The sequence below is a fragment of the Eublepharis macularius genome, chromosome 5, assembly GCF_028583425.1.
Source record: "Eublepharis macularius isolate TG4126 chromosome 5, MPM_Emac_v1.0, whole genome shotgun sequence".
NCBI classification, from domain to species: domain Eukaryota; kingdom Metazoa; phylum Chordata; class Lepidosauria; order Squamata; family Eublepharidae; genus Eublepharis; species Eublepharis macularius.
Window position 1 is genome coordinate 111,171,130 of NC_072794.1, and position 144,179 is coordinate 111,315,308.

At 43.2% G+C, this 144,179-nt stretch overlaps 2 protein-coding genes across 2 annotated transcripts; both read right to left on the reverse strand.

Moving 5' to 3' along the window:
• Positions 1-4,040: 4,040 nt before the first annotated feature.
• On the reverse strand, positions 4,041-15,311 carry LOC129330188 (acidic mammalian chitinase-like). Its single transcript, XM_054980174.1, has 11 exons — positions 15,268-15,311; positions 14,221-14,250; positions 13,905-14,106; positions 13,455-13,511; positions 12,715-12,880; positions 10,766-10,890; positions 9,563-9,686; positions 9,035-9,220; positions 7,821-7,940; positions 4,880-5,021; positions 4,041-4,375 (listed from the first exon to the last, which is right to left on the reverse strand). Exons 3-11 carry the CDS (start codon positions 14,036-14,038, stop codon positions 4,110-4,112), a joined length of 1,320 nt encoding a protein of 439 aa, XP_054836149.1. The 5' UTR covers positions 14,039-14,106; positions 14,221-14,250; positions 15,268-15,311; the 3' UTR covers positions 4,041-4,109.
• Positions 15,312-20,535: 5,224 nt separating this feature from the next.
• LOC129330393 (chitotriosidase-1-like) lies at positions 20,536-80,394 on the reverse strand. The gene is made up of 21 exons (XM_054980422.1): positions 80,314-80,394; positions 79,298-79,327; positions 72,036-72,237; positions 70,734-70,790; positions 68,527-68,692; positions 67,129-67,253; positions 66,585-66,675; positions 64,853-65,038; positions 64,447-64,563; positions 63,444-63,579; positions 60,048-60,274; positions 39,266-39,308; positions 38,660-38,689; positions 33,932-34,139; positions 32,398-32,454; positions 30,905-31,055; positions 30,472-30,599; positions 29,180-29,303; positions 26,329-26,511; positions 22,935-23,051; positions 20,536-22,127 (listed from the first exon to the last, which is right to left on the reverse strand). Exons 1-21 carry the CDS (start codon positions 80,387-80,389, stop codon positions 21,984-21,986), a joined length of 2,598 nt encoding a protein of 865 aa, XP_054836397.1. The 5' UTR covers positions 80,390-80,394; the 3' UTR covers positions 20,536-21,983.
• Between the last annotated feature and the right edge of the window lie 63,785 nt (positions 80,395-144,179).

Genomic DNA, 144,179 nt, shown 5'->3' on the forward strand with positions numbered 1-144,179 from the left:
GGGAGGAGGATTGGAAGAGGGTCCCCTGAAGGGTTGGTACATTTTACTTCCAAAATGCCACCCCCAGCCTCCTAGGAACCTCCCCCCGATTTTTCCCATAGGAAACAATGGAGATAGGTGGCTGGGGGGACCTTCTTTGAGGGGCCATAACATGGCCCCCCAAAGTCCAATCTCTCTGAAACTTGGGTGGCCATGAGAGGAGCATTGGGAGATGGTCCCCTGAAAATTTGGTGTAACTAGGGAAGAAAATGCCCCCCCAGGCTCCCGGATAGCCGGGAGCAGTGTTTCCCATTGGAAACAATGGCCGAATCTTCCCTAATAAACCCAAATCAGCTTAAATACTTGAACTTGAAGTGGCTTGCCACTTCAGGTTTTGGGTTTACCCAAATTTTTTCCTGCTCTGGGTAAACCAGAAGCAGGAAACCGGAATCTTTTGGGGGTGCACACCCCTAAGAAAATGGCTGCTTTGGAGGGTTCATTCTATGGCATCATATCCAGCCAAGGCCTTTCCTCTCCCCAAAGCTTGCCGTCTCCAGGATCCAGTTCCAAAATGTTCCTACCAACAGATGATGGTGAACTGGACAGCCTCAAGCAACATGGGTGAGCTTTTCTCCAAGTAGCCCCAATTAAGAAAAAACATAGATAATGAGCCTGGAAGAACATTTAAATTCTATTTCTAGAAAGCACACAAACTTGAGAACAATCTATAGGAGGGCAGAATACTAAAAAGGGAACATGAAAGTAATTATTAGCTATTGTTTACTCACAAACTGTATGAGTTCCCTTTTATTGGAATGGGTCCAAGATTGAGGATAGTTAGAGATCAGACCTCCCTGACCCATGACATGGAACTGCAGGAGCCTGTCCCAGATGCTTGAAACTGAAATGCATCCCAGGCCCAGATATTTAAAGACTTTTTCCTAGCTTGAGAGTTCTCTTGGGCCAGTTCAATTTTTCCCTCTGAGATCTGCACCAATCACTCAAAAGTCCAGTTTAAAGGTGTGTGGGGGGGTTGTTTTGGTTTTTTTGTGCAAAGGTGAAGAGACCAGTAATAATCCATCAGGGCAACTGACAGCCAAATCCAAATAGTGAATTTTGGTTTGGTAATTCAAGTGCTTCTGAGCACATCCATTACCATAAACATAATTCTATTTTCATGAAACGTATCTTGGGGATCCCAACTCTGGTCTTGACCAACATGTATACATTTGAGAAAAATTAATAGCCAAAAGAGGACGTTTCCTGAGGACGAGCTCATTTGCTGAATCAGTTGATATGATGTTCCCTCATCCTTAAACAGCAGAAATGGCACCAGAGGCATTTTCATAATTCGAAACTAACTACTTTATTTATTTTAGAGGGGAATGGTCAGGTGAAATCAGGACTTTAAAATTTCTAAAGCAATTCAAAATACACGCCCCCATACACATATGTGAGATAAAAGCAGTACACAGACTTTAATTCTTATGCTTTTCACAGATACTTAAATGCTTATGTTTTGAGGCTTATATTCCCTTGGTTTTCCACAGACACTCCAGTATACTTTCTTTTAGTATTCTCTTTCTCTTTTGGAGTTATTGGTTCCCACTTTCTTGTACCCCAGACCCCTTCTCTCCAAACACCAGTGCTTTCCTTCAGTTGTTAACGGAATCTGAAGGTCTCCTCATGCACTTTCCAACCACACTCAATCAGGGATCTCTTCACTCTACAGATTTACCTCCCTGTTTGTCTGGGTAGGGAAAATCTCCTCTCCCTAGACGCTCTATCCCTTTTCTTTGCCTGACTGGGAGTTAGGGCTGCCAATACCCCGCCTGGGGCAGGGATCCCCTGTTCCCACCTCCTCCCCCTGACCCTACTTACCTGGCCAGCAGGGGACGCACCCCAGCAGTGCAGTGTACCCCTGGGCGGTGTGGTGTGCCCATGTGCCCCACTGCGGCGTGCCCCATGCTCTGCTACGGGCCAATTTCAGGCTGAACCAGGCCTGCGAGGGGGCAATTCAGCCCTTCTGTGAGCACGGGAGCACATGCCTGGCCGCTGTTTGATCCATGTGATGACGTCACTTCTGGGAAGTGACATCATCATGCATGCTGGGAGTGTGCACACACTACACATGTGCACAAGAAGGGATGCCGACACCACGGAGGGTGAGAGCCAGGTTCCCAGTCCCCCGCCAGGGGACTAAAGGGACCTGGCAACCCTACTGGGAGTCTGCACCTACTTCCCAAACTTCCGTGCCAACTTTTTCCCAGTTCTCCTGTCAGATTTAAGGCTGCTCACTGTTAGGACTCTGTCTCCCAACTTTTCACACTGCATTCCTCTCAGCTAGGACTGGAAACTGACCTTCCTTTTTCCATTTCATACTACTCAATCAGATTCCTTGGAGTAGCCTGTCACTCAAACCTCCCTGTGTCTGTGAGGGATTAACTCTTAACATTCCTTCAGCTGTTTGTACAGCACTTTCTGGCTTTTTAAAAAAATGCAGTCCATCACAGTTGACTTTCAAACCCACCCCCAATTTTTGCATCTTTAGTTTCTTCTTCTTCTGCATATGTGGAGAGAGCCCCCACAGAGCTAAAAGTGCCTGCCTAGGCTTCCCAAATGAGAAAAGGGTTGCAAGAAGTGTTTTCCCAGCCCAGAAGACTTAGTAATAATTCTTGTTACTTGATTATATGGGCACAAGTAGCTTTTAGGGTTGCCAGTTGCCCAGAAAAAAATGTCCTCTGCCTTTAATAGAGGCTTGATGGGAAGTTATTTATCAAATGATGTTATTTATCTCCATGCCATGAATAGCTTAAGCTTCTCACTAGCTTCCATCACTGTTACATCCTTTATCCCTCCTCTCCATCAACTGAATAATGACTGACTTGCAATTTGTATCTCAAACTAACAACAGTTTTCTACAGGTGAGGGAGAAGCAAATCCAGCTGTTCAGTGGTCAAGGGACCATTAGCTCTTGATTGAACCAGAGCTTTAATTTTTTGAAGCGAGGGAGAAGAGTTTTTTTCAGTTGTCTAGCAAGATTCAAGTTCAGTAGCACCTTAACGACCAATGAGATTTCCCAGGATATAAGCTTTTGAGAGTCAAGCTCCCTTCATCAGATACATGTAGGAATAGAGATCCCCGAGCCCTCATAACCCAGTCAGAAGGTGGGAAGGATATTGCAAAGAAGGAAGTCAGGATGTAAAGATCAAGCCACATACAATATGTATGTGGCTTGATTAGAGTAGGGAAAACAAAACATTTTCAGTTGTTTAGACACTCCTATTTCAATTAAATAAGAATGTATTTAGCAACTCAGAACTTGTGAAAAGTTATGGGTGTAGTGGGAAAGAAATGAGTAGAGCATCTTTGGTCATCTAACTACTATAGTTTCTGTTACAGATAATGTAGCCTGCCCAGCCAATTTCCAACATTTTTTTTTAAGAAGGAGGGGGGTCCCATGAGGATTTGTAAAACTTCATAGGAGACCCATAGCCAAACAAAGGGTTTTCTTTTGCCATGCTTTTAGACATGGACTCTGTTTTTAATATTTTAAATTCAAAAATCATAAACCTGCCAACACTCCAAGTGGGTGAAAAATTAATGCTCATACTTCCTTCTTGCTGCCTCGGCATTTGAAAGCACATAATAAACTGAGTCTTTCAGTTGAACAGTGTCTCCTAGAAGGAGCTTATCAAGTGAACTTCTGGTTGAATACAGTTCTGCAACAAAACTCTGCAGCTATTACATATTTCACATCTAACAATCTAATGTGTTCTCTACATTTTCTTAGGATTGTGATAATTAACTTGACTTGTAAACATTTCATTTTGATACCTCTATTAAATGGATTGTTTCTCCCTTTTTATGTGCTTTTTATGGAAAAAATGGTCCATGCATTTTAAAAATTAAGTAATTATCTGGATATTTTGTAGTGTGTAGAGAGAAAATGTCATTGGAGAGTTTAGTTGGATTGGATCTAAACAGATACTGCATTGAAAATGTGTCCATTTGGTGAGAGATCACTGACTATGATTTTAATGCAATGCTTCTTTATTTTTTATGCTGATCTCTTTCCTCTACATTTCTTGCAGTGGAGCATGTGCACATGCAAACAGTGGTCATTCTCCTTATGCCCAATTGCAACAGGAGCAGCTGGAGTCAAATACAAGGCCAGACTGGCAAAACTGCTGATAGGTCTTCCCGTTCACACAGTGGTAGAAGCCACTCTTATTAGTGGGATCTGGGTAAAGGCCACTGGATTTCCCCTTGCAGAAGGTGCTCCCACTGCCACCAGAACTTCCACCAGAGCTCCCACTGCCACCAGAGGGTGCGGCTGTTGGCTGTGCAGGCTGATTAGCATTGGTGCCAAGAGTTGTTGCCGGTACCTTGCAGTCTGGAATAAAGATAAGGATGGCATTAGGACCTTCCTCCCTCAGAAGTCGTGCACTTTTGCTACTATAATCCAAGGCTGCTTGGGAGATATAACCTAGAAATTAAGTCTTAAAAGTGTATTGGAATATCCAGAAATGGAAATAATGTATATGGAACAAAGTGAAGGAAAGTCTGGAAACATGTAGGGTAGGTTATCATTCTTGACATAATTGAATATGCAAATCCAGAAAAACCTGAAGGGATTAAATGAAGGGATTAAACAAGAAGAGATAACATGATTAACGATATAATCCTAGGCAGAATTAAACTCTTCTAAAAATATTGAAGGTAATAGGCTTAGAAAGGCATAACTCTGCGTAGGATGGCATTGTTAATTAAATGAAAGAACAATGAATCTGGAGTAGGATATCATGAGCATCAGTTGCAGTATTGTACATACAGTACTTATAAAGGACTGGAGGTTAGAGTGCTTGCCCTGTTCTACCAATATCAGTACATTACTCACTTGGAGTGGTGACTCCCAATGCAGATTTCAAGGCATTCATTAGAGGGTATTTGCCTTCGCCGCAGAATGTGCCAGTGAAGTCATCCAGATCAATAGCCCATACCATGGCTCCTCCAAAATTGTTCTCCAGCAGCCACTTGGCCTGTGAGATATAGTTAAGCAATCTGAGAACCACAGCAATTCTTCTTAATTTGTATTGCTTAGATAGAGGATAACTAGTCTGGCTCCACGCTGCTATTTATAAATTTACCTGCTCCTGTGCAGTTGCAAGCTAGACTTCTAAAGGCCCTTTAGAGATTCGAGCTTAAATTTAAGACATCTGAGTTTGCAATCTTCATTCAATAGGATTTACTCTATGTAATTATATGGACTTATTTCCGGGAAAACATATACAGGATTTCTCTGTTAGAAATACAAATCTCCATCAAATGACTTACAATGAACGTCTCATGTAGTTTGATTGAACATGCTCCTAAGTACATAGGAGGCAGCAAATACCTAAACAGAAATCCAAGATCATTTAACAACGGTGGGGAAGCAAGACTGACCAACTTGGAGAAAAGCAACAGTTACAAAAATTACTGGAGCGTAAACTGTTTTGGCAGCTTTGGCTGTGATTTTAACCTGTGTTTTTAATCCCATTTTAATCCAATTTTTAATCCCATTCCACCCCTATTGCAGTCTAAAATATTTTACCCTCCGAAATAAAACTGCCATGATTCCAGTAATCAAGTAATTTGGCTATGGGGAGTATTTTCACATTTTGATTTTCAGGTCAAAAATAATTTGTTAAGGATAGATAGAGAAATTCCATCCCTCCTCCCAAACACTTAATTGTGAGAATAAAAGTTAAAGGTAGTCCCCTTGTGCTAGCACCGAGTCATTACTGACCCATGGGGGGACATCACATTACAACGTTTTCTTGGAAGACTTTTTACGGGGTGGTTTGCCATTGCCTTCCCCAAATTGTGAGAATACTTACCTGAAAAAAACCTCTGTTCTTTGAGTTAGTCACATGAGTGATCTCAGCCAATCAGGGATCCCCAAAAGGAGGTGCTATTGGTGGGAAGAAGGTTCCACCCAGGAATGGGAATATCTTCTGTTCTAGATGGGGTTGCACTGTCCCTAAAGCTGAAGGTTCATAGTTTGGGGGTGTTGCTGGATCGGGGCCTTCTGTTGGATAAACAGGTGGCAGGGGTGCCCAGAGGTGCCTTTTACCAGCTCCAGCTAGTGAGCCAGCTGTGGCTCTTCCTGGAATGGAAAGATCTTGCCACCGTGATGTATGCCCTGATAACATCTAGATTAGGTTATTGCAACACACTCTACATGGGGCTGCCCTTGAAGACTGTCCAGAAGCAATGGTACAGAATGCTGCATCTAGAATGTTGACTGAAGTGGATCGCAGGAACTATATCACTCCAGTCCTGTTCCTTCTACACTTTGCTCCCAATTTGCTTTCAGGCCCAATTTAAGATGCTGGTATTGATCTTTAAACCCATATATGCAGGGCCGGCATATCCACTGAGGCAGTGCCAGCAGCTGCCTTGAGCACTGATCGGGGGCGGGGGCACGTGCTGCGAGGCTGGTGGTGGCAGCACTGGCAGTTGAATGGGAGGGCTGGGAAGCCACTCCCATGTGCCACCCCAGCTGCCTGCCACGCCTGGCCCGCAGGTGCCCAGCCAGGATCGCATGCTGGTGGCAGCAGCACAGGGCAACTGAGCAGGCAGCCTCCCAGCCCTCCCACTCAGTTGCCCTGTGCTGCTGCCGCCGCTGCTGCCAACACACAGCTGCGGGCCAGCCAGGCATGGCAGATGGCCAAGGTGGTGCGGGGCAACTGAGCGGGAGGGTGGGAGGCCACCCACGTTCCGTCCCAGCTGCCTACCTTGCCAATGGGGTGGCCAGCTCGCAAGCACGCCCTGCGTGATGATGTCACATGTTGTGATGTCATTATGCAGTCCGGGTGTGTGTGCACACACTTCATGCACACGCATGTGGGGGCAGCAACACCCCTGAAACAGGTGCAGGAATCTGGCCCCCCAGGTGCAGGAATCTGGCCTCAGGCTCCAGAAAACTTGGCACCGGCCTTGTGTATATGAATTGATACCAGCATGCCTTCTCCCATATGAACCTGCCCATCCATTCCTGTCATCTTTGGAGTCCTTGCTTCAGATGCTCCAGCAATCTGAGGCTAAATGGGTGACAACTTGTAAAAGGCCTTTCTCAGTCTTTGCACCAAAACTGTGGAACTTCCTCTCCCGAGAGATTTGTCTATCTCCCTGTGTCATTGTCTTCTGCTAGCGGGTGAAGACTTTTCTGTGTTCAGTGTACTCCCAGTAAACTCTTATTGGCCCGCCTCCCTGGTTGTTTGGATGTCTGTATGTTTTATTATATTGTTAAATATTTATATATACATTTTAAATATTGTTTTTTATATTGTTTTTATATGTTTAATGTCTGATGTTCACTTCCTTGTGGGACCCTATTTTTGTGGAAAGGAGTTATATAAATATTTTAAATAAATAAATAAATAATAGAAAACAGGATTAGGTCAGATTTGGTTACATGATGACATTACTAATAGGAAGCAAAGTCACTTGCAACTGAGGGCAATGTTTCCTGAACTGGTTATATGGGACATCTCAGCCAATAAGAGATGCAAAAGCAAACAGGGCAATACCAGGATATAGCCAGTCAGAACGTTTATGTGCTGACACCACTGAGGAGAAAGTGTTGGCTCGGAGGTAGAGCAATGCTTCCTGAACAAGTGAGCATTGAAATAAATACTTTAAAATTGCAAGTGACAGGTGTGCTTTTTGGCACTGCTGAACACATTTACAAAGACATCTAAGTATAGTCAGCTTAATGACCTATCCTTCCCTTCTTTCCACTCTCCTGGTTAGAGAGTGTAGCCATGAATAAGCGCAAAACGGAAGCAAAATACCTTGATGGCAAAACTCTTGGGGTTGTCATAGCCAATCCACTGATTTCCTTCGTAGGCATAAGGGACTTCCTGGGGCGCATTCCACACAACGGTGGCACCACTCTTCAAGAAGGTACAAATCTGTAGGACCAAAACGTTTTGTTTAATGTACGAAAACATCTGCCTGTGTGTGAATGGCTGTTGGATTAAATTTGTCCTTTCCTACCCCCATTCAAAAATAGTAGTGTGGAACATAAAAGTAGATTGACTTTTATACAAACAACGTTTTCTGAGCAGCCTTTTAAAATGATGCAATGCAAAGACTGGCTGTCGCACTACACAGCACCCCAAGTGAGAGGGAGAATGAGGGGACCCCAGGAGTGAGGACCTAAAGGAACCATCAGCTTGACTATAAAGAAGAGGGAGAGACAGAGCAAGCCCTAAGGGGTAACTAAGGGGCAGGAAGGAGGGAAGGCTGCTAGCACTAAACTGCTCAGGAGTAAAGGCCTGCTTAGAAAAGAGAGAGCCAAAAAATTAGTGTGGCAGGAAGGAAGTAGTTAAAAGGCAAAAGCAGGAGTAGGTAGGCTTGCCAACTCCACTTGGGAAATTCGTGGAGATTTGGGGCAGTGACTGGGGAGGGTGGAGTTTGGGGAGGGGGGAAGCTCAGTGAGGATGTGTTGCCATAGAGCTTGCCCTCCAACACTGTGATTTCTTCCAGGGGAACCAATCTCCATAGTCTGGAGATGAGTTGTAATTCTGAGAACTCCAAGACCCACCTGGAGATTGGTAACCCTAGGAGGAAGTGAGGCAGAGAGGGTCAGTTTGTTGGCATTGGTGGGAAGCCTGGAGGAGGCAGTGGAGGAGGCTGGAAGGTCTCTCCGTAATCTGAATTGACTGGACTCTCCTAGGGGCATGGAGAGAGCATTGATGGCCAGGAGAAAGAGACCTGTAGATTACTTCTACAGGGAGATTGAAGGCAAAGCTATGTCAGGTTCTAACCCTATGGGAAGGCTGCAGCTGCAGCAGCAGGAGGCAGGAGCAAAAGGACTTTGGGCAAAGACCTGCCCTTGGGAGTAAACTTGGAGTGTGAGGCTTTGTCCCTGACACCTAGTTTTCTACATAGAGAGACCTTTTATATGGAAGAGCATTCAATCATTTTAGCCCTTTTTGCAGTTTGAAATGATAAACCAAGTCATATGTATACTACTTTAGTGAGAATGAGGACAGATTTTTACCTCAAAGTATGCCAGTGTCCCAGCTTCTTGGGTGTAGGCACCAGCTTTACCTGGTCCAGAGGTTGGAGCATTTAAGCCATGGTTAGAAGGGTTGCTGAGGGTGAAGGTGCGGGCATAAGCTCCAAATCCCACCATGAGCTTCTCAGCTGGAGCACCATTGTTCTTCCAATAATTCATAGCATAGTCCTGGTATTACAAATGGCATTACACATTGGTCAGAAAAAATGATTCCTATGCCACCTTGAAATCAAGTGTGGAGTAATATTTAGAGTACTGCAATAGGAGGAGGGAGAGTGAGGTTCAAATCTCACTAGGTGACTTTGAGCCAACTGGCTAACCAGTCAACAAGTGTCTCTTTTTCTACCACATAGAGTTGTTCTGAGGATAAAATGAAGAAAGGGAACCAAATATGCTACCCAAAGCTCCTTACAGCAAGGGCAGTATAAAAATGTAAGAAATAAATATTGGTTGGATTGTTTTGATTGTCAATGAAGAAAAAAAGAACCTTTTATAGAAACCATCACTCACCACATTGAAGTAGATGTAGGAGCCTTGGTCTTCAGGCCCTGCAAACAATGGGCTGTCCTCACCAGTGAAACCTTCCCAAGATCCTCTGAGGTCATAAGTCATCACATTGATAAGGTCCATGTACCTTTTGGGGGGTGGGAAGATGGCCAAAAATCATTTTGCAATTTGTTTTCCACCTCAGATTCAGTAGAAGAACTCTTTGATCCCTTTTTTGTATGTTCACTGTGTGATGCTGGTGTCACTACACTTTCCAGAGAAAAAATTCTGGCTGTTGTTAATTCGTATTCAGCGTTTAATTTAAATCTGGCCATTCATCATGTGTTGCCACATGGAATGCATCTAAATTCAAAAGGCTGGTCCAATTTTGAACAAATCTAAATAAAAGGAAACACATGATATACCTTTAGCCATTGCTGCTGGTTCCCAATTTGGTGTGATGATTCAAAATCGTGATAAATAAAAAGCAAATTACTGTACTCTGCAAAATGGTCCTGTTATTAGCATAAAAATTCAATTTAGCATTTGCTAAGATCCTGTAACTGACTGTGGGGCAGCCCCCTGGGATTTGCAAACCGGTGCAACAGTAGGGGTTGCAGGTGGAAGTCAAGAAGCATATATTGTTTCATAGTTTAATTCAAGAAAACCTAATTCTATACTAATTTTTCCATTAATCACTTCAGCATCACTTTTGGTTTGACTTTCTGCAGATGGAGAATTTGATGAGTACATGGTTTAATGAAGTCTTCTGTATTTAGTCTAGGTAAGGTTAAAGGATAATAGTATCCTATTTAAAGTTCCAGCAGATATGATATGTAAGTCACATTCTTTCTTTAAATTGACCTTTTCTGACTGGTGCATACCACCCACCCACCCAGGTCTGTTCTCTCTCTGTCATATCTGCTGTAGATGGTATTTCAGATTTCAATGAAGCAAGGAACAACCTGCCTGTTATATGATGAAGAACTCAGCTACCAGCTTCTCAGTAGTGGAATTTTTAAAAAATGGAGTTTGGAAAGAGAGCAAGCAACTCATGCTTTCCAAATCATGGAGATTTCAATACGTGTTATACTGGAATTCCCAATTAAGCAGAAATCTTATGATGGTCTAGTATGCTGTAGCAATATACTCCTGATGTTTGCTACTTTTCATTGTGCACACATGTTCTTTCTTATTGTTTAGAAATCCTATAACTCTGCCACTTACTTAGACATTTGTGGGATCTGGTAAGCAGTTTCAATGGTGCCTTTTCCAGCAGACACAGCTGCAGAGATCAACAGTCTGGGTTTGTTGGTTTGAGAAGCCTCCTGCTGAAAAGCTTCGTACATTTCCTGTTATTGGAAGAAGTGAATTGTCACTGTATAATCTGAGCTGAACTCCTTTGTGGGTGGGGGCAGGAGAAGGAGCCTGTTATTTCTTGTGGAGGTGTTTCTTTTCTTAAATATAAGGTGAGAATTCACTTACCTGAGCTGGAAAAATTTTGCAGTGAGTGACGAAAGCTTTAAAATTCTAACATTTGCAATACAGTGAGGTATAGTGCAGGAATTAAAGGCAAAGGTAAATAAAGTAATAACTTTAAAACGATTCCCCAGAAACAGCTACAATTTTGATAAACAATTTTGGTAACCATTTTGTTGTTACTTTCTGACACGTACTGGCAACTGTTGTGGAAACAGAGCTGGCCCATCCACTAGGTGGCCTTAGGTGCCAACTAGCTCAGTCTCCCTACACCGGTCTCCTGCCCAGCTGCAGCATCCAGATGTACCACAACAAGCAGCTGCCTGGGAGGTGTCTGCTGGCCCCAGTGGGCAGCCACAGGGAGACTGCTCTTTTCTTCCCTCCCTCCTTTCCTTCATCAGGTGGGTGGAGGGGAAGAGAGAGACCATGACTCTTTCCCATTCCCTCACCATGCTGCCATTCTAGAGGATAAGAAGGATGGGCGGTGGCTTCCTGCCCTGCTTGCCCTGATGTGTGTGTGGAGAAAGGCAGGCACTGCCTCCCCATTTCAATTCCTCTACCTCACCGCAGGGCAGAGGAGGGAGGTGGAGGGCATGCACTGCTGCGCCATGCCTCTGTGGTGGGGGAAGCCTAGGAGAGTGAATACTGCTGCACTGCCTTGATTCATTGCCTTCCTGTCATGCCTCACTGCCTCATCACAGCCTCATCACAGCTTCCTGTTGCAGTGTGTGTGTGTGTGGGGGGCTTCTCACTACCCCTTGGTGTAGGTGGGGGGATGGGGGTGAGCTGTTGCCTAAAGATAAATGTAGGCCCCTGTGCAAGCACTGAGTCATTATTGACCCATGGGGGGACGTCGCCTCATGACATTTTCTTGCCTAGGGTGCTGAAATTGCTTGGGTTGGCCTGTGTGGAAATAAATAAATTTCTTGCTCATCGTGTAAGTGCTCATCGTGTAAGTGAATTTTATATTATGCATTACGTTTTTGAAGAGAAGTATAGATAAAATCCATTTCTTCTGGAAGGACTTTGAGCTGAATTGATGTAACCCCTGTTTTTTTCTTACTATATTTTTCCTGAGGATTTTATTATATTTTGTTTTATTTTTGTGAGCCATCTTGAGATATAGAATGGTGCCATTTAAAAAAAATCTAAATAAGTTATATTCTCCATTTGTTTTAGGGTAGCTTTAGATGTCAAGAGTCTCCACAGAGCATATAGACACAAAAGAATTCATTTCCAATAACATGCTTAAAAATAAGATGCCTTAAAGCTCAGTTCTTGGAAATTGCTCGGAACACATATTGCATGTACAGTGGAGCACAATGTATTAAAATGGTAAACACGTCCAAACCTGGCCCGAAATAGCAGAGTTTAACTCAAAACTGTGATTCCTCCTACCCTGTGGTCACAGTCTACTATTGTCCCAGCCATTATCTTCATCTATCTATGTCCCCACGGGAAACACTTTCTTCTGGTTTTATGGCATTTTTGTAGGCGAGATGATTATTAGGGAGGCACAAAGAGAAGATGATGGAAGATATATTTCTCTCTCCCCCTTCCAATAATTTGGGCCTGTTATTACACTTATGCTAGTGAATCGATTGCATGTCCAGGATACTGCTGGTAAAAATTCCTTCAATTGCCAGGAGACGATGCTAATTGCTAAGAAGCTGAGGAAAAGTATTATTAAAGCCAACCTGAAGCAAGACTGTGAAAAGCTGTTGGGTATCAGCAGGGCTGCCTCTGTTGCCAGGATACTCCCAGTCAATGTCCAATCCATCAAAGCCATATTTTCTCAGGAAAGAGATAGCAGACTGAATAAAAGTCTGGCGATTCTGAGCAGAAGAAACCATGTCAGAGAACCTGCGAGATAAAGCAAAGTGATATGATCAGTTTCATGTGTATGAAACTAATGGTGTAAGAGTAATTAAAAGACCAGCTTCTGTTATCATAAAGTGGTTCACTCTTTTAGCATACATGATACAAGTCTATCTCTGAAGCTAACTAACTTTAAAAAGCATAGACAAGAGATTGTTCTTCTAGCATATAATGCTAGTCACAAATTGGGGAGGATGAGATATCAGTGTTTAATAACCATAATCCATTTTATTCTTCTTACGGACAATATTTCTCAAATCTCTCAAGTATTTTTGTTACATTGGAGGAAGAGCTTCATGTACCTAGAAGTAGAGGCAGATGATCAAAAGCACATCCTTACATAACAACTTACACACCTCTTCATATATGTGTGGAGAGTTGTATATATGAAAGCAACCTTTAAGCATGTTGGACTCGTTTAGGATATGGTTGAAAGAAAAACAGTGTTTAGCTGATGATTGTGGCTAAAGGCCAAGGAAATATTGTGGTGAATGTTCTGCCTGGTTGCCAGTTGCAAAATAAGCTGTTCAGAAATCAGAATGCTCACAGAGGAACTTACTTTTGGGTTCCAAAGTTCCAGCCTCCAACAGACAGCAAGGTTTTCAGGTCAGGATTGCTGTAAACAAATTATTTGAATGTCACTAACAATTTTAACCAGCTGCAAACAGTTATAAGTTAGTAATTTTTTTTAAAAAAAGCAAAATGTCTATAAATGCTATAAAGATAGGTTGGCAGTGTAATATTGTAAGCTTTCAGAATTGTATAGAAGGGACAACCTTGCTAGAAGATTTTTAATATGAAAATGTAACTCTGTGAACTGCCAGACTTGTAGAAGTTTTCCCTTCTATGAACCCTTAAAAGTAGCAGAGCCTTCTAAGCTGGAACTAAAATTGCCCTTCTTACAACATGTTGTCAATGTGAGATAGAAAGTGGGAAACTGATATATTTAGCTGAACCAGTTTCTCTAATAGAGTATGTTTATATGTGTGTTTCTATTGCATCATCTTACTAGTTTTTGAGTCCATTAATGCCACCGTAGAGAGCCACATCATTCCACTCAATGGTCTGGATCTGGTTGTTAGCCATGCCAGCAAAAGCATAGATAACATGAGTACATAGGCATGGGTCAAGATCTTCGGGCATATAACGCGCAATTCCAGGTCTGTACTGGGACCAGTTGGTGAAGTAACAGACGATATTGGTGGATGCGCCTGCAGTTTACAAGGAAAGGTGAATCAATGCATGCTAGGTATTAATGTTCAGATACAACAGTTTTTCAGCATTAATTTTAGTGAAATATAATAAGGTAATGAGCTGAAACTCACCCAGCTGCAGGTGCAGCAGGAAAGCCAGACCTGTAAATGACAAAGTTGGGTTGTGAGTTGACTACAAATGTGAGGCCTGTGTTTTTCTTACAGCTATAAAATGAGTGTATCTAGGTTGGGAAAGCACCCCTTTTAAATCATGTTATTCCACTAACCTACTCCTAGGAGCTATAGTTTGATGAGTGTGCTCAGAATGAGATCCTCAGTCCTTCTCACAGGAAAAAGAAGAAGGTAAAAAACTCAGTTCCCCAAGGAGAAGAAATGACTATTAAACCAGTTTGTTACTCAGATACAAGGTATTCAGACTTTTCCTGCAGGTTTCTAACTGTGTAGCAATTAAATGCCAACTAACTGGAGTAATGCACACACTGGAGTAATGCACACAACAAGGTGGAGCTAGAGGAAAACATGGGCTTTCCAATCATGTATTTTCCTCCTAAGGCAAATGCAGGGGCACCTGATGATTCTTAGTTGTTTTCCCAGCTATGCTCTGTAGCTGGTAGTAAGTCGGCTTGGCTTGGAAAAGGTTGGCTAATGGCCTTTTACACGAGAGATCGCGCAGGCACAGGGAAGGTTAAGTATCCAACCCTCTCATGTACATGTTCTCCCTTGCAAGTACCTCACCCACTCCCACGTTCACATTATTCCTGCATATGTGAAATACACATTTTCTAGAAATAATAAAAAGGTTTCTAAATGGCTCTCTAATTCTGTAGTTAGGAAATCTAAAAAAAAGTATGTGGCCAGATAGAACATGTGTGCACAGAAGTGAAGATCTATGTAGACATATGATGGACAGAGAGACTGGATATTTAAGATAGCTGTTCTTTTGCTAACTTTATAATTAAGTCCCTCATACTCACCAGTCAGAAGGAGTAGTTTGCCCATTTTGATACCTGTGTACTAGCTTGTTTGACCTTTTACTTTCCTTTTATAACATACATTCTGCCCCCCCCCCACCACACATGTGACTTGAGATATCTTCATCCTCAAAATAAATTAGAAGGTTAATATGTAATGGTTGGTAGACAAAATGAAAATAGGCACCTGGCAGCCATCTTCACCTTGAATATTTATTCTGAATCTTCTGAAGTTTTGGATAAAAGCATGTGCATTGAACGAGGAGGGTGGTGTTTACACTCCAGTCCTTAAACCAATGTTTAAACCATTCACTGGAAAGGTACCAAAGATACTGGCTATTAGATAATAAAGGTAAATTTAAGTATATCAATAAGAAGGTTGCTTATATAATTATACGTGTAAAATGTATCATTATTATTATTACAGGATAAATGATATTGGTAGTAAAAAGATTACTCATTGGGTCAGGTCAATTTGGTTTTCTTTTCTCCTTAGCTTACTTTTTAACTTGAGATGTATTTCTAGCAATCCACTTGAAGAGTAAAAAGAATACTTTGGAGGAAATTAAGGACATCTAATTCCCACTGAGAATTCATAGGTATCAAACATCATTGCTCTTTAAAGTTATGCACAAGTCCCAGTTACACCTGTAGCGTCTAGAAAAGCACAAGGTACCAGTAGCACCCACAAGACTAACAAAATTTGAGGTAGACTAGAGTATGAGTGAAGTGAGTTGTTGAAGCCTTGTTCGTTGCTGTTTGTTGCTGTTCGTCAAGCCAGACAATCTAGCACCTGCAATCAATTCCCTTGGTGACCGAAGGCAGGGACTGCCTGAACTCTGAACTCCTGCTGTTGCCCTGGAAACCCCAGTCTAAGCCCAATTTAGCTTGATAGGCAGGTCTTCCTTCCAAGTATGGAGCTCGAAATTTGTTACAAGGAAGCAAAGAGCAGGGGGGAGGGGGGGGCTCCCAGCTCTGGTTTTGCAGACAGTGAGGGAGAGACAGTTGCTGTTGGCATTTTGAGAGAGAGAGAGAAAGGGAGAGTGCATTGGAGCTTGAATTTTTTGTGTGTGTGGTGGGATAGGAACTCTTCAAGTTCCAGGGCTGCTGCCAGGCTCTGGGCCAAGCCATTATTTATTATTGGTACATTTCCTGCTGCCTGCTCAGGTAGGGTTTCTGGGAGTGGTGTGGTAGGGATCTTGATGGCTGGAGGAGAGCCAGCTGGCCCCCACGAACAACGAACATGTTCATGTACGGGTCATGTTCATCAATGTTTGTTCATTGTTCGTGGATGGCAACGAACAACAAACACCATGTTCGTTTGTTTGTTCTGTTCGTGCCCATGTCTAGCTGTGACTCACAAAAGTTCATACCCTACCACAAATTTTGTTAGTCTTATAGGTGCTGCTGGACTCTTGCTCTTTTCTACTGCTACAGACAAACATTGCTACCCATCTTGATCTGTAGCTTCATTCATCCATAACCAGTCACTCTCTACTGCCACATACTGGTTCAGCCTTGGTTGCCCTGGTGGATAACTTATCCTGGGAAATGGCTGAGGGGAGTGTGATCCTGCTAATTCTCCTAGATCTCTTGGCAGCTTTTGATTCCATCATCCATGGTATCTTTCTGGATCACCTTTTGGGGTTAGACTGGGAAGAACTGTTTTGCGGTGGTTTCAGTTCTATCTCAAGGGTAGATTTCAGAGTGCAGTGTTTGGGAACTGCTGCTCTTCTCCTTGACCACTGACCTATGGGGCTTCATAAAGTTCTATCTTATCCTGCTTGTTGTTCAACATTTGTGTAAAGTCACTGGGAATAACTCTTTCAGAATGAGTTGCCAGCAATAAGCAGATGACACTCAGCTCTGTCTTGCACTTCCATCAGATTCCACAGTGACTGTGGAAACCATGGAAAGGTGACTGGAAGCAGCTTTGGGATGGATGAGGGCTAACAAGCTGAAACTTAATCCTGACAAACTGGAGGTGCTATTGGTGGAGTGAAGGTTTGACCCAAGAATGGGGATGTCTCCTGTCCTGGATGGGGTTGCACTCCTCCTAAATGAATAGGTCTGTAGCTTGGGTGTGCTGCTGAGTAGGGGCCAGGTGACAGTGGTGGCCAGGGGTAACTTTCATTAATGTTAGCTGGTAAGCTAGCTGTTGCCCTTCCTGGGTAGGAAAGATCTTGCTGCTGTGATGCATGCCCTGGTAGCATCTAGATTAGATTACTACTATGTGCTGCACATGGGGCTGCCCTTGAAGACTGTCTGGAAGCACCAGTTGGTACAGGATGCTGTGTCCAGAATGTTGACTGGAGTGGGTTGCAGAGACCATATTACTCCAATCTCGTTCTCTTTACTGGCTCCTAATTTGCTGCTGGGCCTAATTCAAGGTGCTGGTATTGACCTTTAAAGCTCTATTTTGCTGGGGCCAGCATACCTTAATGACTATCTTTTTCCATATGAAACTGCCCATACACTCCAGTCATCTTCAAAGGCCTTGCTTCAGATGCCCCCACCATTTGAGGCTAGATGGATAGCAATATACCAGAGGGCCTCCTTGGTCGTGAGTCAAGACACCAAAACTTTGGAACTCCCTTCCCAGAAAGATTTGTCTGTCTCCCTATATCATTGTCTTATGCCAGTATGTGAAGACTTTTCTATTTTGTTTGTTGTATCCCAGAAACGCATTGTGCCTACTCCCTGGTTGTGCTTGTATGACTGTGTGACAGACATGACTGGCTCCAGCTGTGCATCTTCTGAGAGACAGCCAATGGGAGCTGGCAGAATTCTAGGCCAATGAATGTTACTGTCTGTTGGAGGGAAAGGAGACTCTTGGGAGCTGATCAGGGAGAAGGGTTTTGTCTCTGCTGAGGGAAGGCAGCAGAGAGAGATAGCTGTTTACAAACCTCTTCTGATACTTAGGTTAAGATCTGTTCATTCCTATGTTCTATCTTGTAAATATAGTTTATTTTTGCTTTGTTTAACCTTGGCTAGCTTGAAATTGTTGGCTGAAAAATACCCCCCCACACACACACATATGCGCTTGCTCTGGTCACATTAAATGGGCCTAGTTTAAATGGTGGCAGCATATGGAAAGTATATATGGAAAGTAACCTCTAAATTACACAGATAATTTTCTGCGTTACCTTCCTGCAACCAAGGAAGAAAAAATTTGTTTGATTTCTGTTCAGCAAAATGGAAGAAGGTGTGCTAAAGAAGAAAGGGTAGACTGCCGAAGGGGAAGGACCAAATATAATGGATGTGATTAGAGGAGAAAGGGACTATACCAAAGTCCATAATTCATGAAAACCTGGAACTGGCTCTGCTTTAGATCCAACCTTACGTAGATAAGATTCCCAACAAATTCCCTTATTCCTCCTCCAATTAGAGGACTGTTTGAAGCACTTAATCTATGTGCCACATCTAGCTTCAATTTAGAATTAAAATGGTGAGCTCATCTTGACAATTCTTATCCTGCCCACATAATTCATATAAAGTTTACTAGATTAAGAGGAAATAGTTACTATGAGATCTCCCAAATACTTTTCACCATGTTCTTCCAGTGTCACCCCCACCACATTTTAAAGAGGATGGTATTCCTGTGAACAGAAGTGATGCAGCTTCTTCTCTTCCCTGGTAATTCCACCAGGAGAAGACAGCAAATTAAGAGAGAACTAGTACATCTCTCATGGTGTAGTTCTTGTGCATCACCTAAGATGGATACAGTCCTCCTGATACAGTCTCTACTTTCTCAGTGGGAGGATCAAGCCCTACTCTTTTTCACTTGCATGGCACATAGTATTCTAGTGCATATGTGTGTGTGATCCTTTCAGTAAGAGAACAGAAGCCACACCACTTTTTTCTTTCCCAAGAGGTAAGTGAAAGAGAAGAGATGGGCATGCCCCAGGAAAGCATTTTAAAAAATGAATTAGGTATTATTGTGGTAATCCTATACCTACATAAAAAGCATACCATGAATACCAAGATACAAGGAAGTTCATCAGGAAAAGCCTGGACATCTTAACTTGAAAATAGAAGCTTTGATTTGTAGAGGAACTGAATTGGCACATTCCTACCTACAAGCACCTGCTGGTAGCAATACTAAAAAGTATCTTATTTTTGTTGAGGGAGGGGGCACAACAAGACTGGAGATCCAGAGAAGGGACCTAGGTCATCTGGGTAAATTTTACATTTCCTGGCATAGAATGACTCTTGTGGGGGCCATTCTGCCACAACATCTGCCTGAGTGGGGGCTATACCTTGGCAAGTACTGGTAGAAAGAACTATCCATCTCTTTAAAGCAGAGGCTAAGTGATTAGTTGGTTATATGTTAAACAAGAGGTAAGAACACTACACTAGTAGCTAGTGAGGTGATGATGAACCAATGACCAAGAGCCCACTCTTTATGAACAGCACATAAGGGAGAAGGACACTTGCAATGCAATCCTAAGAATTCAATGGGCTTAGTTGATTTCAATGGGCTTAGACTGGAGTAACTCACCTTAGGATTGCACTGTTGGTGCCCTTACCCGTGGGTGACCTGAAGTAGTTATGGAGGCAGTGGATAGCTGTAGTCAGCCACATGCAGTTGCATAGAGCAGTCAACATTTTTGTTGTGAATGTAGTTCTTTCAGAGATTTCCCCCCAATCCTTGTTTCCCTCTATTTCCACATGGCTGTTACTTGGGCACCATTTCCCCCTTTTCTCAGTCATCCTTCCTGGGACATCTTCATGTAGTTAGTCAAATTTGGTAAAGATGATGTCGCTTAGGGCAAACAAATTCAGTTGCATAGTGTGGCTATCCAGCTTGCATTGTTTTGACCTGGCTCTGCATGTACAAACACTTTCAAATTCTTTCCATCTTCCCAAATTCACCTACAAGGGATGAAAAGGTTCATGAAAAGCCCCTCTTGCTTGCTAAGCAAATCATCTGTATTATTTGTATTTTTCAAATTCACATTCCTATTCTGAGCAAATTGAGCACATTCAATATTCATTTTTTAATGTCAAGCATTCTTTGAGAAATGCTCCGAGGCCAAAGATAGGTCCAAAGTGAGCTGAAATTAACAACACCTTTTAAATAGAGTGCTGAATTGGGTCAATAAAATAGATACTTTAGCAAGGGAGATTTATTAAAAGCAAGATGTAGCATAGGGAAAAATAATTCTAGATAATTCTAGTTCATTGAACCTGTGGAATTATTTGTTCTTTGATAGTCATAAAAGGAGAGGGGAAACTGAATTTACCAGATCTCTTAGTGGAACCACACAATAGAAAGCAATCTCCATGATATTTTTGTCCTTGGAAATCTCCCATCAAGCATCTAACTGAAAAACTAAGATAAGATATAATATCAAAGACCTTGTGGTTACAGGAGCCGTGTTGAAGTAACCTCGACTTACGCAGAGGACATAATGATTATCTAGAGATAATAATAATGCCATTAGACAAGTGATAAAAAAACTGCTTTTGCCATTTAATGAACTGCTGAATACAGAGCTGGACATGCATAACCCATTTGCATTTGATTAACAAACAGAGAACAGGTCTTCTTTCCAGTGTTATTTGTTAATGTGAAAAAGCTTCTTTACATAATCTAGAACACATCCAGTGGCACAGCAGGTTAAGCTTGAGGCTGAAGAAGGATAAATCAAGAGAAAAGCCCAAGAAAACTTACAGTCTAATGCTAGACAAGAAGGGGAAATTGAGAAGATGCAAGAAATAAACCATACATTAGGACTGCAATTGCCCCTACTCTTTGCATAGTTATTTTATGGGTTAAGGGAAGGAGATAAAACAGTTTTGAGGAGGAATTTGTACAATGATGAAAATGAAAAAGGAGAAATCCTTGGAAGGAAGGGGAGTTCCAAGCCTTGGGGAGGGGCCAAAGTAAGAAAATAGGTTATCTTAGTGAGCAAGAGAAGATGTGGAGATAGCTACTTTTCAGTGATGCTAATGATACTTTTCAACTGAAGATGCTACTCTCATTGAGGCACATGAACAAGAATGGTAGCACATCTTATCCACATTCTCTGAGATGAAAAAGATATGAAAAGTAGCACTGCTAGTTTCCTGCATCAAAGCATCTGACATCCATTGTGCTGGGATGGAATATTACAGTACACTATTGATATGAGCTTGTATGAGCTTTGTTCAAATAGTAAGATGCATCTGAGTTTTGTTCAAACAGTAAAATGCATCTGAGACTGGTGTTGCTGGATTGTATGAAAATACTTCAGCCCCAGTGTGGAGATTACCCCCTTCAATATACAACACTACATATGTATGGACCAGGACAAAGAGTGTAAACTTGTCCTTCTAGCACAAGTTCTTCAATTGGGGCATTAGAAGCCTGAATGAAGTAGGTGAAAAATAGCCTGCTGTATGGGATGTTGAATTGAATCACCAATTGCTAGATGCCATGTACCATAAGGCTTTCCATTCCTTCTTCAAATGTGAGAGCATCTGCTATGTTCTGGAAGTATTTGTCATAAGTGCTTCCTGATCAGTTTTGGCATTAACTACTACTACTCTCATCAAAGTCAACTAGCCAAAAAAGTTAGGATTTATCTTAATTGATTTTTCCCTATGCAGTGTCTAACGGTGCAGTCCTAAGCAGAGCTGCACCCTTCTAATCCCATAGAAGTCAATGGGTTTAGAAAGGAGTAGCTCTACCTAGGATTGCACAGTGGAAAAAATGTATAGAAAGAAAAGCAAAGAGACACTCTCTTCTCATGGTTCCAAAATGAGGGGAAAATTACAAGGAATATTGCAACCAAAGATTTGGGAAAAAAGAACATGGAGTAGTTCGTATGAAAAGAGGTGGTGATTTTAAGCTGACCAGTGAAGGAGATCAGATGCTTCATGTTACCTTCAAGGTTTTCTTGGTATATTATGCTGTGGTTAAGCTGGCTTTTTATTCAGCTCTTCTTTTACAGCCCCAACTAGTGGATATTTTCCTTGGTGACAATGAGAACCTGAAAAATCATCTGAGTCAAGTGACCAGATCATGATACCTCCCAAATTATTTTCCTTCATATATTGAACCTGAAGGACAGAGAGAAAGGGGTACACAATTAAACAGCCATCACAAATATGAAATTACATGGAACTCTCTACCTTCCCCCCAACATTTATCAGTCTGCACTTCAGTCAGTGGGTTGGATCTAATACAACATTTGTACTTACTGTAGAACTCTTGTGCAAGGAGAAATGCAAGGAAAAGGTCATGGTAGCCATTTGCCCTAAGCCAAGCTTATTGTATCATGCCCAAGGGTTCCACATTAGGGACGAATGTGTACAATATGTAGATCATGACAACTTTTGCTTATGTGCTAGTAGCAAATATGGCTCTGCTGGGATGGCTTTTTGCATCCTCTGGTGCTAGAAATCTGCTAAGAGAACAGAATTCTAACTAGGCCTAAAATCCTGGGCAGTTGCCATTCCTTGATAGAAGCTCATACCCCTGCAAACAGCAGCTTATAGTTTGGTGAGTGGCACATATCATATTTTCAAGTATCATGGTAATATGTAATATGGAAAGTTATAAAGGATGCAAGTTAAAAAGCACATCTTTGTTAAAACCTGGATTGTATTTGCTAGCCATATTTTGGACCTGTTGTTTGTTTGCCTTTAACTCTTATCCTATTGCATATCTTTGTCCAAGAACAAATTTAACGCTCCAAGTAAAATCACCCTAATGGTGAGAGCCATGGTATTTTTTCAACCCAATTTGTCACTTGTATTTAAACAAAAAATAAGAAGCAGTTTTCCTCACATTATGTAATTCTTTCAGGAGTTCTCTGGGTCACGTTTCTTAATAAAAAAGGTATAGAAGACTCTGTCAATACTTGCCTTGGCCCGAACACTTATTACATCTTCATATCCTACCCACTGGTTTCCTTTGTAAGAGTAGGGGACTGCCTGCTCTTCAATTTGTTCCTTCTTGGCACCATTATTAAACACACAGATCTGGCAGGAATAATTTTTAATGACTTTATAAATTATTACAAAATTGCAATAATAAAAAAGAAAATAGGCAATAGCTTTGCCCACAAAATGAGCTATTTACTTCCACCATAAACACATGCATATAAGAATTGACAATTGGTAATTGATTCATTAATGCTGGGGATGGCAAGACAGAACAGTAAGTAATTAATTAAAATATAGGAACAAAAGGAAAATTGCTTGGAGGATCATGATGTTTGCTGAACAGGGACTTACGTTTGAGTAAAAATGATCAGATCTTTCTAATGGGGATGGGCATTTCTGGATTTTGATGGCAAAAGAGAATATTAGTGTTATATATAAGGCTTTTTCCGTACACCGTGTATTCCTGATTTTCTTAGTAGTCGATCTCCAAGCACTGGAATCGATTTGCGTATGCTTCTTCTGTTCGTCTATCCTCCCTTTGCATTTTTACAATTGTGGAGTCAGTTTATTTTGTTCTGCATGTGCATTAAATAATCAACTACCTCTTCTCACCATCTTGCACCATGGATGCAGGATTGTCCTGCAATCCATGCCCATCCTTAGACTGGATAGGAATCTCGCCTCTCTCCTATCAGAGTACGGAGTTCCTATAATAAAGAGCTCTTATTTCTTTCTAAACCTAAGCTAAGAGTAAGTTTATTTTCTTTCTCACACTAATACCTGCCAGCAAGCTCCAAAACACCCATCACATTTTTTTCTGCAATTGATGCTACTCTGCTACTAGTTTATGGAGGTCTAGTATTATTTTTTAATAACAGCACACACACACACACACCCTTTTATTTTTTGCACGTGCTTACACTGATGGATCGATAGATCAACATAAGACCTGGATTTTTAAAAAAAGATAGAAAGAAGTTTTTGCATGAGGAAGCCTAAAAGGGGAGCAGCTCCACCACCCATATCTAAGTTTCCCCCATCCAAACTGGAGATCCCTGCCTGGGCTGATCCAGAGCCAAGAGGGTAAGGCTGGCACCAGCAGAGCATACCAACCTCTGTTGAGATGGAGCCCAGAGCAGCAGCAGCAGCTATGAACTTTTCAAACTGCGCTGCTTTGTCTGGAGCCAGAAGAGGCCACCTCCCTTCCCCTGGGCCACCAGGTCTTTTGCAATTTTTTTAAAAGTGCCAATACATGCGGCAAGTTTCTGAACTTCCACCTTTCTTTCTTTCTTTTTTTAAAAAAGTAAACCTCTAGCCGCTTCCCTTGTGGAGGCATAAGGGAAAAGGCATATCTGTGCAGTGAAAGGGGCTGGAGACTTTCTTTTAGACTTACTTTTTAAAAAATGATAGCTGTGGATTCAGAGAACCTGCTGCACCTATTATATCAATGGTAAATTGAGCTATGGATATGAAATTGAAGGAGGAGGAGGAGGAGGAGGAAGTTTTATACCCCGCCCTTCACAATCCATAGGAATCTTTGAGTGGCTTACAATCACCCTTCCGGTCTCCACAACAACTCGAACAACTGACAATTTAAAAAGAGCACAACAAAAGCAGGAAGGGGGAAAGGAAGGTAAGGGAAAAGCGATGATGAACATTCATTCATCAAAAAGCGGGTTGGAGTTGGGTAGGAACAGGCAGGACAAACAAAACTGAAAGAAACATTATGCATGAGAAAAAACTGGACTCAAAACCAGCTTTTAGAAAAAGATTGAGGTAAAAGAGGTCTCAAAAGAACTGGAAAAAAAACCAGGGGGAAACCCAAAAAACTCAAAGTGAAAATTAAAGGCAAAAAAATGTATGCAGCTCAGGGGATAAATCAAAGCAGTATGAGGCTAGAACTGCATGTGGAAAACCCAAAAGTGCCGTGAGAAACTTCAGTTTCAATTTCATATGTAACTGATTAGGTCAGAGTGGTCTTCCCATAGTGCAAACCACTCCTCACATGGATAGTCAGATAATGTATAAATGTTAAATAGTGCCACTGCCAACCCTATACTGATTTTTGGGAAGGGGGAAGGGAGGCAATCTCATTGTTTTCTCTCTTCATTCTCACACCTGTTTATTCCCATCTGCTGCTTTCCAATTATTGATCAGTTACTAATCTGTGAGGATCCAACCTTTGCCCCATACCTATGTTTTCTGAGGATTGATGGTTGTTGTGGATTTTCCGGGCTTCAGAGGTGTAGCACTGAAAGACAGAGATCTCTGAGTGTCAAACTGAGAGATCTCTGTCTTTCAGTGCTACACCTCTGAAGATGCCAGTCACAGCTGCTGGCAAAACGTCAGGAACTACAATGCCAAGACCACGGCAATACAGCCTGGAAAATCCACAACAACCATCGTTCTCTGGCCGTGAAAGCCTTTGACAATATATTTTCGGAGGAGTGTTTGGTGGGGAAATTTGCCAAAAAGGTGGGTTATAAATAAATAAAATTAGTCATCTGTCTTAGGTTGTATCTCACCAATTATCAGGAGAAGGAGCTGGCACACAGATTTCCCCACAATCCTGTTCCCCCGTAACTCCTTTTGACCCCAAGAAAAGTGATGCTTGAAGTCACAGGATCTGGACAAAAAAAATCACATGGGTTGAGAGGCCAGGGCACAAAATTCCCGCCTCTGCATGAAGAACTTCCCAAACAGAAGTGGAAGAAGGGAGTGGCTTTTTTTAATCCGCCTTCCTGACTGTAGTCCCCAGCTCTTTCTTTTTTAGCTTTTTTGTCCATGTGGGTCTTGTGATTTCAAGTCTCATCTTTTGGAGGGTCAAAAGGGGCTGCTGAGATAACAGGAATGTGAAGGAGATCTGCATCAGTTGATTGTATTAGCAGTTGACTGGATAAGCACCAATACTTTTAATACAAAATGTGACATATCTAAAGCACAAAATATTACAATTGTTTTGATAGGCAGATGTGTTGATAGGTGGTGATATAGCTTGAAGACATTAGGAAGATCCCTTCGCTCTCTTGACTATTGCCAATTAAATTTGAAGGCATCTGTTAGAATACCTCTTTAAACTGACATTTCTTCAGGGCTGAGTGCTCATGATCTGTGACTGTGGAGAGGAGCGAATTAGGCCCCAAGGGCTGCCTGCAGGATATAGATAACTAATGATGTGACAGTTAATAAGATGTAAAGGAAACAGAAAACTTTAAATTGCCAGTTTCTTTGTTCACACTCACTTATATAAGGAACTCTCTTAGTTTGGTTCTTTTGATCCTAATTTTAGTATGACTCCATCTCTTTGAGATTTATGAGGCAGAGGAGGTAGTTCGTGAAAAATAAACAGGGATACAAATGTAACCATTACTACCTCATAATATGACATTATCCCATGTTCCTTTGTGAATGGTCCAGGCGTTCCGGTACCAGAGACTGGGGCCCCAACCCCCGTCTGTCTGGATGAAAGTGTGAAAGTTCGTCCATAGGTTGGGATGCCCATCATAATCTTCTCATTAGGGACACCTTTTGACTTCAAATATTTGACAGAGTAGTCCTAGAGAAGAAGTAGAGTAGCCATTATCCATTGGGTAAGAATCAACTCTTACCTTTCTATGTAGCACCTCTCCTGCCAAATCTGCTTTTAATTAATACAGGAAAGCCAATCTATGAGGTATGGGGAAAGACTGACCCTTTATGAGTGATTTAGGGATGATTCATATATTTGATCTGATGCGAGCTTCAGCTTGATCTGAAGCCATCACCTATTGCCATTATGGGGCATAGTGATAAATCTTGTGAATCTGTTGACAAGGGCCATTTCCACACGTGTTGAATAATGCACTTTCAATGTACTTTAGCAATCCTTTGGAAGTGGACTTTTTGTTCCACACATGGAAAAGCTGTTCCAAATATTCACTAAAGAGTATTGAAAGTGGATTTTCCAACGTGTATGGAAGCAGCCATGGTTCAAGATGGCAACTCATCATGATCAGGATAGTGTAAGTCTTCAAAATACAGTGTCAGGATAATGTGAACACCCCTACATGTGTTGGAGTACTCATTAAGAGTGTCCTTATCCCCCAAATGGCAACTCATGTTCATTATAACATCACAATGATCATTTTAATCTAATAATGAATTACTGGGCATTTAGACACACCAGAACTAAATGGTTCTTCCTTCAATCAGATTTGCAATGCCACTGTTAATCTAATTTATTCACTGCTGTGAGATGTTGCCTTATTTGGGGGAGGGGTATCTCTCCTAGATCACCCACCAGTTACACCATCCATTTTTGGAACTAGGGGCTTGCTGGGCCTCAGGATGGAAAAAGGAGGAGGTAGCCTTCACCTTGTTCCTCCTCCTCTCCCTGGGCATCTCAGCTATTGCCAAGAGATGTCCCACCTCATTCTCTTTTGCCTGACTTCCTGCCTCCTTTTATCCCTCTCTCCAAGCTTCATAGGCCTGGTTAGTTGACATGGCCTCTAGCAAGGAGCCCTAGCCTCACAAGAGGTCCAAACCTTCAATAGCTGACTGAGGTTTGGCCAGGTTCTTCCCTCCTTGGCCCTACCCTCTCCCAACTAGGAGAGCACTTCTCTCTCCTTCTGCTCTCTGTACTGAGGCTTTAAAGGGCTCTGTTGAGGAAAGATGTAAGTCCATGGGCACCAGCAGGCTGGTGGGATCCAGACAAGGACCAAGATGAAAGGCCTAGGCCTGAAGAAATAATGCAAGTCTTAAACCAGTATTACAAAGCAGCAACAAATCTTACTAATTTTTCTAAATTATGCATTTGCTTGTCAATATACAGTTCCATTTCAAAATCTGAATTTTGACAGTGATACTTGTATAATAAGGTTGAATAAGGTTCTGTAAGCTTTTGATGAGCCTGTGTCTAATAGTTTTGACAATTAAAAACATTTTTTGAATTCAAGTACCATAACATTTCTGCTGTATCAATTCCCAGAAAGAATCTTTACAAAATTCATTATATTTCAGATCTTATGCATTATTTATTTATTTATTTATTTATTTATTTATTTATTTATTTATTTATTTATTTATTTATTTATTTATTGCACTTGTATTCTGCTCTCCCTGTAAAACAGACTCAGAGTGGATGAAATCAAAATATAAAACAAGGTAGCTTAATAAATAAAAACAATTCCAACTAATAAAACCCAGGGCCATTCACATTGCAGAGCCCCTCAACATCCAAAGCCCATGGGGTGGGTGGCGAGTTGTTAGATATTGTATAGACTGAGGAGACAATGTCCCCCTACTGGCAAGAGGCCGAGGAGAGGAGGGTCCGCTCACCTCAACTACCATACACCTGGCAGAACACCTCTGTTTTACAGGCCTGGCAAAAGGATAGTAGATCTTGCTGTGCCCGTGTTTCCACAGACAGAGAGTTCCATCAGGTTGGTGCCAGAGCCGAAAAGGCTCTGGCCCTGGCTGAGGTGAGGCAAACCCTGGGGCTGGGAACTACAAGCAGATGTTAGCCTACCAAACAAAGGGCCCTCTGGGGAACATATAGTGAGAGGCAGTCCCCCAGGTATGTGAAATGTGATCACTGCTCCAGTAGTGTCTTCTTAATTTCCAGAATGGCCATCTGTGAATGGCCAGACTATTTATGGTCATGGCAGCAACAAAAATTCAAGTATCCTCTTCCACCAATACTGGAAACAGAATTGTGTGTGCACCCCCTGGTAAGTGCAAGAAACTTCTGCCTGTCTGAGCACCCTAATGTTACCTGAAGCCTAGATATGATGGGAAAAGGGTTTAATCTTCTTCTACCCTGTATTAGTGACCAAGTGAATGTCCACTTACACAATTTTCCCTCCCCTTTTGGGGAGAATAGGGTATCTGCATGACTGTCTGTGTGGAAATGCCAGTTCATACATTATACCACCTTTGTGATTGAGGGAAGGAGGGGTGCACTGTTCATTCCTCCACATGAAAGTTTCAGATGAAACAATCTGTATGCTTCAGAAATCACCCTCATGTGTAGCAGTATGTTTAAATTAGGAGGGACAGAATTTGTTTGGTATGGATTACTAGTTCAATGGACTAGGCAGTGGGAGAATCAGGTTTGCAACTGCATACCTGGATCAGAGCCTTGCCAAGTTTCCTTGAATATAGCTCTAGAGGGAGTATGTAGCCTTTTAAGACATCTGGGAAAGCCCTGGGAAATGTCTGTCATAGTTCTTGCATTGATAACTTACAACATTATAATAGGATGAAGATCCATAGTCATTTTTGCCCTTGTACAGAGGGCTTCCATGGCCAGTTTCATCATTCCAGGAACCATGAAAATCAAAGGATAGGAAATTAATGAAGTCTGCAGCCCTAAATGAAAAAAATAAGAAGTGAGAAGTGGCACAATGTCCTTTGGCTGCATTTCTGTGCAGAGTCTGCAAGGTAAAAGTGCCTTTCAGCAGATGATTTCCAGATGAAAAATATGGATCTGTGGAACTGTTTGTTGGGTAGCAGTGGGGATGGAATTCTGCTCCTCTGTAGATTTCAACTGTTAAACTAGTTCTAATGTGGCCTTGAGTGAGCTCTCTTGGCACTGTCTTTTACAAGTCTTTTGGAGAATCCTTGGGAAAGTCTTGGGGGGGAGGGAAGGTGAGGGGTTGCTCCCAAGCCCCGCTGCCAGTCCCAGTCCTTTCACAAATAATTACCCTTGTGAATGCAGGGAGATAAAAGCAGGGAACGTGCATCGGAGACAGGAGAGGCCCTGTAGATCTTTTCTTAAATGGCCTGCATACTTCTGAACAGATTTAGACATGTCAGTTCCAAACACCATTTATGGAAGGGCTGCTGGTGATGATGAATCACTTCATAAACTAAGCCTGAATCAAATAGTTTGTGCCTGGCTTATAATGAGATATATTCCACCCCCCACCCCCCACCCCAGTTCTGAAATCTGCTGCCATTGCTAATTATAACCAGGGAACTATTGTGCTTTGTGGATTTTAACCCAACATTCTATCACCTTATTTTTGCTTCTGTGAAAACTACCGAACCATTACTGAAGTATGTGAAATTGGATTATTTTAATTGGCTGAATGAAATAAATTGATATATAATTTATTAAATGTTGTTACAAGTCAACTATGAGTTGTTGTCAAATCCTGATGGCAGCAGCAAAATCTTTGGTGAATGTTGATGTGGAATGTTAGTCCAGCTACACAGAAAATATTCACCACCACCACCAAACTTTCCAAAGGAACATTTGGAGTGGGGGACAAATTAGTTTCATTTCCATTTTTATATGTTAGATTGTAATATATACAATCAATATGGGAAAGGCTCATTGGCTGATGTTCCAGTGGCCACTGCTGAATAATCCGTTACTGATGTCTGACGAATAGCAGCCCCATGCACCACCACGAGTAGCATCAGAATGTGCAGTTACAGGAAATGCACAGTTCTCTTGTCAATATACTGTTCATTCATACTTGTACAAATTCACTTTTATATTCATTAACAGAGTATTGCTGACAATACTTACTTAGAGATTTCCCTTACGTCATAGCCTTTATCAATGGATTCCCTCCCAGCTTGTACTGCAACACTCAGTATGAGTTTTTTATTGCTTGGATTCTTAGCTGCTTCTCTACTGAATTGTATAGACAGGTCCTAAAAAACATCACCAGACATTATTTTTCTCAAGGAATTTCTGAGTGTGTCAGCTTTCAGATTCTCCACCAGTATGAAATAGCCATTACAATTTGTACCTCCTTATATATTAGCAACATTCGTCTTCTTCCCCAGTAGCCAGCTGCTGCGGCTGTACAACCTCCCACTTCCTAATACCAGGTGTTGAAGCCCTTGATGTCCCAAAGGAAGGACAAAATCTCTTCCTAAAGACCCATAAATAGAGACCCTATCCACCACAAATTTATCCATAAATTTACATAAAGAGCATTTCCATTTTCATATACCTTAACTAGGTCAACCAAATGCCTTTTATCTCTTTCTTCTGGAGAAATCCAGTCAAGATCAAAGCCATCAAAATTATATCTCTGAAGGTATTTCACCACTGAGTACACAAATTCTGAGCGTTTGCTAGGAGATGCAGCTATGTTGCTCAAGCTGTTAACAGACAAGAAATGCATAACTGAAGGGTTTTTAAATTAGATTTTATTGTTTGTAGAAACTAATAAATTTTTTAGTCAGATGGTTAAATAATTCCATGGAATCTGAAAAACATTTTTACCACCCCAAAAGAATTACAAGTATGGGGCTATATTGTAATCTATAACATAATACCACACTTTAAATAAAATTCTGCAATTTACTTTTATTCTTCAAATTAATCATAAAATGTGCAGCTTTTGAACAAGTAAACTGATTAAGTATGTGATGTCTTTTGTATAATCTGGTTTTATACTGGAAAACTAGACATTAATAGTAAAAGAGTTGAGACTCCTTTGTCAGACAATACGTGGCCCTATATACTCTCTCTCTCTCTCTCTCTCTCTCTGGTTCAAACATACCATTGCAGTTAAAATTATGTATTATCAGAGCACATAAAAGGAGGAAATTAAGGATAAGAAATCCTTAGTTGTGAAAATTCCACAAATGTATACTGGTGAAGCCTCAGGAAGACTCTATAGTTGTATATTCCAAGGAATTTCAAACCCTGTTTAACTTGACCTGTAATTTGTTTTCTTAAAAAAAGATCCTGTGGGTTCTAAGCTATGGACATTCTGCTGGTGAAGGCTATTTTCCCCACCTTGCCCTTCACCCAGCAGCCTCCAGACAAAGAATCACAGAGGCTACAGGAAGAATCAGGTGGGATCATTTCACTTGTCTTTCTGTTTTCTCTGTTGTTTTATCAACACCTGAACTGAGGGCCAGAACTAACTTAAGATAGTGGTGAAGCAGCACCTTCCCCTCCACCATTCAGATGTGATCCCTGTGTGATCCAGGGAGTTGCATGAATGTCCAATTGTGCATGATACCCTCCCACCCACCTTTTGAAACTGATGTATTGCATGGATAGAATATTCACGTGGGACTTTGGCTCACATGGTCAGTCATCTGCACAGTGAAATAGGAGGAGCTGCTCTCCCAGTAAACTTATGAACAGGGAAACAAGCTGCTGCTGTTCATGATCCACTTAGAGCAGTGCTTTCCCCCCCCCCCCCCAAGGATCATCACATCATAATATACCACACTGAGTAAGAAAAATGCCTCCCACCAGCAGCTACTTGTATTCAAATGTTATGTTCCAGATAACAGACTTTTGGATAAAGGTCCTGGTTCCAGAGCAGAACAGAATGAATTGCAAGCATTCTTTTTGCTGAAACTACAGCTGCAGATGCTTCATACATATTGGATGGCAGGCAGCAGTGCTTTTAGATGGGCTTGTTACATTTTGTGTTTCCTGGGAAAAGCAGCAGTAATATCAAAAATAACCCCCTAGTCTTACCGTTTGGAGCCTTCACCAGATCCACCAATAGAGAGAAGGGTCTTCAATTGAGGATTTCTAAAGAAGGAAAATATGAGGAAAAAAAAGATTTTAAATAATTTTATCCCGAAGTGACTCCAGAATGGGCAGTATGGACATAGGGCAATGTGTAAAGTTAAATGTTTCAAATTTAATTGATTTCAGTGGGACTTAAGCACATTTAACTTTCTCTGGATTGTGCAGAAGGTGAGAGGGTGAGGCTGGGTCAGGGATTCTAAATACTGAGATCTTTGGACTAATCCTACAAATAAGCATTTGATACATCCAGGAACATATTTATTGCTATATTCTGTTTAGCATAGGGTTGCCAGCTCCAAATTGGGAAATTCCTGGAGATCTGGGGAGTGAAACCTGGAGAAAGTGGGGTTTGGGGAGGGAAAGAACCTCGGCATGGCATAATTCCATAGAATCCACCCCCCCCTCCCAAGTAGCCATTTTCTCCAGGTGAGCTGTGGCCTGGAGACCAGTTGTAATTCCGGGAGATCTCCAGCCACTACCTGGAGGCTGGCAATCCTAATTTAGCACATAAAATAACATTGCTATTTGTAATACACCAAATGCCCCAATTGTTCTATACTTTTTCTCCACATCTTCTGCCTAATTAGTCTAGACTAGATAGCTTTACTTTTGCAGTAATAAGAAAATTGCATCTGCTTATCATTCATGCCCCATTTCAAAGCTGTCTGGAATTCAGATAAAGTATGGCAAGCTTGACCTGTCTCTAAAGTTCAAACTACATTTTAAGCAAAGTTCAATGATTGTTTCCTCTGCTTTTTTTAAAAAAGTGCCTGACTGTAAGAGAGGTGGGCTGGAAGGAACTACTTATTCCTTTCTTTGATCATTTTTTTTCTCAACATCACTCTGCTTGATCTGATTTTTTACCTGCAGAGAGAAGGTTTGGGAAAGATATGAAGATTTTCTTGCCTTGGGAGGTGAAAAAGTATCTTTGGGAGGGTGATTTTAAATGGAGAAACAACTGGAGGGGGAAAAGGTTAAGCAGCATTGTCCACATGCCCTTCTACTCTGATAAAATTGTTTCAGGCTGCTTTGTTTAAAAAAGATCTGGAGGAAAGAATCGTGGAACTCTCTGTAACGTGTAGTTTGAGCCTCATACTTACCAACCCGTAAGTTTCCCAAGTGATATTGCTTTTTCCATAGTACCCTGCTCATTGGCATTACTGATTCTGTGTTGCCCAATGCAAACTGCAGCAGCTAGAGAACTTAACATAGCATTTGATGCCTAGCAAGAGTAGGGTTGCCAATTCCAAAGTGAAAAATTCCTGGAGATATGGGAATGGAACCTGGGGAGGGAGAGGTTTGGGGAGGGGAGGCACCTCAGTGAGGTATAATGCCATAGAGTCCACCCTCTAAAGCACCCTTCAGGGTAACTGATCTCTGTAGTCTGTATAGATTCCAGGAATGCAAATCCTCTGTTGTATCAACAGAAGACACTATGGATGTTGGGATGTTGCATGAGCCTTGCTACCATACTTACATGGTTTTTAGTCGGTTGAGGGTTTCATAAGTAGTCTCATCATTCCATTCGGCATGAGTTATCTGGTTGCCACTTAGATTGGAAAAAGCATAAATGATGTGGGTGCAGAGGTTGGCGTCAATGGTATCGGTATCAGGAACAAAACGCCCACCAGGTTCTCGGTACTGGGACCAGATGGTGAAGTAACAAATCAGTTTATAGCTAGAAACTGTTAAGATAATTAAGAGAGAATATCAAAGATGGAGTTAATTAAAAAATTAGACCTAGGCTACCGGACTCTGCAGAACCAGTACCATTAGAGTTGCTGCTTGTTTTGCTGATGGTGGTTCTGCACTTTTAACAACTGCATAACAAATAGAAATTCACCGGAACATTTCTTGCATGAAGAGATACAATGAGCAGAGCACTATACCCGATGAATTCCTATCTGTGGTAGACAATTGTAAAGGAAATGATCTTTAATAGGAAAAAAGATATGGGAACTCTAGATATCAAAAGTAAGTTGCCCTTCTTTTTGAATCTGGGCTGCAGCTTCAAAACAACAATTCCTCCCAACCATGGACCCTAGGAGGAATGGGACAGAGAGGGCTAGATTTTCTCATTAAGATTGAATAAGGAAAAATCAGGAAGGAGACTGCTGCTGGAGTTAAGGCTGACTGGTAAAGAAAGAGGGATAGCTGAAGCCTTTTCTCTAGGTCCCAGGAGGTGACTGCAGAGGGACAGAAGACACAGAGTCTGTCTTCATGAGATGCCTTGGTGCGTGTTCATCAGATATAATGAGATGCAATGTTAGCCAGGAAGTGTAGTTTTAAAAGACAGAGCTTATAGAGATTGCTCCTCAGAGGGTTTGTTCATTTCATCCTTGCCTCCCCAAAGGCTCTGTCAATTTCACCTCTCCAGTCTAAAACTGTGCCTGGAGGCATAGTTTAAAAAGACAGAGACAGGAGATCAGTCCTTAGAGGGTTTGTTAATTTCATCTTCACCTCCCAAAAGGCTCTGTTAATTTCACCTGTCTATCTCTGTCTTTTTAAACTACCCTTCCCAACTAACATGGTCTCTCCTGACATGTGTTCTACACATGTCTGATGTCTTGTGTAGAGAGACTCTTAGAGTCAGAGTTTCTCTACATGTTACTAAGTACCTAGGGATGCTAAAGTGCATGGTTGTATATGTAGTCCTCAATTCACGTGCAGGCTGTTCTTGCTTGGCACATGTGAATGCCGCTTTCACAGGAGCTCCCTTTGTGTGATTGCTTCTTTAAGTAATTCTGAAGGGCAAATCACCAATTCAGCTCTATTTTTGCTGCAAGAAAATGTACTGTAGGATTCTTTGACTTGCCAATTTGCATTTCTTTAAGATGTGAGAAAGTGTCAAGACCTGCATTTCATGAATGGATGTGGGGAAAATGGGATACTTTTAGCAGTTGAGGAGGAACTGATATAGAACGCATGAATGTATTCACGTGGAGAAAACTGAAGTGTGACTGTGCGAGTGAGTGCATGGAAAGTTGGAGGGGGTGGGGGGCATGTGAAATGAGATTCACTTGAGAGTCTCTAGGTACTTTGTAACATGTAGAGAGATTGTGAGATGATGAGCCCCGAGCAATATAACTGGCCTTTGTGGGTGATGAAAATGCTCATCGGGGAAACAAGTTATTTTGGTTTTAGAGTCATTAGTTTTTTATCCTGTTGTGAACTGCCTTGTGACTAAATATTTTAAATAAAATAAACCTGCCAACCTACAAACATGGCAGAGGTATCTGTTTACTTGAAGAACTTTCCAGGCATGTAAAAAACCCATGGTTTTGTATGTTAACTAAAACAGAAAAAAAGGAGGGGACCCCTGGCATAATAGTGCTCACTGAATGCAACTATGGAATTTTGAGAGAGTCAGTTAAAGAGAGAAGGAGAATGTAGCTGCTCAAGCCCTGAAAAGTTTATAGAAACATCTGGGGGGTTTCCAGGGAGTAAGAGAATATGCAGATTCCCCCTTCCTACATTTCTTGTGGTTGCTCCGTTTGTATCCTCTAACAGAAATTGAAAGTAGTAGATATCAAAAGTAGCATTCCTGGGTCAGGGGAAAGAAAGAGGGAGGTTTCAGCTTTTTGAAGGAACCCCCACGCATGCAGAAAAACATGATATTCCCAACCTAGTCCCCAAAGGCATGAAGAAATCCACAAAAACAGACTCATTACTGCACATGTGCTGCACTCCCTGTGCTTGCTGAAAGGCTGAATGGAAGCAAGAGGCTGGCTGCTTGCTTTCACTCAACCTAGAAGGCACTGAAAATGAAATCTTGCCCTTAAGTCATAGCTGATTTATGGCAACCCCTGGTGGGGTTTTCATGGTAAGTGACTAATAGAGGTAGTTTGCCATTGCCTGCTTCTGCAAACCTGGTCTTCATTGGAGAGCTCCCATCCAATTATTTTTTTCTTTTTCAATAATAATTTTATTTTTTCAATAATATTTTTTCCCCATCCAATTATTAGATCTGAAAAGATCAGGCACTTTTCAGCTATCCAGGTCAGGGCTAGAGAGAAGAAAAACAAGTTCCCTGCCTCCCTCTCCCCTCCTAACACAAGCACTATGGAGCTATTGCTCTCAGATGGTCTTATAAAGGGCTGGATGATCATACAGCTCTGGATGCTCCAAGCCCTGGGGTTTTAGCCACATATCACTCTTGTTGGTGGACTTGTGATGGGGAAAAGCAAGTTTCATATCTCTCTGGTCAATCCTTCCAGACAACAGTCCTAATGAGGACTGCCACCTCTGGATTGGGAAATTCTTGGAGATTTTGAGTGTGGAGCCTGGAGACAGTGGGATTTAAGAGGGGAGGGACCTCAGCTGGGTATAATGCCAGAGTGTCCACCCTCCAATGCTGCCATTTCCTCTAGGAGAACTGATCTCTGTGGTCTGGACATTTGTTGTCATTCCAGAAGATCTCCAGCTGCCACTTGGAGGTTGGCAACCCAATGGCCTATTGCCCCATAGGCTTGCGGATGAATTGGCTTAGAGCTCTAGGTCAGGGCTTTGCAAATCAATGGAGAAAAATCTGTATAAAACTGCTAAGCTGAGGATCAGTTTTTAGAAAACGGCTGCATTTAGAAGTCCCAGTTCTGTGCTTAGAAGTTTTAAAGGGACATCTCCCCCATAGGGTGCCTGTCACTGTGATAATGGGTGGAAAAGAGCATGCTCTGTCCCAGTTTTAAAAAAGCACCCCTATGGGGAAGTAGACCTTAAACATTACTATGGGGACAGCTTCTGTTGTAGACCTATGCATTCTTAACTTGAAAGTAAGCAATAGCACAGCTGAAACATGCATGGGCTTCCCTAACATAACATTTGGTTGCAGGTCCCCACCATTTCTATATTATTCACTCATTGTGGCTACTGTTTTTTGCACCATTGGGATAGAATCATATGAAGAACATCTCATACTAGAATAATTCCATATTTTTTACTTTGATCTGTTATTAGTTCTTAGATATTTGATTTTTGATTTGTGTGTGACTTTGATAAACTCATTTCAGCAATATGTTCGCTTTAAACATTTGCCTAGTAAATATGCGGATGTAGTTTAGTTTATTCAATATTTAATCCACCCTCCCCGCAAGCGGGCTCAGGGTGAGGTACAACAATAATAAAATACAATTTCACAATCAATCATTATCTAATCTAATCATTATGTAATAACACACCTGAAAAATAGGTAACATTCCTCATCTCCAGACTGCTTCTTAAGCCTCCCCTCCCCTCCCACACACTTCCAAGGTCCGTGCTCCCAAACCAGACTAAACAATTTCAAGAAAGTGACAGGGAAATTTTCTTTCCTATTAACTGAACATTCTATAACATAAATTAGTTTCCCTAACTGAAGCAAAATGTTAAAAGACCAGACTTTAGAGGAAAACTGTGTTTGTTCCTCAGAATAGGAAAACAAGATGGAATTAAAACTCTTCCATTTAAAGTAAAACTATAAAAAGAGCTTTCAAATACAGGCACATACTGAAACGATATTATGTGAATGCAACTTGCATATATAGGATAGATGCCCAACATTCATTTGGTAATTTCATTTATTACATTTATAATAAATAAAATCACTCAACTCAAGGTAGCTAATTTAAAGTGCATCAGAATAAAATATGATGTGGAACTTCTTTCCACACATTACATATCTTTAACACTATACTTTCTATGGAATAGTAAGGCAGCATTTGTGGATGTTTGATTCCTGTTCCATGTACCAAACCCCCACTGTGTTCCTTATCTCCCTCCTTAGCATAGCTAAAAAGAGGAAAAGCAAACATGAGAGAACCTGTATAGTATGAGTGTCAGACTACAACTGGGGAGATGTGGGTTGAAATCCCAAGGTACCTAGGGCTGGTCACTCACTTTCAGCTTAACCTACTTCACAGAGATTTGTTGTGAGAACAAATTTGTTGTGAGGCAGCTTGGCGGAATGTTGGACAAGTGACAGTTGAAAAGTCCATTGGACAGCAGTCAGAGAGCGAAGCTGCGAGACCAGGATGCCTACATTTCCCATCAAAACTTGAGGGAAGCAGACAAGTGTCCAATCTGTGCCTTTTGTCACTTGTGGTTCTGCTCATGATGGGGGAGAGGAGCAGCATGGGCTGACTTCCTTGGTGGATAAAAACACAATAGGCATATTAAAAGATATCAAAACAGAATGGCTTTTAAAAAACAAAGGAAAGAAATTGTAACTTACCACTCTGAAGAAATATCAGTGCAACTAAACCTAATGCCAAAGAAATGAAACAAAATAAATCAAGAGTAGAAATTATGTTCTTAATCATGCTGACCCTGCTATGGATCTCATGGTACTATCATTTCCCCTTTAGACCCTTAGATTTTTCAGAACAAAATCCTTTTAAACAGATTTAATAAGAACAACTCAAATGAATGCAATGGTTTTCCACTTGTGAAAAAGGGAGGAGGGAGTCCCCCTTGACCACCCAAAAGGCTGTGCCCGGGATAATGGGACCTGCATGGGCAGAGACAGAGGCTGCAGTAAGGACAGAGAACTGGGCCAGACCAACCCATTATTAAACAAAGCAGAGCACACTTTAAACCTGTTTAGTTGATCAGTTGTATGGGATCTTCTTCAGAACCCATGGAAATTCAAGCCTCCATTACTATGTATTTTCAAAACATAATTAATCTAACCTCCCTCTCACATCATCCATTAGCAGCAACATCAATGCAAAATAGCTGTGGTCAGATGTGATCTGCCAAAACAAACTGTGAGAATTCTTTTTTGTTGAAAGCCCCCAGCAGTTTCAAAACCTGACTTTCAATATATTACCAGACTTACCTGCCCATATGGATGCTTGACCCATCTTGGTCCCAAGTGGTTTCTACAACAAAAGAAGCTCTGCTTGCTGTTCAACCATGTGCCTTTACTGTTGCTCACAATCTCATTTATAAGGCTAGCAGGGTGGGAGTTTTTGCCTTTCAGAGAGGACTGATTCCGCAATCCTGGAGAGATTGTGCAAGTGAGTTGCTGGGAAGTGTTGCAATCAGGGCTGTGTTTGTTTGCATCTGATGGTTTGAAGCTAATTGATTCCAGGAAGGAAAAATACAGCAAAAAGAGGCTAATTTCCTTACCTGTTCCTGACACTCTTTGATTACAGGTCTACTGACATGGGAGGCAGGTGTAAAGCAATTTAAATGCGAGACTGACATCTGGCACAACTGAATCTTTCTTCTCTTAGTGCAAGGAGTAGCCATGCTTGTCTACTCAAACAACCAAAACAGCAAAATTCTTTGCTGCATATCCTGCCTGTAAATACAGTACTGTTTCTCTGAAGCATCAAGGATTAACAATGTATTTATATTTTCAAATCCATACACATAAAGATAGTGCCACAGAAGCTGAAGCACTTCAAAGCACAGATGGGGCTGCAGATAAATATATATTTCCTTCAAGTCATGTCTTCATCAGGAATACCGAAAAATTTTGGTAATACTGAAATAGAGATTACCAAAACGATTCGGCCATTGTTTTCAATGAGAAAACCTTCTCCCGGCTTTCCAGGAGTCAGGGGGGGCATTTTCTGTCCAAATCACACCAAACTAGGTGGAGACCTTCTACGAACTCTCCTCTAACTATCCCCCAATTTTCAGAAAGATTGGACTTTGGGGGGGCCAATTATGCCCCCCCAATAAGGTGCCCCCATCCTCCTACACTCTCCATGGTTCTCTATGGGGAAAAACAAGTCATCTTTATAGGTGGCTTGGGGTGGCATTTTGCAAGCAAAATGCAACCAACTTTCAGGGGACTTGCTCCCACCTGTCCTCCCACCCTCCACCAAGTTTCAGGCAGATTCCACTTTGAGGGGCCATTTTACGGCCTCCCAAAGAAGGTGCCCCTATCCACCTCCACTCCACTATTCCCTATGGGGGAAATAAGAGAGGCTTGTCTGGCTAGCGGTGGCATTTTGCATGTAAAATGCCCCCCAACTTCAGAGGACCTCCTCCTACCTGTCCTCCCTCCCTCCACCAAGGCTCAAGCAGATCTCACTTGGGGGGGCATTTTATGGCACAAGCACACACTGAATAAAGTTTTTTAAATTTTTTTCCTCACTTTCAAAGTACAAGTAGGCAAAGCATTGTGACACATTACACCAGCAGTCCCCCACACAGAAAAATAACACAACTCACTTAACATCAGAGAATCACAAAAACAGAATCCCTGTCAAAAACACTTTATTTATTGAACAGCTTTAGGTAACACAGCAGGGGGGGGACACCAAAGGGCATGCCAGCAGTATCTTACACAAAAATAACACTTCACATTAAAGAATCACCCAAAACACAATTGCTGTCAAAAACACTTTATATCTTTAACTGCTTTAGGTTACACAGTAGGAGGGCACAACAGGGCATGAAAGCAGTCTACTACACAAAATAACATAATTCACATCACCGTTTTTGACAGCAATTGTGTTTGGGTGATTCTCTGATGTGAAGTGAGTTGTGTTATTTTTGTGTAAGATACTGTTGGCATGCCCTTTGGTGTGCCCCCCTGCTGTGTTACCTAAAGCTGTTCAAGAAATAAAGTGTTTTTGACAGGAATTCTGTTTTGTGATTCTCTGTGTTTTTGTGATTACACTGCTGGTGTAATGTGTCACAATGCTTTGCCTACTTGTACTTTGAAAGTGAGAAAATATTTTTTAAAAAACTTTATTCAGTGTGTGCTTGTGTTTTATTCTTTGTTGTGCAGTTGGTTCCCATCATAAGGAACAATGGGGCTGGCCGGCCAGCCATCTCTGTAGGCGGTGGGGGAATTTGGGGGAGGGTGTCTGTGGTTCAGGTGCTCTTTCACAGGGACAAGCTCACACTCAGAAGTGTGCCCACCATTGTGGCACCCCTGGGCTATGCATAATTGCCCTGGGAAAGAGAGTTTAAAAGTTCCCATCACAGGGAACAATGGGGGACGGCTGGCCAGCCTGCTCCTGGGGTAGTGGCCGGTGTGGGAATGTTGGGGAGGGTGTCTTTGGGTCAATGTGGGGCTGTGGGGGGTGGATTTAAAAGGGGGACAGTTCCTGGGGCCATAGATGCCACATTCCATGGGTTCCTGCTGTGGGAGATTTTCCCATAACAGGAATCAATAGAAAGTGGCTGGCCACAGGACAGGGGAGGTTAGGTTTTGGGGAGGGTGTGTGTGGTATTTGGCAGTTTGGGTGCAGGTGGACTGTGGCTGTGGCCATTGGCAGCCCCAATCCCATGTGTTTCTATGGTGTTGAAGTCTTCCCCACAGTAGAAAGACATTAAGTGGTGTGGCAGGAGAACCACCTTTGGGGTGCGCATAAAATGGCCCCCCAAAGTGGGATCAGCTTGGGCCTTGGTGGAGGGTGGGAGGACAGGTAGGAGATGGGCCCCTGAAGGTTGGGGGCATTTTGCATGCAAAATGCCACCCCTAGCCACACAAGCCTGTCTTATTTCCCCGATAGGAAATAATGGAGAAAGGGCAGCATCTTTGGGAGGCCATAAAATGGCCCCCCCAAAGTGAGATCTGCTTGAGCCTTGGTGGAGGGAGGGAGGACAGGTAGGAGGAGGTCCTCTGAAGTTGGGGGGCATTTTACAAGTTTGGTGTGATTTGGACAGAAAATGCCCCCCCGACTCCCAGAAAGCTGGGAGAAGGTTTTCTCATTGAAAACAATGGCCGAATCAAGCCGAAACGCGAATACCGAATCGGCTTGCTGTTTCGGTATTCCCTGAATACTGAAACGGTTTCCTGATTCAGTTAAAACTGAATCAGTTTTAACGAAACAGGCAGGCCTTGCACACCCCTAACAATGAACAGAAGCGAACATGTCCCCTTAATGAACATGTTTGGTGTTTGTGTTCGTGGCTTTTTAAAGATCCCTTTATCAGTTGGCAGGTGGCAGGGGGGATTCCCTCTTGCCGCCTGCCAGCTGATAGTTTACAGGGCCCTTTCCTGCCACATGCAAGGGGCAGGGCCCTTTAAACACCCCACAACTCCCAGCCCCCAGCCCCTACCCCACCCTAGCAGCGTCGGGCTGCTGCTGCTGGGTGCGAGAGGGACGGAGAGATTCTCTCTGACAGTGGGCAGAGCCGGCATCATGGGGCTGCTTCAGCCCACTGTCAGAGGGACGACGGGGCTTGCCTCATCCCTCTGACACTGGGCAGAGTCGGTGCTGCAGCGGCGCCACTTCTGCCCACTGTCAGACTCCCCTTTTCCCTCTGACAGTGGGCAGAGCTGCTGCCACCGCAGGGCTGCTTCTGCCCACTGTCAGAAGGACGAGGAGAGACTCTGCTGGTACCTCTGACAGGGGGCAGAGCTGCTGCTGCAGGGCTCCTTCTGCCTACTGTCAGAGAGACGAGGAAAATCTCCTTGACCCTCTGACAGGGCACAGCTGCTGCCACCACAGGGCTCCTTCTGCTCGCTGTCAGAGGGACAAGGAGAGATTCCCTTCGTCCCTCTGACAGCAGGCAGAGCTGGCACCACGGCGGGGCTCCTTCTGCCCACTGTAAGAGGGACGAGAAGAGACTCCCCTCGTCCCTCTGACAGCGGGCAGAGCCGCCGCCGTGGGGCTCCTTCTGCCCACTGTCAGAGAGACGAAGAGAATCTCCTCATCCCTCTAACAGTGGGCAGAGCTGGCACCGCTGTGGGGCCGCTTCTGCTCGCCGTCAGAGGAATGAGGAGAGACTCCCCTTGTCCCTCTGACAGTGGGCAGAGCCGCCACTGCCGCAGGGCTCCTTCTGCCCGCTGTCAGAGAGATGAGGATAATCTCCTCGTTACTCTGACAGTGAGCGGAGCCACTGCCACCGCGGGGCCACTTCTGCCCGCTGTAAGAGGGACGAGTAAAGACTCCCCTCATCCCTCTGACAGCGGGCAGAGCTGCCGCTACCGTGGGGCTCCTTCTGCCCTCTGTCAGAGAGACGAGGAGAATCTCCTCATCCCTCTGACAGTGGGCAGAGCTGGCACCACCGCTGGGCCGCTTCCGCCCGCTGTCAGGGGGATGAGGAGAGACTCCCCTCATCCCTCTGACAGCGGGCAGAGCTGCCACCACCACGGGGCCTCTTCTGCTCACTGTCAGAAGGATGAGGAGAGACTCCCCTCATCCCTCTGACAGTGGGCAGAGCTGCCACCGCTGCCGGGTTCCTTCTGCCCACTTTCAGAAGGACAAGGAGAATCTCCTCATCCCTCTGACAGCGGGCAGAGCTGCCGCTGCTGCGGGGCCACTTCTGCCCACTGTCAGAGGGATGAGGAGAGAGTCCCCTCGTCCCTCTGACAGCAGGCAGAGCCGGGGCTGCGGGGCTGCTCCTTCCTGGTGCCAGTGGGACAGAGAGATTCTTTCTGTCCCTCTTGCACTGGGAGAGCTGGTGCCACCCCCTTTGCTGTCATTTTCTCATCACAGTGGCAAAAACTGTACTGCCTGTTGGAAGCTACTTTGAGAGGTTACAAAACTTTCCTTCCCAATGTTCAATACCCACCAAATTTGCAGGGGACATAGTCCTCAGTGTCCTCTGAAGACCCCCCAAGTTTCAGAGAGATTGCACCCCGGGAAAGGTATGATCCATGGGTTCCCCCCTTTGCTGTCTATTTCTCTTCTGAGTGGCAAAAACTGGACTGTCTGCTGGAAGCTGAAGGGTTAAAGCCAGAAGGAAAGCCAGAAGGAGTTCAGACAGAATTCAGTCCCTGCTGTTGCCAGGGGAATTGATTGAAAGTTACCAGAATGTCTGGCTTGACGAATGGCTGCCGAACACAACGAATGAGGCTTGCGAAGACCACCTGTTTGTTTGGATTGGGGACTTACGAACGGTTTGTTCACAAACAGACGAATGGGCTATTTGTGGGGGTTTTTTTTGTTCGTATTGGTTTGTGCCCATGTCTAGTCATGACCTGTTAAGCTAAATGGGCTACCATTCCTGGCTGATTTTCTATTGACCTTCTGGGAATTCTATTTTCCTGGTTCTGTTGAGCCATGGAATTAGGGTTGCCAGCTTTGGGTAGGGGAATTCCTGAAGATTTTTTTGGGGGGGGGAGCCTGGGGAGGGAAGAATGTGGAGAGGGGAGGGGCCTCAGCAGGGTATAATACCAGAGTCCATCTTCCAAGGCAGCCATTTTCTCCAGGGGAGTTGATCTCTGTCACCTGAAGATCCAAAATAACATAACGTTCAATTTAATAACATTCGATTTATATACCACCCTTCAGGACAACTTAATGCCCACTCAGAGCGGTTTACAAAGTATGTTATTATTATTCCCACAACAAAACACCCTGTGAGGTGGGTGGGGCTGAGAGACCTCCTAGAAGCTGTGACTGACCCAAGGTCACCCAGTTGGCTTCAAATGGAGGAGTGAGGAATCAAACCCAGTTCTCCAGATTAGAGTCCCGCACTCTTAACCGCTACAGGGATGGAGTGGGCTGCAACTTGCTCTCAGATATATCCCAACAGGCTGCTAACTTGAATCCTGTTTCGTGCAATCTTTTTCAAGGCAATGATTTTCTGGTCCAAATCATAAGTCTGCTGTGTTCTCCAATATTACTTCCTCTTTATCAGAAAGTGCAAAGGTCTAAACAGATACAGTATTTTGTATGATCTTTTAGATCACTGTGGAGCCATTACATTTATCCTGGTAGAAGTTTTCCATTTGTTCTTGGGCAGAAACAAAATCTGAAAATAGAAAGATCACAAAGTAGGCAACCATAAAAGAAAAATAAGAATGAAAAGGAAACTTTCAAAGCAGAGTCGTATAGCACAACACTTTTCTTAGGCCTACTGAGGATTTCCTATTATTTCTAAAATGCTACTTCTTGTAATGACCTGAAGGGCTCAACACTCACTCTGCTTCTTCCCATGTTCTCCTTCCCCATCATATTTTCCCATTAAGGAAAAATCCCAGCTAACAGAACCTGCCTTCTGAAAGGCAACGGTTGTAGCCATTTTGTCTGCTGAGCCTTAATTGAATTAAGTTCTTACTTGCTTCTCCAACTTTGTCAGAGAAATCTTAATAGTTAAGTTTTTTCCTTCCCTTTTGATCAAGTCTTGCTTTGAACCTGTTATATTACTTGAACTTCCACCTTCAATTTTTGGCAATCTCATGCCTGGCCCTTTGATCAGATTCCACTTTATCCTATGTCATGTTCTACTCAATCTTTGCAAGGACTTTTTAAAAACATGACATCAAGTTGCAAACAACTCGCAGTGACCCCTTCCGTGGGACATTCCAGGCATGAGATGAACAGAGGTGGTTTGTCATTGCCTTCCTCTACGTAGCAACTCCAGTCTTCTTTGTTGGTCCCTCCTACAAGTAATAACTGTGGCCTGCTTAGCTCCCATGCCCTAATGGGCCGATCAGGCTGCTCCTCAGAAATTTAAAACTCACTGATATTCTGACTCCTCTGAACTCTGGCGTAGAACCATTGACTGCCATCTTTGGAATTGGCATTTGATCTAGGGCTAACTTAATTCTTATGCAGAGATAGGGTTGCCATCACAAAACTGGGAAATTCTTGGAGATTTGGCAGTGGATCCTGAGGAAAGCACATCTGACTGGAAGTGCTTGAAATAGTTACAACTTTGTAAATATGATTTATGAATGAACTTTATTGTACATGCATTGCGTGGATGTAATATATGTGTGGTGATTCTTTATGCTTGTGTAACTTAGGATATTCATTGCTGCACTGCCACGCTCTTGAAAAATATCTTCTTGAAACAGGACTAGAGCTAGCAAGCCCGTAGAGCATTTATTGCATTATGGACAGCATTCTTGGACTTGGTAAGCTGCTTCCAGGAGGCTCCCTGGGGACGTATCTGTTGGTCTTTTGGATTACTCCATGGAATGGTTCCACCTGAAACCTAAGAGACTGCATAAACATTGAGACATAAAGGTACTTAATTGCACAGACTTACCTGGTTAGTTGGAGCCACCTGTAAATATTGCAAGCAAGGATAAAATGGAGGAGGGGAGAACCATGTATGCTCCGCAGAGGAAGAGCAGGGTAAAAGTCTAAAAGATACCAAAATAGATACAAAACTGGCCAGTCTTCAAACCCCTTTAATAATGAATTATTTTATGGACACTGATATGGTTCTTATCACATAGAAGAGGGTAAACATAGCTAAACTTAGGGCAATTTTTTTTTAAAAAAATTCTGTTAGTGATTGGCATTGTGAAAGAGAATTAAATGTTCTATTCTGTTATAATTAGGTAACAGCTATGAAGCCAGAACTGAGTATGTGGGATGAATAAGCTGAACGGCTGCCTAAGGTCTCCCCTCCCCCCACCTTCAGCCTCCTGATTGCCTCCCCTTTGGTTGCTACTGGGCCGTGCTTGGGGAGAGCTGATGCAGAGAGATGTCCCCCGATGAGGGCTCCAAAGACATAACTATAATCTCTACGCAAGAAGGTGGAATTACCTGAGCCATTTTTAGCAGAGTTGTGCTCCACAGTTGCTTTGTTTTCTTTCTACATATTGTCACACTCATTCCTGTTTGTTACATTCTTTTTCATTCCCATTAGTTTCAAAGGCAAGTACTCCTACTTTTTCTCCCATCTCACTTAGTGTACTGCTAGTGATGGCAACTGCCAAGGCACTTCTTCCTGGGCCAGGCTTGGACAGTGGTAGCAGCCAGCCAGACAGGAGAGAGTACTCTTCTTCTCTGCTTTTCTGGGTGCCTCAGAGGCTCCCCCCCCCCCCCAGCAGCACCCAAGGTTCCACAACTTAGTGCACCCTGGGAAACATAGCCCTCAGGGTGCCTGACAGTTTAATGATTTCCAAGTGCACACTACATATCAGAGAGAGACGGGAGAGGAGAGAGATTCTCTGCCTGCCCATCAGGTGGCTTGCTGGCTAGCTTGCTGCTTGCTGGCACTGCAAGAAAGCACACAGCCTGGTGCTGCTGTGGTGCCAAGAGAAGCAGCTGCCCACTGCACAGTACATGGGAGGGAGGGAGGGAGAGGAGGAAGAGGGGAGTCTCTCCTGCTCCCACTGAACTCCTTGAGCTCACTGCCAAGCTCCAGGGAAACTAATGGCATTTGCCATTTTTGCCAGTCGTTTTTGCTCTCCAGATGAATGAAGAGAAATTAAGAGGAAAAGTTTGGTTTAAATATCTGAACTATGTTGTGCAAAAATGATTTTATAGCTATTTTACTTTTGCTACTTATACATTAGTAAAAAGTGCTTTTCTTAACAGTTATTGAACTCAAATATACCAGTTAACAGTGCTGCCCTAAGCAGAGTTAAACCCCTCAAAATCTATTGAAGTCAATGGGTTTTTAGAAGGTGTAACTTTGGGGATACAGCACAGCGCCTAATTGCAAAAGAATAATGAACGCTATTTAACAATGACTCCAATTAATGTAAAAATCACATGGTTGTATTTAGGATTATTGTTTATAGTAGATGGAAGAGACAGAGGCAGGAGCAGAGCATTTTTCTAGCTAGAGTTTGGAATGTTCTAGTATCAGTTGGACTTTGCAAGTTGCTCTCTGGGGATCTGCTATCTTGTTGGAGAACTTTATTGTTTTCAATATAATCCGAATATATATTTGTGAATAAAACAAACATTACAGTAATATGAGTCTCCAACACTCTTTCATCCATAGGAAACTCAGAGCCAAGCTACAAGTGACGAATGACACTTGCCTGGCAAGTGAACAGACTCACGTGTATTCCTCCCTGTTCACTTGCCATTCACTTGCACTCCACTTGATCAAATGAATGGCAAGTGAACAGGGAGGAATACACGTGAGTCTGTTCACTTGCCAGGCAAGTGTCATTCGTCACTTGTAGCTTGGCTCTCAGTTCTGTAGTGTAGCTTTTGGAACTGCTCACCACTTGGAAGTGGGAACACTTAATACCACATTGTTTTGTTGTCCCAGTTCAACTGAAAACACTTGGGAGCATATGCTATTGTTTGTTGCAATCCTGCAAGAAATGGAATGGTGCAACCCTAAAGCATTATAGGTTCCTAGCTTTTGAAAGAGGTGTCTAAGTCCTACAGTATGACTGGATAATTATAATCAAATTCTTTTTTTTTTTTTGAAAAAATTTTTATTGGGTTAGAATATTATTATTTTTACATTACATTCAATTTTCCCCAAATTTTTTATTTCTAACCCCCTCCCTTCCCCCCCCCCCTTTATTGACTTCCAACAGCTTTCCCACCCTTTGTCCCTTTTTCTCTAACTTCTATTAAAATCCTCTGTCTAAAACAGATATACATTCTCCATTATATTAAGCAGTACATCTTTAACTACTTTTCTTGTTTTACACCCAAACTGTACGTCTTTGAATAAACAATTTATCCCATTTTCCAGTTTTGAATATTTCTATATATCATAAACCTATATATCATAAACCATAAAAATTTTCCGCATTTAAATCAAACAATTTGACTTGTTCTCTATATATTACTCATTCTATCTTTTTATGGTAATTCTATATAGCTCATCACATAGTCAATCAATTTGACTCTTCTGTACATTCAGTTTGGTGCATATAAATCTTATCAAAGAAAGAAAATATTGTTAGTTACTCAATCCTCATATTTAAACCTTATCATTAATTATTCTCTATCAATATTCTATCAGTTAACCTATACATATCTATATATATGTCAATCTATTAATCTAACTGCTTATAAATTCACATTTCTCTTCCTCCCCCGGTAAAGTCACCCCTCTCTTTTATACTTTTATTATACTTCAGTAGTTCTCAAACTGCCACAGTTTTCCTCCCACCTCCCATTTCTTCTCCAGATATTGTTTCAGCTTCTCCCAGTCTGTGTTAAACTGCCCTGAGTCCAGATCTCTCAGTTTTCTTGTCATCTTGTCCATTTCAGCCATATACAGCAATTTGTAGATCCAATCTTCAATAGTTGGCACTTCTTGTACTTTCCATTTCTGCGCATACAAAAGTCTAGCTGCTGCAGTCATATAAAATATCAACGTCCTATGATGGGCTGGGATTCCCTCCATTCCCAAGTTTAGCAGCAGGAGTTCTGGGTTCTTATTTATTTGAAACTGTAAAATTTCACTCATTTCTCTTATTATTTCCCCCCAGTACTGCCTAGCTACCTCACACGACCACCACATGTGATAGAGGGAGCCCTCATGTTTCTTACATTTCCAGCATTTATTAGAAGTATTCAAGTTCCCTAGCGCAATCTTCTTTGGTGTCATGTACCAACGATAAATCATTTTGTAAATGTTCTCTTTAATATTAGTACATGTCGTTATCTTCATTGTAGTTTTCCACAAGTATTCCCATGCCTCCATTGTTATTTCTTTATTGAAATTTATAGCCCATTTCACCATCTGTGTTTTAACTATCTCATCCTCAGTATACCATTTCAACAGTACTTGGTATACCTTGGATATTCTTTTCTTGTCTTGTCTTCTTTAAGAAGGGTCTGCTCTAGTTCCGAGTTCTCTGTTCGTATGCCCCCCTTTGCAGAGTCCGAATTGTATAAGTCTCTAATCTGTCTATACTGGAACCAATCATAGTTAGGTGATAGTTCTTCTTGCGTCTTTATTCTAAGTTTAGATACTTCAGTTTTAGTTATTTCTTTGTACGTTAAACATTGTTGTTCATTATCAACATCTCTCGGATCTATCACCTCATATGGAACCACCCACAAGGGGGTTCCTTCTTGTAGGTAAATTCTATACTTCTTCCAGATTGTATATAAACTTCTCCTTACAAAATGATGCAGGAACATCGAGTTGACCTTTACTTTGTCATGCCATAGGTATGCGTGCCATCCAAAAAATTTTTTATATCCCTCTAGGGCTAATAGTTTCTTATTCTTTAATGTCATCCACTCTTTTAACCAAACTAGGCAGATTGCATCATGATAAAGTCTCAGGTTGGGCAGTTGCATTCCGCCTCTTTCCTTTGCATCTTGTAGAACTTTTACTTTCACTCGAGGCTTCTTGCCTGCCCAAACAAAATCTGATAGTTTCCTCTGCCATTTTTCAAATTGTTTAGAGTCTCTGATGATTGGTATTGTCTGTAGCAAAAACATTACTCTTGGTAACACATTCATCTTAACTGCTGCAATCCTGCCCAACCATGACAAGTTCAATCCATTCCATTTGATCAAATCTCTCTCTATCTGAGTCCATAATTTTTCATAATTATTCTTGAACAAATCTATATTTTTTGCAGTCAGCTCAACTCCCAAATATTTCACCTTACTTGTTACTTCACAATCCGTTGTTTCCATTAACAATTGTTGTTTCTGCTTTGTCATGTTTTTGCATAATATCTTTGACTTCTTTTTGTTAATGAAGAAACCTGCCAAATCTCCAAACTCCTTGATCTTATCTATCACCTTTGGCATGTTCTCCAGTGGGTCTTCTACAATTAACATTATGTCATCCACAAATGCTCTGACCTTATATGAATAGTCCTTTATTTTTATTCCTCGAATTTCCTCATCTTGTCTTATTTGTATCATCAGAATCTCCAGTACTAAAATGAACAACAATGGAGATAACGGGCAACCTTGTCTTGTTCCTTTACTAATCGTCAATTTCTTGGTCAATTCATCATTCACTACAATTGCTGCAGTCTGGTCTCTATAAATTTCCTTAATTGCTCTGATGAATCTTTCTCCCAATTGTAGCTTTTCCATAGTGGCAAACATAAAGTCCCAGTTTAAATTGTCAAACGCTTTTTCAGCGTCTACAAAGAAGAAACCAACCTCTTTGTCACAACGCTTGTCATAATATTCAATAGCATTGATCACTGTCCTTAAATTGTCTCTTATTTGTCTGTCTGGCAAAAAGCCTGCTTGTTCCTCCTCTATGACTTCCGAGAGCCAGCCCTTCAATCTCTCCGCCAATATCTTCGCAAAAATTTTATAGTCATTGTTAAGTAGTGATATAGGTCTGTAATTTTTCACGTTAGTCAGGTCTTGGCCCTCTTTTGGGATCAATGATATATTCGCTTCACTCCAAGTATCTGGAATCCTTTGATCCCTAAAAACTCCATTCATCACCTCTTTTAGGAATGGTGCCAGTTCATTGGCCATTGTCTTATAAAATTTAGCCGTAAGTCCATCTGGCCCTGGCGCCTTTCCTAGATTTGCGGATTGTATTGCCTTGCTTATTTCCTCATCAGTTACTTCACTGTTCAATTTATTTCTCCAAGCTTCCGAGATTTCTGGAAATTTGATTTTCTCCAAATATGATGCTATTGATTCTTTGTTCACTTCTTTTTTATTATACAGCTTAGCATAGAATTTATAAAAGGCTCTACTAATGGTAGTCTGCTCCAAGTACGTTTTATTTTCTTCACAGATTTTATTTATTATTTTCTTTTCCCTTTTCTTCTTCAATTGCCATGCCAAATATTTCCCAGGTTTATTAGCACCCTCAAACGCTTTTTGATTCAGTCTTTTAAGGTTCCACTCCAATTCTTTATTACTCATTGCTGTTAGCTGTTCTTGAAGAATTTTAATTTCCTGGTATACTTTTTTTTCCCCTGGTCTCTTTTTTAACTGTGTTTCTTTGGCTTTTATTTTCTCCTCAATCTCTTGTCTTTTCTCCTCCTTCTTTTTTCTTGCTCTGCCATTTAAGTCCATTAGTATGCCCCTTACAACCGCCTTGTACGCATCCCAAACTTTATTGGTTGGTACTTCTTTATTCACGTTGTATTGTATAAAAAACTTTGTCTCTCTTCTCAATATTTCCATATTCTCTCTTTCCTGTAACAAGTCCTCATTTATTCTCCAGGCTTTCCTTTTTCTCCTTTTTCCAAATTTCCACATAATTGGGTTGTGATCTGAGCCTACCATCGGCATTATTTCTACCTCCTTAGTCCATAACGCTAAGTCTTTTGAGGCCCAGATCATATCGATTCTTGATAATGTAAAATGCCTTGCAGAATAAAAAGTGAACTGTCTACTTTTAGGATATTCTCTCCTCCATACATCTTCGAGAGTCTCTTGTTGAATCAACTCAAAAAAGAGCTTTGGCAATAGTCCTCTTTTCTTTTGTGCTGTTGTAGTCTTTTTGTCTAGTTCCAAGTCTGTCACTCCATTGAAGTCTCCAGCAAGAATTATCTGGTCATATGCAAGATCGTCTAAATGCTTCCTTAAATCCTCAAAGAAGCTTTCCTTTGCACCGTTAGGTGCATAAAGTCCGACTACCAACACTCTCTTTAAATTCCAAATACATTCCACTGCTACAAATCTAGCTTCCACATCTCTCATAACAAATTTTGGCTGTAGCTCCTCTTTTATGTACAACACCACTCCTCTTTTTTTCTTGTTGGAGGCCGCTACATATTCTTTGCCCAATTTTCCAGATTTTAAATATTTTACATCCTGCTTTCTGATATGGGTCTCTTGCAAACAAACAATGTCACATTTTTGTTTTAGTAGCCAGTGAAAAGTATTTTTCCTCTTATTCGGTGAGTTTAGTCCATTTACATTCCAAGATAATACTTTACACTCCATACTCATGATCTTGTTGGTAAGTCTTTTTCATTGTCCTTAATAAATCGCTCCATCTCTCGCTCAGATCTGATGCGTTTTTTGGCCCCTCCAAACTCAAAGGACACTCCTTCCGGTAGCTCCCATCTGTACCTGATATTCATGTCCTTCAAAATCTGAATTAGCACTTTGTATTTTTTCCGGTCCAATAACACTGATCTGGGCAGTTCCTTCATTATAATGATCGTCTTGCCATCAATCTCCAATGGATCTTGAAACTGTTTTGTCACAATCCTCTCTTTCATGTTTCTAGTTGTAAACTGCACAATCACATCCCTTGGTAATTTCCTCTGGGTTGCAATTCTCGAGTTCACACGGTACGCCACATCTAGGATAGCCACAACTTCCTCCTCCTCCTTCCCCAGGTATTCAGCCAACACCTCAGTCATCTGTTCTTGCGCTGACTTCCCTTCCACTTCTGGCAGACCACGAAAACGAAGCTGCTTCTCCATGTGTTTAGTTTCTGCAACTGACATCCTCCCCTTCACCAATCTCATCTCTGTTTGTTGCGTGTCTATTAAATTCTCCATCGCGTCTTCTACTGTTTTAACTCTCTGCTGCGTTCCTTGTAATTCACTACGAATCGTTTCCATACCTTTTTTCACTTCTGACAGCTCCGACTTTACTGTCTGTGTAACCTCTTTAACCTCTTTAATAAGCTCCAATTTCGTATCCTTAAGTTCTTTAATCATATCTACAAGTTTTTTGTCCAGATTTTTATCCAGATTTTCTATTGCCGATTGCCACTCTTTTTTCGACATCGTGGGGCTTGCTTTAGCTCGCTCCCACGAATCTGCTCTCTTCCTTAACTCCGTGGCGTGAAATTAAACGTTTTTCTTTTTTCAAATGTCCCAATCTTTGCCAAAATTAAATTTTAAAGTGTCCAAAATGTCGGGCGTCTTTTCTCTATGGTTTCTCTATGTTATTGTAATCCAAAATGGCCTACTTCCTCTTCCGCTGAAGCCGCGACCCTTCCCCTTTCAAAAATGGCGATTCCCTACTTCCTGTCCTTCGGCAAGGGCCGCTTCTCTCCAGCCACTCTATTGTTGTTACGCACTTCCTGTCTCCCGTCTTCCCACAGCAGGTCTCGCGATGGTGTCTTTTTCCCACAGCTCCAAAACCACAGGTATTCAAAACAATAGTCCGATTTCTTTAATAACTTCTTTAAACTTAGTCTCTTTTAAAATACAACTCCTGCCGAGTCTTCACCTCCTTTTCACTAGTCTGTTGCAGTTTAAAAATCTACTTTCTTTCCTCTCTGTTTTTGTCAATCTGTCCCGTATCAAAAGATAGCGATCTTTACCTTCTCTTCACTTTTCTCGGGTTGTAATCGCTGTTTCGATCTTAAATTCTCCTCTCAGCTTCCTTTCCCAATCGAAGCTTGGGTATGTAGGTCTTATGCCAGCCGAATTGGCCCCAAAACTGCCGCAGAGATTATAGCCGACCCGTCGCAAGGTGGGACCTCAAAGATCGGGGGGAGACTCGTTGGGTAGAGCCCCCCCTCGTCCGAGATTTAGCTCACCCTAGGGTCTTGAGCGTTCTTTGCCTGCTCCCCGCCTGAGAGCAGTCGGCCGCGGGCTATTTTCACCCCTCCGGCCGGTTAAAACGGCAGTCCGGTCAGCTCCGCGAATGGAGCTGCGTTAGACCTCCATGAATCCCAAACCGGAAGTCCAATTATAATCAAATTCATTAGCCCAATTCCATCTGACAGTTCTTCATCCATCGAGAGCAATCCTAAACAGGTCTACTTTGAATCCTACTGAAGTCTATTCAATGTGGCTTCCAGGCTCTTTGGGGGTGCTGTTTTTGCACTTAACAGTACCAAAATTACACAGAACACAGTCCTCCCTCTAAACCATTGATCCGCTGAGCCTTTCCTCATTTACACAGATATGCAACAATGGACCCTGAAGAAGAAGAGTGTCAGCAGGAGTATACTATGGTGGGAAACTGACTGTCAAAAGGGTAGCAGGGTGGCAGTGTTATTAAAAATAATCCTGGTTTTTTCCTTTTTCTATAGTGCCTATAAATTATTACTTTTGCATCCTGTTGTGGCCTGTTGGTACCACGTTTCCTTGTGCTGTGCAGTTTTGTTCCCACAATGAGGGGGTGTTCTTGCATTAATTGCTGCCAATCTCCATTGCCCAAGTGCAGGCAGGCAGGCAGGCAGGCAAGCAGGGCAGGCAGGCAACATGATTGTCTGAATCCTCCCACCCCCAAATAATCAGACCTTTGTTTTTTCCATAAGTTTCCTTTTTGGCGTGGGCAGGCAGGATTGTTTTTGAAAAGGCAGAGAAGGTGAATTGCTCACAGGATGGGGGGAGGGAATCCTAAACAGGTCTACTCAGATGTATGTCCCATGTTATTCTGTAGTGCTTGCTCCCAGGGAAGTATCTTTAGAATTTGCACACCCTTACTGTTTATGGCTCACTATATTTGCATATGAAAGAAACTTGTGTACAGCAGTATACCAGAGAAGCCCTAAAGAAAATCATATTGTATCAAACACTGTGTTACCATCTCACAATGGTGCCAGGCACATTAAGGATAGTATCAAAGAGCCACCCCACATAAGCATAGTTTGGGCATAAGGACATCATACTACTGAAATGTCAGTACATATTTTATGGGTAAAATACTTTGTTGTTTTGGTATGGATGTGACAGCCTCAAAAACATCCCTGACAGGAATCACCCTTTGAGTTTGACAGGGTATTACAATAAACATGGTCATGACTAGAAAGCAGAAGTAATAGAAAGTTCAAGAAATGAGCAAAGGATTCTTCTCTTCTCCTTGTTTAAAACAAACACTTTATATCAGATTTTTAAACCTTCTTTCTCAAAGACCTACTCCTAAAATTGAAAAAGAAGAACAATTTACTTCTTGGGAAACATGAGGTAATGCATCTAATTACCTTATTTTAGCTCATTAGGGTTGCCAGCCTCCAGGTGGTGGCTAGAGATCTCCCGGAATGACAACTGATCTCCAGGCCATAGAGATCAGTTCTCTTGGAGAAAATGGAAGCTTCAGGTGGTGAACTCTATGGCATTTCGTCCTTCTGCCATAATACTGGAACTTGGGGGCACCCAATGAAGTTGCTAGAAAGCAGGTTCAGGAGAGACAAAAGGAAATACTTTTGCTCAATGAGTAATTAAACTGTGGAACTCATTGCCAGTGGATGTTGTGATGGCCCGAAGCATAGAGGGCTTTAAAAGGAGTTAGATGAATTCATGGTGGAGAGGTCCATCAATGAGTACTAGCCATGATGACTACAGGAAATGTTGAGAGGCACCAAACCTCTGAATAAAAGTGCTAGGAGGCAGTAACAGGGGAGGGCCTTGGCCTCTATGCTGTGTTTATTTGGCCCTCCAGTAGGGTTGCCTGCTCCAGGTTGGGAAATTCCAGGACATTTTGAGAGTGGAGCCTGGAGAGGGGAGGGTTTGGGGAGGGGAGGGAGCTCAGCAGGGTATAATGCCATTAAGTACACCCTTCAAAGCAGCCATTCCCTCCAGGGCAACTGACCTCTGTGGCCTGGAGATCCATTGTAATTCCAGGACATCTCCAGCCACCACCTCGAGGTTGGAAACCATACCTTCCATCCAGATGGTTGGCCACTGCATGATCCTGTATGAACCACTGTGTGAAATGCTGTATTTCAAATGCATGAACCAGTCCATGGATTAGATGGACCAGCAGGCTCTACTTAGGTTCTTATGCAGTATTTTATGGTGTAGGAAAGAGGTGAATTAGTGAAGTACAGACAAGTTTTTGTGCCAAAGATGATAAAGAACATAGAATAAGGCTAAGTGTACACATGCAGCAGAGTAACATGGTAGAATGCTGGGGGCTATACCTCCTCAAACTACATGTGAGTCATACCATTTTGGAATATTCCTCCAAATAAAAGCTTCCTGTGAATAAAAGAACATCAGAGAGATGGGTGTGTGTGTGTTTACTATTTCAGTCTCTTTGCCAGTTTGTTCCTCCTGGTTCTTGCTTGTAATTCAGCTCTTAATCTGCTGCCCATGGCACTGGCCTTGAAACTGGTGAGCTCATAACTTGTCCCCACCTGTCACATGACTCTGATGTCACATGCATGCAATTTTGTGGGCCTCATGCTCAGAGAGTCTTTGGGTATGGAAAGGTTGAAGACTACTGTTAAGGGAGACCATGGAGCTGTATGGTAATATTTAAAATCAAATTGAATATGCACTGATAAATGCCCCCTCAGTGTTCAGGGCTGTACCATTTAATAAAAATCCAAATTTAGATAGAAAGTTACTTTCTTCCATTTTCTGAATTCCTGTTTACATATATATGCATGCATACATCTGTTTGTCAGAAAGATACAACTCGTGCTCATTTTACAATTGTAATTGTGGAACAGTACCTAGATAAACGTGGAGTCACAATTTCAGCTGTACATGTGTTAAATGTAACATGAGAATTACTCTATGAACATAAAAAGAAAAATCAAGTGTACGCTGTACTCAGATTATTCATGCATTCATTGTAACTTGTAAAGAAGGCTTGAGTTTTTCCTCATCGAGGGACAGAGTCTGCAATCCTATGTACTCTTGGGAATAGCCCTATTTCCAAAAAAATATGCATAAGATTGCAGCCTGTTTTCATAGGACTGGAATTGTGCCTTTCCCAAGAGGGCATGCCAGTTTGCTGATCAGAAACCTTTAGATTTGCACATTTCTCTGTTCACAAGCCCATGAAGACCTCAGCTGCTAAAACTATTGTTCTCTAACCTTTCATTCTCACCAAAGAACAGTGCTTACTGTAACTTACTGGCTTTTTTAAACAATGGAATCTTGGCAAGTTCTTCTGATCAATGCTCAAATACTAGAACAAAACATAAATGCCTGATCCTCACTTGGTCAGTGATATCCCTACTGGGGTGCTTAATTGGCAGAGGGACGCAAAACTTCCAGTGGATACTTTAGTCTTTCATGTAAAAACTCATCTTGATTGCAGAGAAATAAAGGCACTAGCTTTTGGCTAAACTGGAACTATTGAGACCTGCCTATTCAAGCATCAGCGGTGGCCAAGGATGGGCCTGTGGGTGTCTGCATTTGCATAAAGGATTGCATGGTTTGTAAGAAGAGCTGAAAATGGAAGTGATTCAAAACATCCACACCAATCCTCAATCTCCTTTCAAAAATATTCAAAATCTGTTTTAAAGTACATATTTATTTCATCAATTTCCCTTCTGGCTGGATTGCTTGCTTTTGTGCCTTTAATAGCTTCCTGACATGCAGAAATCCAATAGGTGTAGCTTCCACACTACTCTCTTCATGCTAAGAAAAGTTGCTTGGCATGCAACTGTCAAAGGCACAGATCTTCTAGAAGATGATAGCCTCCTCTGAGGAATGTATTTGTGCCTGGGTTCCTTTGAATTCAAAATAGTTCAAATTATTTTAGATTAGGACCTTTAGCTTTTCATGGTGCTCTCTGCTGGAATGCATATTAACATGCTTTTTTAAAAAAAAATGCTTTGTGCAGCCATTGGAGTGGCTATCTAGAAACTGTATGATGAGCTATATTGGAATATTACAATTGTGAAAGTGAGGAGCTGCGGCTTAGTACGCTGGGCTGAGTTAAAGGGTTTGCAGATGACATGGGGAGCCCTGGTTATCCCAGCATAGCTCCAATTAACATCCATACAGGACAGGATTTTTGAGGATTCTGAGAAGTGTGGCTTCTACCATATTGCTGTAGTGTAGTGACACTTGCAGCAACAACAACCACCTACCCCCCATGCATGTATTAAAGAGTTAAAGAACTAGCATTGTATAGTGGTTAGAGTATCGGACTCGACTCTAGGAGACCCCAGTTCTTAATCCCACTTTTGCCGTGAAACTTGCTGGATGACCATTTCCTCACAGGGTAGTAGTGAGGGTTAAATGGAGGAGAAGAGTAGGGTTTCTAAATCCAACCGCCTGGATAAAAAGTATTTTACCACTTTAACAGAGGCTTAATGTGTGGAAATGTGCATTTTAAGCCTTTTGTGGCACAGAGCTCAATAGCTGCCACTTTGTAAATAATATCCCATTAAGCCTCTGTTAACAGGGCAGAGCATTTTTTTTTCTCCAGATTGTTAGGAAACCTAGAGGACAGACCCTGAGCTCCTTGGAGGAAGGGCAGGATAAAGATGTACTAAAACAAATAAAGAATTTGCCCTGCATGCATTCTAGCTGCCCCTGTACAGCAGCTGTGACCTTCAGTAACAATTCAGGCAGAACAAAAGAGTAGAACTGGGTGTTTGATCAGTAGAACAAAATTTTAAAAAGAGAAGTGTGGAGGCATGTGACAAGCTGGCATGGGTCCACTGAGTTGAGTCAAACAGAATGTGTTGATCACAGCCTTGGAGCTTAGATGTTATCTGATATGAAATATGAAATATTTGGGGGAAATTGGGGTGTTTCTTCAGGTGGAAACTGATGTTTTGACAAAGCAGGAATGATGTACAATTGATGGATAAGATAAATACATAAGTCTTTATTTCTGGGTGTTTTTGCCTTTTAATATGTATAGAAAGAAGAGGGCCGTTTGCAAAACGATATGGTATGCAAAAGTTACACAAATGGCCAGAACACTGCTGAATTATTCAGATCAAAGGAATAACCACCTCATAAAGCATGGTAGGAAAAAAAGCACAGAGCAGCATCTGTTGATAGAGATAGTATGCATTTAATAATTATACAATATGTCAAATAAGTTTTCAGCTTATCAGAGCTAAGAAATGTAAGTTACTATAAGCTAAGTTACATCAGGTATCAATTTCTTGTATCATAATTTGATTTTTAAATGTCTACTTAACTAACATGCAGTTTTGAAAGATAGTTTTAGCATTAAAGTGAGCTTACAAAACTTGTGGTTTATCTTGGAAACAAAAAAAGAAGAACTATTTTGATTTTAATTAGCATGTAGTTCTGAATAGTTTTAGCAAAAAGAAATAGGAAGCAAAAACTAGAGAATGAACACTTACAGTATAAGGAGAGGGATGCAAAATACAAATGTTCTGATTAAAGCATTAATTGGCTGTGATTATAAAGGAATGTAGCCACTGCTGAATTTATACTTTTTGGAAGTCTTTCATTAAGGCCAATCACAACATTTGCATTTATCATTGAATATTAGGTTTGCTCCACAAGGCTGGATGAAGGCATTGCCGTGCGCACAGTGGTAATATGTCATAGGATCCTGCAAGTTAGCATAGGTTCCATCTGCTTTGTCACGACAAAATGTGTTTGCTGTAGGTGGAACAGGTTGTGACTGATCAGGTCTTAGAGGTTCATCTTGGGTAGGAGGTATGGGATTCGCTGGCCCATCTGCAAAAAGAATAATATGAATCATTTGGGAATAATTCAGGCTATGATGTCAAAACTCATACCCACCTTGAAAATTGTTTCTGTTGAGAAGTGCAGTATAAAATACATTAAAAACTGGAAATGCGTAGGGCTGATTTTCACAATTGTCTCCAGTATGGCAGTTCATTCTGACTTCTAGCTTCTACTATGACACGCAGAGGGACTTTTAGAAAGGCTGCTACAAGTTTAAGTCTCTAGTGGGGATGCGCATTTATTTGCATTTTTAGAAATCAATGGGATTTCTAGTCATAACAAATTTATATTTATTTCACTGGAAAAGGGACTAGCAAACAGACTGGGATCGGAAATCGGTTGCAGAAAAGTGGCACTCTAAAGTGGACAAAGAACCTCCTCCATAGCTTCGAAGTGCCAGAATTGCCACCAGGGTAGGGCTGCCAAGTCCTCCAGTGGAGGCAAGAGATCCCCTGCTCCCAGCCTCTGCCGCCACTGGGGAGGGGGCCAGGAATGGGCCTGGGAGGCAAAAAACCTACTCTGCCAGCACACAGTGGGTGTGCTCCCACTGGGTTTGATAACATCATTTCCTTAAGTGACATCGTTGTGCCCAGTGGCAGCATGCATGTGCTTTGCGCATGCACATCAAAAACACCCCCAATAAGTGCAAGGTCCCCTCCCCCTCACCGAGAGGATAAGGGGACCTGGCAGCCCTAGTTTGATTGTATAAATAAAATAACATTTCATGTGGTGAGTGCCTTATAGTTAAACCCTTCTAGTCAATGCATGCTGGATTTGAGGGATCACAAAAAAATAAAGGAAAGAACATTTTGGATATAGTTAAAATAGCTCCCTTTTGTGTTGCAGCCTAGTTTTACAACTGAAAACAGATTCGCAGTCCAAGCCTTTTGTCGCTGGTTCAAATTCAGCTCTGAATGATCACTGATTTTTAGTTCTGAATTTTACTGATGGGATGTCATCATCACATTCATTGTGTGATCTCTGAATGATTTGAATTACTCTAGGAAGAGAGTTTTTTCTCAGGGAAAAGTGGCACTGAAGCATTAATAGACAAGGGAAATGGCAGAGAAGGGCTTTGACAAAAAATAATTATTTGCACAATTAAAGTTATTTTAGGAAATATATTTATCTCCTTTTGAAGAGACCATAACCTGATGGTTGCCCAGGCTGATCCCCCTGCAATGAAGCAGGGTCCTTCAAACCCAAACTATTCTCCCGAATCTTTGAAGCATAATACAAACTAAGAAACGAGTGCTTGTTACCAACAAAACTCTCTTATTTACTACTCCAGTAACTGTAATGAGCATTTATGTGAGGCCATGAAAACTTTCATACATCCTAACTGCTGGGAACAATATTTTGACAATCAGGATGTTTACTGTGCAGAAAGGGGAACTGACAGCAATACAAAACTAGAAGAAATGATAGTCTAAAGAGGGTTGAGGGCTAGGCAACTTGGAAAGGAGAACCAAAGAGACCCAGGGGAGCCAAAGAGATCCCCATGCCACATAATGATACAAAATAGTCAACGTACAGTGCTATCCTAGGCATAGTTGGTGGTGGTGGAGAGTGCCCTCAAATCATAGCTGACTTATGGCAACCACTGGTGAGATTTTAATGGCAAGAGACTAACAGAGGTGGTTTGCCATTGCCTGCCTCTGCAACCTTAGTCTTCGTTGGAGGTCTCCCATCCAAGTACTAACCAAGGTCAACCCTGCTTAGCTTCTGAGATCTGACAGGATCAGCTCACTTGGGCTATCCAGGTCAGAGCCCTAAGTGTAGTTACTCTCCTCTAAAATAGTTGAAGTCAAAGGGTTTAGAAGGATGTAACTGCTGAGGATTGGGCTGTAATCTTGGCAAAGCTAGGTGGGCCCTTGCTGGTGAAATCATGTTGCTGGTGACATTCTGATGTCACTTCTGGCCACTCCAGAAGTAATGTCAGCATGTCAGGTTACTGGCACGCCCCCCCCCCCATTTTCTTTTGTTGCTGAGCAACTGAAGGAAGGGCCTGCTGGGGGCAGGAGGTTGATATCTGTGTATGGCATCAAGCACAAAATATTTCTCTTGTTTCAAAACTCAGGAGGTTTCTGCACTAAAAACCATACTTGCTACTAAAACAATGATACTTGGGCTAGGAGAGAAGTGAACAGTATAGAGGAGTCTGGCTGGATACCTGCATTGTGGCTCATATTCATCATGCACCAATCTGGCTCAATATGTGTACATTTCAAAGTATGGCTTGGCTACTTGAAAAAAACTATTGGTGGCAGTTAAGTCCCGTCCCACTAAACTCAGTGAATCTGACTTCCAGTAAACATTTTTAGGACTGATGGAATTAAAAAAAAACTGACAGCAACAAAATGTTTCCAGAACAGAATCCTGCCTTGAAACAGCTGTGTACTGCTTTAGAGAGAGCAAACACACATGAACATGAGAAGCTCCTTTATACTGAATCAAATCATTGGTCTATCAGTATTGTTTATTCTGACTGGCAGCAGCTCTCAAGAGTCTTAGAGTCTCTCTACACGAGGCACCTGAACACGTGTTCATCAGGTGCCGGGAGACACAATGTTAGCCGGGAAGCATAGTTTTAAATGAAAGAGCTGGTGGAAATTGTTTCAGAGGGGACAGATTCTCTCACAGCCTTCAGCCGCCTCTGGTGTGCCAGACAGTCTCCTCTTCCAGAGATTTTACCCTGCAGCCCTTGCTGCTTAAATTTTGAATTAACTGAGCCTTGGCAGGGCAAAGGCTTTGGAAGAGGAGATGCCAGGGAGTAGAGAGACTCTAAGGCAGAAGTTTTTCCTGTCACCAACTACCTGATCCTCTTAATTGGAGTTGCTGGGATTGAACCTGGAACCTTTTTGCATGCCAAGCAGATGCTCTCTACCACTTAGCCACAGCCCCTCTCTAATGAGCCAAACCAATGAGCAAACCCAAGAATTCAAATGCAGAAATGAAGATCCCTTTAAAGGTGCCACTTCCCCATCACAGCTTCCTTGTTTCTTGTTTCCCCTACATTCTTGATGCAATTACTGGTCTTGACATAAAAGGAGAAATACTAAGGAGTTCAGAGTGTTGGGTAAATATTTGATCTACCACAGCCCCTGTGACCCAGTGATGATATTAAAGAAAACCAGTATAACAACATAAGATTAACCTTTGAAACCCAGCTCTCTCTTCAGAGTCTGCAGAAGTGGGTACGCTCCTTGGTTGCAGAAAGCGTTGCTGAAGTCATCCAGATCCATGGCCCAAACCATGCCACCTCCCAGGTTATTCTGCTTCAAATAGTTGACCTGAGTGTAAAAGAAACCATGAATGCAAATGTTTATGGGAGTAATCATAACGATAGGAGCCATGTTAGAAGATCACTAATAAGTGACTATGTGAAAAAGAGACAGAACTCATTGGGTATATGATTGTATCACTTTTCAGAAGAAGTATTTTTCTCCTTTTGAAAGGGCCTACTGTGTAGCGACAAAAGGAGGATTTTCAAAAAGAAAATGGCATCAGGGGAGCAGCTGATTAAAGCTGTGAACATTGGCAAATGCATATAAAAGAGGCAGGCATTTAGTATAGGGCCTACAGACATTGTGAGTCTTGTTGGAAAGCTCCCTTTCATGTTTAAAATGGTCTGAACATTTGACACTGCTCTAGTGGAAAATCCCATGTTTAAAATGATCATACATTGCATTAATACCTATATGGAGGTGTCTTCTGTTTCAGAATTCACAACATAAAAAGAAGCTCTTAAACAGCAGCTATTGTGATGATGATGATGATGATGATGATGATGATGATGATGATGATAACAGTTACATTCGATTTATATACCGCCCTTCAGGACAACTTAATGTCCACTCAGAGCAGTTTACAAAGTATGTCATTATTATCCCCACAACAATAATCACCCTGTGAGGTGGGTGGGGCTGAGAGAGCTCCAGAGAGCCGTGACCAGCCCAAGGTCACCAAGCTGGCTTCAAGTGGAGGAGTGAGGAATCAAACCCAGTTCTCAAGATTAGAGTCCCGCGCTCTTAACCACTACACCAAACTGGCAAAATGGCTGATGCCAGCCATTTTGGAACATCTGAGTATAGTGTTTGTTGAGCGCCATTAGAACTTTCTTAACACCAAAGGAACATGTACTTAGTTCATATGCTTACCTTATTTTTTATACTGTCCACATCATCATACCCTGCCCACTGGTTTCCCTTGAAAGAATATGAAACCTTCTGCTCTGAAATCAGTTTTGTGGTGGCACCTTGTTTAAAAATACAGACCTGTAACAAAGTAAATTACAGTTGGATTAATGTTTGAGCTGGGGACGGGTCGGGTCTGAATAATTTTTCTTCATTGTGGAGGTGTCGGGATCAGAGACTGTTGCAATAGCTGACAAGGTTAGAAGTAGAAAGAAAACAGAATTGGGTACCCTTTGAGAGTAGAAAATAACCTTTTCTAAAAAGGTTGCCTGAGAAATCCTGTGACAGGGAAGGGTAAAAGAATGTGAACCAAAAGAAATAAGAACATTTAGCTTGAGCTGATTAAAATACAAAGAAACCCCCTGGCTACCTCATAATAAGCCAAGAATCCAGCCTCTCTTGTGAAAGTACCAGGTGTTCCAGGCCCTGAGGCTGGTGCATTAGGTCCAGTCTGTGAGGAAGAAGAAAGGGTGAAGGTTCTTGCATACGCTGGTATTCCCATGATCATCTTTTCAGGGGGTGCACCCTGGCTTCTCCAATATTGTACAGCAGCATCCTTCAAGAAGAACATAAGATATAGTAAGCATGGTTTCAGTGTGCATTACACATTTCAGACATGCAGAGCATTCTTTTTTTGTTGCTCCAAACCACAGACCCACAGTTTTCCAGTAGCTTTTATCAGAAGATGGAATCTGAAGAGCCTAAATTGCAAATGGAAAGCACTTGCATCCCACTGGAGAGGGGTTAGCAGTTTTCATTTCCATTTGCAGCCCTTCTCACTGCATTGAATCTTGAGAGGTTTCCATACTGGGGAAATTCTCTCTGCTGCTGTCATTGATGCTGGGACTGTGGAGGCATTTGCATTGGCAATGGAGTACCTACACAGTATTTTCTCCTGCGCTTTCTTTGCCTTAGCCCCCCAAAACCACCATTTCCCCTGAGCTGCCAGAAAGCTGTTTTTCAAATTAATCATTGACAGATCACTATAGCACAATAACACTATAATGATCTATTGCCACAATCTCTTCGTTCCTAGCTTTCATTTTTTTTAAAAAAGTATATTTCTAGCCCTTTTCATTGTGAATTTATAAAGAAAATGTGCAGCCTGTCAACTTAAAAAATCTGAAAATAGACCACTGGTAATTTGGGAAAATGGCAGCTGCAGGGGCTGTGGCAAGGTAAATGACACTGATGAGGGTGGAATGTGTAAAAATGTGCATCTTTGCATCCACAGGTCATCCAATGGTTTTTTGGCTGAGTTCTTTCTAAAAAGATAAAAATAAACCAGGTTCAGGAAAGATTGCAGCAAAGTGGGGGGAAACCTGGATACAGGACAAGCAGATGATGGCATCATGTGGATGCTCTCTAAACAGCAGCCTTTTATCCCACCATGACCTCCAAGATTTCTTTTTTACTTTTCTTCAGAAGAGTCAATCCTGCCACAATCTACCCTCACAGCCAGCTTTATGGGAAGCTGATTGGCTGGCCATAAAAGTCTCTCTCTTTTCAGCTTTGTTCAGTCAACCCAATAGGATACATGTCCAGTATTTTCTCACTTTTTTCCTGGAAGAAAGGGAAAATACTGGACTCTCTAGTTCAAAACTGGACACCTGGTATCCCAAGTTGCGCTATGGCTGTTGCAGCAACATGATACTGCTAGTATGTTACACTAGCAGAGCTCATCCCAGAAATAATCATAGTTGATATCTGGGTTGGAGATGTCCAGAATATAAGCCTGTTGGACAGTCACAAAAGAAAAGGACTCTTCCTGCTGGGAAAAGACAGAGGATCAGAGGACCCTCAGAGCAGCACAGGGAGGAAAGTGGGGGAGTTGCCACTGGGAACAGAAATTGCCCTCCCTTTTTCCAGAGGTGAAAGTGACCTTAAGTCTTCTGAAGAATGACTTGTGGTTGGGTACAAGCCAGTATCAAGAAATACTTTAACTGTCACAGAATGTCTTCCAGCTAAAGAATATCTTTTAACAGCGAACTGACACTATCTTTAACTATGCATGGCCATTTGCTGATTTTTTAAAAATGCAAAGTAACCTATGAGCTCTTTCTCAATTTAACTGAGTTGTACAGGAGGTGTTTATCACTTACAGTGTCAGGGTATAGGGGGCTGACATGGCCTGTCACCATTTCCCAAGATCCATGAAAATCATATGTCATGAGGTTAATAAAATCCAGACACCTACAGGGAGAGAGAGAAACCTCAAATGTGTTTTCCCCCCACAGTCAGTATAAGAATACTCAATGGTTGTACATCATGGATAATTATGGGCCAAACTACAAGTGATGCCTGACACTAGTTGGACACTTGTCAGCTTCCCTCAAGTTTTGATGGGAAATGTAGGCATCCTGGTCTCGCAGCTTGGCTCTCTGACTGCTGTCCAATGGACTTTTCAACTATTATTTGTCCAACATTCTGCCAAGCTGCCTACATTTCCCATCAAAACTTGAGGGAAGCTGGCAAGTGTCCAACTAGTGTCAGGCGTCACTTGTAGTTTGGCCCTATGTGACTACAGGTAAGATCTGTCAGTCTCTGAAATTGAAGTTAACTGACTCAACTTTTTTTGGTGACTTAACTGAGCAGGCCTCCCCCCCGCCGCTGCACTGTAGCTTAGATTTGCCTGACTTCACTCACTGTGAGATCTTGGCAATGTCATAGGCAGTCTTGCTGGTGGTCTTCCCAGCGGCCACAGCAGCAGTCAGCAGCAGCCTTTCCTTTCTCGTCCGCTGGGTTTCGGCCCGGAATTCTTCAGCCATTTCCTAAGTAAAATGGTTGAACAAACAACGTTAACTTTGCTTTTGCCCAGCTTGTTAAAAAAAACCCACGATACTAAATGAAGCAATGCAAAAGCAATGCAAAAATGTAGTTAAAATCCAAGATGGTAGGTCTTCCTTCTTTCCAATGACAAAGACCAATTAAAAGAATGATAATGTTATATTTGCTCAGGTCCAGATTCCTAGCTTGGTACATGATCTACAAGTAATGCCACTCCTTTAGCTTCTTTTTACACGTTGTCTCTAGAACATGCTGCTTGTCTGGTGATTTACACAACCCACATCAATTTGGAATTGCTGATCTGTTTGTACTACTAATTTTGGCATCTTGAATGGTTCCACAACAACCTTCTCATTCCCAAGACAAAAACAAATCCAGGAATTGGTTTGTGACTGGATAGTTTCTTTTGATATAATTTTTTATGCCTTTCCCAGCCTAATCTTGTGTAAAGGTTTAATGTGTAGACCCATTAAATTTTAAATCTTATGAGCATCTAGTTCTGCGTATGACTGTAGTTATGGCTGAAAGTGGTATAACTGTAAAGAGGATTGGACTTGGGGCGGGGGGAGGGCCACACGCTGCAGGACGTTGCACTGTCCTTAGGGCCAGCCAGTTGATTTTGGAAGCCCAAGGCGTGGCCCCCCCCTACTGGGACGCGACAGGGCAGCACCTGCCGTCCTTGCATTCTCTCAAGCCGCAGGGAGGCAGGGAGGGTGGGGACATGTCACCGATCCTCCTCCTCCTCTCTCCTGGTGACAGCCAGGACATTAGTCCCCTGCAGGGCAGGCAGAGTCCTTCCTGCCTCACCCCCTCCAATGCTGAAGGTGCTTATTCTTAGTCTCATTTCCACACCCGGGAGCACATTATCAATTTCTCTCTTTGAATGAAAATTTGCCTCTTGAGTGGTCCCCGCTCCGGTGCTCCCAACTACTTTGTTTTTAGCTTTCGTTATTCCAGCCACTACTACTCATTGATCATATGTCTGGATTAAAGCCCTGATTTTGATACAAAGCCCTTTGATTAGCTTGTGACTGAATCTATCTTGTCTCCACACTCGGAGTTGGCAGGGGTCTCCTTTTTTTGGCTTGATTTTGTGCTTTCACTGAGATAGCAGCATTCATATCTTACCTTATGTCCTCTGACATCCCTGTTCATTTGCACTTTCACAGAATTTACTGCAGGAATAGATATCTGCAGCCATCATAAACTTGAGATCATGACTTGCTTCCTGTGTTCATGTGCTGTGTTGTACTATACCTGAACCAAAGAAGTGAAGCGTTCTTTATCCTCTGCAGGGCTGCCTCTGTGTCCAGGGTATTCCCAATCTAGGTCTAGGCCATTGAAATCATGCTTTCGCAGGAATGAAACCACAGAGAGAATAAATGTCCGGCGATTGGCAGGAGTAGCCACCATGGCTGAGAACCTAGTATCAGATATAACATATTAACAAGATAATGGCTGCTTTGTTTTGTGTCCTTGGACCACTCAAAATACTGGAGTTCACTTGGTCGGGACAGATTATTTTATCACCCTAGATGGTGGGTGGCTAAACCTAACAAGCTTTGTATAGCATTTAGCATCTTTATTAGATTCTGTGCTGTTATTAGAAGATCAGGATAATGATGTTGCAAAGAATGGCTTGGGTTTACCACAGCATTTTCATGGACGGAAGTATTTCCACCCACAGAGTGTGACTGTCTCATGCAGAAGCAGCAATTTGAAAATATTAAGGGCTGCAGTGGGAAGGGGGAGGTGAGAAATATGGATTCTGCAGGTGGAAATCCTTCTGTCTGCAGAAATGTTCTAGTGAGTCCAAGCAAAAGCATTCTTTTGGTGGTATTTGATGCAGATCTGGCTAATCGAGTCACAATGATAAATTCTTCTGTAACTTCTGTGCTATACACCCCCTGACATCACCTATCCTGGCTGTTTTGGACCAATCCTGGCCATTCGGGGCCAAAATTGGGCCCAAAATGGCCCAAAGGGGCAGAAAATGGCCAAAAGGGCCCAAAATGGTCAGGATCAGGCTGCTGCTGAGTGGGAGACTGATTCACCACCCGTCAGAGGCCCGATCCAGGCTGTTTCGGCCCCAATCCAGGCTGAAATGGGCCCAAAATGGCCAAGAGTCAGGTGGGCAGGGCCACCTGACCAGTAACCTCTTTGGAGAACTGCCAGAACTGTGTTCCTGCGTGTTCCCTCTCAAAATGAGCCCTGTATATGGTTGACCTTGAAAATCCAGAACTGTAATGGGTACAGAATAACATGGTTCACCTACTGGTTAGGGCTTGCTGGTGGCAGCACATCATTCCCACCCTAAGATAGCTTCACTGGTCATCTATATGGTAATTCAAGATGCTAGTTTCAACTTTTAAAGCCCTACACAATCTGGCGCCAGCCTATTTGAAGGACCGTCTCTTCCTTTATGAGCTTGTGGACCATATGAGATCCCTGCCTCTGACTTTCCTCCCAGTACATCCCTTCCTTAAAATTGTTTGACCAGTTTCAGAGTCACTCTACACAAGACATCTTACACAGGGACACTCAAGTGAAAGATCTTGCACTTGTTCTCCCATTGTGGATACACCTGCACTGCTAGGAGACAAAGTACACTTGAAAACAAGATCACACAGAAAGTTAGGCACTTGAGTCACGTGTCCCCATGTAAGATGTCTTGTGTAGAAAGACTCTCATTCTTTTTCTGCAGTGGCCCCAGGCTTTTGGAATGCTTTCCCAGAAGATCTGAGGAGGGCTCTTACAATAGCCTGCTTCCATAAGCAATGCAAGTCTGCATTGCTGGAAAGGCTATTGGAGAGTGACTAAGGATTATAGGGAGCTATGCCCTAAAGGCATAGGTGGTTTATTTACCTGACAATATTGTCTATTGAATCTGGATTTTTTTAATTTAATGGTTTTGTTTGCTGCAAGGCAGGCCTTTGTATGCTGCCTTCAGATCCCATGGTGAGTAGGAAAGACAGACTACAAACATTGAAATAAATAAATAACAGTAATTCATTGTGTGATTGCTTTGAAAAGATAGTCTTTTCCAGAGTTAACATTCCAGCTTTCATGAATTTGCTAGGTGAATCTGAAGGACTGATATAAGCGAGTGCCATTTTGACAATATATCTGGATGTGAAAGAACTGAGCTAATTTGCATATTTTTTGCATTTAATTAACAATCTTTGTGGTTATTTGTATAACATTCAGTCATAAGAGCTGAAAATCCTAAAACAGATATGAGCATTTTAAAATATGCCACCTTCTTCCCAATCTTTAAACATCCTTTTTTTCATTTTAAAATCTATCTTCATCCATTAGAATTAGAAATTTAACTTTAAATAACAAAGAAAGTGGGATTTTTCAGGATTCTCGTAGGAACCTACTGATGGAGCAAAAAATGTTGAGTATGTGATAAGGCTATGTGAGAAATCCCCTTGTTGAGGAAAACTGCCCCTACATCTTACTTTGCAGAACCAAAATTCCATCCACCAATGGCTAAAAGAGTCTTCAGTCTTGGATTCCTAGATGGGAGAGGGAAAATATCACTGAGAAGAGCTCTGTTTTGCACCTGGGCATATAAATATCTATTACATTATCAACTATTGTCTTAGAGCTATTATCCTGAAATAGCAACTTTTGCATACATGAACAAGAACAGCTAGGATATTTTTCAGCTGTACCCTTTTTGTTGACGATCTGGGATCATTGTATATCTTTATGGAACTGTGAACCACAGTCAGCCTATGCAGTATATTCATCCAACTGAGAAAGACTAACAGTGGGATGTCCTATATTACATATCCTTGAAGTGGCCCCTCTGGGCACCCGCCAACATCTTTCCTAGAATCTGCCAAGTGTTTTTAGTAAGTGGATGGGAGTTAGGTGGGGCTTTTGCTCAGCAGGGCTTCCAACTGGTCACTGGAGATCTAACTGGCTGTGCAGATTTTTTAAAACATTGCTTTGACAGCAGCTGCAAGCCACAGCATAAAGATCTCCACTGTGTGACTGAAGGTAAGTTGTGTGTAAGCAAGAAAATATTTTTAAACAACATGTTCATTTAAAAATGTATCCTAAGCAAAGTATCTTCCTGCATGTTAAAGAATTACTATTAGAGTTTTGCTTTACCTCCCTCCCTGACATTTTGTAGCAGGCTCCACCTCCTGTGGTAGCCATTTTGTGGTTGTGCCTAACATCCTGTATCAGAATTCCAAAGGTGCCCACAGGCTCAAAAAGACTGGGCACCCTTGTCCTATATAAATGGAGGTTGGTGATGTCAGAGAAAGGGGAATGTGAAACTAGAGGGGCAGCAGCCATGAAGAATCCCTTTCTTAAAAATTATTTTGGGCAGAACATACTTTGCAGACAGTACAAATACATGCAACAGGAAAACTCTTGAATGAACAATGCCTGTTACACGATGTCTTCAGTATTACTAGGGAAAGAAAAATCTTACTACTTGGAAACATGAAGCTTTGATTCTCAAAAGCTCATACCCTAGAAATCTAGTTGGGCTTTAAGATGCTATTGGATATGAATCTTGCTCTTCTATTGCAGATCAACATGGCTACCCGCCTGAAACTAACTTTGTTAGTATGTAATGAAAATGATGCTGATCTATATATCAGCAGTTCTGTGACAACCCTTCCCCCTAAAACCTGATTAATCTAAGATTATATCCATTCACTTATTATCAAAAAAGGAGTGTGCTTGGGTATTATAATATGCCAGCTCTAGGAATTTCTCTTTCCTCTCATTCCCCTACTTACCTCTCTTTGAGTTTATTGAAATCCTGGTATAGTTTCTCATCATTCCATTCCACTGTTTTGATCTTGTTCTCATCCATTCCAGCAAAGGCATAAATGAGATGAGTGCACAGGTTGGGATCAATGTCCTGGGGGAGGAATCGTCCTCTTTCTGGCCTGTATTGAGCCCAGTTGGTAAAGTAGCAAACCAGTTTGAGAGCTGAGCCTGTGGATATGAAATAATGAAAGACATCTTTTGTTGTTAGAGAAAGAGACCATGTTTCTTTCTTTTGTCCTTCTATACTTTGCTTTAGCACTTAGAGGTTTATGGAGTGGCAGAAAATATTTCTAATCGTTTGCCATTTTTGACTTTCTGTCCTTCCATCCTTTTAAAATTCCTTCTGTATCCATGAGTAAGTCTGGAAGAATAGTGCCTGATTAGCTAAATTCTAACTGGAACTGCAGTGACTTATAGGGCAATCCTCCACCTCCTTTCCAAAGGGTTTAGGGTGATGATTACTAAATATATTTTGAAGATATGCTGGTGTATCTGATGAATACATCAGTGGCAAGCTCCAGTGGCCAGCACCATGCCATTGTAACTCCAGTGCTGACATGCACAGAGTGGGACTTACTTGGCTTTCCCAAACATTGGTGCAACATTAAGCCCTGGTTTATCTCTCAAACATCCCATAGAGACTCATGTGCTCAAGGGCCCCCTACCCCTTAATCCAACCCAAGCACTCGTGCAGTTTAGTTTATCAACTAAGCTTCCAGTTGGTCACAGTCCCTACAAAACAGCCAATCACAGTCTTCCCAAGCACTATATAAACCCCAGACCAGACAGCAATAGCTCAGATGATAGGGCCCATGATATGTGCCTGTATCTCTCTAGCCTCATATTACATACAACATCTACCAGAGGGACTTTTGTAATGGGAACCCTATGGAAAAGGTGCTTTGCACAATGAGGGGGCACTGTGTACAAACAGCCAAAAAAAAGAACAAAAGCTATAGGATTTGTATAAAGCTGTCCTGCTCAGAACTTTCACAGGGAGTCTACCTCAAGACACAGATGCTGAAACAGAGCTTCTAGCCCAGTGGGGCAGGGGTGGAAGGACCACAGACAGGTAAGCAAGGCAAACAAAGTCCCTGCCTCATACTGGGTGCTGCAGCAACCGTTTCTCCTTGTCATCAACAAAACAAACATTGATGTGATCTGCTCTGAGCCTGCTTGCAGGGAGAGTGGACTATACATTTAATTAAATATAATAAATAAATACACTATCTCCCATAAGAGTCAGCAGGAAATATTACACTGCTGACAGGGGACGGGGCTGGCAGATATGTTAGTACTTCATTACTCTGCTGAAGTACAAGTACATTCCAATCTGCGGAACTGCAGGCCAAATCTCTGATACCTGATCTCTGATACCTATTGATTTTTAGGATCAGAGCCCCATGGAACATTCCCAGTGACGGGTCAGACATAGTTCCAATGCAACAACCTATGAAGGATGCATAAGTGTTGTCCCCCAACAAGTGCATCCAATCATGCAGTAACCCATACGCCAGATGAGGGAGCTGAGGACACTGCCAGAGCACCATGTGCAGACCATTGTAGCCCACTTGTTCTTTGCTGAGACTGTGGAATATTACTTAATACAGTCGTTGGATATCTTTGGACTCTCTGCAGGCAGCCATCCCCAACAGGAGAAGAAGGCGCAAAGGACTCCACCCTCAGTATACTGCCAACCATATGATGAATTTACAACACAACAAGCATCTGTACTGATCAGTGGGCATTTAGAGCCAAGCTACAAATGACGCCTGACACAGGTTGGACACTTATCAGCTTCCCTCAAGTTTTGATGGGAAATGTAGGAGTCCTGGTTTTACAGCTTGGCTCTCCATTACAGCTGCAAGACCAGGACGCCTACATTTCCCATCAAAACTTGAGGGAAGCTGACAAATGTCCAACCTGTGTCAGGCGTCACTTGTAGCTTAGCTCTTAGCTGCTCTGCTGTGAAGTTTCCAGCTGACTTGTTCTAGCCTAGTTCCTGTAATTAGGGTTGCCGGCTGTTTGACTAAACATGCCCAACTCTTTCAAGGCTTGGCTTCCAGACCTCTTACTATCCTGGTCACTCTACTCTGGATTAAGGTTGCCAATTGCCAGGAAATTTTTTTTTGTCCCTTTAATAGAGGCTTCATGGAAGCCCATTTCCGCACATTAAGCATCTATTAAGAGCTCTGTGGCGCAGAGTGGTAAGCTGCAGTACTGCAGCCTGAGCTCTGCTCACGACCTGAGTTCAATCCCAGTGGAAGCCAGGTTCAGGTAGCCGGCTCAAGGTTGACTCAGCCTTCCATCCTTCCGAGGTCAGTAAAATGAGTACCCAGTTTCCTGGAGGTAAAGTGTAGATGACTGGGGAAGGCAATGGCAAACCACCCCGTAAAAATCTGACAAGAAAACTTTGTGGTGCGATGTCCCCCCATGGGTCAGTAATTACTCAGTGCTTGCACAGGGTCATTTTACCTTTTTAAAAAGCATCTATTAAAGGGACAGGACATTGTACTCTGGACACATTAGATTTTGTTAATGTTCTCTTTAAAATGATATATGTGGAAATGGGAAGCTGAAATTTTTCATAGCATGGAGACATGTAACATTTTTTCTCCAGGAAGTTGGCAACCCTAGTCCAGAGGAGGGTGAAGGGTCTGGAAACTAAGCCATAGAGCAAAGATTGGAAGAGTAGGGTATATTTAGCCAAGGAAAGATGAGATTAAAGGGAGACATGACTGCTATTTTAAATATCTGCAGAGTTGTCACATAAAAGATGTAGCAGAATTGTCCTCTCTTGCTCCAGAGGGTAGGACTGGAACTGATGACTGACTCTCTACATGAGACATCTGACATGTGAAGCAGACATGTTGGGAGATGCCATGTTAGCTGGGAAGGGTACTTTAAAAAGACAGAGCTGGCGGCAGGGTAAAGGCTTTGCTAAACACTGGAACTGTGTGAAGGGGCTGTGAAATGCCAGAAGGGAAAGTTCAGCCCATTATAACCTCTCCAGGTGCAAGGCAGCTCCAGCCCATTTCCATTCCTTGCTGCCTTCTGGTGCTATCCCACATAGTTTTAGAATGGAGGGGTGAAATTGACAGAGCTTTCTGTGAGGCAAAGATGAAATTAACAAACCCTCTGAGGAGCGATCTCGGCCTGTTCTGTCTTTTAAAATTACACTTCCGGGCTAACATTGCATCTCCCTACACTTGACGAACATGCGCCAAAGCTTCTTGCATAGGATCAGAGCCCCTGGCTCTGACTCCGCACGGAAGTGGAAGAAAACAGAAAATGGTGATCATTGGGAACTCTCTGCTCAGGGGTATGGAACATCATGTGTCCAGGCCAGATCCCCTACTCCAAGAGATGTGTTGCCTGCCAGGGGCCAGAATTCAGGATATCATAGACCAACTACCAAAACTGATCAGACCGACTGATCAGTACCTGTTTGTGCTGGTTCATGTGGAAATGAATGACATGGCAGCATATACCATCGCAAGAATTAAAGAGGGCTATGAAGCTCTTGGAAGGCAGTTGAAGACATTGGGGGCACAAGTGGTATTCTCTTCTATCCTTCCTGTCAAAGGAAGAGGAATGAGGAGGGAGCAGACCATACTTGAGGTGAATCGGTAGCTGAGATGGTGGTGCTGGCAGGAGCACTTTGGGTTCTGGGACCACGGGATAAGTTTTCTCAGAGAAGGCCTTCTGGCACATGATGGGCTCTCAAGGTCAGGGAAGAAAATGTTTGGAAAGAACCTGGAGAGCTTCGTACGGAGAGCTTTAAACTGATGCTGCAAGGGGAAGAGGATGATCAACATGAGGATTTCAATGAAGAAGTGATAACTGTGGGGGGCCTACCCAGGTAGGACAGATCAAACAAAGGTACAAGGCGACAAGTGCCTATATACCAATGCCCAAAGTATGGGTAAAAAGAAGGAAGAGCTTGAGCTTCTCTTGAAAAGAGAGGGCTATGATATAGTAGGAACGACTGAGACTTGGTGGGATGATTCCCATGACTGGAATGTGGTAGTGGATGGGTATGAGTTGTTCAAGAAAAATCAGAAGGGTAGAAGAGCAGGCAGAGCGGCATTGAGGAAAGGGCTTGATTGTCAACAAGTTCTGGAGAATGTGGTTGACAACCCAGTGGAAAGTATATGGGTGGAAATAAGGGGAGGAAGGACAATGGGTATTGTTGTTGGAGTCTGCTACAGACCGCCTGACCAGGGAGAGGAAATGGATACTGCCCTCCTTGAACAGATTGGTAGAGTATCCAGACCTCAGAACCTTATAATTATGGGTGACTTCAATTTCCCCAATGTGTGCTGGGAGACAAGCTCAGCAAAGAGACAAGACTCACGCAACTTCTTGACCTGCCTGGCCAATAACTTTCTTTTTCAAATGGTGAAGGAAGCTACATGGGGCTCAGCCATACTAGACTTAATATTAACCAACAGGGAATAATTGGTAGATGGGATGAAGGTGGTGGTGGGGACTTTAGGGGGAAGAGACCATGTCCTCCTTGAATTCCAGTTGCTGTGGGGGGCCAAGGAAGTTCATAGCCAGACTTGTAGGTTAGATTTCCGTAGGGCTGACTTCAATGAACTCAGAGGCTTGATGAGAGTCATTCCGTGGGGGAGTGTGCTGGAAGGGAAAGGAGCGAAGCGAGTGAAGGGTGGGCCATTCTCAAACGCGAGCTTTTGCAAGCTCAGGCCCTCACTATCCCAGCAAGACGGAAACATGGTAAGGGCTCCAAGAAACCAATGTGGATGAACAGAGAGCTCCAGAATAAGCTAAGGGAGAAAAAGGAAATGTTCAGGAAATGGAGAGAAGGACAGACATCTAAAGAGAAATATATGAGGGTTACTAGGTAGTGTAGATCAGACATCAGAGAAGCCAAAGCTCAGTATGAGCTGGGTCTGGCCAGGGGGGCTTGCTACAATAAGAAAAACTACAGATATGTGAGAAGCAAATGCAAGGTAAAAGAGGCAATTGGACCGCTATTGGGAGTGGAAGGAGAAACTCTGATGGAGGACAGAGAAAAAGCAGACAGGCTTAATGATTTTTTTGCCTCTATTTTCTCCCTGAAGAACTCGAGCTCATCTAGAGATGGTAGAAGGCATGACAGGACAACTGGGAGGCTAGTTGACACTGACAGAGAGGTTGTGGAGAGGCACAAATCTCCTGGGCCAGATGGTGTGCACCCAAGAGTGCTCAAAGAACTTTCTAGAGAACTTGCAGAGCCTCTGTTCATCATCTTCAAGGCCTCCTGGAGGACAGAGGATGTGCCGCAAGATTGGAGAAGAATGAATGTTATCCCAATCTTTAAGAAAGGGAAGAAGGATGACTCAGGAAACTACAGGCCGGTCAGTCTGACTGCTGTTGCTGGGAAGATAGAGCAGATTTTAAAGGTATCGATCTGTAAGCATCTGAAGGACTGCTTAGTGATCCAGGGAAGTCAACATGGTTTTGTCCCCAACAGATCTTGTCAGACCAACCTGATTTCCTTCTTTGATTGAGTGACGAGCTTACTGGATTGTGGGAACTCTGTCGACGTGATTTACCTGGATTTCAGTAAAGCTTTTGATAAGGTTCCCCATGACATTCTAATGGGTAAACTGGAAGACTGTGGACTGGATTATAGGACAGTTCAGTGGATAGGGAACTGGTTAGAGGATCACACCCAATGAGTGGTGGTCAATGGCATTTCATCAGATTGGAGGGAGGTGTCCAGTGGGGTTCCGCAGGGCTCAATTTTGGGCCCAGTACTTTTCAATATTTTTATCAATGATCTGGATGAATGGGTAAATGGGATACTCATTAAATTTGCTGATGATACCAAATTGGGAGGAGTGGCAAACACCCAAGAAGACAGAGTTAAAATTCAAGAAGACCTGAATACTCTGGAGAAGTGGGCGGTTGTGAACAGGATGCAATTCAACATAGATAAGTGCACAGTATTATCTGGGCCACAAAAATAGATAAGTGCACAGTATTATCCGGGCCACAAAAATGTGAAGCACAAATACTGAATAGGGGATACACTTCTGGGTAGTAGTGTACGCGAAAGAGATCTTGGGGTAAGAGTGGACTGTAAACTAAATATGAGCAGTCAGTGTGATGTGGTGGCAAAAAAGGCAAACTCAGTCTTGGGTTGTATCAAAAGGGCCATTGCATCGAAATCGCAGGTCATAGTCCCTCTCTATACTGCCTTGGTCAGGCTGCACCTGAAGTACGGTGTGCAGTTCTGTAGGCCCCACTTAAAAAAGGATGTGGACGAAATTGAGAGGGTGCAGAGGAGAGTGACGAGGATGATCAGGGGTCTGGAGACAGAGCCCTATGAGGAAAAGCTGAGAGCCTTGGGAATTTTAGTTTGAAGAAGAGGAGATTGAGGGGGGACATGATTGCTCTCTTTAAATATTTGAAAGGCTGTCATTTGGAGGAGGGCAAGGAGCTGTTCCAGTTGGCAGCAGAGGATAGGACCTGAAGCAATGGGCTTAAATTACATGCAGAAAGGTATCGGCTGGATATTAGGAAAAACCTTTTCACAGTCAGAGTAGTTCAAAGGTGGAATCAGCTGCCTAGGAAGGTGGTGAGCACCCCTTCACTGGCAGTTTTCAAGAAGAGGCTGGATGAATATTTGCTAGAGATGCATTAGGCTCATCCTGCATTGGGCAGGGGGTTTGACTAGAAGGTCTTTATGGCCCCTTCCAACTCTGTGAATCTGTGATTCTGTAAATTAGGGATAATAGTGGGGGAAGCAAACTGTCTTGGGAAGTAGTAGACTCTCTTTAAGCAAAAGTTGGCCATCTGTTGGAGATGTCATCTTGCCATATTCCTGAGCTGAGAAGGTTGAAATAGATGACCTCCCTATATATCTATGCTCTTTCTGTTATTAAATTAAGATTCCAGGACACTAAATGAATTGCTGTAAACCAAGAAATGGAGCTCAATGCACCAGAGCCTTGGGCTGACTTCAGATGTGCCACTTCATGCACCTTGCATTCCTTCTCCCACTGTTCTTATGCTCCCATGTGAAACACAAAGGCAGTTTTAAATATGTTTGTGTTGTATTTCTAACTGGATTGACTGCCATGCAGGAAGACTTGCTTACAATAACATTTCAAATTTCTTATGCTTTCCATTGGAGGTGCAATTTTATCCTCAGTCTGCCTTGTTTTCTCTTGACATCAGATTTGGGAAATGTAGAATTTAAAATGTCTTTACTTACTGCAGTGAAGAATCACCAAGATGGCTAAACCTAGAATGAAACAAAACAGAAAACAAATTAACTGGAGTAGTTGTCCTGTAATGTCCAGTACCCTGATTCTACTATAACAATTTAATAAAAATTATAACATCTTATTGTTTTTACATGAATTCAAAATGGTTTATAATATGAAACATAAACACAAAGTAACATAATAATTAAGTATGCCAATATCAAATAAGTAGAAATTAAAATGTATAGTTTGAATTGTTCCAGGAAGAGAGTTTGTAAACTGTTTTTTTTTTAAAAAAACAGTCAGTGCTTTGTTATCAACTTGCCCCTCAGAAACTTTTGTTTCTTGTCAGAGTTTGAGGAATCTTCCTGCTTTCATTCTGCTAGTTTTTAACCAGAATTTTACAATTTAAGATGTCCTTGAATGTGCTCCAGAACATTTGGATAAAGATATTGGTTGATATGGCTACTTTGAACATGTCAGCCAGTAAATCGCCTACTGGATGAGAGGGAAAACAGAAGCTGTTTTTATCCTTTCATAGCAAAGTGCACCTGCTGAAATCTCCTCTTCTGCCCAGTTATTAGAGTTGCAGGGGCTAGGGTTGCCAACAGGCCTGGAACCCCCCCCCCCCCAAAAGTCCAAAAAAAGATTTTCATGGCATGGAGGGAAAAACATTGCCTGGTAAATAACGTCCCATTAAGCCTCTGCTAAAGTAGCATTTTTTCTCCCAGGCAGCTGGCAACCCTAATAGATCAGTTATGCTGGAGACAATGACAACTTTGGAGGGCAGACACTATGACATCACATTCCTGCTGATCTCCTTTTCCCCAAACTCTGTCCTCCATAGGCATCAAATCTCCAGGAATTTCCCAAGCCAGAGTTGGCACCCCCCCTCCCTGGTTGTCTATTGCATGTGATGATCACCCCAGCCTGTCCTAATACCTCAAATCTGTGAAGAGGAAGCTGTCATTTGCAACTTGATCTTTTAAAAATTGTGGCTTTCATTATTTGGTTGTCTTCTCACCTGCTGCAAGACATGGCGTGTATTGTACAGCAGCATATCTAGAAGGATGAAATCCAGCAAAGCAATTCAGAAACATCCCCATACTATTCATTGAGACCAAGCTTACCAGCCACAATGAATGGTTGTCTCATGTTGAGTGCTGTGTTGCTGGATCCTGTTCCTCAGAAAGCAGACCAAAGTGCCCAGACTGTATCTTGTCTTTATACCGCAAAGAAAGCACATGTGAAGAAACCACATTTTCCATCCATCTGTGGTTAGGGTGTGTTGCAACTGAAATGTGGTTTACAGAATTGCAACATTACAAGTGGCTAATCCATATTTGTTGGCAACCTGCAAAGGTTGGATGTTGAGTCAGGAAAGAAAAGGAGAAAAACACCTGCAGGACAGTAAGAACAAAGCATAACAGTAATTATGCTGGTAGAATGACACTTCAGTTGGCAAAATAGTGGGGTGATTTTTGCTGAGCCCCCTACCATTCTAACCACCTTTCATCCCCCAATGCTGTTCATAAGAGTCCTTTGACCTCAGAATCTGAATGTGAGAGGAAAAAGTCCTGTAAGTTCGCCTCCACTTACAATACCTCGGATCCAGCCATAAATAATTTACTTTTCTGCACAATGTTGATTCAGTGAAATAGCCTTTCATCGTTTTGACATGATGCACAGTCATATCTCATCATAGTCCAGCTTGGAATACCACATGCTTTGGGGAAAACACATTTTATTAATTTATTTATTTCAAATTTGTATTCCGCCCTCCCCGCGAGCGGGCTCAGGGCGGATAACAACATATTAAAAATACAATTAAAAATTCATGTTCATTAACAACACATTTAAAACAGGATGGTGGACAGCCTTCACAGGGAGGGTTAAGATTTATACACCCCTTTTTTCAGGCCAGCGGAGGCCCAGCCTCAGCCATATGCCTGGTGGAACAACTCTGTCTTGCCGGCCAGTTGAAAAGATAGTAGGTCCTGCTGGGCCCTGATTTCAGCAGACAGAGCGTTCCACCAGGTGGGAGCCAGGTCTGAAAAGGCCCTGGCTCTAGTTGAGGCTAGGCGGGCTTCCTTGGGGCCAGGGACCACCAACAGCTGTTTGTCCCCTGATCGGAGTGTCCTCTGGGGAATATATGGGGAGAGACAGTCCCATAGATATGCTGGTCCCAGTCCGCACAGGGCCTTTTAGGTCAATACCAGAACCTTGAATCTGATCCGGTACTCCACTGGCAACCAATGCAGTCCGCGTAAGAATGGTGTTATATGTGCCTTATTTGGCACTCTTGTAGTAACATGCACTGCTGCATTTTGTGCCAGCTGTAATCTCTGGGTCAGGCTCAAGGGCAGCCCCACGTAGACCGAGTTACAATAATCTAGCCTAGAGATGACCATTGCTTGGATCACTGTAGTTAAGTCACAGGATGAAAGGTAAGGGACAAGTTGCCTGGTCTGCCGCAGATGGAAAAAAGAGGACCTGACAACCGCTGTGACCTGTGCCTCCATTTTCAGGGATGCATCCAAGATCACCCCCAGGCTCTTAACCCTCAGAACTGGCACTAATGGTGTCCCATCGAGGGCCGGGAGCCGGGGTCCCGAACCTAATCTCCCGTGGCTCAAGTACAGGACCTCCGTCTTCGTTGGGTTCAGTTTCAGCTGACTCTGCTTCAACCAACCAGTCACAGCTGCAAAAACATGTTCCAGGACCTCTGGGGCTGAGCCGGGCCGTCCGTCCATCATCAGATACATCAGATACAATATGCAGATGACACCCAAGTCCGAAACTTCGCACCAACTGGGCAAGGGGGCGCATATAGATGTTAAACAATAATCGTAGAAGGATATATCCTGTTGACAGCCATGATCACCTTTGAGCCAAACATCCACTCTGTTTTCCTTTTTGCAATTTGCCTTGACAGATTCTCAGCTGTGCAGTAGCTGTGGTGATGGAGTTCCATTTCCTTGAGGGGTGGAGTTCTATGAGCCTGCCATGCATGGCCTTGTGCATTTGTGCAGTAAATGAAACAATTCTTCCCAGGTTCATGGATGGTCAGGTATGGTAGATAAATGATATGCCTCCAATGGGCTGTGAAAAAATGCCTATTCATTAAATAATGTTGACAACACAGGCTTAAATGAACTCCAAATGATAAGACTCTTTAAAAAGCACAATGCTTATTTATAATTGCTGGCAATTTGCTCACTGTCTATTTAAATGATTGGATACCAAGTGGGGTATGGCAACAGGTCTATGGGGGAGGGGGGCAAGTAGGATTCCCATCAAGCTGTGAATGTGCATTCATGAAACTCTGCTGATTGCATTACATAGGACTGTCTGAATACATGAAAAGTAACCCACTAAACAGGTCTGAACTCTTCAAAAATAGCTGAACTGTTTAGAAAATCAGCTCCCTGTTAGCCACTGACAAACCGACCATGAGACAAACTGGTGGCTGTTCGAGCATCCCTCATTCTGGCTATATTTACTTTTTGAAAGGATTCTAGGATGTGGTGAGTTGTGATCTCAGAATATTGTTATATCAGACCAGAGTCTCCCAGAAATGTCAACTCATGGTGACTTCAATTCAGTGCATAAAAATAGTTTCATTTATTAATGCAATTCCTAGTGTGGGGACAGAGGACTTAGAGGCAGTGGTAAATTTGCAATTATTACTATAGTGACTCAGAAAAAGATCTACAACCCTCTTGTGAAACTAACTAAAATCTCAAGACTTATGTATAGATACTAGAATTAACCAAAATATGCATTGACAGAGGATGCAGGGACAAAGCACTAACTGAGTTTGGTGGAAGATTAATCCCCTGTGCCAGGGATTATGTGCCATGACGTGACAATTATTTGTGTGCACAGGGAAAAATAAATACCAAGACTTTATGGCATGCTCAATTCAGTGTCTATCATATCTCAAACATTTGGATCTGTGGCCAAAGATAATTACTTTTGTTTTCTGAAATGTTATAAATAGATGTTTGTAGAAATTTCACACTCCTTAAGTAACCTCTGAGCCCATGATCCAAGGGCAAGGAAACACTTGTATAACAAGGTGTTCCCATTTTTTCCTTCTTGATAAAGTCCTTTTTACCCCTGAAAAGCAGCTGCTGAAGATCCAGGGATCCTCCAGAAGAGCATGAATTATAGAATGGTGTGTGTGTGTGTGGGGGGGGGGGGCGGCTGCTGGAACGGAGCCTTGGGGAAATGACCAGATATGCCTTCTGCTTGTGCAAGAATCTCTCTGAATCCCAACCCAAAGCATTAAAAACAGCAGTCTAAAACATAATGCTCTTAGTAGTGCTAATGAAAGGAACCCATGTGCTTCAGTTGTGGGGATGTGAGACTTTGATACAAATTCCAGATCAGCCACAGATTTTTCAATTTTCTTGATCAATAAACTGTTTCACAGCTTTTAAAAAAATTTATTTACTTATTTATGCCATTGATAGTCTACCTTTTTCACTGAGACTCACGGTAGATTACCAAGTGTAAGTCAATACAATCAACATCTGGAACATCCAATAAACAGTGTGATAGGGTTTGGATTGCAGAAATTTGAAAAGCAGAAATCTGATACAGATCTGAACCAATGCTGAAACAAAGCTTAAGCATTTAAACAGGACACATTAAAACAATGTAGAAATTACCCAGTAGGAACATACTTATAGCAACAGACAGTATGCAGTAGTATAGTCTACAGTCTGTATCCCTTTACCAAATCATTTTTGAGCCATTTTCTTACAGTACAGCCCGCTTAGCTGTGTAAAAAAGCCCTTCTGAATAATTCAGTTTTGCATTTTGCATAAATCCAGGAGAGTGGGAGCTCTTCTAACCTCATCAGGCAAGCCACTCCATATGGTGAAGCCACAACAGATGTTCTGAATGATTCTAATCAGGCCTGATTCAGAAATAAGTGTGCACTTAAGAAGCCCTAAGCATCTAGCTAGCTTTCCTATATCAAATAGGTAGACCTCAATAGCATTTTTGGTTAGTTATTGGGCATACTACACAAGTAGTATGCCTGGTACTACAGAATCTCTATTTCCATTCTAAGCCTTTATTAAAACATGATTATTCAGTATACTTAATATTAGCTCAATCAACAGAAAATCATACCATCCATTGTAATGACATAGCTCATTAAAGGAGGGTATGATGGACCCCCCTTCATTCCTCCACTATGAGGCAGATTTCCCCACCAAAATTCAAGTTTGCCTGCTTTGGCTGAGCAGCCCCAAGTAGTGTGCCTCTATGTGTGGTTTGAAAGTCTGTTTGTCCCACCCTGAAAAGCAGTTATAATTTTGGCTTTTTAGCCAGGCCCAGAAACTTGATGGGAGAAAAGCAGGAATCCTTTTCTTTTGTGTTGGAAATGGCACTGTAGATTGTATAATGTTCAAAAAGAACCAACAACTTTATTGAACAGGCAGGGATGAACAAATGTAGGCAGGAAATGAAAGTGTTGAGGTAGAATTTGTTGATAGTACAGATTACACTATGAGTAATAGGCAAAATATTACTTTAGTTTCTGATGTTCTTGGTTCTTAACAGTGAGAGGTGTTTTACTTAATTCTTTAGTTATGGCAACAATGTTTCTTTGACAACTCAGGTTTCCTGGAGTTAGTTTAAAACTGTTTTCCATTCACAACAGACCCGGAGTCGTCCTCAGAGCCAAACCTTCTCCTTAGAAGATATAACCTTCTGCTTTTGGCTTGACAGGAAGTCTCAATCCACTATCCTATCACTATTGCCAACACACACTCCTAGTTCTCCCATGGCTGTGTAAATGGGCTTCAGCTTGTGCTGACTCTTACACTTGGAATTCTTAACTAGAATTCTTCCTCAGGACAATGATGTTACTGTTAAGGCAAAAGATTCCTTTCTGTCAGTCCAGAGGGGTTCTCACTGGCCAATCAGAGAGGAGGGAGCAGCCTGTCAATCAAGCTCTTATTCCAGGCAATTGCTAACTCTTTCCCTTCCAGCTCTCTGACTGCTGTACTTAGGAAACCTTCCTTAAAGTGCATTTTGTCACAGAGAGCAATTAAATGAGTCCAAGAAAGTATCTTACCCAAGGATAAGCAAGTCACAGACAAGCAGCCCCTTCTAAAAAGAAGATCCTGATCAATTAAGCTTCTCATATTTATAGGGTTTCAGAACTATCTCCTAACAATAACTTACTTTCCACTTGAAAAGAGCTCAAATTCTTGGCTAACTAATTATATTACAACTTCAAACACCATATAAGGTGATCTGTATTTGAAACATCTTCTCAAAATATATTAAAAATTGTTAGTTCATTTTTGCTACATTTTATCTTAACAAGTACAGAGCCCTGTGGCGCATAGTGGTAAGCTGCAGTACTGCAGCCCAAGATCTGCTCACGACCTGAGTTCGATCCCGGCGGAAGCTGGATTCAGGTAGCCGGCTCAAGGTTGACTCAGCCTTCCATCCTTCCAAGGTCGGTAAAATGAGTACCCAGTTTCCTGGGGGTAAAGTGTAGATGACTGGGGAAGGCAATGGCAAACCACCCCATAAAAAGTCCGCCAAGAAAACGTTGTGGTGCGACGTCCCCCCATGGAGCAGTAATGACTCAGTGCTTGCACAGGGGACTACCTTTACCTTTTTTATCTTAACAAAGTCCATGTAAAATTAGTGATTATAAGTTTCTCATGCATATGAATATCTTTTGGCCCACAACAAATACACCCATTCTTGAATTATATTTTCAGCTTCTGTGAAGCTGAACATTCCTGTCATTCTCAGATGCTCTGCACCTGGGCTTCAACACATAGTATCTATTGATATGGGTTAGATGGCTCTTCTAATCTACAAAAGGCCACACAACTGTGTTTCTCCTCTGTTTCATGCCCCTTTCCCAGGTTGTTCTATCTTAGGTCTCCAGGCTCCCTTCTTGGCATGTCTAGCTGACGGGCCAGGTTAGCCCTGCTTCTCTGTGTAAAGAAATCTTCTATGATCTTCTTGGCCCAATCCAGGAACAGTTCACCTATATTTCTACTATATCATCACATAGAGAACGCATGTGTACAGAGGCAACTGTTGTTGATTTTGCCCATTTGAAGATGGTACCTACAGAAGGCCCTGTCAGATGAGTAAAGCTGCTGTGGCAAAGCATAGGGAGACAAAGAGTTGTCCTACAAATAGAGGTGGTAAGCAACCTAAAGAGAGCATTATAAGAATCTACAAGATAAGGAAACACTATTTTATTCCGTGTGTGCAATGAGGAAGTGATAGGAGAGGAGAAGGAACTATTGTGTGTTCCACAACTTACATATGATCTCTGTTGCTACATCTAAGAAGACAAGTCACCTTACCCTCTTAAGCAAGAACATCACATTGTTATCTTGTAATCCTCTGATGCATGTTGGACACATTTGTTCAAAGACAAATATCCCCTAATGGGCTTTGGGCTTTTGATTGCCCTGCCTAATTCTTTCCAGGCTTTTTCTTCCTTTTAAATTTTTTAAAATTCTTTTTCTCCAGGTCTTTTAAAAAGAATATGGATGCCAATTGCAAAAGCTGGTCTTGATGTGCTGACACCATCACTATGGTTAATGGTTAAGGTATTGGACTTGGATCAAGGAGATCCAGGATAAAATCCCTATTCAACCATGAAGTTTGCTGGGGTGATCTTGGGCCAGTCACTCTCGACCTAATCCATCTCACAAGGTTATTGAGAGTATAAAATTAAGAACAGTACTATGTATGCTACTCTGAGCACCTTGGAGGAAATGTGGCATAAAAATATGATAGATTGTCATTCCTGAAACAAATAACAACAACAACAACAACAGTGTACTTATATACCACGCTTCTAGACAGATCAGAGCCCAACTCAGAACAGTGAACAAAGTCAGTGTGATTATTGTCCCCACAATACAGCTGGGGAGCTGGGGCTGAAATAGGCACACTAGTGGTGGGCAATCTACCAGGGGCTTGCCCCATTGCCTGTCAATCACTGGTAATCAGTGGGAGGTGGTAAGCCCCTCAGAGATCACCCGCCACTGGCAAGCAACCTGGGAAAGTGTGTTCTAGGGGTGCTTCTGGTGGGGCGCAATCACATTACTTGCCCCAAATGGCAATTTGGCCCCAAATGGGCTGAACTTGCCCCACGCAAAGTGTGGGAGCACACCTGTGGCCGGCATGATGATGCACACACAAGGCACAAGGTAAGTGCCAGGTCCCCTGCCCCCACCAGCATAGGCGTAAACTACGGGGGGGCTGAGGGGCTCCAGCCCCCCCTGGATTTGGCCAGGGGGGGCTGAGCCCCCCTGGGCAGCCAGTGAACTACATGGGGGCTAAGGGGCTCAAGCCCCCTCAGTGGGTTAAATGTCTAAAAGATTTTTGATCCTGCAAAGGGAACACAAAGCTTACAAACTATCAACCAAGCTTGTGTCTCTTTTACATTGTGGGCGACTGAAGCGGTTTACACAAATAAAAGAAAGGACTAGAGAGCGTGTGAGATTTTGACAGCCATAAAGCCAGAGAGCATTTACTTCAGAAGTCTCTCCTCTCCCTTCACTTCCACTCATCTTCTCCAAAATGTGTTTAATTATACGGAAAAGTTACAATTGGAAGATGCTTGTAGGATCAAAAATCTGAATATTGGAGACTATACTTTCTTTTCTGACAGACACCAAATACATTCAGGGATTGATATGTGATGGATATAAAAAGAGTTATTTATATTGTTTGTTATATTATGTTTACTCTTTTTCTTTTGACATAATTATAATTGTGCTATTGTTTTTATTTTCTTTTTTCTGTTCTGCTTATATTTATAAAAATAAATTTTATATATAAAAAAGTATACACTGCCTTAAAATGCCTATGACTATGACACACACTGATTTGCTTAGTGTGGCTGGCTCCACCCATTTTCAATGTAGCAACAGTCAGATTGCTGTTGGATATAAGTGCAATATAAGTGCTTGGCTACAATTTACATTCAGGGAATGTTAGAAAATTCCATTTCTAATGCTGTCCCATTCTTCTGGTTTCAGGGTTTCAGGGAGAAACCAGAGAGCTAGAAAGATAGGTCAGAGCTAGAGATGGGCACAATCCGCATTACGATCGAAAAAAACCCACGATAATGGCGATCGTGCGGTCGTGACCCAGCGGATCGTGATCGTCCACGGCCAATGATCCAGCGATTGGGAGAGGCCTGGATCATTGCGTTCGGGCTCAGATCGGGGATCCAGATACTCAGGCACCAGCAATCTATTCCCCTGGCAACGGAGCCAGGGGAAAGCCTGAGCTCTGTTTGCCCTCCTTCTGTTGCCCTGGAAACCCGAATGGAAGCCCAGCTTTCCTTGATCAGCAGGGCTTCCTTCCAACCACGGAGCAGCAAAGCAGTCACAAGTTGGGAGAAGACACCCGGAGAGGGAGGGGGAAGGGGGTGTTCTGTAGCCATGGGCACTCCAATCTTATCCCTGCAAACCCTGATAGGCAGCTCTGACAGCCAAACACAGACCTCCTGTGTTGCTGAATGGGACCTGAGGGGAGGTGGCTCGTCGCCGCCTCCCCATGCCCGCCAGGCCTGGCAGCCGCCGCCACCCACCTTCCCACATAGCTGGGAATAGCAGCGCGGCCCACTTTGGCCTCCACAATCCACGGATCGGGAATGGGAGATGCTCGGTGTGGATCGTTAATTGGGGATCATTGCCAGCGCCGATCCACGATCAGCTGGATCGTTAATTTTTTTTGTATCGTGCCCATCTCTAGTCAGAGCATCTGTTTACTGTTTATTCCTTGATGTTTCAGGGTTTCAGGGAGAAACCAGAGAGCTAGAAAGATAGACAGGTCAGAGCATCTGTTTACTGTTTATTCCTTTACTGCCCTTTGATGTGTAGATTACTACTGAAGAGGACCTCCTCCTCAGAACAGATCTGTAGGTAGGAAGCTGTCTCTTCACTTTCCTATCAAAGTATGGGGTTTCTATAATAAAGAACTCTGACTTCTTTTTTAAAACTATTTCCCCCCCTAAAACTGCTTTCCTTTTAAAACTTACACACTCACACCAGCCAGCACGCTCCAGCCACCCATCATCATGTTTTCTCTGCAGTCAATGCTACTCTGTTAAGTAGGGTTGCCAGGCCTCCTCAATCTCCCAGCAGGGGATCGGGGCCTGGCTCTTACCACTGTTCTGAGGGGGGTGCGTGTGCGTCCGGGAAGTGATGTCATCGCACTGCACACGCCCCCCCCCCCCAGCGCACCCACGCTCAGCAGGGGCTCACGTTGGGGGATGCTGTGGAGCACAGGAATGCTCCTGCACTCCACAGCGGCCCAAAATGCGCCTGCGGATCAGGCCCATTTTGAGCCGCTGTGGAGCTCGGGAGTGCTCCTGCGTGCTGCAACGTTCCAAAACGAGCCCAATCCCGGCCAAAATGGGCCTGGACCGTGGCCGTTTTGGTGCGGATCGGGCTCGTTTTGGGGGTCTGCAGTGCGCGCTCCGCAGCGGCTCAAAATGGGCCCAATCTGGGCCAAAACGGGCCCGTTTTGAGGCACTGCGGAGCGTAGGAGCACTCCATAGTGCCTCAAAATGGGCCCAATCCGTGGGAGCGTGCAGCTCCGCAGGGGAGCGTTCACAGAGGGTGCGTGCCCCCCTCTGGCCAGGCAAGTGGGGGTGGGGGGTGGGGGCGAGGGCGGGGGATCCCCCACCCCCACCCCCACCGGGGGTCTGGCACCCCTACTGTTACGGACCAATTTCTATTCTATTTAACAGGGGGAAAAGCGAGTATCTATTTTACTTTCCAGTAACGTTATCATTACATTGTATTTTGGAAATGGAACACTGGGAAAGGGTAGGCCTTATGTTTCCTTGTTGAAATAGCTTTTCTGTTTGTTTGTGACTTTTTTTTTTTGCTGAGTGTGGGAGAACAGTTAGTTTTTTTCATGGTAATGTATGGGGGGGGGGGTGCTGCTTCAGCCACTCCTAAGCACCTCTTTCAATTTCCATTCCATGTTTAAATGGAGAGGTGGTATCTATTGCAGAAAAGGACAATTCCTAAAAATGAGTGCTGTCTCTCTGAAGCAATAAGAAGCCCTACCTGCATGAACAGGGCGGCGGGGGATGCAGATCAGAGGCCTTTTCAAAATTGCCTTTTGCCCTGTGTCCAGGCTGTGATTTTGTTAATATAGGGGGATTCCGCATGATCAATTTTGATCGGACTTTCTGAGCAGTCATGCTGCGGTGGAGTCCTACAAATCCACTTCTCCCTGATTCCACATTAGGCTTTTGTTTCGCACATTTCATCAGCTCAAAGTCCATCATGTGGAATTTTTGACAGGATAAAAATCGATTCCTCATCGCTTTTTTCAGGGGAAGTGTTGAATGATGCACATCTTCATTCCCCCCCCCCCCCCAAAACGTTGCTACACATAAACGTTGCATCAAACCAACACATTAAAAAAAAAATTCTCACAAAAAAAACGTTGCTACACATAAACGTTGCATCAAACCAACACATTAGAAAAAACTTTCTCACAAGAAAACGTTGCTACACATAAACATTGCATCAAATAAACATATTGGATAGGCCAGAGCACTTCCCGCCGATATTGTGGAAGAGTATTGGCTATTGACATTTGGAGGGAAAATTGTTACCAATGACCCCACGTCTATCTTTCCCACTTTCTTCGTGAGCAGTGTGGTTTAGTGATAGGTGTTGTGTTGAGGACGGTCTCTTTCTCTCTCCATGAAATGCCTAGACCACTAGTTGAACGCTGAAGTCCCTCCATCACTCTTTCACTCTACCTCAGAAGCTGTCAGCTGTCAGTGTGCAACAAGTAACAAATTTGGCGTGTTGTAAAATGGACCTGTTATTGGTCAGCTGTTGTCATGTGACACAGGATATGTTTCTGCATAGATTTGTAGAAACGTTGCAACGTTTTTTTACATTTTTTTTTTAAAAGAGGGGAAGGGAAAGGGTACTGGGTGTAGCTTAGAAAACATGATTGGCCAATCAAATTAAGTTGATTCGAAGGGCGAGAGAAAAGGGCAAGGGAGGGGAGAACATCGGATAAAGAATTCCGCATGATTAAAATCCCTAATCTGCTGTGCATGGACAAATAAGTTGGGGGAAAGCAGGATGGAAAAAAATGGACAAAATGTGCAGTGACTTCGAATCTGCTGCTAGGATTGCCTTCCCATGTGTGGAAACAAGAAAAAATTGAGGTCATTTAGAAGCTGAAGCAGGGAAAACCATTGGTGCAGAATCACTCAATGTGTTCTGAATGTCTTTTAAGGTGTTTAAGCAGGGTGCTTAAGAAAGCAAGGTATATAAAATCCTAGGTAATATAACTGCAAGTTTTCTTTGGGGTCATGACAACTAGCACTGTACTGAATTGCCTCAAAACGTGCTTGTACTCACTTATAGGATATGAGTTTGAAGTGAGAAGATGGGAGTTTTCTCCTACTTTGCACTCTGTACACAGCTCAGAAATCGAGTGCACGGCAACTGTTTTGTATTCTGCCCTGGTTCAGACTTCAACCATGCATTTACCGAATGAAGGCATCTGCAATGCCATAATTTAGTAAATTTCAGTACTAAGTCAGCCTTATGAATAAGGCAGAATCAAGACTCTTGTAAATGAATGTCCAGGAAAACTTTAAAAAATGTTCCCTTACAGGCTTTTCTGTATTGCCTTTCTTAGTGTCAAATTTGTGACCATTACAAATTTGTCCTATACATATGGTATGTATAATTACAGATTTTAAAGTGACTATCCTAAAAGTGAATTTCAAAAGCAGAACACAACAAGAGATCGCTGAGATACCACTATAACCACTGGCCAACTCCCACATTTTCCTAGGTTTGGCCCAGCTCAGGGGCATTGTTAGGGAGGTCCCCATGGGTGCCTGGGTCCCCCTAAATTTGTGGAGCACCCCTCCCTAAATCTCCCATGGCCCTGCCTCCATAGATGGTGACAATGGAAGCCCCTCCCTGTGATGTCACTGGCATAGCAATACTTCTGGCCCAGCCCCAGCCCCCCCCGGGAAATTGGAAAGTCTATGCCCCGCCCACCAGGAGGGTATGGGGACCTGACAACCCTAGGCTGAGAGGAGTGGCTTACCCAAGGCCTCTTGCAGAGTTCATGGCAGTAGTAGGAGTTGAACCAGCAGTGTGCTGATTCAAAACTGAGCCACTTCGCCACTATGCTAAAACTAGATGAGAAATTTTTAAGGTAGAAATTGCCATGGACACTGCTTAGTATGAAGTGCAATGGAGGAGCTTACTTAGCTGTCACTTGTGCAAGACTGCTGTCCGAGCCATGTAGCAGCAGTACAATAAACTTTACTCTTCATACTGGAAAGTAGCAGCACTTTTCACTAAAGTGCACATGTAAAGCACGCTAAAGGAAAATGCACAACCATTTTAGCAAACAACTCGCTTGACTAAGAATGCTTTCATCCATCCTGTCTGTCTCAGCCTTAAGATAAAAAAATGGTGCAAATCCCATGGAACAACCTCACACATGATTGAAGTGAAGAGAGCCTAGCACAGATGAGCCCCCCCCCCCCCACACACACCTTTGCAGTAGTCATTAAAATAAACTACCAAGAAGACAGAATAACTGGAGAAAAGCAAACAAAGCAAAGGATATAGCACCATCTTCTGATATATTAATGTTTAACAGCAAGTGAAGTCTGCTTTTACATTACAAAGTGTGTGTCAGGAGGCCTATGACTGCACAGTGGTGTGAAGGAGGCACCATCTAGGGGATAGAATGGCATATAGCAGTTTAGATTTTCTGTGATTTATTTTTCAGGTTGTCTGAAGAAAACATTGGAAGGGTAAGTACAAATTTTACCTTATTACACTTCTGCAACAGCCTACAAAGAATGAATATCTTTCTCCCCTCCATGTGATAAGCAAACACCAAGCTTCAGGTGTCAGGATGCCATATTTATCTCTTCTTATGGGAGATATGCACTCCCCCCCCCATCCTGAAAGCATAAAAAACAAGAAAGTATAACTTATCCCTGTAGCATCAGTAGTGAGTGATTACATATGAAGGTGAAGGCAGGAAGGAAAGGATTGATCATTAACGTTAAGAATGAAAATTCCCAGTAGGCTGCTGCCTTGTCCCTGGGCTTCCTCAGCCACCAGTGGCCTCCCACCCATTCCCCCTCACTCCTGGCACATTTCTTATCCCAGTGGCAGCCCTGGGGTAGCTTCATCTTCATCTTGACTCCTGCCAGCAGCTAGATTGCAATGGGGCAGGATCCAGCAAGAATGAGCCACAGAGGCAGAAGGATGCAGTATGGCTGAAGGAGGTCACAGTGGGGCTGGGAGTCAGGGCAGAAGTGCAATGGGAGGGACTCTGGAGCCAAAGAAGTAGAAAAGGGCTGTTTCCCAGCACAGGCACCACCCTGGCAACGACTTAGGACAGGCCTAAAGAGAGACAGGTGTGCCTTCATGGTTGCCAGGGACAAAGTGCCTCTGGGGGAAGCCAGAAGGGGTGGAATGTATCCCTGACAACTGCATAGGCACCTCTGTGTCTATTTTGACCAATCCCAAAGAATTGTCTAGGTGATAGCTGAGCTAGAAGATGGACATCTTTCCTCTCTGACTGACTCTTTGGCTCTGTTGGGTACAGGAAGTGGCCCTCCCATAGCCAATCAGGAGCTGGCTGGTCGCTCCATCTCCAAATTGGGGAGGGGGTACTATGATGGTCTTTCCCAGGACTATTTTATCTTTTGAATCCCACACTTTTGTTAGAAGAGCAAGTAAATGCAGTAGCAAAGAATGCAGTCTATCAGCCACATGTCTTGTGATAACTATCTCCCTTCCTGAGCGATGGACGCTTGGTCACATTAACCCATGCTTCTGTAAACCAAAACCATGAGGTTAGATTATTGCAACAAACTCTATGTGGGGATGCTCTTGAAGACTATTTGTATGCTACAATTGGCAACTTGTTTATTGGATAGTGTGTAGATGGGGATCCTGGAATAGCTATATTGCTACAATATGCTTCTGGACCTGATTCGAAGTGCTGTTTTTGACCTTCAAAGTCCTAACAATCTGGTGCCAGCTCACCTGAAGGACTACTTCTCTTGCTTTGAGCCCATTTGCCATGTCATATTCCCCCAGAGCTACATCTTAGCTGAGCCTTCCCTACATTTTACCTGTTCACCCCAGCACAGGCCTGGTCTTTTTCAGTGGTTGCTCCAGTGTTATGGAATTTCCTTCCCAAGGAGGTACAAAAGATCCACACTGTCTCCTTTCTGTAAAAAAATGTAAGGCCATTCTTTTCAGGTTGGCACTTAGTAGCTAAGAAGTGTATTACCTCGAGGGAAAACTGCATAGCTTTGTCTTCTTAATTTTATTTGTTATCTACAGGGCAGGTTTCTTGAGAGGCAACATGAGCCACCATGGTCAGTGGGAAGGGAGTTGTATACTTATTTTAATAAATGAATTATTTCATAAATAAAGTAAAAATAAGTACCTCAAGGGAAGAAATATAGGGACCCTTTGGTATTTGGATGATCAGAACCACCTGTGGGATGACATGTGTTATGATAGAAGAAAGTTTGCTGTTATCTGCCCTGAGCCTGCTTGCGGGGAGGGCGGAATATAAATATGATAAAATAAATAAATAAAGTAGGACACCTTGGTTAACACATAAGAGACTGGCTCCCAAATAGGCCACCCTTTTTCCTGAGAATAAACGCATACTTTCTTTAGATTTTAGGCTGAGAGAAAATGGTTTCTCCTGGAGATAAATAAGCAGGATAGAAGTGACCATTTTCCCATCCGCGAGGAAGAAGCAAGATAGATAGCTGTTTGGATATCCTAAGTTAGGTCAATAAAAGTTGGGGACGCTTGCCTATGACTGGGAAAAGGCGCAAAGCAGTTCATGTGGAATCTCAAACCCAATTGCAGGATAGGTCAGGGAGAAATCAACCCAGCTCTGAGGGAAAGAGTTAAAAGGGGTAGCGCACACTGTGAAACCATGCAAGCTGAGGAACCAGGGAATGGAAAGAAATGGAGTGAAGTCTTCATCAAACGCCCTTTATTTTGAAGTTCCAGCAGGGCCTGTGTCCTTTCCTCTGAAGTAAATGCCAAGGTAACACTATAGACTTGTAAAATTTAGTTAGCCTCACGTTTTATTTTTCTTAGTTTTGTAACACCTCTGTAATGTTCTGATATAATCTTCCCTGTGCTCTAGTTAATAGAGATGTAAATAAAGATTTCCCCCCTCTTCTAATGATCTCAGATTGTGTTCAAAGGGTGCCTGCCTACTTGTTCTTGCATAGACCAAACACTCCTGGCTGGGCTAAGGTCAATTAGCAGGCAAAGGAAGAGAGAATGTGTAGCACCTAACAAGCACACACACAGCCTCTATCTGCACCTCAAACCACAGATAGCAAAAGAAAAGGTAGAGTTTGAGTGGTGGCAGCTGCCCAAATAAGACTTGAGGGGAGGCCAAGGGGGGATTCCAAGCCCTTACACAGAGAGATCACTCACCACCTCTCAGACACTCTTGGGCAAGGAATGCTGGGAGGAGTGGTGGGGGATTGTCACAATATGCATTTGCATTCTCCCCTTCTCTCATTTACAGTTTCACTCTGTTTCTGGTTCAGGCAAAGGCTGCTTCCACACACATTGGATAATCCACTTTCAATACTCTTTAGTGAATATTTGAAACTGATTTTCCATGTGTGGAACAAAAAATCCACTTCCAAAGGTTTGCGAAAGTGCATTGAAAGTGCATTATTCAACATGTGTGGAAATGGCCAAACAGACTATAGTTTGCTGGATCAGATGTAATAACAAACTATAGCTTGTCCAAACCAGAAAGTCAGGTAGCAAATTAGAGCATGCAAACATAGAAAGGAGGAGGAAAAGTTGAGGCCCAAAGCTCAGATCTGATGATGAAGATCTGATGATGAAACTGCAGCTTAGTGAGTTTATCTGCTGAGTCAATCTCTTCTTTTACTGACCCTCCCAGTGCCCTTTTTTCCCCAAGTGCATGGCCAAACAGGATAATCCTCATGTGTTAATGCACAGATCCACTCATTCACACATTTTAAAAAAGCAGTGGATGGGGTGACTGGAGTTAATTCTACCCCTTGTTTTCCTCACAAGTATACAGATGGGCTGATGTCAGCATTTTTGTCCTACCAAGCTCTAACACCTGGTCACCTAGCCTGGGAGAAATGCTGTCATCAACCAAGTACAGCAAGATCAGTGTGTGTGTGTGTGAGAGAGAGAGAGAGCGAGAGAGCAGGGGTACAATGTTTGAAAATCTCATCACAGACAAATGCAAGAAAAGTTTCTATTAAAACCCCTGGGACTACAAACCTAAAATGTTGAAGTTTTTAAAAAACTTATATGAATGAAAAATTACTTTGTGTGTGTGTGTTCACATTTCTGCCTTCCAGCTCTTTCACACACTATTGTCTACTTGAAGCAATGGCTGCAGGGTCACAGAAGGTTCATTGTAGATCATTGCAGTCTCTGTTGCTTTCATTGTCTTAGGAGCAAGCAGTTCTTTTACAGCTGATGAAAAGACATACTGATTGAATATAAACAAATTACAGGCATTTGAAAACATTCCAATTTAATACATCAAGGGGAATAATTTAACTCTCAAACCACCTTGTTCTAAACCTAGGTGAAAATACAGGACCGAGGACCATGCAAGAGAATGCTGTGTCAGCCCTAACTGTTGAGTTGAAAGTAAATAATCTGAGAAGTGGCAGGGTGTGGGTGTGTTACTGGGGAAACAGAAAGGTTCATGCATGAGAGTTTCTCTGTTCCTGCTTTAATTAGTTTTGAACATCATATGAAAAGTTAACCAGGAAAGGAGTCACTCTGATCCCACTTTCTGCTGCTGTTTATCCATTCAAGAGGTGTTGCTATAGTTACTCTCTGAAAATAAAATCTCCTTTGTTGACCCTCCCCATTAGAGCAAGTGACTTTGGAGCTGTGAAGATCCAGGTGCTGTGCTTCAAAGTCAGCGACCAATCTGAAGGAGATCAATGTTATAGTTACCAGTGGTGCTGCCATTTCAACTCTGTGTGTGTGTGTGTGGGGGGGGGATCCTTTTGCTTCTTAGTGTTGAATCAATATGTCCCATACCTACAATCTAAAGAGGGTCCAGACAGATCCCTGTGCTTCACACAGGAGCCATAATACAAAACTGGGGTCAGGAGTCCTAGACCCTCCAGCCCCAAAGTTACCTTTTGTTAATGCCATTTAGACAGCCAGGTAATGCACCAGGAACAATGAAACTGCCACAGTGACACAGTAGAGGAACAGGAGCACATCTCTGCATTGCCTAGGGAAGCTTATGATGTGCTGCTGCTTCTCACAATTTTATTTACTTCATTTATACCATATCTCCCCCAATGAGAATGCAAAACAGCTTACATCCTCCTCCTCTCCTTCATTTTATCCTCACAACAACCCTGTGAGGTAGGCTAGGCTGAGACAGTGTGACTGGCCCAAGATCACCCAGCAAGCTTTCATGGCAGAGTGGGGTTTCTAACCTGAGTCTCCCAGATCCTAATCTGACACTCTAACCACTAATTACACCAGCTCTTGGGATGTTGTGGCTTCATTGCTTGTTGAGCTTAGGCAACTTGGTGAAACTTCCTCTCTTTTGACTCTGCACTGTCAGGATGGTTCCCGAAAGATACATGCCCTCTCTTCCTGTTCTCTGCTGTGTTTTCATTGCTGAACCTCTCAGTGCAGCAAAGGAAGAGAAGGTATGCGCCTCTGCATTGCCTAAGTAACTGCACAACACTCCTTCCCTTCCAGTGCTATATAACAGGTGGGAACTGAAAATTCCACAATGCAGCACAATTCCTTAGGGGACAATAGTTTCATTGCCATTCTTACATTGCCTTCAGAAGATATTTCCACTTTACCCCATCCAAAGCTGTCTAGGCATCCCAAAACAGAACAGGGACAGAACAATCAGTATCTTTACCTGGTTTGTATAGTTTTCTTTCATGCCAGAAATTTTGGTATGCTTACTCTTTGTCTGCTGAACTAAGTACTGGAGTCAAATTATCACATATTTAAACAAATGTCAACTTCTCTCATACTAATTTCTCTTTAACCCAATATATAACATTCTGGATTTGCCTTTATATCACCCAAAACAATTGTATGCGCTCTGATCTCTATTGCTAGGACGTGGGTGTGTGCACGTGCTCATGCATGGGTAAATACAACCCCACCTTCCACTGGTTGCCAAGGGGGACCAGGCAAACTTAGTTAGGCCTGCAGCCCTCCACATCACAATGGGCACTGCCTGCTGGAGCTCAGATATAATAACTTCACCTTGATTAAATCAGCAAAAGAGAGCTACTCCTCTGTGCCAAGGGATTTCATTATCTCTGCTTGCCCACCCCCTGGAAAGGTCAAAGGAGTCTTCAGGAAGGGACTTTCTAGCATTGTAAACCTCCCAAATCTCTCTTCCCTGCTAAGTGCCACTGCCTGTGACCTTGTGGGCTATTAGCATTTTAAAAAGCCTGGCAGGGTGGGCTGGAGAGCAATTGACTTGAACTCCCCCAGTCCTGCTGTTCTCAGCTAAGAGAAACTGTTTAAAACTAACAGTGAAGCACTGGGTTCTACTTCTGGCCAAGCCTCCAGTAAAATGTATTTCTCCACACAGCGGTCCATAAAATGCTCATTTCCCAAGATGTTCTCCTGGTGCCCCTTCCTAAAGTGCAATCTCAAAGTGTGGAGTTTGGAAAGCACTCTTCAGCTGTGGTATGGTCTTAATATTGTGGAAACTGAAAGTTCCATGTGCAGCATTCACCCTTGAGTATTGTGGCACTCCTAACTCCAGCCAGGGCAAGCCATTGCTGCGCCTACTCAAGGATTTCCTGTGGAAGTGGTCACTAAAGCATTTTTCTCCTTCCTACTGTCTCAGCTGTGTTGCCAAGTAGGCCCCTTCCCCTGCTTTAAGGCCTGCCATGAACTGTGTTAAAGTTTCCTGCGTTACTGTTTTACTGCTGCACCAAAGACTGCTTTGCACGTGTGTGCTCTAATACACGTGTCAGTTTCCTGCCTGCGTGTCAATTGCCTTACTGCTGCTATGGACTGTGTAGTTTACTGACTCCATGTTTGGTTAACTGCACAAAGGACTCTTTTTCTGGGCAACCCTGCCCTGACCTGTATCTGGATTTCCCAGTGTATGTTTGGACTTTATTACAAGTGTGCCCCGTGCCTGCATTGCCATCTGCCACGGACTGTGCCTGTTCCCTGCTTTGGACTATGTTTGTGTGCTGTTTCCCCTGCCTCCATGGAAGCCTGCCTCACATGGGCCCAAGCCGCTGCTAGCAGCCGGGCGCCTGCCGGGGAAACCTCCAGCGAGCCTGGCCAGGCGCTCCCTGGCCAGTTCCTGCCTGGAGACTCCCGCGGGCCGGTCGCCGAGCTTGCCCTCGCTACCGGGCAGCCTGCTATCCAGCCCCAGCTATGCCCAGCCGGCAACCATGTTCTTGGGCAGCCAGAAGACCCAGGGAAGAAGACTGCTTTGGGAAGCCATTTCGGCGAAGCGGGCACACCACATCCGCAGCGAGAGTACCTCGCCCCGCTCTGCATATCTTAGGAGCCGCCCTGGAGAAGGAACTAAGTGCCGACTATCCCAAGCACTTAGAGAATGCATCTCAAAGAAACCTCCGCATTCCAGAGCTGATGACATCAGGACAAGCCCAGTCCGCTGGAACATCCATTCAGCCCACTCGGATTTCCCCCTCCCTCTTTTGTCCCCTCTTCCTGAGGTGTCACTTATCGCAATCAGATTACCAAAGTGGCCCATCCAAGCCATTCAGTAACCCATTAGAGCCTTTGTTTTAAACTGTGAGAACCACCAAGTACAGCACCAGCCCCAGGGTACATTTTGGGGTATTTAAGCCGGCCTCTCAGACCGCATGGTGCTCGTGCCATTCCCGTCCTGTCCCAGCCAGGCTCGTGCCACCCTATCCAGAACCCCTTGCTGTCCGTCTGTGGTCCCAGTGCTGGCATTGGGCCACCTCGCTGTTGTGTCTCTGCTTCGCTTCAGGATAAGTGAGTATTCCCCACCATCGTTGGGAACCAGCTAATGCGAACGTCTCTGTATTTCCCACTCTGTATTTCTTAGATCTTGTGTGTTCTTTGTATGCTGGTGCAAGTTTAGGCTTACGCCACACTAAATACACGTGTTTGGAACCTATTTGTAGTCTGCCTCTTTTTCACTAGAGTGTCTGGAATCGGGACCTCCGTAGACATAGGTTAAGATCCGCGCTAATTTTAAGTTACAGACTGCTATAGCTAATTCCCCATTATAATAAAGAGCAGTTCTGGTAACAGCTGCTGCCTGGCCTTTATGAAATGGAGACCAAAAAGTCTCCCTGGCCCATAGATAACTAGGTTAGGGTTAGGGTTAGGGTTAGGGTTAGGGTTAGGCAGCATTAATGCCTGGGTGTATCAATCCTATCATCCTTTAACTGGGCCAAGATCTTTTCAGCTGAGGAGGCTTCCAGAGCTAGTCACTCAATCCTGTTAAAGCCTTCTCCTGGTGTTCATAAAGGGGGAAATTAAAGTTTACGCTGGCAATGTTCACAGGCTTTTCAGGCCTCCCAACCACCAGACGAGGTACGAGCTTTGCCATGCCTGCAGGTAGGGCAGTCAGCAAAGGAGGCAGCTGATAGAGAAAAAACTCATCTTCTCTCCTCTGTAGAATAAACTGGCCCTGGAATATTACATGTTGTATAGGAAAGCGACAGCTAAAATTCCGATTCAGCTGCCAAACAGAGGTAGTAGTTGAAAGGCAGTTGCTTTCTGAGCATCCTCTTCAGTCTCCATGTTGGATTGCTTGAACATGCAATAAATTACAATGCAAAAACTGGCAAGTATCTCCAGCATGCCATGTGGCTACTAAGAAAAATTCTGCAACTGGGACCATCCTAAAGGAGAGAGCTCGAGTCGTGAGTGATGGTCAATGGGTAATGAAAGCCATCTCACCGCCCCCTGCCCCTTATGTTGAAATGGATTGCAAAACCTCTGTAACAAATAGGTATCTGTTTCAGATTGGTAGTACAACAATGCCTATGGCCACACACAGCTAGTTATTTAACTATTAACCGATGACACTTATCAAACAAGACTTATCAGTTGGATCCACCCTAAATTTTCCAGTGCAGAACCTCTTCCACCTCCCCTTCCACAGCAGCCCACTGATCTCCATGAAATGCTGCCCCTCGGGGATAGGCAATCCTAAGGAATGTTGTGAGGGACGGGGTCTGCTGTAGGAAGGGGAGAATCAGCTGAAATAGCCAATATAGTTTGGATCCAAACCTATATCTACTGCCAGAGTGACTAGGCCCCATGCTGATCACAGATGCAGGAAAACCAGGCCAATTACAGAAACAAAAGGTTCTTGCATACGCAAGGAACTTCCCCAATATGGACAAAAATAACCTTGTCAATCAGTCAGAAGGGTATGGGGAAGCACCCAGTTGAAGACTGCTTTATATTCTGGAAGCACAGAATGTTTCAAGCAGTTGCAAATCAATAAAAACAAAAGAGGGGGAAATTAGCCTTCCCAAACCCTTAGAGGTTATAAAATGAATGGGGGAGGGATTTTGGAAGTTGGATATTCCAGATTTGCTCTCTTCTCAAGACTTGTCACAAGCTCCCAGCTTGTTTCCTTATTGTCATCACACCTTTACTATCCTCTCCCCTTACTTCAATGTTATATGTCTTAAAAACTTCAGTTGGGAGCTTTATATTCTGTATCTCTACTACAAGCAACATAAATAATAATGTATTTGTAATTTTGAAAAGAATGACAAAAGACCATTGCTCCATATTAAGAAAATGCATTAACTGGCTTGATTCAGTTACAGTTCTTTTTGTTTATATATTTTATCATTTTGTCTGTAAACCATTTCTTTGAATAAATTGAATTTGTTTATAGACCATGCCTCCACTACCTAAATTCTTCCTAATTTTCTTCTTTTGTGATAGTAATCTTAATAAATTCAGAGTGGCATTTTCTTTACAGCACCAAAGGTGCCAAAGGTAGGCAGGGTCATGGGCGCAGTAGAAGAAGAATTAGGCAGTTCTGCAGAATTCTGAATCTTAGCGTTCTGATGTACAGAAGTTTTATGGATAGGACTCTTTGATGCCTCAGCCTTCAACAGATATATATATGCCAGGCACAAATGTGCTTTTTTAATAATTAAAAAAAGAGGCCGAGCAACTGGAACCTCAAGTACTCACCAGCTTCCAGAGTATATGCTGCAGAGTTCATAGATGGACAAACAGAAGACACAGTCCAGTAAGATGGTATGGTCCCCCCCCCACCGCATAATTATCAATATGTAATTGTTATACTCCACTTTTCTCTACAAGGGGACCCAGTTTACAACAGGGGGAAAAGCTGTTAAAAAACCCTATATGAATAAACTAGTACATAGATAAACAAACCAAAATTACATCTTGGTCTGATCTTATAGACACAGGATCTCTGGCCAAACCCAAGCTTTATAAAGTACCCGTAACAAGAAAGGAAGAACTAATTTTCATCAAAGATGTTAAACTGCTGTAGTAAAGCTGTCCTATTTCACTGTGGCAGGCCCTCTTCTTCAAATATGGCCTTGATGTGAGATGCCTTTTTCTGCTTCTCGGAGTTTGGTTGTCCCTCAGTCCAGGACTAGCAATGATTTTGCCAAATATTTCTGCCATCTGCCTCCATGGAACCCCTGCTTTCCAGAACTTGCATTCTCATAAATGTGCTATGAAATTCCATCCAATTTCTTTCGCTTGGTTGGAACAAAATCAAAAAGAGTCCAGTAACACCTTTAAGACTAACCAATTTTATTGTAGCATAAGCTTTCAAGAATCAAGTTCTCTTCGTCAGATGCATGGTACAGAAACGGGTCAAATATAGAAGAGGAGGGGGGAGGAAGGGAGGAGAGAGAAGATGCAATTACGGGGGGAGAGGGAGGATGCAACCAAAACATTCCTTTGCTAGTAAATGTAAACATCTCCTTTTGGTGTGGGGATCAGTTGGCTTATGTGAGGCTTCAAAGGAGTTTGCTGTGTTAGTTTGTAGCAGCAAAACAGCTAGACCATCCAATTCCAATGCAGTATACACCTTCAATAACCACAGCTCTCCCCGTCAGATGCATCTGACAAAGGACTGGTTAGCCTTAAAGGTGCTACTGGACTCTTTTTGATTTTGCTACCACAGACTAACACGGCTAACTCCTCTGCATCTATGACATTGGTTGGAACAGGTACCAGAGTGGTATTCAGTGGTGTTGCGGCCTTCATGAGATGACATGGCATGGACTCCCATATGTAAAACTGCTTGCATTTTAGCAAACTCAGTTGGATAGGTAACTTGATGCCAAATTCAATAATGCCAAACTCTTAAGAGCACTGTAGGGCATTTATCTCTCCATCCCCACCCCAGTGAACAGCTCTAATTAGGGCCCAGTAAACACAGACTGCAGTTTCATTCCCCCTTCCAACTGCTGGGGTACAATTCTCCAAATAAAAGTTGCCTCTGTATTTCAAGCAACACAGTGGCATTCCTCTGAGATCACAACTGATGTCCTCTATCTCTTTTTGAGCCTATTGTCATGAGATTCATAAACTTGGTGTCCCCTACTAAGCAGTTTCTTGTCTGCACTTCTAACTTGTATTCTCTCTGCAGTAATAGCTGTTAATGAAAATTCACAAGGGCTTTGTCTGAATCTTTCTGTGTACATATAATTATTTCTGGGGAATAATAGGAATGACTTCTGCCTTACTGCTGTTGTGGCACTAGTCCCAAACCAGGTCCATTAGGCGCTTGATAAGTGTGCAAATATAAGGGGTGGGGGAGTGAGCATTCTCTATGGAGACACAAGCATGTCTCTCAATTTTGTTAATATCTCCTAATTTCCTGGAAATCAATCAAGTGATAGAATTGACTAGATGGGGAGAGACAGTTTTGTACAACTTTGCTTTCCTTTTACAAGGTCTATGTGAACTTAAAACACATTCATATTTTCCAAAACTATTCTGGGAGCAGGGGGAGGAGGACAGTTTTATACTACAAGGCATGGACATTATCTAATATGTACCTTTTGGCCCATAGATATCTATAGCCTTTTCTACATGGCAAAGCTTTTTTGAGGAAGCCCCATTGTTACTGCAGCTACCAATGCAATGGGGCATTCCAGATAGTCCCCATAGCAGCCATTCTCCACTCACACTGCAGGGTTCCCCCAAAGTTGTTATTTTTTCAAAAAAATTGGTAACGGACAAGCCCCTTGGTTGCATGGTGATGGTGGTGGTGGGGAACAGCTGCAGGGACTGGGTGGTGGAAATGGCTGCTGTATGAACAGGACTAGGACAGCCCTACTTACCCCCATCTGGGAGGCAGGAAGATTGTGCTTACCTTCCTTACCTTCCTCCTCCTACACTGTGGCAAGAAGCCACTGTCCACTGTCTTTGTCCCCTGGTGGGAATTGCAGTGGGGTGAGGCATGGTGGCACCCACTCTCCTCACATCCTGCTGGGCTGTGAGGAAGCAGGAAGACTGCATCTGCTGTCCTCCCCCCATAGACTATGGTGATAAGCTGTGGTGGGACAAAGCAAGGTGAAGTGGCAGGACACTGTGGCATCTGTCTTCCTCACTGTGGCAGGAAGCTGCTGTGTACCTCCTCTCTCTCTCTCTCACCCACCCACCCACTCACACACCCCACCCCAGGTCAGATGAGGTGCAGTGGAAGTAAGGAGGAAGAGGGCTTGGGCCCACCCAATGGAGAAAGGAAAGGATTGAGCAGGATCCCTGCTGGCCACCCACAGGGCCTGGGAACAAATCGAAGGACAAACCCTGATACTGTGGCCAGGTAGAGGGTGGGGGTGATAGGATGGTTGGCACCCCTCCACCACTGGCACCCTCGACAATTGCCTAGGGCTGCATAGTGGACAGGCTGCCTCTGGGGGAAGCAGGAAAAAAATCTGCTTCCTAACCACATTGAAACGGAGGTAAATTACCCACGTGGAAATGGCCTATATCTATTTTGACGTGGTTTGGAGATTGTTTTGGTTCTTCCCAAGCATTGCTTTAAGTGTAATGGAAATGTGCAAAAGGAATCTGACAAGAGAACACAGTGTGACCATTTAATAAACAGGTGTATCCTGGGGCACTGAGAACTCAGCGATCTTTCGAGTAGACATGGGCACGAATGGAAAAACCCCCACGAACACCCTGTTCGCTGTTCGGTGCCATCCACGAACAACGAACAACGAACATGGACAAACATGAACTGTTCCCAGACATGTTTGCTGTTTGTTGTTCGTGGGGGCCAGAACCTCCCCACCCAATCCCCCACTTAGCCCCCCTCCCCTCAAATGCACTTACCTGGCCCTTTAAAGATCCCCTTAAACTATCAGCTGGCAGGTGGCGGGGGGGGTACCAAGAACGAAGTGATAGTATTTCTGGAGTAGGGAACAAGGCACAGCCCTCTCTTGCACATAACAGGTTGCATGCTTGCCAGTGCCCATAATCAATCTTTCCTCCAAAGGTCAACGTAATGGAAAGGTTCTAGGAAGCAGCAAATTTTCTACAGACACAAACTCTAGGGTTAGATTTTTCTGCCATGTCAACATGTTTGTTAGGGATTTTTCTACTAAGTCCTTATGTTTGTTGGAGAGCAACACATTGTATTTCTTATGCAATGGAGTTTTGTGCCTCCCAGATGCACACAGGTATCTTGTTTGCGGAAACAGCACTTGGAGTCTTCACTTCTGCAGGCTGGACACAGTTTTTTTTCACCCTGTTCTCATAGGACTCGTGTCCCAGACTATTGACCATCCTTTTGTCCTCCTCTGAATTTGCTTCCATATATCTGGAAGAAATTGCTTTGCCATTTGTACTGAAGTTCCACTACATTCATAGGCAGGGCTGGATCAAGGGGGGGCAAGGGGGGTAGTCTGCCCCCGGCGCTGCCAGGGAGGGGGTGCCGGGAGCAGCTGCCAGCTGCCGGGAGCGCGTGGGCAGCAGCGCAGGCAGCCTCCCAGCCCCCCACACTGCCTTTCACCTGCCCTGCAGGACAGGGGGCGGCCGGCATGCCCCCTGTCCTGTGGGGCACAAAAAGGCAGCGCGGGGGGCTGTGAGGCTGCCCGCACCATTCACCTCCCCGCAGGACAGGGGGCAAATGGCATGGGTGGCTTCCCAGCCCTGCATGCTGCCTCTGCCGGCGCACCGCGCGGGCAGCATGCTCCACCCTGTGTGATGACATCACAGAAGTGATGTCATCACACAGCCCTGGGCGCCAGCAGCCCTAGATCTGGCCCTGTTCATAGGAAACAGATTGTGACAAATTTGGATCTTGTATGCCCAAGAAGAAAGAGCTTTTGACTTAGGGATAATACTGGTTCTCAATAAAGTTTCGACCCTTCAGAAACCCCTTGTTGATCATGTGACCCTCCCTGCCTGTTCTAGCTTAACTTGCTTCCGATACTTCCATTATCTCACCACATCTAATTACTTATTTAAGCTCTTATCCTGCATGGCACCATGGAGCAGCCGCCCAGCATCTGCCGGCTTCAAATTAATTCTTGTAGACAAGTGTGGAAACCTAAACCCCCTCTTGAGATAACAGATAACAGCTGCCTCCCATCAAATATTTACAGCCTGTAAGAAAAATGTATTGAAGCTACAATGGCTAAAGACACCAGGGCTGCAGACTAGTGGCAGAAAATGCCACTCCAATGTAACTTGAGGGGATCCAGAGATCAGCATTCAAAACCAGACATTTTAGGGGCAAATTTCACCATAATTTCAGACAACAAAGGATATAATTTGACAGAGAAAGCTTTTTTTAAAAAATGAAGTCTCTTCATTCTTAGTAAAGATGTCAAAAATTATATATAACTTAAGAAAGTAAGGCCATTTCCTCAGCATTCTGTTGTAAAATTTCTCCTTTAACTGTTCACACTTTTCCAGAATGGTTTCCTCCTCAATAATGACTGGTATATCCTCCCTAGGCACTGAAAATAAATTGTTGTCCATTTTATCATGAGTTGTGAACCTATTTAGGAATCGTACAGAATAAAGATATACAAGCTGGCAGATCACATGATACGCTGAAACCCCACTCCCATTATCACATTTTGTGATTGTTATAAACTCTCTGGCATCTGAGCAGGGCCTGTGATCATCATGACTTGCAACTGGTAAGGCGTTTTGTGGTATTAGAAACATAACATTTCACGGTCATATTGTATGTCAAACATGAACAGGGTCAGATTGTTTTTAGTAAGTATCATTTAATATTGGGTTAAAAATTTTCATGCTATTTCTGCACCCATAAAGGCTAAGCATATTTATTATTAACTAAAAGAGTAAAAATGGGAGAGGAAATAAAACACCAAAGGGTTTAGGATTATCCTTGTGACAGACTGATTTGACCATTGTTTAGAGTACAGAGCTCTCAGACAAGACAAGTTTAAAAGCATAAAAGTGTATTGGTCACATATATGTCCAGCACTTCCTCTAAGAAAGAACATATATAAGGCTATCCTGTTTTATCCTCACAACTACCCTGTGAGTAGGTTAATCCAAGAGAAAGTGATTAAACAGGATTTAAATCCATGTCTTCCCACTCCAAATAAAAATAAATAAATAAATTGTATCATTCCCATGTGCTGAGGTGTACATTCATGTATTGAAGAGGATGTGAGTAGACAAACACATACTAATATTGTTCTTTTAACTTTTGTATTTATTTATTGGCACATTGCTACTATATTAATGTTGCATTGTAGGCTGTTATTTATGGCTTGAAAAAGCGAGACAACGCGAAACGGGCTGTTATAACTGCTGGCACACCCGTTGCCAACTACCCAGGAGACCCGTTTCCTTCTTGGCTCCCAGGACGTCCATTCCATCTTCTCCAGCCAACAGCGCTTGCCTTCAAAAAGAAAAAAAAAAGAAAAAACAGATTAATTATTGGACTTTGAGACATATACTATTGGTCTTCATTAGTTCAGATAATGCCATTGTGCAATTTATATGGTTCAGTATTGAGCTTGCTTTGTATATGCATGGAGTAGAATCTATAGAAAATTCTTGTCTAATATATTGCACTATAGCACTTGCACTTTCATAGGAAAATAAAAAAATATATTGTTATTGGTCTCTTTGGACCATGGTTCCTGTTAGTCTACTTTTGTCAGCGTCGCCTGCCTCCCTTTCAAGTTTTTTTGCTCTGAGCATGTGTGATCGCATGCTGAGATCTTGGGAGGAGGAGCCTGGTGGTGATTGGAGGTTTCCTCAGAGCGCTTTTACCATTCACGTACCCAGGAATGAAGAAAAAGCACTCTGACAAGCCGCGTCAAAAGGAAAGACTGGAGAAAGTGTATTTACAGAAGAAACAGCTAAAAATGATAGGTAAATGCCCTGCACCTGTTTTGCTAACCAAGACATGTGTGGAAGAATGTGTGGAAGTGGCCAAGGTCTGCCATCTTGCAAAATGGCAGCTACAAGAAAAATGGCTGTCTCTAAAAACATAAAAGTACATTTGGCTTTATTGATCTCAAAAACATATTTTGACACCAAGATGAGCATCCTACATGAACACATCAGAGAATCACATCCATCCTACCCAAACCAAACTAAAGCAAGGGACACTGTTGCAACTTAGCCCAACAGAAGCAAACTGAAGCAGAGGAATGAACCCTCCCAGAACCAAAGTGAAGCAAGGGGACCAATTTCACATCAGAAAATCACATCCATTCCACCCAAACCAAACTAAAGCAAGCAACACTGTTGCAACTTAGCTCAACAGAACCAATGTCATTCACAGCAGCCATGACTGGGTTCAGCCAGTGGGGAAACGCCACAGAACAGAACCAAGCAGTATCCATACACAAACACAAGGCATTCCCTTGTTTCAGTTTGCTTCTGTTGGGCTAAGTTGCAACAGTATCCCTTGCTTCAGTTTGGTTTGGGTGGAATAGGTGTGATTCTCTGATATGAGGTTGGTCCTTTACTTCACTTTAGTTCTGGGGTGAGTCATTCCTCTGCTTCAGTTTGCTTCTGTTGGACTAAGTTAGAATGATGTCCCTTGATTCAGTTTGGTCGGGGTGGAATGGATGTGATTCTCTGATGTGATGTTGGTCCCCTTCCTTCGCTTTGATTCATGGGGGGCGGGGGATTCCATTCCTGTGCTTCAGTTTGGTTCTGTAGGAATTTCTCTGGGATGAGGCCAGTGTGTATTTGAGAGAGTGCCTTGGGCATGGCAGCCTTGCCCAGTGTGTTTCTGGGCAGTGGGAGTCAGCTTTTACTTTTCCCCATAGGAAATAATGTATGGCTGGGGGCACCTCATTCAGGGGCCCATAGAAATGCCCTCCGGGGTCCAAAATTCCTGAAACTTAAGGGGGTCAGGAGTAGGTCCCCTAAAAATTTGGTGGAGTTGTGAGAAAAAATGCCACCCTAGCCGCCCAGATAGCCCCCAGATATTTTCCTCATAGGAAAGATGGAGAATGGATGGTGGCACCTTCTTTGGGGGCCCATAAAATTGGCCCCCATGGTCCAATATTCATGAAACTTAGGAGATCTTTAGAGGACAGTCAGGAGTAGGGTAACTACAAATTTGGTGAACTTTGGTTGAAAAATGGTGCCCTCCCCAGCCCACCAGGTAGCCCCAGAGTGATTTTCCCATAGAAAACAACAGCCAGGGTTTTTTTTAAATACCCACATCTAATTAGAGAATCAATTGGGAATTCTGAATTTTTCTCAGATTCAGTAAAAAAAAAAATTCAGATTTATTTATGTACGTATTTATTAGTGCACACACCTACTTTGCAAGACTCCTTGTAGTAAAATTAATTTGCTCTTGTAGTTAGCTGTCTCCTTAATTCAGCGTTCAGATAGTATAGATAGCAGGGCACCGAGAAAGGTAAATGGCAGGTAACAGAGTAATTGCCTGCATATATCCTCATAAAGATCATAAAGATCATTCAAGAAGGCTCTCTTTAATGTCCCTCCTCTTTTGAAATGAGTTGGCAACATTAAACAGCACCTCCCTTGCCTATAAAACATGCATCCTACAGCACCTAAGGTTGCCAATCTGATCCCACCCAGCCCCCAACACAACAGCCTGTTTTGATTAGTTTGCTTTGGGGCAAGTTTCATGAAAATCAGAGGTGGGGGGATATTTTTCCTCCTCACTTTTTTTTTTGCAATACACTTTAGCTTAATAGGCAGCTTTTGTACTAGACTCTGCTACTGGACCTAGCTTCAAACCACTGGACTCTTTCCCCAAACTACAGGACTCTTGACCAGCCCTGCCTGCCCTTAATGGCTGAGCTCTACTTCTAGATTCATGAGAAACCTCTACCTGCGTGATTTCACCCCCAAGTTCTGCCAAGGTTCCACAGTGTTTCTTATTTCAAGAGTTGGCAACCTTGAGAGAAGCCTGCCAAGCTAACTTGTTACTGAGTTGTAGGAGGATGCGCAAGTCCTAGCTGGTTAGGTAAGCTTTTGTTTTGAAGATGGGTTCTGGAGATTTTATAGAAGAGTTTGTTGGATTGTGTTATTTAATTGATTGTTGTATTTCATCTTGCTTACTGTTGGTTTATTATTGTTTATGCTGTTTGTGAGCCAGGATGAGAGCCTCAGCTAAAAGTGGAATATAAATGTTTACATTTCTTAATAATGATTCGCTCAGTAGACATATTTACTGCTATAAAATCAAAGCAGAGGTCAGCTTCATCAGTGTGTCTGCAAAGTCCTTCACTTAGCCACAAGGAGGCACCATCCACCAACACTTATGCACGTTGATCTAGTTTAAGAAGCATATTGTTCAAACCCAGCTTGCAGAACTGAGAATTGTGAGCAAATGATTATAAATCATTTCTATGGCTCTTGTCAGAGGACAAACTCTAAGAGACAACAACACATCAAAGACTGCTGGTAAAGTAGCGTCTTTGATTTTTACATACTAAGGTCCAATCCATTGCAGTCCCCCGACTCTATTCTCCCCCCACTGATTTATATAGTGATACAGACAGGCTAATTGTTTCATTTATTGATTCTATTTGCTTCATTTATAACCTGCCTTTCTCCCCAATGAAGACCCAAAGCAGCTTACATTATTCTCATCTCCTCCATTTAATCCTCACAACAACTCTATAAGGCTAAGAGTGTGTAACCAGCCCAAAGTCACCCAGCAAGCTTCTGTGCAGAGTTGAGATTTGAACCTGGGTCTCCCAGATCCTAGACCAACAATCTAGCCACTACACAACACTGGCTCTCCAACTGCACCCCTGCATTAACTTTCCACAAAAATAAAACCTGGGTCTCTTTTCTCCCCTTCTTAGAATTCCCTAGTATTCATTTTCTATATTGGAGTAAAATATATTATTTATCTTGAATATATCTGCTGAACAATATTGCAATACAACTGAAACCAGAGTCTTTTCTTTTGGGACTGATGGACACTTAGCTGGAAAGAAGTTATGGAACTTTGTTTTTATATATGACTCTGGCAGCAAGACTATTATATGTACAAAACTGGAGAAGTCCAACATTGCCCACAATAGAGGAATAGTTGGTAAAAGTGTTGTAATTAGCAATGATTACAAAACTTACACCATTGATTAGAGAAAAGACAGTAAGTTTGATTATTGTTGAATGGAAACTTCTTATAGACTTTTTGTATGAATTAGATAATAATGATTTGATGATTTGTGGGTTTGCTGAATAAGGAATTTGGACAGTAGAAAAAAATAGAGCTTTTCTTTGTAACATAAGAGTAAATTTGAAAATTATATTTGTCATGAAGAAAATCAGAAGCCTTCTTTTAGTTTATATAGTTTTTCTTTTGTTTGCTTTGTCTGTTTATTATTATTTGTTGGTTGGTTGTTTTTTATTATTTGGTTATTGTGTGTATAGTTGTCTTTTTGTCAGTTTTTCATTTTCTTCATATAAAGCTTTTAATTAAAAAAAATATCACAAGGGCCATAATTGTCTTGGATGCAAAAGCTGCATTGATGCAGTTGTCTTGAACATTTCATGCTTATGTAGGAGTTATTCTGAGAGGAATATGCTTTTTGAGCCATCCTGAATTGCTTGAATGCTTTATGCACAGGAGTGTATCTCTTATGTTGTCCCCACAAGGAGGAGTCAGGTCTGAATACTGGAGAGTTCTTCTCTGTCTTTAAACGGAGCCTTTTTTGTTAGTGCTGACAAAAGTACTCTGTAAAGAGGGTCCTATTTTCACACGAACTGTTCAAGAGTAAGGGTATATTTATTTATTTTTAAAATGAGAGTCTACACTCTGTACATGTGCCTCCCCACTTCGGTCCCCACAATAAAATTGGGCAACAACAATAGTGTTTTCCTTCCAAGATGTACTAACATTTGCAGTTATCATCTAGCTGGAATCAAGTGTGTTGGTTCTGCTAAGATAATCTAGTTCCCCTTGATTTCCATACAGCAGTAACTGGAAAGTCATCTTAAATGGGTGTGTGGTAGGTATATATATATAACTAAGGATGAAGATGTAGCAAGAGTATCACTTATTCTTTGAAAGAAGAGCTCATATCCCTAGTTTGCTCATGTGAATGTTACTAAAGTCACGACCTATGCAGCCATTCACAGAACCCCTGTGTCCATCCTGGCAACAAAACAGAGATTAAGGAAAACTGAAAACCTGTTCATGTGAGCCTTTTCAACCCTTCAAAAGAAAATGCTGCACACCAAATTAGCATACATCTCAGAGAATCCATACTCTTTGCCTGATATTTTGGACTTTGAGTGTTTAAAAACTGCATGAACTAGGTGGTGTTAGAATGACACAATTTGTTTATCTGACCACTCTTCCCATATTAAGAAGCTCCTTTTACCTCCCCCAAACAAAACAGTCTAGCAGCTTAAAAGAGGCAGCATGCACACATGTGAATGAACGGTGGCATGTGTGGGCAGGGGTGGATTAACAGTTCTTTGGGCCCGGGTCCCAAAGAACACTGCTCCTCCCATATTCCTAGCAGAAATTGCTTTTACTTTTAAAAAACTTTTAAGAGCCTATAAATATCATAAGGCTGCATTTATTCCACAGCAATTAAGAGGCATATTTTTCCTAGCCCATGTTTAACAGCCTATGCTAATAAATGAAATTACACTGAAGGAAATCTTCATTCGAAGCAGGGGATCCTGGGGTGAGCCTTTAGGGGGGGATGTGCATGCAAAGTATGTGTGAGAAAGAAAGAACAGCATTAGATCACTTTCCTTGATCAGCGCCCCCCGCCCCCCGCCCCAAAACATCATCCTGGAATAGGACAGACTATCCTCAACTAGCCAACATGCAAACTGCTGATGTTTGGAGAAAATAGTTATGGACTGATTCACTTGCAAAGCAGATTTAATTTTAGCACATCTGATAACCTCACTTACATGTGGTGAAGTGTTTCTCTCCAGAGCAAGAGATGGCTTAACTCCATGGCTGCTTCTACAGAGAAGACCCTCAGTATAGCTCTTATTGCTGCTGTGAATGCGGCATTTGTAGTAACAATTAAGTTATCCACACAGCAGTCTACCTTGCCTCACCTGCCATGGCAACATTTCCATCTACAGCAGAGAGCTTTTTTTAAAAAAGGAATTTCTACATTGTTATAGTATTATAATAATCTGTTGCCACAATTGTCTGGTTCCTAGCTTTGATTTTTTTTTTAAAAAAAAGTTCTCTAATACTTTTCATTGCAGAGTTATAAGGAGAAATGTGCACCCTGCACCTTTCCTCTTATAACTCTATTATAAAGCAAGTGTGAGACTTAGGGTTTTTTTAAATGAAAGATGAGAACCAGTAGATTATAACAGTCTATTTCCACAATGCTATAGCAGTCTAGCACTTCCTAAACTTTAAGCTCTCATGTGGGGAAGAAATGGCATCCTCACGGCTGACGTACAGAAAATTGTGCTGATGTGGGCAGGACCTGTAAAATGCATATCGTCCCATCCACACCAAGTTCAAAGGTGCTTTTGACTAGGTTCTTTCCCCAAACCAGATTTGGAAAAGATTATAGCAAAGTGGAAGGAAACAAAGTAAAATGAATAGAGAATAACATCATGTATACCCCCTATAAAACAGCACGGCTGTATGGAAGCTAACACACAGCAAAACATTTGTATGGCAACAACTCTTGGCTGTAGAAGGCTGATGAATATGGATACATCCTGATGGGATAAATGGGGGCAATAAGTACAGAATTCATAAGAGGGCAGGCCCACCCCCTTGCTCTCCAGGAACTACTTTTTCAAATGCTTGTTTGAAAAGCTGCTTTCCATGAGATGGGGAAGCAATCATATTTTAGGTATGGATCTACTCATGTGATCCTCTGGATCACAGCCCGTCTCCAGATGTGTTTGTAAATTCACTATTGGTTTATATGAACGTGTTCTACCTTTTGTGAATTCTGAAAGCACCAGCTATCGAAAGGGTAGCACTAGTAAATAATTCAAGGGGTCTCCAATAGCATCATATGAGCTGTTTATTGGGCCAGAAGTGAGAAAGAGCAGCTCCTCTGCAGAGAAAGGGATTTTTTTAAAAAAAAGCAGGGCAAGGAAGGACCTCTGTCCAGCCTGACCAAGTACAAGATACTGCAGTAGGAACTGTGGTGTAAACTATTTAATAAACACCAACTGGATCTAGAGATATATGGAGGCTGTTTCCAGAAAACAGAAGCTGTTGTTGATCAAAATCTTATCAACATCCATATTTTATGCGACCAGGTCTCCCATAATCTACTGATTGCTTAGATTAATTCACTGAGCCTAGATTTAATCCTCTTTCTGTTGCCTCGTTATTCTGCTTGCTTCTTCAATTATGAACTCCTTACCCTTAGGACGAGAACACCCACATAAATGCTGACATCCACTGCCTTTACGGCAAAGTCAACCTTGTCTGGCTTTACAGTAATCCTTATATTAAAATACTTCATTTGTATGTAGCAGAAGCTACGATGGTGCAGAGACAAGCTGGCATCACTAACAGTGTATGGGATTTAGTATTCCAATGAACTTTTGTACAACCAAATAGGCTTCTTTCCAAAGGTTTGCTAATCAAAGTCTAGGCTGAACCCCACAATAGCTTAATATTTTTTTTTCTTTCAGTGCTGGGAAAAGATATTATCAGTCACTAGAGATCAGGACAGGCTGTTTGTTTACCATGATAATGTCCTTTGGAGTGCTGTTGCTCTGCTGAGTTTTATTTACATGATTAGGGATTGAAGGAGCTTTGCAATTCTCCATTAATTTGGAGTGTGTATATGTGTAACCAAGCATTTGAAAGAAGAGGGATTGGCTTTGATCTGAGTCAAGGTTCTTCCCTGTCACGGATCAACAGCTATTGAGAAAGCTTTTGAACATGTGCAGAGTGGCTTTTCCTCAGAAGTGTGTGACCATAAGATGATCTAGGACTAGAGAGAACAAGTTTAAGCCTCAGGTAACCAACTTTTTAACCACTCCCCTCCTATACCTTTTAAAAGCTTGATTTGAAGCAGGGCTTTTTTCCTGTGAAAACAGGTGGTGGAACTCAGTGGGTTGCCCTCCAAGGAAATGGTCACACGGCTGGTGGCCCCGCCCCCTGATCTCCCAACAGAGGGGAGTTTAGATTGCCCTCCGCGCCGCTGGAGTGGCGTGGAGGGCAATCTAAACTCCCCTCTGTCTGGAGATCAGGGGGCGGGGCCACCAGCCATGTGACCATTTTCAAGAGGTTCCAGAACTCTGTTCCGCCACTTTCCAGCTGAAAAAAAGCCCTGATTTGAAGACATTACTAGGAGTCATGGTTTATTTCCATCCAGTAAAAGCTTCACCAGCTGGTTTCTGCAACTTGCTATTAATGGCACAAGAATAGATCAGGATTTTTTTTAAAAAAATCCTGGTCAGCTGTAAATACTACACTAGTCAAGTCTGAACTCTGCAACTCCCATTTTCAAAATTAACTACTGACGAAAGATGACCAAGGATGATGCCTCCACTTGACCCTGGGCCTGCTTTGTTGACTGCACACAGGGTATCTTGAATACAGTTGCGTGGGAGAAGAATTCTAGGTGTTATTGAACTGGTTTAATTTGAGCAACTGGTTATCAGGAATCAGCTCCAGAATTTGTTTTCAGTGACAGGCTCAGCTGAGAAACATGTGAAGTAATTATAAAGGAGACACAGCCTGACATGCAGAATCAGTTCTCTCTCCAGTGGTTATTGGGAGCAAGGCTTTTCTTTCAAGAGGGTGTGCCTTCCAGACAGGCTTGAGCCCTGGCACCTCTCTGTATAAAAGAGACTAATGACTGGTTATCAAACAAATCTGGGACTGAAAGTTCACTGGTGTCATCACTGGGTAAAGAACCTAGCTGAACTATGCATTCATAAGAATCTTGGGCACAACCCTTAGGGCTTAATTAATACATTAACACTGCAATATGGTAGTTGCCATTGCGAACCACTCCTATGTTAGTTCTCACAGTGCATCTGTGTATGGCTGTTCTGGATCTTGCACTTGCATCTCTACTACCCCTCCCCTCAGCCATAGCCTCTGACAATGATGTGAAAATCACCTATGTGATCTGAGTCATCCATGTAATTAGAACATCCATATACTATCATCAATGTGGGTACTTACTACTAGTTTTATAGCACAAAGGTATTTTGAGAATTGAACATAAATCTGCACTAGATATGGGCACGAACAGCAATACGAACTAAAAAAAGCCACAGAACAGCCCAATCAGCTGTTTGCAAACAAGCTGTTCATGAGGCCCCATTCTAAATGAACAGGTGGTCATTGCAAGCCTCATTTGTTGCTGTTCGTTGCTGTTCATCAAGCCAGACAGTCTGGCACCTGCAATCAATTCCCTTGGCAACTGGAGGCAGGGACTGCCTGAACTCTGTCTGAACTCCTGCTGTTGCCCTGGAAACCCCAATCTAAGCCCAATTTAGCTTGATAGGCAGGTCTTCCTTTCAAGTGTGGAGCTACAAATTTGTTACAAGGAAGCAAAGAGCAGGGTGGCTCCCAGTTCTGGTTTTGCAGACAGTGAGGGAGAGACAGTTGCTACTGGCATTTTGAGAGACAGGGAGAGTGCATTGGAACTTGAATTTTCTTTGCAGCATAAGCTTTCAAGAATCAAGTTCTCTTCGTCAGATGCATGATACATCATGTATCTGACAAAGAGAGCTTGATTCTCGAAAGCTTATGCTGCAATAAAATTGGTTAGTCTTAAAGGTGCTACTGGACTCTTTTTGATTTTGCTACTACAGACTAACACGGCTAACTCCTCTGGATCTTTGAATTTTCTTTGTGTGTGGTGGGATAGGGATCTACCCCTTCAGGTTCCAGGGCTGCTGCCAGGCTCTGGGGCCAAGCTGTTATTATTGGTACATTTCCTGCTGCCTGCTCAGATAGGGTTTCTGGGAGTGGTGTGGTAGGGATCTTGATGGCTGGAGGAGGGCCTGCTGGCCCCCATGAACAATGAACAACGAACATGTTCATGAAGAGGTCATGTTCGTCAATGTTTATTGTTCGTGGATGGCAACGAACACCATGTTCATTTTTTTTCTGTTCGTACCCATGTCTAATCTGCACCACTTTGAATGTGGATAAGGGATTACACATTTGAATGTTCTGCTCATGCTGAAAAGAAATCTTTGCACATAGAAAACAGGCATGTGAAAGAATAGATTAGCTTTCCACATGCAAGGGTTTGCCATGGGAAGAATCATTCAATGCTACTCTCATTTACAGCTGCACTTAAAAGTGCTAAGACTAAAGAGGACATACTAAATTCATGATTTTCTTGACCATGTAGGTGAGCCAAAGGAAGCATGATAGCGCCATTACTATTTAAAACAGCACTGTCAGTGGCTTATGCAAACCACGAGACAGATTTCTCCACACAAGACTTCAAAGATATGCCAGAAAATGATGAAAGAAAGAAAGAAAGAAAGAAAGAAAGAAAGAAAGAAAGAAAGAAAGAAAGAAAGGCCCAATAAGGGCCAACCATGGTCCAGAAGGCACAGAATACTGAGAGTAACTGAGAGACAGTGGAAGGGAAAGAAACAGAGGGAGATTGGGAAGTGAAGCAGCTCAAGCCCCTGAAGAGTAAGATTTGGGTCCAGTAGCACCTTGAAGACCAAGAAGAGAGTCAAAGAAGCTCATACCCTGGAAATCTAGTTGGTCTTTAAAGGTGCTACTGGACTCAAATCTTGCTTTTACACTGCAGACCAACATGGCTACCCGCCTGAAACTAGCTGAAACTTCTAAAAGTTTACAGAATCCTGTAGGGGAAGCTCTGAATTGATGGAGGGCTTTGCAAAGCATTTAGCCTATCTCCATATCCCAATTCCTCATGGGCTCCTAGCTTGCAATTTTCTTAGCACACAGCTGCAGAACGTACAAAATTCCTCTCCCCAGGATTGGTCAAACCTCTCTTCCCAAAATTTCCATGGACATGACTTGTTGCATGTGTATGATCTGACCTCATGCTGTCAAGGAAAATTCTTGGCAACAAAGAGCAATGCACAGGCATATGCCCTCATTTGACTGGTGCTGGGAGTTCAGAGGGTTGTAGAGAAGCAAATGTCCTGCCACTTGCTTCCCTTCAGTTCAGGTCACATCCTTGTGATGAGGCTGATGGCCAGGAAGGGGCTGTACGTGCTCACATTCATGGACCTACTGCAGGGGTCGAAGTGCTTTGCATTCAGGGGCTGGATGGTTTACTTCCTTCAGTCCAATGTAAGCTGCATGTCGTTTTGCAACCAATAAGGAGTGGAAGCACGACCCAGCATCTTTTATTTATCTTACAGCATTTTCAGTCCACCTTTCTCCAGAAGACTCAAGGACCACAAGTCCTGAATTCATACACCTTTGACCTGAACCCATCACAGCAGCTAAGAGAGGGGACTCTGAGGAGACCCTGTGGCACATCTTTTGTCGCTCAGGGCTTTGTGTGACTCAGTCTGGCGTCTCGACATTTATTATTGGACGAATGCCTGTTGATGAGAGAATACAGAATTAAGTCCCAATAGGGCGAGGCCATATTTCAGTGACACGACCCAGGCTTTGCCCAAAGAAGGTCCCTGCGCTGTTCGAAGAAGCACAGTTAGTAAGTAGCCGAAGAGGTTCATTAGCAAACTTCCAGAACAAACAACTGAAGTGTGGTACCTTTTCATTAGAACCATACTATCACAAAACAGCCGGTGAGTTTTAGATATGAGGCAGCAGGGCTGAGCAAAACCCGAGCCTCGCATCCCGAGAGCTACCCACGATCGGAGTCGAGAGGACTGGGAGAACGGCCTTCGTGTATGCAGCGGCACCGGAACTCGGCTGGTCCAACCATTTGCTCAGCTTCCCTCAGCTCGGTCTGCACGCACTGGCCACTTTCGCCAGCTTTTTTCTCATTCAGCCCACCTTTCGTATGGGAAACGTTTATGGCAGCAACCCCCTCTCTACTGATACTACAGCTGAATTACCATTGGAACCCATGTCCAAATCCACTGCTTTGTAACGCTTGCTTTTTCGCTTTGCCGCCAGAGAAAATCTCTAATTCTGATCTAAAATAAAACGCACCCCACTCCAAATTATTCCTCTTAATCTGACTTTAAAATGGCCCCGTTTGGGAATGAGCAGCTATTCCTCCTCGCCCAGCAAGGACCCATTACCCGAAAGGGTTAACCCGCGCGTCCTGCTCTGTTTGCCTCCGACGTCACATGTTTTTCAAGCGCCTTCGCCAGCCGCTCCCCAGCGCCCGCCCGCCACTGACGCGCGAGTCGGCCACGTCAGAAGCCGCCGAAGCAGGAAGGGAAATGCATTCCTTATTTGGGCGCAGAGGGCCGCCAAGTCTATTGGCTGAGCGCAGGAGGAGGGGCGAAACGAGGGGCAGCTGGTCTCTGTCACTTACTGAACGCTAATCCTTTAAACAATGGTCGGCTTAAACGCTTCCCAGGACTGGAAAAATCCCTTTCCTGAGCTCAGCAGAATTTGAGTCTGTGGTGATCTCTGCTGATAAACGGTTGGATCTCAGTGAACTTCCTGGACTCCTTTTATTAGATTTCTAATTATTTCCTTTCCCAACGCCATAGCGAAGAGGAAGGCCCTTAGGAAAGAAAAAAAATCTTGCCGAAAATGTTAAAAGGCTTTTTATAAAAAATTAACAGAAAGGAAGTTTGTAATATAAAATTTATGATCTGAGCCTCACCCAGTCATGCCCCAGTGCTGAAACCGTAATTCGCAAATGTGCAAGTGATAGGACATACCCTTTTGGGATTTTCCCCACCTTCTCTTGTTAATTAGAAAGAGGAAGACAGGTAGCCCGGTTTGTCTGCAGCAGTAGCAAAGAACAAGAGTCCAGTTGCACCTATAAGACTGACAAACTTTGTGGCAGGATATGAGCTTTCATGAGCCACAGCTCACTTCTTCAGATACCAAGTGAGCTGGTAGAAGAAGTAAGCTGTGGCTCACAAAAGCTCATACCCTACCACAAATTTTGTTAATCTTATAGGTGTTACTGGACTCTTGCTCATTTCTACTGTTAATTAGTAAATTATTTATGTTTATAAATGCCAGTTGAAAGCAAGAACAAGGGTGAGGCAAATTCACCGCCCCAAATCGGGAAACCTAGAAGGTTGAGCAAAGAAGAACAAGTTACTATTTGAAAATCTATTTTTAATCTACCAATTAATTAGACCAACAAAGTGAGTTCACCCTCTCCAAGAATAAATCTTCTTTGCATCCTGTTGGTGTGAGTAATTTATACATATTAAACCATTCTTTAAAGTTATATTGGAGTTTTATAAGGAACTCACACAAGGATTAATCTAAAAGTTTTCTCTCTTAGGTTGTTAAATGTTTGTCAGGCATCTTGTATTTTTAATAAACTTACTGAATGTTGTGTAGTTTACAAAAAAAAATTGACCACTGAAGGCCTCACAGCCAAAACACATTTGGTTTGGTATATATGTATTATAGCCAGTTTGGTGTAGTGGTTAAGAGCACGAGACTTTAATCTGGAGAGCCGGGTTTGATTCCCCACTCTTCCACTTGAAGCCAGCTGGGTTACCTTGTGCTAGTCACAGTTCTCTGGAGCTCTATCAGCCCCACCCACTTCACAGAGTGTTTTGTTGTGGGGGTAATAATGGCATGCTTTGTAAACTGCTCTGAGTGGGCATTAAGTTGTCCTGAAGGGCGGTATATAAATCAATTGTTGTTATTATTATATGCCACTAAGAATTATAGCTGGTCATAGGAAAGATTTCTATTTACATGTGACACCCCCAGGTGTATAGGTGTAATTATAAGAAAAAAGTTTATAATTGGAGAAGGTATCTATATATATGTATCCAAAAACTGATGGATTTTTAAATAAATGGTTTTTAATGTTTAAAATTAAAGATTTCTACCTATACATGTCAATCAACCTTTTCTCCTTGGTGAGCTCAGTAATTAAAAGGGAAGTAGCTGTTTGTTTTCTCTAAAGATGTGATTGGGTAGTGAGAAATGATCTAAAGGTTTCCAAAAATATGCTTTGGAGGCACACACGACATTGTAAGTCATACAAAATGCAAATCTTAGGTGGTCTGTGCCTTGTAATCCCACTCTAATCGTGTCTAACACATGATCAACATAGTCTCAACGTGGCCAAATCTGTGGATACTTAAACCCAGAGATTGGAGCCATGAACAGACAAGGCATCTTTCTACAAACCTGAAAAAAGCCCCAGGTTTGCAGAAGAATCTGAAATCTAATTATATGAGAGTTAGCACTGGGTGTGTATGTATGTGATGTAAGCAGTATCACTGACATCACTATGTCACTTTTGGGATAAAACCATACAGTTTCCAGCAATGCCTAGAGCTACCCTTTGTCATTTGCAGGTTGTTCCCGGAAGTGATGTGGCAACATTGCTGTTTTTTTTTTCCTGGTGCTGCTCTGAGTACCCATGAGACTTACCAGCAGGAGGCTTCCTGACATAGTGGGAGGTCTGTCAAGCCTCCCCCGCTCCCCAGTTAATACCCTCTAAAACAACATAAGCAATGTCTGTAGTTTTTAGAAATGAACATGTGGGGGGGATCTTATTCGCCCATGTCTTCTTTCCCTTCCCTACACTCCCCTTAGCTTCTCTACTTTTCCCTGCTTCATCCTTTCATTACCACCCTCCTTTATCTGCTCTTTGTTCATCTCCCCCACCCAGCCTCCCCGCTATGGCTAGGGATTCTAGGTGCTCACCAGTGGTGGGCAATCTCTTGACAGTTTACGGGCTTGTCTACGAGTCGCAGGTGACCAGCAGGAGGTGTTTGGCCACATGGAGCTCACCCAATACCAGCAGGCACCCTGGAACATGAGCAGCACATGTGTTCCCAGTGGACATGACAACATCACTTCTAGAAGGGAAGTAATTGCACCGGGTGTGGGAGCACTCCCACACTTTGTTTGGAGCCAAAATTGGCCCTGCGCAGAGCCCCGGAGAGCTCCCACAGCCGGCCCGACGTCACTTCTGGAAGTGATGTCATCATACAGGTGCTGGGATTGCGTGCAGAAAAGGACACATGGAAGGTATGAAGTAAGTGCCAGGTCCCCCCTGCCACCGGGAGGGTATGCGGACCTGTCAACCCTACCTATGGCCCAGTTGCATAGTGCTGGCCAAGCTGGGCCCAATACTGTGGTGGAGATCCTGCAAGGATTTGCTAGGGGGATGTCAATTTCCCTGTATTCCCTTCTCCACACTATTTCCTCTTTCCCTTCTCCTGACAGCTCATCTTTCCCTACATCTGTCTCAACTTCATACCCACTAAGTAACTTATCTTTTATCTACTCCCCTTCTCCTTTATTTCTTAATTTATTTCATTTATATATGGCCTTTTTTCACAATGAAGACCCAAAGCAGCTTGCACCATTCTCCTAGCCTCCATATTATCCTCACAACAATCTTGAGAGGTAGGTTAGGCTGAGACTGTGTGACTGGATCAAAGTCACTCAGTGAGCTTCCACAGCAGAGTGGTGATCTGAATTTGAGTCTCCCAAATTCTACTCTGAAACTCTGACCATTACACTACACTGACTTGGGGTGGGGGAGGGGGTGTGCTGTTGATCAGTAGCAAGCTGCCAAGCCTGGGTGAGTCATGAGTCCTCCCTCAAAGGCCAAAACAGCCCTGGAAAGGGCTCTGCTCCCTCATCCTACCTTTTCCTGAAAGAAACCAAGTCTGGAATACTGAATAAACTGTTACAGTTATCCAGCAACAGCCACTGAGAGCATCTGGTTAAGCTATAGGTGCTCTTTTTATCCCCCAATATGTACTTTTTCTTTTAGATTTCAGATTTTCCTGCAAACCTAGAGCTTTTTACAGTTGTGTAGGAAGAACTGTCTTGTCCATTCATGGCTCCGGTATCTGGATTTAAGTATCCTTAGATCAGGGCCACTTGGCTATTAGTATATAAGATGTTCTCCATGGCCATAGCTAGTCAACCACAACAGTATTGCCAGCCTTCAAGTCTTGGTTCATTTCAGTAGAAGGTGGGGGAGAAGACAGGGCCCTTGCCAGGGCTGTTTTCGCCTTTGAGAGAGAATTCATTGTGGCCAGGTCCACCATCAACCACCAGGTGACTAACTACTACTCTATGACTCATTCATAGGGTTGCCAGGGACCTGGAGTCCCTCGACGGGGGATGCCCAGGTCCCTGGACTCTCCCAGTGGGGGATTGTGAGCTGGCACTTATCCTGGCTTCCTCCTGCGCCCGTATGCAGCGCGTGTGTGCTCCCAGCTCGTGTGATGACATCACTTCCGGAGTGATGTCATCACATGGGGGGGGGCGGTCAGAAGGCGCCCCAGGTCAAAGGGTGTCCCCGGGGCACTCTTGGCAGCAGTGAGAATGATACAATAACTTTTATACACTATCAACAATCATATACAAACAGTCAATCAATCAATAGAGTTCTGTAATGTATTGGTCGAACTCTAGCTGATAGAGAACTCAAGGCTTTGCTATCAGTGGCCACTAAGTACGGGTGGCAGCAAATCAGGAGAGCCAGATAAAGACCAATCACTGAGCTGTAAATAAGTTACAATGTATGTGAGTTATGCAAACGAGGGTATTCTAAAGTACATGTTCTCATTGGCTATAACTCTTTGGGAGGGAAAACTGGTATGTATATATATTGAGGGTTTCTGTCAGTTGTGTGTGTTGTGTGTGGTTATATTGAATAAAGAGCTGTTGGTTTACTTCAAGTCTGAACCCACTATATAATACTGGCGACGAGGATGGGATCTCTGATTGGGTATGCAGTCCCAATACCCGAGCGATATCACTAACAAGGTGCTTGGGTAGGCAGCCCCAAGACCTAAGCTGAAATCTTAAGCGTGAGGAATTGTCACCTCCGCCATCCGACATACGCTCGCGTCGTCCAGAAGGCAGACATGGCTGCTAAGGGCCACTTCGAACCGTTTGACTCAACAGCCGAGGACTGGGAATCCTACATCACCCGCTTCGACTTCTACCTTGAGGCAAACAAGATTGAAGACACAGATCTCGCGAGAGCAACGTTCTTCAGCGTGTGTGGGCGTTCCACGTTTGATATAGCGCGGGCACTGGTGGCGCCAGCCCAGCTTCAAACTACACCGTTTGACACAATAAAGAACCGACTCAAAGAACACTTCTCACCACAGCCATCAGAAATAGCCAGCAGACACGCGTTCTACAACCACAACCAAGCCCAAGGGGAATCCCTAGCGGCATTCGTCACAGCCCTCCGGCAGGCAGCCCGGCATTGCAATTTCCCTGACCTAGAGATGGCACTTCGGGACAGATTGGTGTGTGGGCTGCGAAATGAAAAACTCCAAAGACGACTCTTTGCGAAGAAAGAGCTGACTTTCAAAACAGCGCATGAGGAGGCACTCGCTGCTGAAGCAGCAGAACAATCCGCAAAAGAGGTCCGGCAGTCGCACACTCCCCCATCCTCCCGCAGGGCCGAACAGGTACATCAGGGGTGTGTAGAGGACGTGTCATCATCAGAGGATGACGAAGAAGAGGTCCTGAGAACTAAGTTCCACGGCAAGCAACCAGGGGGGGGCGCAACAATTCAGGGCACCCCTTGCGCAAGCTGTGGAGGACCTCACTGGAGGAAGTCCTGCCGGTTCCGGGAAGCACAATGTCGAAACTGCGGAAAAATGGGACACATCGCTCGAGCCTGTCGCTCTACAAAGAACCAAGTCGGATCGCCCAAGTCCAGCCACAAGTCAGCACTGGGCTACAACAAGGCACCCAACCGCAAAAGCAACTGCCATACAGTCACTATACGCCACGCTAATGTAGCCCAGACTAGTGAGTCATCGGTGCAAGCATTACGACCTCCAAGCAGCAACAAAATAAAAGTAACCGTGAAAATCCAAAACATGCCCTGTGAAATGGAAGTCGACTCAGGGTCCGCGTTATCCATCATCTCTTCACACACCCTCAAGCTGATACGCAGAAAGTCATCCACACCTCATCTTGAATCAGCAAACATGGTGCTGAAAGACTTCCAAGGCCGCCGCGTGCCGATCATGGGCATCGGCACATTCCAAGTAAAGTACAAGGACTTTATTGGCCCACTACGATTAGTGGTAGTTCAAGGCCGCCAACCTAGCTTACTCGGCCTCGACTGGTTCCGTCCTCTCGGCATCCAAATCGCAGGCGTGCAGCGGCTGCATCGTGATGAGGTAGCATCAGTATGCAGAGAGTTCCCAGCAGTCTTCGACGGGGCCCTTGGTAATTACACAGGACCGCCTGTCTCGTTTGACTTAGACCCAGCCGTGGCCCCCATCTGCCTGAAGCCTCACAGGGTTCCATTTGCGCTCAAGCCAAAGATAGATGAGGAACTGGATCGTCTGATCGAACAGGGGATCCTGGAGCCAGTTTCTCACGCTAAATGGGAAACTCCCATAGTCACCCCACTGAAACCCAATGGAGCGGTCCGAATTTGCGCAGATTATAAATGCACAATCAACAAAGCACTGCAGCAACATTCCTACCCAGTACCAGTCGTGAGCCATCTCCTGGCATCGCTTCAAGGGGGAAAGATTTTTGCCAAGCTTGATCTGGCACAGGCTTACCAACAACTACCTGTGGACGAGGCGACGGCGGAAGCCCAAACGATCGTGACACTCCGGGGGGCGTTCAAGGTTAAGAGACTACAATTCGGCGTCAACGTCGCCCCAGGAATTTTCCAAGGCATCATGGAAGGACTTCTACGCGGAATTCCAGGCGTCATCCCGTACTTTGATGACGTCCTAATCGCTGGGGAGTCAGAAAGCGCACTTGCAGAGAGGCTTCGCTGTGTCCTTCGCAAACTACAGGGCGCCGGCTTAAAGGTAAAGAGAGAGAAATGCCAATTCGCTGTTGAGAGTGTGGAGTTCTTGGGATTCCTCATTGACGCAGCCGGTATTCATCCCACACCAGCAAAGGTACGGGCCATTAAAAGTGCACCTCCTCCAGGATCAAAGAAGGAACTACAATCCTTCCTGGGCCTATTAAACTTCTACCACGCATTCTTGCCACATAAGGCCTCAATTGCAGAACCCCTGCACCGCCTTCTAGATTCCTCAGCCCCCTGGGGGTGGGGCAGAAGAGAAGCCGCGGCGTTTGAAGCAGTAAAAAAACTACTGTCGTCAGAGAGCGTGCTGACACACTTTGATGAGAAAAAACCACTAGTACTCGCCTGCGACGCCTCCCCATATGGTATCGGAGCCGTCTTAAGCCACAGAATGCATACCAGGCATGAAGCGCCCATCGCCTATTTTTCAAGAACCTTGTCGGCCGCGGAACGGAACTATGCACAAATAGACAAGGAAGCTCTGGCAATCGTTGCTGGAGTGAAAAAATTCCATGATTACCTCTATGGCCGGAAGTTCCTCATCGCAACCAACCACAAACCACTCCTGGGACTACTTTCTCCAGACAAGCAAACGCCTCAAATCCTTTCGCCCAGAATGCTGCGGTGGACGGTGTTCATGTCTGCCTACTCCTACGACTTACAGCACCGCCCCGGCAAAGCAATGGGACATGCCGACGCCCTGAGCCGCCTGCCACTTGCTGACCAGGGGACCGACCCATCTCCAGCTCATCACATCATGCTGCTGGAAGACTTGCCGAGTCCACCACTTAGAGCCTCCGACGTGGCGTCACACACTGCTAAGGATCGCACCCTCAGCCGCGTTCTCAACTGGGCGTGGAGGGGGTGGCCATCAGGCCAGCTGGCTGAAGAGTTTCGGCCGTTCCTCATTAGGCAGCACGAACTCTCAGTGCACAAGGGCTGTCTGCTATGGGGAAATAGAGTTGTAATCCCCAGCAAACTGAGACAACAGGTGCTGGAGGCACTACACAGCGGACACCCAGGCATAGTCCGCATGAAGGCAATGGCACACAGCTATGTTTGGTGGCCAGGCATGGATAGGGCTATCGAGGAATGGGTCCATACCTGTCAGCCGTGCCAAGAAACACGCCCAGCTCCAGCGCAAGCCCCAGTACATCCTTGGGAGTCAGCGAGAGCACCCTGGTCGAGACTCCACATTGATTTTGCAGGGCCATTTCAGGGACAAACCTTCCTAATAGTTGTGGACTCTTATTCAAAATGGCTAGAAGTTGTTCCCGTCTCCACAATGACTACTGCTGTGGTCATTAGGGCCCTACGTCAGCTGTTTGCAACACACGGTTTGGCTGACACGGTAGTGTCGGATAACGGAACACAATTCACGTCAGCGGAGTTCCGGCAGTTCCTGGCCAACAACGGCATCAGGCAAGTCACGTCTGCTCCGTTCCACCCTTCCACCAATGGGCAGGCAGAACGGATGGTGCGGACAACAAAGGACAGCCTTCGGCGAATCAGCCAAGGAGACTGGCAATCGCGATTGGCTGCGTTCCTGTTACAGCAACACGTCACGCCGCATTCTACGACAGGGCGTAGCCCCGCTGAGCTACTCATGAACAGGAAGCTCACCGTGACTCTCGACAGGCTGCACCCCGACCTAGCGGATGAGGAAAGGCCCATGCCGGAAGGAGACGTAAGGACCTTCCAGCCGGGGGATCTCGTATATGCCCGCGACTACAGCGGACGTCTGCCATGGGTGCCTGCGACCGTGGACACCACAACGGGACCAGTGTCATACGCCGTTGTCGCTGCGGATGGCAGGAAACTACGAAGACACGTGGACCAGCTACGACGCAGATGGCCGACCAGGACAACGGGAGCCGAGAGCTTACCAACGCCCAGTGAACAGGATACCATCCCTCCAGAAACGGACAGTGAAGCTATACCACAGCAGGCACCAACAGTCAGCTCACCAGCTGCAGAGGCAAGTACTAACCCCGAGAACCAAGCGGAACTAAGTAACGGGCTACCAACTGCCCAAACACCGGCTCAAATGTCGGACGCACTTTGTCCCTCGCCTCAAGTGACCTTACGGAGGTCCCAGCTGACTCGGACTACTCCCAGCCACCTGAAAGATTATATTTGTTAGGAGGTCAGTTCTGACTTAGGGGGGAGGAGTGTAATGTATTGGTCGAACTCTAGCTGATAGAGAACTCAAGGCTTTGCTATCAGTGGCCACTAAGTACGGGTGGCAGCAAATCAGGAGAGCCAGATAAAGACCAATCACTGAGCTGTAAATAAGTTACAATGTATGTGAGTTATGCAAACGAGGGTATTCTAAAGTACGTGTTCTCATTGGCTATAACTCTTTGGGAGGGAAAACTGGTATGTATATATATTGAGGGTTTCTGTCAGTTGTGTGTGTTGTGTGTGGTTATACTGAATAAAGAGCTGTTGGTTTACTTCAAGTCTGAACCCACTATATAATAGTTCACATATCCATAAGCATGTACATCAAGCCGATACAAATAGATGAACAATAAATAAATATCTTCCAAGAGGAATTAAATAAAGTGCAATTCATTCAAGGTCCAATGAAATACAAACTGTGAAATCAAACAGGTACATCTGTGTAATACAATTTATTGGTCCTTCTGATTATGCGGGATGATGACACCCTTATTTGGACCGAGGGTTTTTTTTTCAAACAACTTCACACGTTTTCAAAAGTTACTCTGCCTCAACAACGCCCTACAGACTGCTTGGCCCCATCTGTTTCACACTCAGCGTGCTTCCTCATGGGCACTGAATCATCATTGTTTCCGTCAGAAGGAGCCGGCAGCAGCGAGAGGGGGCCCACTCTTGGCAGCAGCGGCAAGAGCAGGCTCACTCTCGCTGCCGCCGAGAGCAGGCCCCCCCCCGACGTGGGGGCTTGCTGCGCTGCCCAGGGAAGGGGAGCCCCAGGGAGTGTGCTCCCCTGCCAGCGAAGTAAGTGGGTGTGTGGGAGGGGGGAAGGGGTGGGATTGGGGGATCCCCCGCCCCAGGTGGAGGAATGGGAACCCTACTCATTCAGGCCAGGTTGCTTGCTATTGTTCAACAGCAGCTACCACATGAACACCAGTGAGGCTGTAGTGGTTTGAGTTTTCAAATAGGATCTGGAAGACCAAGGTTTGGATCCTCATGCTGCTATAGAAGGTCCCTGTGTGACTTTGGACCAATCACATGGTCTCAGCTTAACTTACCTCACGGGGTTGATGTAAAGATAAAATGGAGGTGATGCAATGATATAAGCTTCTTTGGGTCCCCATTGTGAAGAAATGTGGGGTAGAAATGAAGTAAATAATAAATACAGCTGAAAATGGAGGTAGATAAAAGGTAACGTGCTAGGTAGGAAGGAGAGAGAGAATCAGGGGAAGGTGAAAATACAGGGGCTGCTCGCAGGAGGGAAAGAGGAAATAGGGTGGGGTGGGAGGGAGGGAGGGAGGGAGGGAGGGGGGGAGAAAAGTGAGGTCCTCCTGCAAGTCCTTGCTGGTTTCCCATCACACAACTGAGCCTGGCAGCTGCCGTTGAACAACTGGGCAAGTTTTCCTGGGTAGAGGATTCAAGGAGGAGAGAAGGAGGGAAAGCTGGAGATGGGAATGGGGGACAGATAAAGGTTGGCTGGTGGTTGGGAAGGAGAGAAGGAAGCTGGAGAAGGAGAGAGGCTATGGGGGCTGCCAGGGAACAGAAAGAGGAAATGGTGGGGCAGAATTAAATAAGATACACCCCGCAAGTCTTTCAGGGTCCTCTGCCTCCCATGCAGAAGCATCATTAACAATCCAGTTTCCATACCTTTGAATATTTTACTTGCAAATAGGCTTGCAGCAAACTGTCCTTGTGTTTACACTTGCACTGTGTTCTTCTAACTCTTCCTCTACAGGAACTGTTGACAAGCATGTTCAGTCCTGTGCAAGGAGAGATATGTCAGTGATTGAAAACCTGGTGTAAGTTTTAAGAGGAGCACGTTCTAATCTTGTTTCCACTTGCTTGGAAGAAAGTCCCAGTTAAGTAGTGGAATTTATTTATGTGAATAAACATACTTGGGACTTATTTCTGATTAAACATTATGAGACTTGAGCTGCAAATTTTCTGTGACTTTGCTATAGGAATTTGCTGACTCCTTTTTTTATTATCATAGAGCTTTCATTCAACACATTGCTGGAAATAAAACATATTTCAGACTTGGAGGAAGCTATCGTTGATGAGGACTAGACATATATCTAGTAGCAAAAAAAATGCAAAAACAAAATATGACTTGTGATGTCATCAGTGAATTTTCCATAAATGTCTCAACCTTATTTTGACCTTTGACGACTCAGCAGCCAAGCAACCAGTTTCTGAGTAATGCACGGAGCAATATTTATCATGTCATTGGCCTTCCCCTACAACAATATTCTCTGTGTAGCCATTGTGGCTCTGTTTTGATGTAACCTTTTGACATCTATGTAGAAGCTTTCTGAAGGAATGAATTCCTGCCCAGACACAGCAACGGCTGCATCAAATGGGTTATCCAGGCATGTTTTTCATGCATGCTCTCCAGATTATTCCATTTCATGAGATCATCACAGGGTTGTTGTGAGGATAAAAGGGAGGAGAGGAGAACAATGTTAGTTGCTTTGGTTACCCACTAGAGAGAAACATGGGCCAAATCCACACTTCCTTTTTGTTTCCACGCCTTTTTCGCAAGCAGTGCGCTGTTCATGCAGATACTCACACGCTTTCCCATTCTGCGTGTTCCCCGCCATCACCGTGCCACAATTGCGCCTTCCTTCCAAACCATGTGATAGTGGCGGAAATCCGTTTTCTCCCCGCCTTTTTTTTTGCACAGTGCAGAAACGTCGGTATACCGGTAAACCAACTGCAGTGAGCAGCAGTTTGCATGGGAAAAGAAACAGTCACCGGAGCATGTGCATGTCACACGGGGACCGTTTCCCTACTGTGTCCCGCCATTTTTAAGAGCGTGAGGAGCCAAGCCAAGCAATCCTGTATTTCCCACAATGATCGTCTCCAGTAAACGGCAGGTGCGGAAAACAAATATATTCCTGAAAGCATAGGATGCAGGAGGGAGATTCTACCATGTGCGAAAGACAGAATGCATCATCTCGTGGTGTTGCATGGTTGTGCTGCGAAGCATGCCAACCACAATCTCAGCCATCATCACAAATATCACACTCTGAGCATCCATGTTGTTAACTACTAAAAGCAGAAAACCACTCTGAGCAGCAGAATTTCTGGACAATGCCTTTAATGTGACAATCTAATTTCAAATTTTCCTGCCATACCAACCAGCCAATTGTTAGAAAGTGGTCTGTGATAAGCAAAAAATGAGCCAAACAAAGATGAGGGGGAGGGTACGTTGCCATTTCTTAAAAGTCTGAATATCGGTATACCGGAAAATTGACATTTTTTTTTAAAAAAGGGAAGTGATGTGCGCCGTCAATTCTGACGGCGGAGGATGGAACCACCCACTGTAACACTTTACTCAGTGGCATGTGGAGAAATGATTGCGCCATGAAGACGCACTGAAAGGGTGAATGTGATGATGCACAGCATGGTAGCAGAATGAACCCAATTGCCACGACTGCACAAGATAAGCGGATGGTGAGTGAGTGTGAATTTGGCCATGGTGTATAAATGAAGTAAGTAAATAAATAATCTCAAAGGAAGTTGTGACAAACTACATGTAATAATGGAGATCCATGTTTGGTGTCTACAACATGACTTAGCTGCAACAAGCAGCTGGAAGAGGGATGAATGCAAATTGGGCTGTGGTGCTGGGGAGAGATGGGTTAAGTGCCCTTTCCCTTAATGAAAATGGCCCTCTCTTGCACCACACAGTGATGGGTACCTGTATGTTGCCTGTGTTCTTTTCTTCCAGTCATTGAGTGCTTGTAGGATTTTTAGTCTAGATGATGGTGCAGGGGAACTGGTAGCTCTTCCTTTCCCAGCCCATCCCCCATCCCTTCTGAGGCTAGTTTTTTGAAGCTAAATAACATGTTGATAGATCTGATGTCAGAACCCCAATACCACATGCAGATAACCCATCCTGAAGTCCCATTGTACATACAATGTACCTATAAAATATTCAGGGCCACCAAGGGCCCCAGGACAAAGATTTCTTTTGAGCTCCTACTCCCAACAGGTAGATTGAACACAAATATATGAAAATAAATCACATGGCTTGCTGTTAGGTCCATTCCTGTGAAGTCAGTCAGGCTGAGAGATAATCACTGCCCCAACAAAAGGCCACTGGAGTAGCAAGGGTCCCTGGAATTTGCACCCCATAACAGCCCTAAATGCATCACACTAGAATTGACCTTTTATCAAAATTTCTACCCTAATTAACTGATATTACCAAACAGCACTGTGATTATAGCACGATGATTTCTGAAAACAAAGTCTGGTTCTATCTGGTCAACAACTTTTACAGCATAAACAGTGGATAATTCATTTTCTCCTACTGTACTTTCTAATGGATTCATGAGGTTTTTTTACATCTAGGAAAAAGCACTTCTGTTCTTTACTTTGCCAGGAACCATATCAGACTAGATAAAAGTGTGATTTAAATAGAAAATGTTCCTTTGAACAGAGGCAGGATCTAACAGTGTATTCCTAAACAAAGGTACACTCAGTGCTTTTTTCTTTTAAAAAAAGAAGAGATGCTGGTACTCGTAATGTTCTCCCCTCTCAGCCCAAGTCCCGAATGCCTAAGAGGTACTAGTACACCGTACCAGCGCATTACCCCCTGAAAAAAAAGCTCTGGGTACATCTTTCTGTATTCAGTGCAGTCAATTGGCTTAGAAGGGTGTAAAAATATCTTTTTATACAGCCTTATAAAGCAATTCTAAAAAAGGTTGCACCTTTGCTTTCAAAACTGCACTGCCTGTCTTCATTAAATGTTGCTGATGAATGTGGCCCAAATGTATCAATTTTGTAAGCAAATATTTCAGGCTTTTTCACTATACAAAATACATATAAATACCCTTTAATATACATATTTAATAAGGAATCCAGTTACACATTAGTATATCCTATTAACTTCAATGGGGTTTTTGCAACTACAGATAAGTACAGAACTGCAACCTAGGAAATTAATTAAATGTAAAATGACGCCAAAGCAATCAAGGATACGTTCTCAGGATAAATTAATACAAATTCAAAGGTATGTCTGGGAGGTCAAATACTAGTATGCACAAAATCAAAATTTCTTTTGGTTTTATCTGCAGGTCCTGGTCTCAGCTTTCTTAATTTAGAACAATCTTACTGGTACTAAGAACAAAGTTAACCTAAATCAGGATTAATTAATCTTAATTCAAGTTGCAGTAATGTATTTATAGGTTAGTCTACAGGGATTTTTGGGGGGAGGGGGGCGTAAATTATAATAATTTTGTGTAGTCCTAAACCATATGGACTGACAGCAGCACTTGCTCATTTGGGCAAATTTCTTATATGTTGCAGAAAATAGCTCTTCTTTCCCTCTCCTCCTGCCTTCTTCCCGCCATTGCAACCTTCAGGCTATTTTACCTGATTTCTTTGTAATGAGTATTCTGCCATAAATTAGGGTCACACCCAAGTTTCTAATCTCATGGGAGCCACCAGTCAGAACCTACGCAACTAGGTCATGTGGTAAAGGCCAATGAAGCTAAAGGCCAATGAAGCTATTATACGGAATGCTTTCCATTGGTAGAAATTTCAGTCATGAATTATGCTCTTAAACTCTATGCACTTACAGAATTAATAGCTTCTCATCAAGTGTCATTATGAAGCCCTATATAATTACAGAGCGGTAGCGGAGAGCAGATATTAACACAACCTAGTGCTGTTATAAATCTTCAAGAGGTTGAACAGGTGACCCTGAACACTTCAAAAGTGTATGGTTGAAATGCTAACATTTCCATTGTTGTTTTGCTAGCTGAGATTATTGCACCAAGGAGTTACAGCCAGCTAATGAGAAAGAGAGAGCTCTTGGTTTTAAGAACATAACTGAGGAATCTGGTTGTGTAGCTAACACAGACACTGGAAGATACTCCATGCCCCATTTTCTATGTGCTGAACTAAAGAAAGTCCCACTACTTTCAGCAGTATGTGGTCTATTGGGTACAAGAAGTGTTAAAAGTGCCTTTTGGTTTACAGCATGTCTACGGTGAATGTTGATGCAGTGGAGAAAAAGAACATGACCATTTTTTAAATTGAATGCACATTGCACTCAATAGGGCATTTTAAAATTCGATTTGCAAAAAGCTGGGAACAGGAAAAACGACCTTCCAAGTATCATTTGTGCAAATGTCTTTTTTTGTCAGGATTTTTAAATTTTTGCAATTGTACAAACCGTCCCCCCTTAAGACTTGCCATTTTTTAAAAAAGCTTTTAAAAGCTTAAGAGAACACATGAAGGGCAGGGCAGGGCAGGAGTATTAAAAAGCTTTATATGCCATAAAAAGACATTTGGAAGCTCATTGTTGCCAACAATTTGTAAGAGTCAACATGTCATTAAGTGGCAGTGGCTTTTATCTATGTTATAAATGTGTTAGAAGTCACAGTCAAATTGGCATCTATGAATGATGATTGCTGGTCAGACATTCAGTGGGCCACCATGTTTTTGAGAACATCTGACATTAAGAAATATGTGTGATGCATCTATTTTAGACTTGTTTCAAAAGCTTTTCCAGTTTGAAAAGAAGTATGAATCTAAGGAAGTGCCAAATCCACAAAGATCTGCTTGGATCAGGAGGGGCTAAAGTTTGCAGAGTGTGGAAGTTGGGGATCAGAATGGATCAGAGGCCCTGCATGGTCATACAGTGTATCCGATAGAGATGTTAGCAATCCAGGTTCAAATCAGTTAGAAAACTTCTTTTCTAGCTATATCTCTGTCTTTAGTGCACAGAATTCTTGTAAGGGGGGGGGATGGAGTAAGAACATATAAAGCAGTTTGTGAAATGAGAAGGATTAGAAATATAATTAGTAATTGGTGTGTGGGTGGGAAGGAGAGAAGGAAGCAGGGAAAGAGGAGATCCTATGAAGACTTTCAGGGAAAGAGGAAATAGTGAGGGAGGGGAAAGTGAGATGTTCCTCAGAAGTCCTTATGGGTCCCCCACTTGTTATTACTTAATATCAACTTGTCTTCCTCTTAATCACAGGTGCTACAAGGGGAACTTCTTGTTTTTCTAAATGGAAGCAAGATGAAGAATGAGAAGGGCAGTCTGTTAGGCAAGTGACAACTCTTCCCACTTGCTTGAATAATAAAGAAAGCCTGCTATTTATTTATTTCAGAACAATGGCTAAACAGTGATCTTATTGTAGGGTTGCCAGCCTCCAGGTGGTAGCAGGAGATCTCCCAAGAATTACACCTGTTCTCCAGGCCATAGAGATCAGTTTCCTTGGAGAAAATGGCTGCTTTGGAGGGTGAACACTATGGTATTATACCCTGAAAAGGTCCCTCTCCTTCCCAAACCCTGCCCTCTCCAGACTCTACCCCCAAAATTTCAAGGAATTTTCCAACCTGGAGTTGGCAGCCGTGTCTTGGAGAGTTATGATGTCATACCCTTGAAGTTTTGGCTCCTGTCCAATAGTCATTCCAGACCCATTTTTAAATCATGCTATTTGTGCTTCGTCTGGGTTCAGGATTCAGTCATTCTTTTGAATCTTTGCCAAACATGTCCTGTCTGCAGAAGGACACATCCTCCTGCTAATGTATATAGCAGGTAGATGCTAAAATTCTTGGGCCAAGATCCAAAGAACTACATGATAAGTTATATAGCACTTAAGGGAGGTTTGGGCATTTGTTTCAGAAGCAGTTTGTAATATAGTATGAGTGGCTGTGATTTTTTTTAAAATGCCATTGAACATACCAAGCACTTAAAATATTCCATGAATCACAGCCATAGACCACATCTCTTTTGGCCCATATATCTGTTGTGCATGACAGAACAAGCCTGTTCTGATAATATAGGATATTCATTGGTCTCTTGCATTATTCTGTGCTTGCACTTAACTGCTTTGGAGAATGTATTTCTTTTAGCAGGCCTCATTTTAAATCACTCTTATTCTGATAATCATGGATCTCAAGTTACCGGCCTGTTGTAACGCCGGTGTAGTTAGAAGACATGCAATCCAATGTGGAAACTAGGTTATCATTTACCACCTACTTGCAAATGACACACCTAACAGCTCTGCATATCAGATTATTTTGTTACCCTGTTGATTTATGCTTATCCAAGATGGAAAGGTTGGAGGGGTGAAGGTGTGTGTGTATGGAAAATACTGTATCATTATAAATATGTTCTCTAAATTAATATCTCATATATGTCAGCAACTTCTCTTTTGCTTTTGTTCTTACATTTGGCTTTGGATCTACATAGGGTTGCCAGATCCAGATTGGGAAATTCCTATAGATTTGGGTGGTGGAGCTTGGGAAGGGCATGGTTTAGGAAGGGAAGAGTCCTCAGTGGGGTATAATGCTATAGAGGGCACCCTCCAAAGCAGCTATTTTCTCTGAGGAACTGATCTCTGTGGCCTGGAGATCAGTTGTAATTCTGGGGGATCGCCAGGTCCCACCAGGAGGTTGGCAACTGTAGATCCACGCAACTGCTTGCAGTCTCTGTCTATTTGGAAAAACCATATTTAGCCATCTAAGAGAAGGATTCTTTAACTGGAGCATGATTATTTGGGGGAAAGACTGTTTGTAGGGTTTCTTGTCCCCTACTGCTAGATTAAAATTACCTAGTTTGACTTCCATTGACTCTTAACCTAGAACATAAAATTAATCACCAGTTTGTTAATATTATGACTATTACCCTTTTGCCTGCATTTAGCCAGTTTGGTGCAGTGATTAAGAGTGGTAGCACTCTAATCTGGAGAACTGGGTTTGATTCCCACCTTCTCCACTTGACACAGCTTCTCAGAGCTCTCTCAGCCCCACCCACCTCACAAGGTGATTGTCATGAGGATAACATACTTTGTAAACTGCTCTGAGTGGACATTAAGTTGTCCTGAAGGCAGGTATATAAATCAAGTGTTATCATTATTAATATTAAAGGGAGCTGTAGGTTACATTTGGAATTAGAGAGACATTTGATCAACTACTGGTTTGTATATTTTCAGGTGAATGTTGCCATTGGTCCTTCTGGGAAAACAGAAGGTGCAAACTGATATTACGCCATCCAGCATCTCCAAATATATTCCAGACTGCCTGCTGTTCAGCACAGGATGTAGATACAGGGTCTTAGGATCAGGGTCTGAAACATAATTTTTCCTTTCCTCTTCACATCAGTGCGACCAAGAGTGCTACAGAACCCCAAAGCTTGCACAGTATTTTGTGTTATTTTGGTTGGCCCTATAGAATATTACATGGTTTTTGTTTTTGGATCTTGGAACTTCAGAAGACAAAGCAAAAGTAAAAATGATCATAAGTACAGATGCAAAGGGAAGGGTGGAGAATATATGAGTATCACATTGTGATTTGTGATTTCTACTGGGTGGAAACAACAGTGTCTTAAATTTGATGAGGGTGTAGCCTTTTCTATCCAGATTGCTCTGTATTTTCCCACATGGAAGAAAAATATGTTACTATCCTTGTGCTCTCTTACATAAATCAGCTGCTGTTGGTTTTACATGAATGGTGTCTGCATGTTGCAATGTCAGATGGATGCCTTGGGTCTGTGGCTATTTGAAGGGCTGACTGAGCCAGACCCCAGATGTGAACCCCTAATGTATCCTCCCCATTGTTCTCCTGGTTCTTGGGAAGGCAGATTAATGATCATAGACATGTTGCTGGTGGTGCATTGTCACTAGAGAAGACACCACTGCTTGGATATAAGGCTTCATTGTATCCAGATAATGGATCTGTCCTCCCAAGGAGGATTCAGCGTTTCTATACAGGGAGTACCACAGGAAATGCAGAAGAGTATCTCAGTATCACTGAGGAGAGACTATTTATTTCTCAGTAAACATACCCATGAATATTTAGTGGATATAGTGTGAAAATGTTGCTGCTTTGGACAGTGTTCATAAAATCATAGCCCCTTCATCCCTATATCCATGCCATATTTAGCTAATGTGTCTTATATGGAGAGCTCCGGCTGCTGTGCACTCTTGTCCTACGCTGCCAGAGTGTTCAACCACTGTAAAGAAACATGCAAACAACAGCTTGATAAAATGAGGGAGAAACTTTTTGGAGCAGAGCACTGGGACCATGCAATCTTGTCCCCCTGTGAAGCGCCGCTTCCTTCACTCAATGGGAGGGAGAGGAGGCTCCCTCTCCTCTTGGGTGAAGGAAGCGGCTGGGCGTATGAAACTGACAGCCACCCTTTTCTACTACACCAGGACAGCCCTTTATGTTGCTGTGATGGAATGTCACTTGGGCACTATGGCTTTCATTCTCCAGGTCTGACCAGCAGGGTGCCTTGATCATTACCTGGTGCAACTCAAGTGGATTGTCCTTTAGCTCTGAACGTCACGTGCTCAGCCCCCACCCCCAGTCTCCCCCCTCACCAGGTGTGCCCTGTTTTTAGGGCAGGACAGAATTTTACTGTCAGAGTTGCTGGTTCTTTGGATGATTTCTGTTTGTCATTTGTTTTAAACAGCTTGTGTTTGCACAGGCACACTACACATGTTTTAGGATGAAAGCAATTCGAGTGGGCTATAATATCAGCTGTGCTTTTCTTATATATGGCACAGCTGATTCTGCATATGGCATATATACTTCCACTGAAACTTAGTTATGATAACAAAAAACGTATTTTAGCCATACATGCAGTTGATCTTTTTTTTTTAAACTTACAATGATCATCTTTTATCTCACATAACTGATGTATTCAATCTGGTTGTCAGACAATCACTTTACTGCTTCACCCTTCACCTTTGAAAAGAATTTAGACGATAGCCATCTTCCCCACAGCTGGCTTCAGGGGAAAGAAATGATAACCCCAAACCAACAGACTGTGATAGCCACATTTTTCTTGCAGTCTTCCTTTCAGACCAATCAGTTCACAATGATCTTGGATTTTCACTCTAGGACAGTTGTGAGCATTCCCCTAGGAACACTGAGTAAGACACAGATGTGAACAGATGGATCTAAATGGCAACAGGTGGAGAGTTCTGCTTTTTGTGATTTGGCAGTTGTTAGTATATGACCTTTCACTTGGCACATTCACTGTAGTCAGCCCACATATAAATGGAGGTGGGTAGCAGCTATGATCAGTTCAGTTGTCTGCTTCTGAACATAATTTCCATGTGACCTTGAGCCTTTAAGGTTTGTGTAAAGTAACAACTGCAAGAAAATGAAATGCTATGGAAATAGGCACTGGCATCTTCCAGGTGGGCATACTGCCACAGTTTGGATTCCCTTCACAACTGCATTTTTCAGAGCATAATTTTGTTCATATCCCTTGCTGGCCTGACCTTTCTCTTGTTTCCCTACTGTTTCTGAAACCTGCTTTGCTCCAGTGTTTCCCTCTGAAATGCTTTGATTTCGTGATTTTCCTGTCTGTAATGTCTACTCTATTTGTCATGGCTCCACCCACCTCACCTTGTTGTGTGTAGTGGTGGATGGCATGTATGAGTGTTTTTTTTAAAAAGGTGCATGTTAGTGATATATTGAAACAGTGATCTGCCATGCATGTACCCCAGGAACATTCCAATTTGAAGACCACACCTGAACACCGTTCTGGATACCAATTCTAAGCTGTGGGTGCACTGTTTGCTCAATTTCTTTTCAATATACAAATAAAAGGAAAGCCTGGAGAGAAAGGGAGACTAGTGACTTCCTATCCATCTGGGGGGAGAATGTTCAGAAGGTACTTTGAGCCTCCAGTTGGAACACTGATTACTTCAAAAAACTTGCTGAGCAAATGGCCATCCGAGGACACAGCAGCACTGGACTACTAGACAAAAATCAAGGCATTGCAACTCAAATTATAAGAGGGTGGTTGTTGCACACAACAGCAGGTCTGGCAAACACTCCTCGATGTGCCCTTTTTACTCAAAGCTCTGTCACATTCTGAGTGATGCAAGTATGACACCCAGGAGATCTGCACTACGATTACACTTTCAAATGCAGAAGGAACCCACCCCCTTGCCCTTGGATTTGCAGGAGGGTTCAGAGAAACTATTCATTTATGGTCTCATCACCATTAACACTGACCATACCAGGGGCTTTACTTCTACAAACTCAGGTACAGGTGGCCAATATGTGTTATGGGATGGTAGCTTGGTCTGTCCCCCACACATTCTACAATTGTGGGTGCCTGGCTCTTTTGGGGAATAAGTGTCCTGGTAGACGTAGGAGCTTTGATTGGTGGCTAAGTGATGCCCATGGGTAAGAAGTTCCAGGATCTCTCTTCATTTGGGGGGTATTTAATGTTCAGGGAACCCAACTCTGGGAATTTCACCAAGGGAACTGGAGAAGTGACCTATGAAACTGGTTTCCATTCAAGAACAGTGAAGTGAATCAGAATATGCTCTTTCTGTTGCACTTCCTTCAGAAATTCCCACCCCAGAAACTTTGACTGCTGATGCAGAGGAAGAGAAAGAAGAGGATGAAACCATTATTATTATTATTATTATTTATTACATTTCTAACCTGCCCTTCCTATAAGCAGGATCAGGGTGAGGTACAGCAGTTATAAAAATACAATACAAATATTAAAAACAATTCATAAAACAACAGTTCATCATAAAATGAACAAACAGATAATAACTGTCCCAAGATGGGGTCAATTCCAGATTCCTGCCCATGAGCATACAGGGGGAGGGAAGCAGACAGATAATGCACTGCAACCCATACGTGGGTCAGCTAACGAATGGGCACTACATAGCCCCATACGTTGGGCAGCCAGCCGGTGGACACTGTATAACCCCACACTTAGTGGGAGACTGGTGGGAGGCTCAGTGAGGATCTCATGCTGGCCTCAACCATATGCCTGGTGGAATATCTCCGCCTTCAGGCCCACCAAAATGATAGAAGATCCGTACAGGCCTGGGTGTCCTCAGACAGAGTTCCACCAGGTTAGGGCCAGGACTGAAAAGGCCCTGACCCTGGTTGAGGCCAACCGAGCCTCCCTGGGGCCAGGGACCACCAGCAGATGTTTTCCAGCTGATTGGAACATTCTCTGGGGCACATACGGGGAGAGGCAGTCCCTCAGGTATGCTGGTCCCAGTCCGTTTAGGGCTTTATAGGTCAAAACCAGCACCTTGATCCGAATCCGGAATTCCATGGGGAGCCAGTGGAGCTGCTGCAGAATTGGTGTAATATGTGTCCTATAAGGAACACCCATCAAAACACATGCAGCAGCATTCTGGATCCGCTGCAGTCTCCGGATCATACCCAAGGGCAGCCCTGTGTACAGCAAGTTACAGTAATCCAACCTGGAGGTGACTGTTCCATGGATCACTGTCATTAGGGCCTGGGCTGAGAGATAGGGGGCTAGCTGCCTGGCCTGCCAAAAAAAGCAGCCTGGGCTTTCCCCCCATGATTGAAAAACTGCCAGAAAACCCTCAACATTCCTACATGGGGGGTGGGCAGGTTTGCTATACATGTGAATGAGTATCAGTAATGTGCAGATAAAACACATAAAACACATGAATTCAAGGATAGGGGATTCTGGCTTGGGGTGGGGTGATGCATGTCTTACTGTGGTAGGAAGAAAAATGGGAGTGCACTTGCTTCATGTATACACCCACCACCAATGAGGCACCCTGACCTCAGCAAAGGCATACCACTGTACCCTCAGACAGCTATGAGACACTCTTTGAGACACCTCTGAATGGAATAGAATCTTCCAGTGGTCTTCCTTTGTTCACGTCTGCAGGGGGATTAGAGATTCTTTCCCAACTGTGAATACTGTATAGCAGAACAGTACATAACGCAAGGGAGCTATGCAGGACCTCAAAAACCATCTTTCAAAGCAGCATGAACTTAATCTAATGACTGGCATTGCTCTGCTGTGTTCCCCTGTAGCTACTGTCTGTACTTCCAAAATAGGGTAAAGGACTACACAGCCAATGAAAACTACAACTCAACCATGGGAAATCAAGAAACCAATCATTGGCAAGGTATGTAAGCAAGGTAAATCTGCTCCAGACTAAAGGGATCATTTCCCCTGGAGAAAATGGCTGCTTTTGAGAATGGAGTCTATGGCATTCTGCCCCACTGAGGTCCCTCTCCTCTGGAGCTTCTTTCTCATTTGGATATGCTCTCATCATGGCACATGGAACTTTTTGCAGCAAGTTCTCAGTTCTCAATAATAAAAACATATAATAATCTCGGATTGCCCTCTCCCTACAAAAACCTGCAATCCAACATGGCTATATCCAGAAAATGGCCCTAGGGCATAAGAAGGTGTTGCACTGTAAAAGCTAAGCACAATTCTATGCCTGGATCAAAAAAGCCTGTGACTACTAGGAAAGCCTCTCTGAAGAGTAGAATGAGTATAATAAATAAATACTAATTCTGCAGTATTGTATAGGGAAAGCATGGGGCGATGTTAGGTATGAAGAATCCTTCCTCTTTGCAGACAGCTGAACTGTATGGTATGGTATGGTATGGTATGGTATGGTATGGTATGGTATGGTATGGTATGGTATGGTACGGGAGCCAGTTTGGTGTAGTGGTTATTAAATGAGAGGGGGACATACTACTACTACTACTACTACTACTACTACTACTACTACTACTACTACTACCACCACCACCACCACCACCACCACCTGATTTATATACCACCCTTCAGGACAACCTAATGCCATGCTCAGAAGCAGTTTATAATGTGTGTGATTATTATCCTCACAACAATCACCCTGAGAGGTGGGTGGGGCTGAGAGAACTCTAAAAGAGCTGTGACTGATCCAAGGTCACCCAGCTGGCTTCAAGCAGAGGAGTGGAATCAAACCTGGTCCCCCATATTAGAGTCCTGCCACTCTTAACCACTACACCAAACTGGCTACTAGAAGTCTAGATGAGATTGTTGTGGAACAGCATGGCGTCTCATCATATAACAGATGGCTTTATTGCGTTTCAGTTGCTGTCTCTCTTCTTTGGTGCAATTTGCAAATGTTGCCGCTCTACTGCATAACACTTGTTCTTTTATTTACTTTTTACTGCCCTCTTCCATCCAGGTGTTCTCAAACTATTAACAGCAATTGTGACAAGTCCACTTACAGGGTCACTTGAAGACAATGCAAGCATTCAGGGAGTCATCTGGTAACATCCACCCAGGTGTGGTATCTCTGCCATTGTTTAAACAATCACAGGGTGGTGCTAGGAAGTGTCAGGCGTTCTTAGAACTAATTTGGACTGTTTTATACTGCCACCCTTCAGTTACAAAGATAGAATCTGTTCATTGGGGATTAGCTCTTCTTTCACATGCAGTTTGGGATTCTAGTAAATTTGAGTTTTGTATACTTTGTGTGCTTTGTGTACTGCAGTGATCAACTTCACAGAAAGACTATGTTTTTTTCAGTTTTAGCTCT

Excerpts from the sequence above, each read along its gene's own strand:
- LOC129330188 (XM_054980174.1), bottom strand. The coding sequence starts at position 14,038 with ATGCCCGAAGATCTTGACCCATGCCTATGTACTCATGTTATCTATGCT. Across the intron at positions 9,221-9,562 it reads CCTACATCTACTTCAATGTG|GACTATGCTATGAATTATTG; the intron begins GTGAGTGATGGT and ends TTGTAATACCAG. Across the intron at positions 7,941-9,034 it reads GGACACTGGCATACTTTGAG|ATTTGTACCTTCTTGAAGAG; the intron begins GTAAAAATCTGT and ends TTGGTCCTACAG.
- LOC129330393 (XM_054980422.1), bottom strand. The coding sequence starts at position 80,389 with ATGTTTCTGAATTGCTTTGCTGGATTTCATCCTTCTAGATATGCTGCT. Across the intron at positions 38,690-39,265 it reads TCAAGCATCCATATGGGCAG|GTTTAGTTGCACTGATATTT; the intron begins GTAAGTCTGGTA and ends CTTTGGCATTAG. Across the intron at positions 23,052-26,328 it reads GGATAATGTCATATTATGAG|ATCTGTGTGTTTAATAATGG; the intron begins GTAGTAATGGTT and ends TATTCCTGCCAG.